Source organism: Myotis daubentonii, chromosome 13, assembly GCF_963259705.1.
Source record: "Myotis daubentonii chromosome 13, mMyoDau2.1, whole genome shotgun sequence".
Taxonomy (NCBI): domain Eukaryota; kingdom Metazoa; phylum Chordata; class Mammalia; order Chiroptera; family Vespertilionidae; genus Myotis; species Myotis daubentonii.
In genome coordinates this window covers 20786169-20930347 of record NC_081852.1, presented here as the reverse complement: position 1 = coordinate 20930347, position 144179 = coordinate 20786169, and the positions used below count along the sequence as shown (strand labels likewise).

Here is a 144179-nt window from a genome sequence, read left to right as displayed (position 1 = left end):
ACAGCAGGGGCTGCCAGTGGGAGCAGGGATATTATGTATGATTTAAAAAATTTTTGCCATTGCACGTGTCAGTTTTTTAAGTTAACTGATTTATTTATAATAAAGAAAAGCTGTTAAACAAGCACTACTGACTGTTCCTCTCTTTCTCCTGTGATATGTCTTTGCTGCCTTTGAACTAGTTTTGTCTGCCAAGGGAGCAGGTCTCACTAGCAAACAAGAAGTAGCAGGCATCAAAAATTGAAAGAGTAGATTTAAATGCAATGAACACTGGCCATTAGCTTAATACCACCACCACCACCACCACCACCAGTCCCACACCCCACACCCCCACACACACACCCTGCCTCCCCTCACCACCTCTGACTTGAAAAACCCCCTTTGTTGGATTTCAAACCCTGGCCATCTCCGGAAGAGGCCAGCCTACTGCAATGGCTGGCGCGCCATCTGGTGCCGACCGTTGGGAGTGCACGTCCTTGCTCTTCTGAGCTCACGGAAGCCGTTGCGCGTCCACTAGAGGCCACAAACTGGCTTACAGATGTCCGCCCCGTACATGGACAGCTGTATGGGTCACAACGGTTAAAAACGTTTTGAAGATGTTGCCAAAATTTAAACACCTGGGTGTTTTACAGAAAAATCTAGGGCTCCGGCTTCTATTGAAAACCAGATCTGCTGATGATGGGCTGAGGTGGGTCCGGCTTCCACTGCGGCCACTTTGGTTTGTGTACAGTTTGCCCTACACAGGATCGCCGGAGGGTGTTGTGGTGTCCCCCAAATACCCATGTCCTCCCTGAAACTCAGAAGGTGCCCTTATTTGGAAACAGGGTCTTGGTGGATGTACTACGTGAAGGGTCCTGAGATAAAATCACCCCGGATTTAGGGGGCTCCGATCCAATGACTGGAGTCCTTATAAAAAGAGGGGAGGGCACGGAGGGACGCGGGAGGCAGCCCTGTGAAACGGAGACAGCTTGGGTGATGGCCACAAACCAAGGGATGCCAGGATGGCTGGCAGCCATCAAAGGCTCGGAGAGAGGCCGGGACGCGTTCTCCCTCCTGGCCTCCAGAAGTAACTAACGCCCCTGACATTTGGAACTGCGGGAGAATAAACTTCTCTTTAAACCACCCACTGTGTGATAATTTCTCACAGCAACCCCAGGAGACCAAGGCCACCCCCAAGGAGTCCTCCCCTGTCTACAACACCCCTCTAACAGGCCTCTGCGCTAAAGCTCCAGGATGGAGAGCTCGCTGCCTGCCGTCTGTGTGTCGCGCTAACTGCTGGAAAGCTCTTTCTGCTAAAACGATGCACAATACAAACGACATAAAAGCGGGTTAATGTATAAAGAGTGAGGAACCATGCTGGTTGTCGGATCAGGGAGGGCTTCCTAGAGGAGGTGGCACTTGAACTGGCTCTAAAGGATGGATATGACCAAAACAAGGAAAAACAGGGGTGGTGGTAGGCTGGTTCCAGATGGCAGTGCAGTGAAAGGCCCAGACGTAGTGAAGTGTGGGCCACATACAGAAACACTGACTCATCCCCTCCATGAGTACAATATGTATTTGCTGAGCAGCAGGTAGTGAGCTTAGCTGAAATGGAGGGGTGTGCCTGGGTGGGATCAGTAGGTTGGAATTAATAGTGAAGAGTCTAAACCTTTAAAAACCCCGGGCTCTCGGGTGGGGGTGGGGGCGGGATTGGGACATCTGTAATATTGTCACAATAAAAATAAAGACAATTAAAATCCTGGGCTCTCAAGTGTGCTAAGTAGAGTATGTGACATTTATCCACACCCCTGGGTTTTTTTCTTCAAGCTAAATGACGCCATGCTCTTCCTGTACAGAGGACTGTTGGTTTTGTATCTTTCTAGGAAGCTTCTCTGTGCCCCTTCCTCTGGTAACAGAGCCTTGTGCTGGCTGCAAGGATGGTCATGTGGTCCCAGCGGACCAATCGCAGTGCTCCATCCACCTGCCAGCGGTAATGGGTCCAGTAGGAGTCCTTCCCTGGGGCTGTCCCTCTACTGGAGCAAGTGGCCTGTCCCATGGGGAAGGCCTGTCAGGAGTCAGAGAGAATGAGGCCAACAGGTGAAAGAAACAGAGTAAAGGGGAGATGAGAGATGGGTATTAACCTCTCGGTTGCTGTCCCTGAGGCTCTGGTTCCTAGACTTCTTCCTTCACTTCCAAGGGCTGTCCCAGTATCTTCTCCTTTTATAAGGGCTGAGTTGGGTTTCTGTCACTTGCAACCGAAGAGATGACATGGTCCTGTTTCCAAAACCCTCCCCCTGCCAGCCAAGCAGCCAATGAGAGCGAAGGAGGATGGTGCCCATCCAGGCCATTGGCCCTCCCTCCAGTTCAAAAAGGTCACCCCTGGGCGCTTCCTGGTGAGCATGTGAGCACCTGGGGCTGGTCGGGTGAAACTGAAAAGGCACAGAGGTGTGAGTCCACGTAAAACACAGAGAAGAGCAGAGAGATGAATGGGAGCCTCTGTGATGTTTCTGTCCCCAGAGATGCACACGCCCACCCCTACAGCCATTCCTTTGGGTTAAGGTTCCTTTTGAAATATAAAGAGAAGCTGGGAGAGCAGCTCAGGAGGCAGAAAGTAGGCCAATCTGCCAAAAAAACAATATGCCTTCAATGATGCACCAATTTACAAAATTAACAAAATTACCCAAAACTTGTTTCTTTCTACTAAATTTAAAGTTTTCAGGAATTCATATAAAATGTTGACATTCTGGTTTCCAACAAGAAACAGTTGGGATGTGTTGGCTCGGAAGCGATTTACAGAAAGGTTCTACAGGAAACGGTAAAATTGTTCAAGCAACTTAAACGACGTGAATCTAATGGTGATGAGCGGCAGCACCGGGAGTGATAACAAATATCTCAGAAAAGGGTGACGCTAGGGCTTACCTGGAACAAAATACCAGGATTTGGGGATACAGATGTGGAAAGATGTGCCCTCCAGGAAACCCAGCCTCAAGGAAAAGCCCTGTCCCAGGACCCAGGCCTACACAGGCCAGTGAGAGCAGAGCTAGCGAGGTCCTCTGCCTGAGGAGGTGGCAGGGAGACACAAAGTTTGAGCTGGGTTCCTAAGGACGTAGGAGTTTACCAGGTAAAGAAGGAGGATGGAGAACAGTTGCAGGTGGGATGCAGCCTGAGCTAAGCCTCTGCGGCACAGGGGGTGGAGAGGAAAGAGGAGATGCTGGTGAGGAATGTGGGGGCCAAATCACCAGTCTCCCCAAAAGCCAGTCAAAGGGAACCTGACTTTTACCCTCTGGGTAATAGGGAGCCACTGAGGGTTTTATGTAGAGGAAGGAAACCGCCCTTTCCCCATGACAGTTGTGACAAAGATAGACCAGGAGTGATGGAGAGGAGGGGGCGAGATGACCAGGCCAGAGACTGCTGGAATCGCCCAAGAGATAGATGAACAAAGCTGAGTGGGAATCCATTCCTTCAACAGATAGTTATTAATCAACACCTGACCAGAGGCAGGCACTAGCCCAGGCAATTCAGCAGTGGGAGACCATGAGGGAGAGCATTCCAGACAGAGGGACCAGAAGGCGGGGGTCCTACCGTGGGGAAGATTCAGGCTTTGGTCAGGCACAGAAGGAAGGCAGTGTGGCCAATGCCTCATGACTGTGAGGCCGGGAAAGGCTGCAACCAAGGCTGCAGGGGAGCTGGGGCCATCCTGGAGGAGGCTGCCCCCCCACATTCATCTCTGTCCTGCAGGACCCAGTGCAAATGCCACCTCTACCAGGAAGCCTCCCCTGATCACTGGCAGCCAGATTTGTCTTCCTCTCTTAGGTCTTTGCCACGGTTACCATGACAACTGCTGAACTGGTTTCTGGCCCAGGGTGGACACTCCGTAATGACTGTTGAGTGGATGACTGTTTAAAAGATGGAAGAAAGAGCCGTGTGAGGGAGGTCATGCAGAGGGAGGGGGCAGGCATAGCAGAGAAGCAGGAACGCCGGTGGCATGAGGGGAGCAGGGTTGTGACAGGACAGTAAGAAGCTAGGAAAATCCCCGGGCAAGTGAACGGGGAAACTGAGACAAGAAAATTAAACAAGGCCAAACCGTTTGGGCAGCTTGCAGCCGGTTTGTGAATCACAAGAGCTTATCTTCCCAACCAAGGACGCTGAGAGCAAATGGTACATGCCCTCCTCCCTGGCCAGGAAATGCATGGCTTAAAATAGAGAACAAAGACCCACTTAATGCCAAGTGTGCCAGCTAAAGCCAAGGACAGATGAAATTGGGGAACAAATAACAAAACCCCATTAAAGCCAGACAGACCGACGATAACAGTAAAACGGACCAAAGCACAATCCAACACTCCCCCATGTGCTCATTTTGATGCATCAGCATATGGACAAGGCCCCTGGAAAGCTGGTGAATATCCTGCTGGAACCCTCCCCTAAGATTCTCTTCTGCAGGAAAAAAAAAAGATAAAAAGCCCTCAAGACAAAGACCCAGTTGCAGCTCGCTCTAGAGCCCACCCACGCCCTTCCCAGACGTTAACTTCTATTTCTAAGGGTCCCGGGAGACTTGCAACCAGGGGAGCAGAGGGCAGCGGCAGCTCAACCCAGGCTCACCCCCGATCCTGTCCCCAAGGCCCCCCCTTTCTCCGACTTCCCAGTGAGCGAACGCAGCCCCCCTGGGCTCACTTCTTTCCTGTAATGTTTAGGGAGCCAGAGCAGCCCTGCCAAGGCTCCCCTGTGGCTTCTTCTACCCTAAGTCCTTCCTCCCTTTCACTGTCTGTCCCAGCTTTAACAAACCTACTCTCAAACCCACCTGGACTCACGTTGTGAAATCTTTCCTACACGCAGTCGAGAACCCACACACGCCAGGCCGGCCTCCGGCAGACCCGCGCCAGCCGTCGCTGTCTGGTAACAGGGTCAGCCTGGGCAATCGCCAAGATGGTGTTTTTCTGACTTGACAACAATGAGCACACAACCGGCATTTCTTAAGAAACTAAATAAAGTTAAAATATTAGATTAGATTGCATAGTAAGGACTAGCATTGCTTCATGAAGCTCTGTCCTAGTTACAAGTCTACTTCCTTCTGTGGTCATGGCAAAAACGCTCGAGACCCTCAGAATTAGGATGTAGACTTGGCTCTTGTATCGGAGACGGAAAATAACACTGGCTTAAACAAAAGAAACATCTGTCTCTCTCCAAAGCCGCCTCAGGCCTGGCAGTCCTGCTGGACCGTGACTCCAGGGTGTGAGGCCAGGCTGCTCCCTCCTGGTGCCGCTCGGACAAGCCCAGCTGCGTGTTCGTTTCCACCCGTGGGAAGAGGCGGGGGCGGGGGGGGGGGCACAGCCTCATCTCTTGAGGGCCACCACCTGGGTGTGGGGTCAGTCACTTCTGCTCCCGCCCCACTGTCCACAGGGAGTCACTGCCCATGCGGAGCTGCAGGGAGCTGGGAAGTGTGGCCTTTGTCTGGGCGGCCAGGTGCCCAGCCAGAAGTGGGGCTCTGTTACTAGAGAGGGGGAGTGGGCAGGGGTCCTCTGCTCCCGCCTGTTTGAGGTCCTGTCGGAATCCATGGTCTCTGGGGCCTGTTGCCTGGGCACGCAGGCCGCCCTGCACCCGCGGGCCTGGCCTTCCTCCCCAGGGCAGGGCGGCCCCTCCAACCAGGTGTCTTCTCTCTGGACACCTGGGCTCTCCTAACTGGCCTGCTCTTTAGGCTCCGTGAGGAGTGAAGGAGATGACCCAGGGGTGCAGCCTGCAGCCAGGGCCCGGCAGGGAGCAAGCCCTCCGTGAACGAGGCCTCTGCCTCATGGTTCCCCCACAGCTGCTCCTCCACATTCCGAGGGGCCCAGGCTGGGAGCTCCCAACGCCCAACAGGTTACAAATACTTTTCATGCCACTTTCCAGGGGCCTCTCTCCCCTGCAGGGTCCTGAGAAAGGAGAGATTAACTATGCCGCTGACAGGCTAGGAGGCTCCTGGTGGGGGTCCCTGAGCCCCGGGTTCAGCGATTTAGCGGTTCTCAACCTGTGGGTCGCGAACAATGAAAATACATCCTGCCTATCAGATATTTACATGACGATTCATAACAGTAGCAAAATCACAGTTATGAAGTAGCAACGAAAACAATTTTATGGTTGGGAGTCACCACAACATGAGGAACTGTATTAAAGGGTCGCGGCTTTAGGAAGGTTGAGAACCACTGACTGAACGCGCAGGGACCCACGTGCAGTCGCACGCACAGCGGATACCTGTTCTAGTAAAAGGGTATTGGGCAAACAGGGACGGGCTGAGGACGCCAGCCGCAGGCTACGGGAGCCCTCTCCCCGAGGAAGCACACGGGACACGCTTCACGCCTCCCGTGGGGCACACGGGAAACGGTTTCTGCCAGGGCGGCTCTAGAGCCCCAGCGCCAGGGTGTTTGCTGCAGCTGGCCCCATCGGCTCCCTGCCTCGCACACCCACCTTCCAGGCCCCCGGGACAGCAGTGCTCAGCATAAGCCACATTGTCTGCCCCAACCATGGGGGCCCAGTGAGCCCCTCTTCCCAGAGCATCATGGGAACCCTCCTGAAGTCCAAGTTCCCGGACTCCAGCCCAGGGCCGGGCTCGCGAGGGGCCTTTCCGAGTACGGCGGTCTCAGGCCCGCTGTGCCAGCTGTTCTCCCAGTTCCCAAAGAAGGGCCATTGGGCCTGGGCCTTGGAAGTCAGGGAAATAGTGGAAGGACCATGACGTCGCCAGCCTTCACGGGGGCCTCTTCCCAGCTCCGGATCACAGCACACACCAGGCCCGAGGAGCAGCAGCCCCGGGCACCAGGCGTGGTCCTGCCACCGGCATCAGTTCCCAGCCCTCCTGATTCCGCTCAGGCCCTGCCACCTTGGATAGTGAGCTCGCAGCCCTGGGAGAGGCCCTGTCTGCACCCCCCAGCGTCACATTCTGATGTGTGTTGTGTGTGACACGGGTTCTCGCTGGCCTGCGGGCTCCTGCAGCAGGCTGGGTCTTCTTGCTGCTCCCTTTCCCACCACCAGCTCGCTCTCCCCACGCCCTAAGCAGAGACTTGCATCCCCCGGGCGCTCAACAACCTAGCTGTGTGGGCTGCTCTCTCCACGGGTCACGGCCGGCACAGCTCTGGGGAGGAGCAGACCACATGGGCACGCGCATCTCTGAGCTTTGATGATTCCAGGATTCTGAGTCCCAGGATCAGATTCAATGTAGCCACCTGAGTCCTGAGCCAGCCAGGCCCTGGAGCCCGGCGTGCGGGCAGAAGGGATGGGTCAGGAGAAAACCTGAGACCCAGTAGGTGGGGTCCGGAGCCTGCAGGCGACAGATTCCAGGGGAATAAAGCGAGGAGCCCAGCATTGCTCTGGGCACCTGCTGGCTCCTGTGGGGCAGGCCCTCAGCCCGGCCCATGGGCCCTGCCTCAGCTGGTGCAGGCCCCTCCGGCTGGATCTGAGTGTCCTTGGGCAGACAGACTGCACGTGGAGCAGCTACCGCTGCCAAGTCCTGGCTGGTCCCCCAGGCAAGGCAAGTGTTGGAGGAGCCAGCTGGGGCCAGCTGCCTGGCATGGTATGGGGAGGAGGCTGGGGTGGGGTGGAGGGAAGGCCGCCCCGCTAGGCATGCAGTCTCCAGGGGTGTCTGTCACTGGCCATACATGTGATTGGGAGGACACGGTGCAGGGAGGGGTCTCCTTCCCCACAGGGGCTCCTGTGGGAAGCAAGTGTTCAAGGGAAACCATCGCCCTCTCACTGCGTGGTGGGAATCAGGAAGGGATGGGAGGCAGAGCGGAGGCCTGACCGGAGGACCGGCCCACCTTCTCTAGAGGCTGACCGACCGCAGAGGCCGGGGCCGAGGCGTGGAGGCTGCCCAGGCTCCCAGAGAAGCAGCACAGGAGGCAGATCAGCTCTTCCCATAAGCAGCCAGAGGCAATGCCTGGAAACGGTCCTCTATTCACTTGACCCAGAAAACCCCACAAAACCGTGCAAATCAAGAGGCTCAAATCTTTGAGTTCTTTTTAAAAATCCTCATCTGAGGAGAGGCTTCCATGGATTTTTAGAGAGAGAAAGGGAAAGGGAGAGAGAGAGGGAAACATTGATCAATTGCCTCCCAGACACATCCAGACCAGGGAGCCAACCCCCAACCAGGGTATGTGCCCTGACCCGGAGTCAAAACCGCAATCTTTTGGTGCAGGGGACGATGCTCCCACCAACCAAGCCACACCGACCAGGGCTCTTCGTGTTCACTTTAAGAACTGTGTGAAACCACCCAGGCCATCAAGGGCAGGCATATCCAAAAAGCAGCCAAGCAGCTAAAGGATGTCACTTTCAAGGGGTACCATTTGGTCGTTACAAGGGTGGCGTTGGTAGGTGTGCCCGGGCCAAACAGTGGGGCTGGACACAGGGTCGGTGGCCCCAAAAGAGTGAATTCTTGCTGCACATGCTTACTAGTGCAGAGAGTGATGCTGGACTTAAGGGTGTAGGGCAGCCATGGGCAAACTACGGCCCGCGGGCCGAATCCGGCCCGTTTGAAATGAATAAAACTATTGAAAAAAAAGACCGTACCCTTTTATGTAATGATGTTTACTTTGAATTTATATTAGTTCACACAAACACTCCATCCATGCTTTTGTTCCGGCCCTCCGGTCCAGTTTAAGAACCCATTGTGGCCCTCGAGTCAAAAAGTTTGCCCACCCCTGGTGTAGAGCAAAACAGGTAGACGCTCTGGTCATTGAGCACATCCGGTGACCAAAGCCCCCAAGATGCAGAGTAGAACGTAACAGAGCTCACGGGCGGATTAACCCCTTCATGAGCGCTCCCTGCCACCTGGAGACGATCCTACTGAAAAGGAGCAGACTGTCCCTAAACCAGAGGAGGAGGGTGCCCAGAAGAAAGGGATTTCCCAGAAGAAACTGAAGGAACAGAAACGTATGACCTAGGAGTAAATGCAGCATAAAATAAATGCTAATAAAAGTTTTTTTTTAAAAGTTATATCAGGTGGCAGCTCAGAGCATGGCCCCTGGTCCAGGTCCCAGCTCGGCCACTGACCCAGCCCTGTGCTCTTTGCCCCCCAGGCCCTCGGCCTCACCATCTATAACGGGGGACAGTGAGAGGACTTGTCAGAGACGGTGTGTGACTGGTTTTCGCAGCCATGAGATGATGAGGCCTGTTGTGAGGCTCGATGACATCACGCGGGGAAGGCTCCGGCAGGACTGAGTCTGAGGTCAGCGTCTGCCCCCCCCACTAGCTCGGTGACCCACCACCTGGCCTGGCCTCTTGGCCGGCACACGGCGATGACGCTGGCCTCTCCCAGCCGTTCCCCCTCAGGAAGATGGCTGCGTGGCTCCCATGCCTTCCCCAGGGTTCTCTTTGCAGCACAATTTTCTTTGCAAATGTGTGAGCCCTTGGGCGTTAATTAGAGTAAATGTGCATGTTAGAGAGAAAATCCTGACACCGGCTTCTGGATTCATACCTTTGCACTCTTCCAGAGAGTCACAGAACTGGGCAGGCTGGTCCAATCCGTTCGTCTGACCGCGGGGGAAACTGAGGCTCACGGAGCGGAGCCGACCGAGTCCCGAGGCAGAGCCAGGCGAATCCAAGTGTCCTTCCTTCTTCCTGCCCCGCCCCGCCCTCCAGCTCCCGTCCACATTCTCGCGTGACTTGTTTATGGAGCTTCCCTGCGGGACTTGCCAGCTCGCTGTGGGTACCCACCAGGAGTGGCAGCGGGAGGGGGCCGACCTCGGAGTCAGCCAGGCCTGGCGGCATCGGCGCACCGTGTACAGCCGCGGAGCCACGGTCACCCGGCACAGTCGTCTCCTGGGTGGCAGGGGTGGTGGGGAAGACGGGCCTCAGGGGGGTGTTGGATGGCATCATGTAAAAAGCATGAAGGATGCTGATGGGAGCACACAATCAGTGTGTTTCCCTCCTCTCCCTCACCGATTTTGCTCAAAAATTAATTTTAAACAGTTGTTTTTTAAAGCTAGGGTGTTTTTTTTGTCGTTTGCTTGCTCTTGTATTCTTGGTCAAGCCCGCCCCCTCTCCACGCCCCCACCACCCGAAGATGTGAAACCCGCCACAGCACAGGGCCCAGGTAGCAGGTGGGGGAGGCTGGCTCCGTCCTTCCTACCATACGGGGTTGTCTTTTTTCTTTCAGATTTGTCCTCGGGCCCAGTAGTTCTTCTGAGAGCAGTGAATGAACAGCTCCTGTCCCCAGGAGGCCAAACCTGAGCAGGAGCCGTGCACAGCGCAAGGGGGCGCCCACAGTGCAGGGAGCAGCGGGAGACCGGCCGAGGGCCATGCCCAAGAGGTGGGCAGTGCGTGCTTCCTGGCAGCTGGCAGCCCGTGGCCTGGCCCAGCAATGCTCTTTGCCAGGTATGGGGACCACTGGTGCATTGTTCCAGAAGCCGGGCCTCCACCTCCCAGCCGCCTGGACAGATGTGGATCGAGGGCAAACACCAACGTTTCCCTGCAGGTTGAGGATGCTCGCTCAGAGGGTTCTGGGCTGCGGCTCCTCTCTGACTGGTACTGAGGCCTGGATGGTGACTGACAAGATGTTGGCTGAAGCAATAAAACAAGCTCTCCTGCCAGGAAACTGCCTCACACTGTCCCCACCCAGAGGCGAAGGCCCGGTCCTGGCTCCTCACAGGCTTGTTCCTGCCCTGGCCTCTGGCACGCCCCGTCCTCGCACGGGGCACACACCCTGCTTCTGTCTGCTCAGCCTGATGGCACACATATGGCTGCACATTAGCACCACCTGGGAGCAGAGACACTGCTGCCCGGGCCCCAGCCCAAGCAATGAAATCAGAATCTCTGGAGATGGGGCCTGGGGAGCCCAGACTCCCCAAATGGTCCTGATGTACAGCCAGCATTGGGCCACTAGATCATTCCTAGCCACCTAGGGGACCCAGCTGAAGTCCCATTCCTCCAGGAAGCCTTCCTGGACTTGCCCCACACAGGGGACCCTCCTCCTCGGAGCTCCTGGGGGCCATATGAGGAGCAGGCCCTGGGCACTGAGGGCAGCCTGTTTTGTGTTAGATGGTAGACAGGAAGCAGACTCCAGGCTCTGCTCCTCGCTCGCTGTATATCCCAGGTCACGTGACCTAACCTCTCTGAGACTCAGTTTCCTCATCTGAAAAATGGGCATTAATACCATCTACCTCACAGGCTGGCATAAGATGCTTCCACTGGCCCATACCTACCATGCGTTCCTCCACTTCCAAGACCACAGGCTCCCACAAGCCCAGAGTAAGCCAGCTCCCAGGGATCTCCAACCCTGCATCCACCCACTTTCTCCTCCATCCTGTGTGCTGGGAGCAGCTCCTTGTCAAGACACATCACTCCTCACACTTCCTTCCAGGCACACTCCTGAGCCTCCAAGTGTGACCTTGCAGGGGCCGTGAGAAAGCCAAAGGGCAGAAAACCATCCTGCAGGGCCCTTCCCCGCTCCCTCCGTAGGACCCATTCTAGCAGCCGGACAGAGCCTGCCCTAGCTAGGGGCTGGCCGGGGCACAGGTAGACACCTGTGCAAGCTCCCGCTGCTCTGAAAGCACTCCTACAGCATGTGGTCTGTGGGGGGCGGGCTTCCCTCCCCTCGGCCAGGTGACCTGCCCAAGGTCACAGTAAGTTCTAGGGCTACAGTTGAGACTGTCAAGAAATTGGAAACAACAGAGAGGCCCAAAAACAGAGAAATGGTTAAATTCCTTAGAGTCCATCATATTGTGGAACACTATGCAAATATTCAAGTCATGTCTTCAAATAACTCTAATAGCAAAAGGTTCATAATGGGTTAATGGAAAAGGCCGGCCATAGAGTTAGAACTCTACTTTGTGATAGAGATGTATTTATTGGCAAATAGACAAATATAGATTGTGTGTGTGTCTATGTATATATATATTGTCCCAAAAACTATATACACACTTTGAATCATTATTCATTCCAATGGTTCTTTTCAGAATTAACCCATTGGAATGAATAATGATTCAAAGTCTATATACATTGGGCGGGGGGGGGGGATACCTGTATTTGCAATGATATAAAAAAAAAATCTCTAAGTTGCTCCTGGCCCTCCCTCAGTAGGGCAGTCCCCGCCCCCCGCCCCGCCCTCCCCAGGCCCCGCGTGCAGTTGAATAGAAGAGGCCTGTGCTGACCAGCAGTCTATTCTGGGCCCGTCTGTGAACGCCATTGTAGTGAAAAATGGCACCGAGGGGGAGAATCACAGCACTGCCAGAAGGCGGTGTTTATAAAGTTTTTATTTTCCATTTTCTTAAAAATAACATTTGATTTCCTTTATGCATGTGGGGTGTACTGGTTTCCTTAGGCTGAGTAATAGGCAGAGAAGACAACACGAGGGGGGTCCCCACGGGGAGGCGGGGTCCCCACGGGGAGGCGGGCTCGGTGTGCGAGGGGGGGCCACGGGGGGGGGGTGACCCACGGGTTGCTGAGTGCCCATTATTGCACACACACGGTCTAACACTTTGTTTTCCGATTTTTTTAAAGACATCTAAAATTACTGAGAGATACGATTTCAGCACTTAAATATACAGACGGAAACCCAAGCACTTGAACACAATTCTTAACTCTAAGCTCAGTTATTGCACATGACACAGTTGAAGTAGCTTCAGGCGATAAAGCAGTTTGCTCCGCTTGGGACTTCCTCGGGGTGTCTGCGTCCCCTTTCGCACCCCTAGTGGCTCTTCCCTGTGACCCCTGCGGGCCCCCAGCCTCACGATGATGCCATTCACGCTCCCAAGGGCTGAGGGGAGGCTTTGGGGAATGTTGATCCCAGGGACCCACCCACTCAGAGGTGAACTGGAAGCAGATGGAGCTCGTGAAAGGCCGAGCGGGTGGCCTGCCCTCTACCTGGACAGGCTGGCAGGAGGAAAGGGGGTGACCACTGACCCCACATGGCCACAGCCGCAGGGGACAGTAGGGGCGTGCATGATGCCCATCACACTCTCATCACCCTCACCCCCCCCCCCTCCTGAGCTCCACGCCTCTCAAGGCACATTTGTTCTCTCCAACCCCGACCTACCCTCTCAGCCTTGCCCCTCCCCCCAGCACCCATGGCGTGGGAGGTCTCGGGCAGCTCCAGGGCCCGAGAAACTCATCTTTTTAAATTTTGGTTGAGATCTTTCCAACACAGTCCTGATTCCACTGCCTGCGTCGGCCCGGGGAGCCGGGGGATGGAGAGGGGCGCGGGGGGGCCGGGTGGTGGCCGTGGGCCCGGGCGTGAATCCCAGGAGCTGGGGAGGCCCCTGCAGCCTGCTCACAGGACACCGCCGCTGCCCGATGAGACGTCACCTGAGGCCTGCAGCCCCTGGGAACAAGCTGCTTTGTCAACTTTGGGGGGCTGGGTCTCAGAGAGTGGGGTGAAGCGCAGTGTGGGGGCTGCAGAGACAGGGCAAGGCCTTTGCTTTCTTTCTACAACATATTTACAAGGTCATAAAAACGTGCACAACCGGAAGACCCAGAGACACAGAGAGCATAGGCCCCCACCGGAGAGAGGGGAGGGTCACAGAGGGGAAGGGCACCCCCTCCTCCCTGCCTTCCCACCCCAGAGCCCCCAGATCCTCCACAGCCAGCCTGGGGGACACCTCCGAGGGAAGAGACAGACAGACCTCGGTCCTAGCGCGAGCACAGGTTCAAGTAGCTCCGAGTGAGAAGCGGCTGCTCAGAGAGCAGAGGGCTGCGGGGAGAGACATTTCCCCGCACTGAGCTGAGCTGGGGGCCGGGGGGAGGTGGCGGACAGGGAGGGGCGGTGGGAGGCGGGACGTGGGGGTGTGGGACCACACGACACGACACCCTGACAGGGCTGTGCTGCAGCGTGAGAGGCGGTGGGTGGGGCTCACTGGAGGCTCACTATTTCCCAAGAGAAGACTGGAAGGTGCGGGGTCCAGGGTGGAGCAAGGGGCAGACGGGCTGAGGTTCTTCCAGCAAGTCCAGCGGACGCAGCGGATGCAGGAGCCACAGAGCAACCCCCCGGCCTGCCACCCACCCAGCACCCAAGGTGCCCCTCCTCACAGCCCGGGCCCCAAGGGGTGGCCCCTCGTCTCACACAAAGTGCCTGCACGTGCACACACACACACGCATGCACTGCATACATACACACACACACATACACATGTGCACACACACGCATACATAGCACATAGACACACTCTCACAGATACATATACACACGCATAAACACACATAGCACACACATACACATGTGTGCGTGCGCGCATACACCACACATGTGCACACATGCATACATAGCATATAGCCAGGCACATAGCACACACATATGTGCGCCCGCACACACACATGCACGCACACACATACACGCTCACCCTGCCCTCACCACACACCGAACAGCATCAGAGGCCGGTCTGGGTAAGAAATGCTTCACCAATGGTGGTAGGGGTTCGCTTCAGCAGGGAGAGCTGGGCAGGCTGGCGGGGAGCACAGCACCGCCTCCTCCACCCTGGCTCCCTCCTGGTGGAGAGATCTGGGGGACCGCGAGGCGTGGCCTCAGTGCCTGGCTGGTCCGTCCCTCCCCCCTGGATTCAGAGCGTGGAGAAGCCCCTCCCCAGAGCAGCCGTGGGGGCCCTCAGAGGGGACACAGGAAGCCGCAGGGGCTGCGAGGCGAGGGGCAGGAAATGGCCCAGGCACAGGAGCGCCGCCCCCTGAGGGAGATGGGAGAAGGTCACGGTCTCAGGCAGAAAGGTTGCCGTTTCACTGCTCCCCTCGCAGGGCCTCGGGGTCAGCCTTCCTACTGGTCTGTGTGGGAGGGGAGCATTACTGAGGGGTCAGGGAGGAGCTGGGTGCAGCAGACACCCCAGGCTCCTCACCGCTGCCTGATCCTCAGGCTCCCAGAGCGGACCAGCGGGCCCAGCCAGGGGGACGGGAGCAGGTGCCCCCACGTGGCCAGGCCGAGCTCACTCTGTAACCACCCACGGTCTAAGGGAATGGCCCTCACCCCGGAGCCACAGAAAGAGGCTGGGGTGCCCGTGCCCCTAAGAGCTCTGCCTGGATTTGCAGCGGCTGCTCTCTCTGCCGGCCACCCCCTAGCTCCACACCCCGCCCAGCCCCACCCAGGGAGGGGCCTGCTGTGCTGGGGGTCCCGAGGCCGGCGGGGCTGTCATGGCCAAACTGGCCGAGCTCTGGGAAGACCCCCAGCCAGCAGACAGCTCCTTGCCCGCCCTCCCCTCTGATGGGGACGTGCCAGCAGGCTAGAGCTTGACCCCAAGGGGAGGAAGAGGGCAGGCAGGAGCAGGAGGAGTCAGGGCTGGCCGCCGAGGGGAGCCAATCAGGGCCAGGGTGCCAGGCAGGCCCGGATGCGGCCAGGGGATGTGGCTAAGGGGGCATCTCATCTCATCAATGTTGACCTTCCAGTGGGTATGTGTGTGAATGGGTACATTTTAAAACCAACAACAAATGGAATGAAAATAACTACCAGGAGGCCAAAGGGGTGTTTGGTCCCCAGGAGCAGTTTGACCAAGGACACGTTTGTCAGCACATGCCACACACACACACACACACACACACACACACACACACACCACGTGAACATGCACACGCACATGCACACACATGTGCACACCACACACATGAACACACGCGCGCGCACATGCACGCACACCACACACATACGCGTGCGCATGCACACCACACACATGAACACACACGCACACATGCGAGTGCACACACACGCACACGCATGCACGCACACACAGGCATTCTTACGTCTGGGCCACACGCGTGCCACGCACACCCACACTTGCAGTCCTCCAGCTGGAGCCAGGGTCCTCCCAACTGTACTTCCCAGATCCGTTCGTAGGCCGCCTGCTGCTGTCCCGTCTGCCTGTCCCCGCCGCGGCCCGCGGGCCGTCTACCAGATGTAGCCTCCGTCGTCGGCCTCGCCCGCCTCGCCCTCCTCCTCCTCAGCCTCGGCCTCCTCACCCGCTTCCTCCGTCTCCTTCTCCTCCTCGTCCTCCCAGCCGACACCGCTCCCAAAGTCCCCTGAGAAGCCCACGATGTCATCTGTGCGTGAACAAGCAGGTCAGGTCAGGCCCCCTGCTTCTCCCCCCTCCCCCCCCCGCCCCGTCTCCCCCCTGCCTCTCCCCCCCCCCCCCGCCCCGTCTCCCCCGCCTCCCCCCGCAGGCTTCTGGCGTCCGAGCCCGGGGCTGCCAGCCTCACCACAGTCGGGGCTGCCGTGCGTGCGGGTGCCGGTCAGCTCCAGGCCCAGCTGGTCCACACACCAGCAGTCGCCCCCGCTCCGGTCGCACTGCATCTTGCGGTAGTAGCCGTCCTCGTCGCAGCTCGGGATGAAGACTCCTGGAGGGCCGGGCGGAGGGTCAGAGCAGGGCCGAGGGGTGGCCCTGGAGCTCGGACCCGGGCCGCGGTCCAGACCCCAGCGGCCCAGGCACCGACCGCCCAACAAGCCCCGCTGCCCGTGTTTCTTCTGGCTCCTCGACTGGAGACGAGAAAGCCCACCTCCCTAGATGACCTGCTCAGGCCCCACGATGTTGCTGTCCCCCTCGCCACTTCCCTGACTTGTGGCCCAAGTCTCGTAGGATGGCCAGCCTGACCTCCACCCGGAGGCCCCTCCACCCGGCTGCCCCTCCATCCTGAGTGCCCCCTGCTGGCAATGCCCATGCTTCTCCTCTCAGCCCCTCTGACCTGACCTGCCTACAGACACCCGTCCCCTTCCCCCTCTCCCCCTCCCCCCGCGCCCCCCCCCCCTGCATTCCATCAGGCTACGGAACTGCTGCTCCTCTGTCCACTCAACAGACATCTGAGACCACCATGCTGGGGACCCAGAGACGGACTCTGCCCCTTGGGGGCGAGACACACAGAGATAATACCAGGCACCCAGGAGGGCTGCCCGGAGGCCCAGCAGGCAGGCTCGGTGGCTTCCTGGTAGAAGCGGCGCTAAAGACCAGCCCTGAAGGCCAGGCTCTCGGCCAGGGTGGGTCGCTGTGTGGTCCAGTATTGTCACGTGTGGTCTCTTCAGCCCAGTCCAATGCCAAGCTGCCCTCAAGGAGCTAGGAGGTCCCACGGGTCCCGACCCTCAGACCTGTCTCCTCAACCACCACACTCCAGGGGACCTTTCTTTCTGTCCCCCAAACCTTGAGCATCTTCCTGCCCTCAGCTCTGCACTTGGCTGGCTCATTCCATCCCTCAGGGCTCCCCTTGAGGCCAGTGACCCAGAGAGGCCTCATGCCAGCCATAGCTGGGGGTGGTGCCGTGTTGGTGTGGGCTGTGCCCGGGGAGCCTGTGTGCCTTATGGGCCCAGGACCGAGTCTGTGCTGCCCATCAGTTCTGACCTGGGCTGGCTCCCAAGTGCTCGCTGAGCAGTGAGTGTCTACCGGCCGGTTGGGGGGGCAGGAGGGGCTCACTCAAGTTCTACACTCACTTTGCTGAACTGAATAGAATGGGGGGGGGGGCGCTAGGAACCGTTTGTATCCCAACCTCCTGCTCCATTAGCGGGAGGCAAAAATGAGTGCTGAAAACACACTCACTGGGGGCTGGCTGGGAGACCCCGCCCCACACAAGGATGAAAACGGGAAGGAAGTCCCTCTCCTATCTTCCTAGGCCAGGCCTCCCCCTAACGCCCCAGCTGGAGCCTCCAGTCTCAGGGGCACTGGGCACCCTCCCTGCCTCCTGCTCTGCGCCCAGCCCAGCGCCTCACCTGGCTTCTTCTTGGCGGCCTCCTGGATCTGGATGCGCTCCAGCTCCGCCAGGCAGGGGGGCTCTGCAGGGACAGAACCGCCGCTGAGGGGCTGCCCCCTGGTGCTGGGAGGATGCGCTGTGCCCCCTCCCCAAGGCTTAGAAACCCAGGCAGGGGGCTCTGCAGGGTGGAAGTAGCCAAGTCAGACCAGGAGCCACCCCATGCGGGGGGAGGGGGGCGATGCACTGATCCCTTTAACATCCCGAATTTGACACAGGGGCACCACAAGGCAAATACCCAGGCTCCAATGGGGGAGGCCATTGCAGGGCTGTGAGGCCCCCAAGAGGCCAGGGGGACCCATGGGGTGAGTTAATAGGATTCAAAAGGGGGGTGAACGCACACATTCCCCATGAGTATGGGCCCCAGGGGAACATAAGACAAGAGGGGATGTGAGTGGGAAGCCTGAAATCACTGGCAGCCAAATCTAACTTGTGGGAAGACCCCCAGCCCTTCCAGCGGGAGGCCCGGCTGAGGGGAAATGAGGCCTGCTCCCAGGCTCCGCCCAAGGCTGGTGCACAGAATCGACAGAATGCGCTCGGAGGCCTGGGCAGTGGTCGGCAAACTCATTCGTCAACAGAGCCGAATATCAACACTACGATTGAAATTTCTTCTGAGAGCCAAATTTTTTAAACTTAAACTATGTAGGTAGGTACATTGTGATTAACTTAGTTAGGGTACTCCTAAGCTGGCCTTTGCTAAAAACGTCCTCCATCTGATTGAGGTACGTTCGCTGAGGTCGACCCCTTCCAACTCTCCATCCACACTCGTCTTGTCGACTTGTTTCGTCTGTCTCCTTTCTGAAAAGCGACTTCTGCGCATGGGCCACGAAGTGTCAATTGCACTGGACGTGCGCACCTGCACGTGGTATTTTGTGGAAGAGCCACACTCAAGGGGCCCAAGAGCCGCATGTGGCTCGCGAGCCGCAGTTTGCCGACCACTGGCCTGGGGAGTAGAGGAGCGTAGAGGCCTGGAGGGGGCAGCGATGCAGACAGCGGGAGGCTGGGCAGTTAGGGGCCATCGAGTGATCCAAAGGCCCCGCTCGGCCGAGGGGTTTGCCCGTCGCACAGTGCTCTGCGCCCAGATGGTCTCAGCTCAGCCTCACGGGGTCTCTGAGGTGGGTCTTGCCCCTCGCGAGTCAGAAGGTTCATCACCTGCCCAGGTTCCCCGCCAGCACATGGAGGAGCCCGGGCGGAGCCTGAGCCTCGGCCCCGGACGCTGTGCTGCTGTGACCCCACGAGCACCAGGGCGCCAGCAGGGCACCAGCGCCTCCCCAGGGGCTGGGCGGGGCGGCTGGCCTCGGGGACCTCAGCTTCCTCATCCATGACAGCTGCCACTTGGCCTAGATCATCTCTAGCAGGTGTTTGTGGTTCAGCAACTGATGCCACGTCCCTAAGGCTAAGGACCACACAGTGGAATCATGGAGAAGCCCAAATCCCAAGTTGCTTTAGCTTCAGGCCCTTCCCGCCCCTTCCAAGACCCTCCAGGGTCCCCAGAAATGGTACATGGATAGTTGGTAACGCTCTTCCTTTAAGAAGGCGAACTGCATAAGCGTCAGGACTCACCTGGCAGCCTGCCAAGGAGGGAGTTTACGCGATGGCCTCACTGAGAGAGTCCAGGGGCGGGTGGGATGACCAGGACAGAGCCCCTCTGACCCCACAGACAGCCTGGGGCAGGGGCTGAGCCGGGGGCTGGGGTCCGGGCCCAGCCAGGGCCACACTCACTTTCCCTCCAGAAGCAGAGGCACCACTCGGCGGTGGAGACACGGCCGTCCTTGTAGGTGTCGCAGGAGTTGAAGAAAGGGCGGATGCAGACCTCGTACTTGTCCAGGTTGATGGCGGCCAGCTCCGTCTGGTCCAGGAAGAGGTCGGCGCTGGTGTCCAGCTTGGAGAACATCCAGCCAATGGAGTCCTTGCAGCTGGCCCCCAGGACCTTGTCCAGACCTGGGGAGAAGACCAAGGTTCCGACATGCTCAAGGTAAAGAGGTCCGCCCATCCGTCCATCCATCATCCCTCCATCCCTCCATCCCTCCACCTCTCCCAGCCCCAGCCCTCTGTTCAGGCCAGATCCATCCCTCTGCCTCCACATAGAACTGCACTGAAACCATCAAAAACCTGCTTGAAAGCCCTTCAGAGAAAATAATTCCTTACCTGCTCTTGGCTACATTTCAGCTCTCCCTACCAATTTTTGTTGTTCTTGTTAATCCTCACCCAAGGATATTTTTTCCACTGAGTTTTAGAGAGAGTGGAAGGGAAGGGGGAGAGAGGGGACATCGCTGTGAGAGGGACACATTGAGTGGATGCCTCCTGCACACACCCCATCCGGGCCCGGCATCTAACCTGCAATCCAGGTACATGCCCTTACCCAGGAATCAAACCCACAACCCTTCAGTGCCCAGGCCAGTGCTCTAACCACTTAGCAACACCAGCCAGAGCTCTCTCTACCCATTTGAAGAAGTTCTTTCTGCCCAGCCAGTGTTGCTACGTAGTTGAGCATCAACCTATGAACCAGGAGGTCATGGTTCAATTCCAGGTCAGGGCACAGGCCTGGGTTGTCGGCTCGATCCCCAGTGGGGGGTGTGCAGGAGGCAGCGATCAATGATTCTCTCTCATCATTGACATTTCTATCTCTCTCTCCCTCTCCCTTCCTCTCTGAAATCAATAAAAAAAAAAACTTTTTTTTTAAAGAAAAAGACGTTCTTCCTATTAGCTAACCTGAATCTGTTGCCCCTGTTCTGAGGTTTAGGCTCTTTTAGGGGCTCAGAGTCTAGCAGGAGGGAGCACAAGGCGGGCTGGCCCCAGGGCACACCTGTCTCCCCACCTCCCCCTCCTCCCAGGCAGAGCAACGGGCTCCTGTACCACTGGCCGGGCCGCCTCCGCTGCTGGCTGAGCCATTCTGCTTGGAGTTCTCGTGGAGGAGCTGGAACCAGTCCCGCAGTCGATCCCCCAGGTCGGCCAGGTCCTGCCCCGTGCAGGTCTCTGCAGGACAGAGTGGGGCGGGCGGGGGGAGGTGAGTGAAGCATGATCTTAGCTTGAGATGCTGCCCTACAGGCCAGGAGGCGGGCAGCTGTCAGGGATGCTGTAGGAAGGGAGCTAGAAATTGGAGGCTCCCTCCCGCCCTCTCCCACCTTCTTCCTGCCCCTCACTCCCCAGCACTAAACACACAGCACAGGCTCCCTGTGGCTGAGGCCCAAGCCCTCCTGCTCTGTTAACCAGCCAGCCCACCCCCAGGCCTGTCCTTGCTTGTGCCACTTCCCCCTGCTGCTCTGCACACCACCCCGGAGCCCTGGCGGGGAGACCCGGCCCGCCCACCCTGGCTGTGGCCGGCACTCCGCATTACCTGCTTTGCCATCCGCGGTGGAGTCGGTGGCCTGCTCCGTGGGGCAGGGGCAGGGGCCCTCACATCTCACGGCCAGCTGCTTGCTGCTCAGGCAGGCCTGCTGCTCCAGCTTACACTGCACAAGGCCGAAGGTCAGTGGGCGATGGGGCCTCACCCCAGGGTGCCCTGCAGCTGGGGGCATCTACTTGGCAGCCACATCTGCCTTCCCCATGGCTGACAGGAGGACAGCGCCCATGAACAGCCCACCTGGTCCCTCTGGTGGCCATGGGCGCACAGTGCAGGGGCAGCAGGCCCAGGAAAGGGCTTAGCAATGGAAGGCGCCCAAGAGCCCCACTCTGCACCAGACTGCCCTCTCCGCACCTTTCTCTTTCCCAGGACACCCATGTCCTCATCCTCTCACCCCCAGCCACCCACCTGCCCTGTTTAGCTATTGCTCACCCTCTCTTTGCTCTCACAGCCTCTCCTCCCGCCCACTCCAGTCCCTTGGTCCCCGGGTCACTGGCTGCTGGCCCCTCCCTCAGTGGCCTTCCCACGGCCACCTCCATGGGCTTTGCTCAGCTCTCTTGGCAACAAACAGCTGCAGCTATCGAACATCTGCTAATTCTTGCGCTTTCCCTGAAACCACTGGGCTGCAGCTGTTAGCCAACGCCAGCTGCTGAGGGACGCGCCACTCCTTGCCCTTAAAGCTTTCCCCTGCTGGCGTCTGCGTAATGCGAGGCGGGCGGAGCGCTGTCTCCAGCATTATCTCGCGTGGTCCCTTCAGCTCTGGGAGAGAATTGTGTTTCTCGTGCTCAGCAGAGAACATGGGAGCTCAGAGAGGCCCAGGGCCTGGGATGGAAGCCAGACCTCCTGGTGCCTCTACCTCCCACAGGGCAGCACCCTGGCCCTCAGACCATAGCCCTCTCCGACTCCCGCGCCCTCCGTCAGCCCCTGTCTCCTTGGTCTCCCCCTGCCTCCTCGGTGCAGCTCCTGGCCTCAGCCTCCAGCTTTATTCTCTCCCCTCCCTCCCTTAAAGGGTGACTTCATCCCCACCCTACTTCACTCATCACCCCAGGGAGGGCGGACCGGTTCTTAAATCTGCACATCTCCCCCAAAGGCGTCTTAAGGCCTAGATCCCAGCCCAAGCCAACCATCAGCGCCTCCAAACCCCCAACTCCTCGTGGCTGCCAGAAGCACTCACAGTTAGCACCGTACTTCCATGGCCTTTTAACATTTATAAAATGCTTTCACAGATATTGTATCATTTAATCCTCGTCACCTCCTGGAAGAGTAATTCCTCTGCCCAGGATGCCCAGGCTCGCTGGTGAGCCCCATCCCCTACGGGGAACCTGCTGGTGGAAAGCTTGCCCTCTCCCCCAGTCACTGGACCACAGGCTCCTTCCTCCCACAGCCCTTGGGACTGTCAGGAGGCCCTTCCCTCCTTTATTCTAACTCAGCGGTTCTCAACCTGTGGGTCGCGACCCCTTTGGGGGTCGAACGACCCTTTCACAGGGGTCGCGTCGCCTAAGACCATCAGAAAACACATATATAATTACATATTGTTTTGTGATTAATCACTATGCTTTAATTATGTTCAGTTTGTAACAATGAAAATACATCCTGCGGATCAGATATTTACATGACGATCCATAACAGGAGCAAAATTACAGTTATGAAGTAGCAACGAAAATAATTTTATGGTTGGGGGTCACCACAACATGAGGAACTGTATGAAAGGGTCGCGGCATTAGGAAGGTTGAGAACCACTGCACTAACTCCTGTCGCCTGCCCACCTGCCTCTTCCAAGCCCCACCCCCTGCCTGCACCTGCCTGAGACCTGGGGCAGGGTCTGGTGCAGACCCTTGGTAGCCCCAGCCCAGGGCTCAGGTGCTCCTGCTCTGATTGGCTACAGTGAATGCAGGACCCCCATCAGCCCTGGAGTCCCTCAGGAGGCCCTGATGGCTGTTCAGTCCTCTGTTCCCTGTGGCCTCAAGTGCATCCCACCCCCATCCCCGTGGGGCGAGGGCTCCTCACCACGGAGCTGTAAGTGTGGCCATCAGAGCCGCAGACGGAGGCCAGCTGGGCCATGTGGCAGGGCTTGCAGGCGGTGTCTTTGTTTGCGTGGAGTTTCAGGGCAGGCTGCTTGATCCTACAGGAGGAGAGGGGTGGGGAAGGCACGGGATAGAAGTGAAAATGAGAGAGGGCCAGGGAGAGAGAGGGCTCAGGAGACGGGTCCCAACAAGAAGCTGGTCCCGGCAATCCAGAGTAGACGCAGCCATACCCCTGCCCGCGCCACCCACCCCGTCACCTCCAGCCGGACCCTCCCACTCACATGGCATAGACTCCCCTCCCCTTTGCTGGGGTTACTGAGTCAGCAGGGCCTTGGGGCAGCAATTCCAGGCCCTGCTGTAAGACGTAAAAGGGGGGTCACACTACGCTTAAGAGGTCAGACCAAATCAGAGGTTGCACACTGATGGGCCGCAGGCCACATCTGCCTTGCAGGCTCATTTTATTTGGCCATCAGAGTCTGTGTTTTTAATTGAATTATATACAAAATAGAAGAGTTCACATAAAAGGCTGCATCCCTGGCCTTTCACCACTGGGCATTCTGCAAAGTGTGACAGTCCTGGTCCAAAGTTCCCACAGCCCTAGTCAGCCACGCCCCTTCCACAGGGCCTGGGCTCGCTGGCGTGGCCCGTCACTGGGCTCTCTTCACAGGTCACACTGCCTGCCGGCCCCTGCGGGCAGCTAAAGCTAACCCCGTCTCTGGTCTCTGATTCTATGATTAAGAAAAAGAGGGGAGGGAACTGGGACCTTCACTAGGTGTCTTGGCACCAGGAAGGGCCTTGTCCTTGGGCTACAGTTAAGGCCTCTAATGCCCCTCCCCCCTCCGCGAGCCTCAGAAGCTACAACCCTAACCTTCTCCTGAAGTCATTGCAGGTCAGAGCTGGAAGGAACCTCAAGTGATCCGGGCCAACCTATTTGTCTCACAGATGCAGACGCCCAGGCGTCCACAGGGGCCAGGACTTTCCCAGGGTCCACAGGTCTGGTGACCGATCTCTCGGTGTGGTGGCCTTCAATCTGTCCACAAATTCTCTAACACTCCTCCCTTCAAAAGATGGAGCTGAATTCTCTACCTCTGGAGAGTGGCAGTACTTCTGACTCGCTCCTAACACGTGGAAGTGGCAGAAATAACGCGTGATTTCGGAGACTGGGTCATAAACGATGTGGCTTCCTCCTTGCTCACTCTCTCCCCTAGGTGGCTCACCTTAGGGCAGTGGTCAGTAAACCATGGCTCGAGAGCCACATGCAGCTCTTTGGACCCTTGAGTGTGGCTCTTCCACAAAATACCACATGCGGGCGCGCACGTACAGTGCGATTGAAACTTCGTGGCCCATGCACAGAAGTCGGTTTTCGGCCTGGGCGAGTCTATTTTGAAGAAGTGGGGTTAGAAGAAGTGGGGGTACGTTCGCTGAGGTCGACCCCTCAGATTGAGGATGTTTTTAGCAAAGGCCAGCTTAGGAGTACCCTAATTAAGTTAATAACAATGTACCTACCTATATAGTTTAAATTTAAAAAATTTGGCTCTCAAAAGAAATTTCAATCGTTGTACTGTTGATATTTGGCTCTGTTGACTAATGAGTTTGCCGACCACTGCCTTAGGGGAAGCCAGATGCCACGGTGTGAGGACATTCAAGAATCCCTACGAACAGGCCCACGTGACTAGGAACAAAGGCCTCTGGCCAACAGCTGTGTCGGGAGCTTGGGGGTGAGTCCTCCAGCCCCAGTCCAGCCTTCAGATGACACAGCCCTGCCAGCATCTTGGCTGTAACCTCGTGAGAGACCCTGAGCCAGAACCATCTGACAGAACCAGATTCTGACCCTCATAAAATGTGAGCTAACACACATTTGTTATCCTAAGACACTACGTTTTGAGGTCCTTTGTTTCCCGGCAATAGGTAACTAATACACGGGAGAGGGCGAGTCAAGCGCTCGCTCTTGAAGCAAGCCCTCTCCAGGGCTCCGCCTCCCCAGGCCGCTCACCTGTGCTCCAGCTTCTTGCGGCTGATGCACATGGCCCGCTGGAAACCCTGGGCGATGCACACCTTGTGGCGGCTGCACTTCACCTTCTGGCAGGGGTCCTTGGTGGTGTCCAGGGCTGCAGGCACACGGTCGGAACTCAGGTCAGCTGGGAGTCAGTGCCAGAGATCCCGGGAGCCCCCAGCCTCGCTTCTGAGCCCGCAAGTCCCTGCCTCCAGCAGCTCTTGATAACCAGAGCCCCTCAGCTCCTTGGCTGCCCAGGGTCGGGACTTGCCCTCTGGCCTCAAGGCTTCCTGGGCATCAGTCACCTTCCCTGGCCTGCAGGGGCATGTTACCTTCATCTCCTTGCTGACTGTCCTCCCAGCTCTTGATGTAATCATCCTAGGAAAGGACAGAGGGGGTGGAGAAGGGAAGGGCTAAGACTCACATCTCAGAGTGGAGGTTCAACTCCAGGGCCAGGGAGGACAGGGCTGGGACGCCGCTTGCACATGTAAATTTTTCACCATCTTGGTGGCTGCTCAGATGACCCCTGTCCACCCAGGCCCTGCCAGCGGCCTCCCCCAAACCTCTATTCCCCTAAACCCATGTCCAGAATCCCTTCCAGCTTTTCCCATAAGCTCCTTTTCCATCCCCATCCTCTCCCCATCTCTCCCCGCCTCCCCCTGGACAATCCCACGCTGAATGCTACAGGGAAGTCAGGGTGAGGGTGCAAAGAGAGGAGGGGGGAGTGGAGCGTGCGGCTACCGAGTGATCATATGCAGCTGGGCCCAGGCAGTACTCACCTCCACCTCCTGGGGATCGGGAAGCAGCAGCGGGCCGTGGGAAACGAAGCAGGAGGAGAGAGGGAGAGACGGGATTTCAGTGAGGCGCACCCTCAGACCCGTGATCCCAGGGCTCCCCGCCTCATCACGGGGCTGTGGGGCACTGGGCACTGGCCTTTCATTGCTATGGTCCTCTGACCTCTAGAGCCTCTCATTGGAGGCCAGTATCCCTATGTCTTCACCACAGACAGCTTAAGACCTGGCCCACGTAGGGTCAGCCAGGAGCAGTCGGGGTGAGGCCCATGGCATTGAGGGGTGAGGCCCATCCCACTCCTCCTGACCCTGAGGCTGTTCCCAACGGCTCAGCCCTGTCTCCACCACCAGGACAAGGTCTGAGGGGCCCATAGCACCTGGGAAAAGTGACTCTCACACCTGTGCCCTGGTGTCGCAGAAACACCACCCTCCCTTTGCGAGGGTGCGTCCCTCGCCAGTCCCTCCCCTGGCCGTGCCCACCGTGGCTGAGGCGGAAGGAGGCCCTCCCTAGAGGGGGCGCGGGGACTGCTCTCCCTCAAGGTCTGACTCTCCCGCAGAGCTCCGACGGTGCACAGACAGCGAGGGGGCCAGCGTCCTCAGGTACCACGGTCCAGCCACAAACCCTCAGGTGCCGAGGGTCCTGAACGCCCCTCTCAGGTCATCCTGCCCAGCCCCTCGGTGTACAGGAGAGGCCGGAACCCCAGAGACAGGAAATGGCCTGACCCAGGTCATACCATCACAGAAACCAGGTCTCCAAGACAGGAGGCACGCGGACGGTCACTCCCCACCTGCTCTGGCCTCAGGGCCGTGGGCCGAGGAGTGGCTGAGGCAGAGCAGCTCCACGCAGCCTAGCTCACTGGCAGGACACTCCCAACACGCCTGGCTTCCCTCCTGTCCCCAGGGTGGGGGATGGCATTGCTGAGACCTGGCGAACAGGGTGCTTCCGGTGGAAGCTCTGCCAGGCAGGCAGGAGGCTGGCGGTGCCAAGGAGCCAGCTGCTGGCCTCCTCTGGATGGAGGTAGAGGTGAGGAGCCACACACAACTGCCCACTCATCCAGGGTCCTGTCCCTGCAAGGGTCAGAGGTGTGCAGGGGTGAGGTGGGAAGGGGCTAAGATGCCTGTCAGCCCTGGGGGGGAGGGCACAGGGCTCCTGATCACCGGGCAGCCACATGGGGGCAGCCAGGGGCACAAAGGAGGGCAGGCACCACGGCTGAAAGGCCGGACAGTGGCCAGGGCCGAGCAGGCACTGGGTCAGCACCCGGTAGAGTGCACGCGGTCAGGTGTGTACTGTGCTTCTGCACACGGGGCCTGCATGTGTGCAGGGCCTCGTCTATGAGCGTGGCATATAAGCACACGTGTAAGCAACAGTAGGGAACAGGGACACTTCCAGGCAGCTCACCCAATGCCAGATGGTTTTTATCTAGGGACAAAGTAACAAAGCCACTTCTCCCAGCAGCCTCCAGTTCCCACACTTGAGCACAAGGCCCTCCCTCCCACTTGATCTTCCAGACTCTTCCACTGAGAGGGGGTGAGGCGGGGAGGGGAGGGGAGGGGAGGGGGAGAGGCAGGCAAGAAACCAGCAGACCGCGCCCTGGGAGGAGGCGGTGGCTTGCACCAGCTCTGCTCTTTCTGTCCTGCTTTCCCCGTGCATCTCTGTTCACATCCCTCAGTGTCCCTCTCCTCTCTCTCTCTCCCCCTCACTCTGCCCACATCTGTCCCGACCACGTGTCCAAGCAGCCACGTGTCCCGCTGTCCGTGAGCCCAGGAGCAGCAGGAGCAAAGCCTCCGAAGGGGCTTCCGGAGAACCTGGCCGGGGCCGCCCCGGGCACTGGACCGTCCAGCCCAGCGCCAGGCTCAGGCCCCACCCAGTTCCTCAGGGCACGGCCTGACCTCCTGAGCCCCAGGCAAGCTCCTAAGGAGACCGCAGGGCTAGGAGCTGAGGCCGTTTCCCGCACGTGCTGGGGCCCAGGGAGGCCAGCCCAGGAACTCCTCCGATCAAGGCGTCCTCTCCGGTGCCCACTCCACCTGACGAAAGTGGAGGCTGAGAGTGGCCAAGGGCTGCGGCCAGGGTTACAAGGTTGGAGCACAAGTAGGGCCTGGCCTCCATCAAATTGTAGGGCCCGCTGCTCCATCATCCCCAGGAGGGGAGTGCACACAGGCTGTGAAGAGGACGGGAAGTGGCTGTCCCAGCCAACAAGGGCTGTGTGCCCCACACCCACCTGCACCTGAACTGGAATGGGGGCGGGGGCTGTGTGCCCCACACCCACCTGCACCTGAACTGGAATGGGGGGGGCTGTGGGCCCCACACCCACCTGCACCTGAACTGGAATGGGGGGGGCCTGTGGGCCCCACACCCACCTACACTTGAACTGGAATGGGGGGGCTGTGTGCCCCATACCCACCTGCACCTGAACTGGAATGGGGGGGAGGCTGTGTGCCCAGACCCACCTGCACCTGAACTGGAATGGGGGGGGGCTGTGTGCCCCACACCCACCTACACCTGAACTGGAATGGGGGGGGCTGTGTGCCCAGACCCACCTGCACCTGAACTGGAATGGGGGAGGCTGTGTGTCCAGACCCACCTGCACCTGAACTCGTATGGGGGGGGGGGGCGCTGTGTGCCCAGACCCACCTGCACCTGAACTGGAATGGGGGAGGCTGTGTGTCCAGACCCACCTGCACCTGAACTGGAATGGGGGGGGGGCTGTGTGCCCCACACCCACCTACACTTGAACTGGAATGGGGGGGCTGTGTGCCCCATACCCACCTGCACCTGAACTGGAATGGGGGGGGGGGCTGTGTGCCCTACACCCACCTGCACCTGAACTGGAATGGGGAGGCTGTGTATCCAGACCCACCTGCACCTGAACTGGTATGGGGGGGGGGGGCTGTGTGCCCAGACCCACCTGCACCTGAACTGGAATGGGGGGGGGCTGTGTGCCCCACACCCACCTACACCTGAACTGGAATGGGGGGGGCTGTGTGTCCAGACCCACCTGCACCTGAACTCGTATGGGGGGGGGGGCGCTGTGTGCCCAGACCCACCTGCACCTGAACTGGAATGGGGGAGGCTGTGTGTCCAGACCCACCTGCACCTGAACTGGAATGGGGGGGGGGGCTGTGTGCCCCACACCCACCTACACTTGAACTGGAATGGGGGGGCTGTGTGCCCCATACCCACCTGCACCTGAACTGGAATGGGGGGGGGGGCTGTGTGCCCTACACCCACCTGCACCTGAACTGGAATGGGGAGGCTGTGTATCCAGACCCACCTGCACCTGAACTGGTATGGGGGGGGGGGGCTGTGTGCCCAGACCCACCTGCACCTGAACTGGAATGGGGGGGGGGGCTGTGTGCCCAGACCCACCTGCACCTGAACTGGAATGGGGGGGGGGGCTGTGTGCCCAGACCCACCTGCACCTGAACTGGAATGGGGGGGCCGGGTGTCGTGTGTGTCAGCCAAGGGCCTCCATGCCAGCTCACCCACACTCTCGCCCACCCCACTGCCTAACCCCCAGCCATGCTGTGAGCCTTTGGAGCTCAGTACAAAGTGGGTCTTGAAGGTCAAGACCGAGAACTTTTTATTAGAAATCTAAGGGAAAGTGGGTGGGGAAGGGGGAGCCTTGAGAAAGGAGATTTCACCATCCAGCTCCTTCGTTAGAGCCCTGGCGGGGAGCTATCTCCGCTCCTCCCACTCCCCTCTGATCAGCCTGCAGGGATTGAGCCCCTGCTGTATACAGTGCTGTCCTCCGTTCTAGCCACACTCTGTGTCCACGTGGTGGGTGGAGGGAGGCCCGAGTGCTCCGGGGCCCAGGAGTGGGAGCAGCGGGCCGAGGGGTGAGGAGAGGGCCCGGAGTCGCACAGGATCCCACCTCCCTTGCAGCGCCGCTGGGCAAGCAGCTGGCCTGTGGGAGCTCGGCTCCGATCTCCTGGGACTCCAGGAATGAAAGGAGATGGCGTCTGGGAGGTGCTTGGTTTCCACAAAACACTCAACAAATAAAAGCCATCGTAGCAGAAGAGGCCATGGACTTTGGGCAGAGGAAATGGTGGGGGGTCAGAAAACAGGTAGAGCGAGACCTGGAGAGGAGAGAGGGGCCACCACGGGGCAGCAGAGACCAGTGCGAAGTGAAGCGTCTCCCCAGGGGTGTCCGGGGAAGGGTAGAGGCAGTGCCCCGGGACACACGGGCCCCCGTGGCCGGATGGGGCCGGCCCATCTAGAAGCAGAAAAGAGGTGCTGGCTGGCAAGTGTGAACCGTGCCTCTCCGTGCGCAGCGTCTGTCATGGTGCCCAGGGGGCCGCTGGCAGTGGTGCGAAATGGCCTGACAAAGGGCTCCAGGCGGCAGCGTCTTCTCGGGAAGGCGGTGCGTTCCATCTGCTTTTGCTACGGACGGGCGGCTGGGTGAGGGTGGGGGGGGTCTCATTCCCCTGAGAAAAGGGGTTCCGCTCTAGAGCTGGGCCAGTCAGAAGGAGGATGGGTCCCAGGCTGAGATCCAAAGCTCTGGGCGAAGGACGAGCATGCCTGTCACCTGGCTCTCACCGGGTCAGCTCAGCCAGCCGTGACCCCGGCACACCATGCACTCAGCACGGCAGCTCAGGGAAACACGCCTGGTGCGTTACAAGCGGGTCCTCTTTAATAGGTTTACGTGTCTGTCTTCCTTTTCCCTCTCAATCCTGTGAAGCAGGCAGGACCACTATAATCAACCCCATTAAAAAACGAGGAAGCTGAGGCTCACAGAGGCAGAGCAACGGATGAGAGCGTGAGCCGGGACTCCAGACTGGACCCGAGGGGACCCTGCAGCCCCCTTGCAGGTAGGTGGGTCTCTTGTTGAGGGAGGAGCAGAGTCGGGACTGAGGGGGGCAGGGGGTGGAGAGGGCTTTGGACCAGCGCCTGCTCTGAACTTGGCTCATTGTGCGGCCTCAGCAAGCCACTCCCCCTCTCGGGGCTGAGTCCTCCTCCGTGCCAGGGGCACCTCTCAGCTGGGGCTGCACGGGAGAACCCCCCCCAGAGCTCCTTACACCATCATTGCCCAAGCGCCATCTGAGCCCGGGGCAGCCTCCTGGGTGCCGGGTCAGGAGGGCTCCACTGGGGCTGAGCAGGCAGCGGGCGAGCCCCCCACACCAGCTCCAGGTCTGAGGGCCTCCAGCCCGCACCTTCTGTGGAATGCTCTCCTTGTCCTCTCTGGTCCTGTCTTGTCTTCATTCCCAGTGGAGCCGGAGGTGAAAGGAGCAGCCAGCCTCTCCCCGGCAGGGAGCCGCACACCCAGCAGATGCTCTCTGCCTGAGGACACGCCTCCGCTCACAGAACAGAACCGGCTCCTGACTTCCAGGCTTTTCCTCTGGCTGCACAGCATCCCGCCCTCCCCTCTCCAATCTTGCGACATCAACATGGAGCCAAAGAAGCTGCCCTGCCCTTGTCCCCCTCCTGTCCACTCCCCTCCTCCTCTCTCTGGCTCGCCTCCCTCCTTCCCTGACAGCCGTGGCCGCAATCCTGGCAGCGTTCATTCCCCCCGGGGTCTCCGCGTCCTTCCCCCTCACACTGCTGCAGGCACAGGGATCTCTCTACAACACAGTTCTGAGCACGTCTCTTCCCCCTTAAGAACCCGTCACTGAGGACAGAGACCACATACAGCTCCTCTGTCCATGCCCAGCACCAGCACAAGAATAACAGCTCACGTCTTTTCAGCAATTCCGCGAGGAGGCGCTGCACTAAGCAGTTTACGTTCATCGCCTCATTTACTCTTCACAGCGACCTTAAGAGAAAATGACTACTGTTACCCCACTTCTCAGGTAACAAAATCAAGGCTTGGAGAGGTTCGGGCACTTATTCAGGATCACACATCAACTGCACAGCAGAAGAGTACTGGGGGCCCCGGGACTGTGATTCCAGAACCTGTACCCCCCCGCCCCCGCACCCCCCCACCAGGACTCCGTACTGCTCCATACAGTCCCAGGCCCGGGGCTGGACCCAGGAGGCCCCATCCCAGCCGGGGAGGTTCCTCCCATTCCACCAGCTCTGCTTCAACCCCCAGGCAGGGGTCCTGCAGCAGAGAGGGGGGACCGGCAGTGGCGGGGGAAGACGCTGGGCCCCCCCTTCTCCAGGCACTTTCCAGAAACCCCTTGACATGCTCCTGGTTCAGCTAGTTTGGAGCTAACCCATCTCCTGCTTTGATCTCTGAGGCTCAGTGCAGTTGCCATGGAGACGGAGCCCACCGTGCCAAGCTGGGGGAGAGATGGTGGTGAGTGTGCAGGCCAAGCAGGGCCTTAGGGGCACATGCTGGGTGTTTCCTAGCGGTGTTTACTTCCTGTCATTTTAATTAGCACCCAAATCACCCGCTCACTTCACAGCTTGAATTAACCCAATCTCTCCCAGCCTCTCCATCTGGTGGGAGGAGGAGACGCGGCAGTAAGTGCAGCGAAGGAAGAGCAGCCCTCCCAAGGCCCCGACTTACTGGGCTAAAGCCCCCTGAACCCATCTCCGCCTGCCTCTGTGCTGCAGTGTGCTGGGGCCTGGCCTCTGCCTGCCGGGGAGGCTGCAGGCTACAGAGCCCTGCCCTCCCCGGACCCACCTCCGTGGCTGAGATGATGCCCTTGCCTTTCCCCTGAGCTCGGGGACCCCGTGCAATCTGTCTGAGACAGCACCTCGTCAACTGGGAAGCTCTGTGCTTTCGAAAGATCACTGACGCTCAGTTCTTTGGCACGAACGGTGGGAGCTTGGGGGAGGGGGTGGACAAGATGCACTTTCGGGTCTCATGGTCACAAGGGGCCTCAATTGTCGACGTTTACATTTTTTATTGATTGCATTGGGACGACATTGGTTAATAAAATTATGTAGGGTTCAGGTGTACGATCCTGTAATACACCATCTCTATACTGTGCTGTGTGTTCACCACCAGAGTCGAGTCTCCTTCCGTCACCGTTTACCCTCCCCCACACCCTTAAGTACAGACGTTGGCCTTTGTCTCTCAAGGAGGAACCGCAGCCAGAGGCACACGGGTGAGACCCAAAGGTGCTCGTCCTGAGACTTAACTAAACCACAACTCGTAACCCTGTGATGGCATCTCTTCATTTTGTAACAGATGGAGAACCTCTCGCACTGGAACAAGGCCAGGCCTCTCCCAACCTCTGGGGGGCCCAGTGCCTGGCATTATTCCGCCTCAGTCCCCGAGGAGGCCCCGGAGTGGGAGGCTTGTGGCCAGGCCTCCTCCTGCTCCTCCCTGCGAACAGCCGGGAGCACAGAGTGAGGGACCCAGGAAGGAAGGAGGGGCCCAGTGGGGCCGCCTGGCTCCCTCTCAGCGGAGGACGACCCCCATCACGAGCTGGCAGAAGGCATCTTGAGGAGGGCGGAACGGGCAGTCATTACATATTTGTCCGTCTCTCAGAGGGAGCGGCAGAGGCTGTGAGGCCTGGACAAACAGACGGAGACAGGTATCTGGCAGCCGCCCTGCCTCCCATCTCCTCTCCCCTCGGAGGAATTTCCTTGGAGGCATAACTGTGCATGTCACTCCCTGCATGCCAGGAGCTCTACCAGCCTCCGGTATGCCCCACCAACGCCCTCCGCAGCCTCCCGGAGCTGCCCTCCCGCTAATCCAGGGTCATCCGGGGCATCCCCCGTCCTGCTGTGCCAGGCAGAGGCCAGGGCTGAGGCCAGGGAGCTGCCACAGACCCGTCTTCCTTCTGGCTCTCGGTGGGGCAGAGGGGAGATGGGTCCTCAGGTCCCTGCCCCTGTCTGGGTCTGTTTCTCCACCTATAGAATGTGGGGCTCCGTGCTTAATGCTTCATGTTGCAGGCTCCATGGCTCTGCTCCCCCGGCTCTTCCAAAATGACACCTTTCAGGAGAGGGAAGGGAGTCGGAGCTACAGTCCTCCCCTGTGCAAGGGAGCAGGGCAGGAGCCAGCGGGCGCCGGCGGCAGAGGTAGGACAGCAGCCAGCTGGCTCGGGCTTCCTGCTGAGCGCTGACCTCTCCTCGGGCATCTGAGTGCCCTGCCTCCGGGGACCTGCTCTCCCCGAGGGAGCACAGGGCCGACAGGTGGCTGGCTGCTCTGTGGGCACCCTGAGGTTGGGGTGGAGGGCGCTGAGCCCCACTCCCCAGGAGAAGTGGGGGCTGGCTGCAGTCAGGACCAGACCCACAGGCACAAAGGCTGAGGGACAGGGAGGCCTGGGACAACCTTCCTTCGTGGTGTCACTCGCTCCCTTAGACCACAAGTGAATCTTTGGCGAGTCAGGGTGCTGGGTACTAGTGTGACTGTCCCACCTTTTGGGGTCCAAAAAGAGGAAGAGATCTCTCTAAGTAACCAGCATGGCTCAGCCCAGAGCCCCCGCTGCCCTGGGCCCTCTGCTGCCTGAAGAGGACAGGGAGGGGGTCAGATGAGGGTTAGCCAAGATCCTTTCTGGCTCTCACATTCCACAGCGCATACAATTACACTGAGCACCTACTGTGTACACAAACTCGCAGTGCAATGCTCCGAGGACGGGCTGCTGAGGTGCACCGAGACATCTATTCCCAGGCCCTGCCCTCAGGGGCTTACCCTGGGAGATACCAGACAAACACACATTAAAAATACCTGCAGGAGGACTCTGGAGACACAGGCCCACAGCGTGAGACCACAAGGCAGCACCAACATGTGCCAGAGCCGATGGCCAACGAATCCCACAGGCCCCCAGGGAAGGAGCACAGCTCCACCTGAATGCGGCTGGGCCTCGGGGGTCCGGCTGTCCCATGGCAAGAACCGCAGCACCCTGCGGCCCACCAGGTTAGACAGAGGTGAACCCAGGCCTTTGCCTGGAAACCTTCTCCTGTTTGCAATCCTAAGAAGACTCATGTTACGCTGCAATCAACAAGTAAGAAGCGGCATGCCCGTCCCCAGCCTGCGGTTCCCCCCAAGACGCCATCACACCCCATTTCTTAGGTTTCTCCGTCTCTGGCTAAGACATCCCCTACCCTGATTTGTCACAGATATTTCCTCAAGAGCAAAAGGAAAATCCCGTCCCTAAACCTCAAGCCTTGCTGCCAGGATGCGGTGGGTGGGTGGTGGGGTATGTCTGCGGGTGAGGGGCTGTTCACGGGTTCTAGTGCCGTCTTCCTGGCATCGCAGAGTGAGGCGGGCTTGGTGGATTCTCTGTTTAACCTGCTCATTAAACCAATGGGAAAATCAAGGGCCAAAAATGTGAAGTGGCTCCCCCATGGCCACACAATTAGTCTGTCCTCTCACCAGGAAGACAAGCTGAGTGCTCTCCGGGGCCCGGGGGGGAGGGGGGGGGCTGGGGTAGGATAGAGCTCTTCCCCTCCTGCAGACAGAGCCCTGACCGCCCGGAGATGGAGACGCCGAGACCTAGACAGGTGAGGGGTGGCGGCGGCTGGCTATCCTCTTAGAGCAGCTGTGAGATGAGAGGAGCACATGACCGCCTCTCCAGGCAGCGGGCTCTGCTCTCCCTCTTCCCAGGGCTCGGAGCCCTGCTGGGTGCTCACGAGTCCCTCGCCATGCTGACACCGCTCTTGTGTGAAAGAGGATTCAAAGCCAGGGCGGAGGAAGAGGCTAGGGGAGAACCCCAATTATGGAACCCCATTCTGACCCAGTTTTGTGTTCTCACATCCCACGCTGATCCACAAGCATCTGTGCAGTTCACCCCCACACGGCACTGGTGAAGGTGTGCGGGCAGGAGGCACCTGTGTGGCTAAAGCTTGCTACTGACCCGCCCGGTGAGCATAAAGACATGGGAATCCTGCGTGGCCAGCAGGCGACACTTCCCTGGGCCGGAGCCCGGGATCACGGCGAAGCCCTGGCGCCTGGGAGGGGCTTGGGTCTGCAGTGAATGGGTGAGTTGGTGAACACACGTCAACATCTATATCTTTTCGTGGAGACCGAGGCATGGCCTGGGCCAGCCCGGAAATGCTGAGCCAGCTGGTGGTTGTTCGGTGGGGCGGCAGAGTATTGCCCGAAATGGGTGCCTTCGTGTTTACGCATCCATTTCCGTTTCCCTGCCTAAAACTGAAGCTCAGAGAGAGGTTATGGGATGTACCTGGCATCGCGTGCCCAGCCAGTGGCAGAGCCAGAACCTGAACCCGGGCCTCCAGACCCGCACTCCCGCCTCTCCTGGGTGTCCAGCTGCCGCTGGAGTTCACTAGCCCAGAGGCTGGGAGCAGGCGGGGCCTCGGGCCCACTCCTTAGGCGGGGCCTCCGGCCCAGGGCTTCCTTGAGACTCACAGGGCACAAGCCAGGCTAGACTTGGTTCTTCGGGGTAGATTCTTCCTTCCGTTCTCACTAACGGCTAAGCCTAGAATTCTCTGAAAAGCAAAGCTGAATTAGACAACTGGGCTCAAATGCCAGCCGTGCCACCTACGAGCTCTTTGACCCTTGGGTAATTACTTAACTTCTCTGTGCCTCCATTTCTTCAACCACAAAATGGGTGGGCCATCCAGTAATCATAGCGACCTCACAGACTGCCGAGGGCACAGAGGCGCTGCCCACCGAGTGCTTCCTGCAGGGAATGGCAGATGTGAGCGCTCATTGCAATCAGTGGTTCAGCACATTTACTGGGTGCCTCCTGGGTGCCAAGCACAGTGCCAGACACTCATCAGTACCATTGACTTTTAATGGAAATAGAGTGCAGAGTAGGGAAGAGCCGGGAAGAAAAAGAACAGTCAGTGCTGCCTCCCCAGGCTCCTGGAGCTGCCGGAAGAATGCTGTGTAATGGGCCTGTCTCCTCTCAACTGTCCATCTCTATCTCTGAGGCCCTGACGCTTTGTTCCAAAGACCTGCAGTACAGTCCCACCCTGTTCAGTGAATCCGGATGGTAGCACTGGAAGCGGGGCTCTGGGAAGCCCAGGCCTGCCCAGGGTCAGGCTCAGCTAGATCACAGCATCCCCTTCTCCTCTGACATGACATTCCCTCCTCCCGGGCACTGGCAGTGGTCTGCCCGGGGCCGGGATATGAAAGCCCTGTGCCCACTGTCGGGGAGGGTTGCTCCGCTGGTAAACCCTGCCTCCATTACCACCTTAGTGCTCAGAGAAAAAGGCCAAGCTGGACTCCCCCTACCAGCTCAGACCAATTCCACGTGGGAACCACTCCCAAGCTTTCCTCCTTTCCTTCGTTCCCCTGACCCCTTAGACACAGTTCCCTCAATCTTCCCCCTCAGTTCAGTCAGTGCCATTCAATGAGACGTGACCCCCACCCATACTATGGACTCCCCCATCCTATTTCCTAAGAATATTCCGTTCTCTTGCTTGCCTCCCTTCCACCAAGGCAACTGGGGACCCCGTGCTATTCTGTGATTGATTATGAACAAGGTTCTGGCTCAACTTGACAACACCTCAAAGGTTCGAAAGAAGAAACGCCTCTCTCGCCTTTGAGGAGCCAAGGGATATATTTTCAGCCGCTGAAATGTGTACAAAGCCTGATGCTCCTGTGCCCACCCAGAGGGCTGAAGGCTAACGGAGGAGGGAGGAGAGGAGCCTGTGGTGCTGGCAGAGCCCCCTGTGCACAGCCTGTGCACTGCACAATTCCAGGGCGCCATGCACACTGGGGCACCCCTAAAGTTATGCAATGCAGTGACTCTGAGCTAGCAGCGTCCTGCCTTTCTGCAAAAGCTGCCAACAGATCCCAGGAGCCGGACCCTTCCACACAGCCTCCCCGACCCTGTCTCCTGCAGGCAGAGCTCCTCCTTCCTGGGGTTTTAGAGGAAACCTGCCCTAAAAAGCCTCAGGCACCCGAACCGATCCATGCCCTCCGGCTTTCCATGAATCCCATGGGGCAGGTCCTGCAGAATTCCAAATCTGGTGCCTTTCTGCTGATGAGCACGGGAGGAAGGGGGAAGCGGTTGGCACCAAGACAGGGAGACAGGTGGGCAGCCCTGTGCCAGGGGTCAAGCAGCCAATCATTCGTCCTCACCCACAGAGTGGGCTATTGGAAGCAGGTGGAGGAAGGGAGTAGGGAGGCATCTTTTATTTTTAAACCTTTACTGTTCTGATGAAGCACTTCTTTTCCTTCTGACCTTCACCAGCACCGTTTTGGAAGATCAAACAGCCAGTCAGTCTGAGGGAGGCCTAGACCAGTGACACATGGATTCCGGATGGGATGGACCAGCCTGCGCTCCCCCCACCCCGCACCCCCTCCCTTGCGGCTGTGACCCGCCTCCTTCCCAGGCAGCGACAGGAGACTGCAGCTAATTTGTGCCTGGCCTGCAGGGGCCGCGGAAAAGGCCTGGCTGGAGCTCCACTGTGCCTTGGCTGGACCTGCCGTGGGTGGGGCAAACCCCCACTCGGGGGCCCAGGCCACGGTGACCGGCAGCAGGCGACTCCTGATGCATTTCAGCCCGCCATGACATTGGAGAGAAACAGTCCCTTCTCTCTCGCAGTAACAAAAAGATCCTTATCTCTCAGCCTCTTCCCATCATTTGGCTGCAATTCGTAGGAAGCCTGTGTGCTCCCAACACATTGGTAAAGAACTACTGGGTGCAGGCAGTTTAAGGGAAGATGAGGAAGGTCACGGGTGGCTGGTGCCGCACTAGGGAGGTGTGATGAGGGCATTTGGGGAAAGAGGAGCAAGAACTGGGGTCGCAGAAAAGGTTTCCGAGAACTGGCATCGGGGAGCCCGAGGTCGCTGGGACCAGCAGCGCCTCCTCGGCGCACCCCGGCCCCTCCTCCCCTTCACACTCCCACCCCCGCCCCTCCCCTGGGCCCGCCACGCCCTCGGCGCCCCGCTCCTCTCTCACTTCCCCTCTGGGAACGCCGCCTCCGGTTTCCCCTCGGATCTACAGGTGCCTGTAAACAAAGTGCTGCAGCGACGCCGGCTCGTCCGCAGCCACCTCCCCACCCCCGCCCCGCAAAGTTCCTCCCAAGGTGAAGCCGGGCTCCGCCGGCGGTCGCCGAGGCCCCGGTCCTCGCGCTGGGCGTTCCCCTCTGCTTTCCCAGCTCAGGGGGCGATGGGAGTCTTTTCTCCGGATCGGAACCGCTCCCCAGCTCGGGGTCGGGCTCCCCCGTGCAAGGCTGGTCCAGGAAAGCAGATTTCACGTGCGCGCACTCGGCACCGGCTCTGGAGGCCACCGGGGCGGGGTGGCCGCGGGTGTCTTCACTGCCGTCGCCCGCCCCCTCCCCCATCTCAGACACGCCTTTCACCGCCTCGCCTGAGGATCGCTAGGACCCTCCGGCCCCCAAACTCAAAGCCCCAACCCTTTCCCCTCTGCGCCCCCTCCCCCAAAGCCCGAGAAGAGAACAGGGCACACGTGCCATCTTCCCCTCCAGCCCCACCCAGACCTGCCCGTTCCGCAGCGCCCGGTAAGCGGAGCCTGCAGCATCACCCGCTGGGTGCGGGCCTGGGGCGACTCACAAATAAATAAAAATAAATGAAAGGACGCGGGTAGCTGGGTCTCCGACCCTCCCTCCCTGCAACCCACGACCACCACCACCCAGCATCCCGCATCCCTCTCAGCGCCCCGCAGGCGGCGGGGGAGACGGTCGGGCCAGGAGGACCCAGAAAGGGGCTCCGGGCTGTGCGGGCGGCGACTGGCCGAGCCCGGCGGGCGCCCCGTGTTTACTCGCGGAGCCGCGAGCCGGCGGGGCTGCGGGAGCCTCAGGCTGCGGACTTGCAGCCGCCGCTCCGCGCGCGGGGGTCTCGGCTCCCCGGCTCCCTCCGCAAACCCGCGCCCCTCGCCCGGCCCTCGCCCCGGCCGCCCGGCAGGCTTACGTCTCGGAAGCGGTTCCAGTCCTTGATCTTGCCGCTGTACTGAGAGATGGACGACAGCCATTGCTCGTCCTCCATGAAATTGCCGGGGGTCTCGCCCTCCTTGAGCCCTTTGGCGTCGCTTTCGGCCCAGGCGGCCGCCGCGAGGAGCAGCAGCGGCAGCGCCAGCCGCCCGCAGCCCGGGGCGCGCATCGTGGCCTGGGTCCGACGGGGTCTGACTTCTGCGGGGTTCAGTGCCCTTCCGCCCACCACACGGCTGGCGACGCAAACGCTGCCGCCTTCCTCCGCGCTCCTCCCGCCGGGCCTGATCCGGAGACAGACAGACGGACAGCGGGCCGCGGCTGAAATGTGACCTGGTTGGGAGATGCACTTGTCTGAAGAAGCCAGCGCTGGGCGCGGAGAGGAGGCGAGTCAGAGAGGCTGCGCCAACAGGGGCCGTGTCTGTAACTGTGGCATCAGCATCACGTTTGACATCATCATACCTGGTCCAAAAAAAAAAAAAAAATGGAGGGGGTAGATTTCCAAGGGGAGCCTGGATCAGAGCGCCCCAACACAGGCAGCCGCCGCAGAGCCCAGCCCAGCCCCGCACTCGGAGCTGCAAACCCAGGATCCAAACAGGCGCCCCTGCTGCCTTTCCAAGGGTGGCGAGCAAGAGGGGCCCCTGGGGAATGTGGAAGTGGGAGAAGACAAAACTCTCCGGTGACAAAGCCGGCCGGGCTCAGGTGTCTAAACGGAAATTTAGCCACAGACACTTTCTCTTTCTTGCCTCCCACCCAGGGGGCTGAGCCGCAGCCCTGACAGCTGGCTTCCTGCGCGTTCCGGCCCTACAGGAATGGGTGGCTTCCTGGAGACAAAAGCCGCATAACAACTGGCTGCCTCCTCCGAACTATTGCTCCCCAGCCCCACAAGCTCTTTTCAAGGCCAGACCCGAGCACTGAATGGCTGGCAAAGCAGAGGCAGATGTCCTCCTCCCCAAGCAGCTGTCTGAGGCTGTCACCCCTTTTGTTAGCTCTTCCTAGGGCAACCCCAAAAGGCAAATGTCCGACCATTCATCTGCCTCGAGGCTGCCAATTTGGAGGAAGCACATTTGCTCATGGTTTTGACTTCGAGTTGATTTTAATAAGCCACTGGGGAAGGGGAGCAAGGGAGGGGGGCTAGTTTTGTTTGAAGTGTTTAGGTTCGTGTTAAAATTGTGGCCCTTATCGTTGCCTGTAGAAATGTGTTGACATAGCAGCTGGGAAGGCTGGGCACAGTCCCAGTATCAGAGCATAAATGAGGTGAGGTTTATATTACAAATAAATTGAAGAGGAAACAGATAATCTGAGAGGACAAAACACTGAAAATTTGGGACCCAAACCCTGGATTGTGTTTTTATTAAAACACACACACACACACACACACACACCAAAAGTTGGCTGGTATGATCTTTAAAAAAAAAAATCAAAGGCAATGAAAAACATGATCTTAATCAGTAGGAAAAAACACAGTTTATAAGGTTCAGAGTCACTCTGAGTCTGAATTCATCGATGGCGTGGGCTGGGGTTCCCTTGGGAAAACTAAACAATAGCTCCCTTTCCGTGTTTTCTTTGTCCTTTGCAGTTGGATTTAGAGGTGGTGCTGTGATGAGGACATGGCCACTGATGTCTTCTTATCCCAGTAAATAAAGCAGCTTTGCTGGTTTGTATAGCAGCAGTGTGAAGAGGAAGAACACGGTTTATTGTCATGTAGACTGGGGGGTGGAATCTGGGTTCTGGACAAATTACCTAACCTATTTTCTGTTTATAAATTAATGATAATACCATCTATCTCAGAAGATTGCTGTGAAACTTGTGCAAAATTACACACTATTCCTGGGCACAGTGGGCATTTAAAAAATGTGTTCTTCCCTCAGGGTGGGAAGAGAAAGCGATGATGTCCCGTCGTTCTGAAGATGTGCTAAAAGTTGCCATCCTTTCCCACATCTCAATCCTAGTCTTGTAGCAAAGCTCATCACATCTCCCAGGCAATGAGGAGGTAGGTCCTAGAGATCACAGCGCTCCCATTCCAACACTATCTTATGAAGTCCCTGGTCGGCAATTACCAAAGTTTCCCAAAATGAGAGTGGAAAGGCATTGACAAAATGCCTATCAATAAGACAATAGCTGTTTCCAGACCTTTGAAGGTCAAAATGTTTCCCACATCCTGGGCAGCTCCTCCAATAGGACTTACCTTCGGCAGCACCTGAAAGCTGGGTCAGTATCAGCCCTGTCCCGAAAGCAAATCACCAACAGTCAAAGACGGTTAGTTAATTCAACAGCCAAGCCATTTCTGTTGTCGATTTCCAGAGGTAAAAGGGTTTTAGAAAATGGGCAATAATTACCCTCTATAATAAAAGCCTAATATGCTAAGTGTCCAGTTGACCAGTCGGCTGTTCAACCAATCAAAGTGTAATATGCTAATGATATGCTAAGGCTGCTTACCGCTTGCTATGATGTGCACTGACCACCAGGGGGCAGACGCTCCGACCAGTAGGTTAGCTTCCTGCTGGGGTCCTGCAGATGGGGACTGAGGGAGAGGGGCTGGACACACCCTAGAGCCCTCCCCCCATTGGCCAACCTCCTGTGTCTCTCCCCCACCCCACTGTGCACATGTGGGGTCCCTCCGCCTGGCCTGTGCCCTCTCGCAATCCGGGACCCCTCAGGGGATGTCAGAGAGCTGGTTTCGGCCCAATCCCACAGGGGGAGTGCCGCTCAGACAGAAGCCCGGCTCATTGCTAGTGAGAGGGTACTCCCCCCACACCCCCAGTGTATGAGTTTCATGCACCGGGCCTCTAATAGCTCATAATGAAGAAACAGTTTTCCTAATTTCTGAGACAACTACTAGCAGGTCAGCCTTTCAAACCAATGGGCCCAAAAGCTGCTGGGTGTGTTTGTCAAAGGGTGCATATGTTTTATGCATTGTTCTGTTTGTATTTCATATTGAGTAAAACAAAATGGAGAAACCTTACATTCCAAATAAAAAAACTTAAATTAACCACATCTTCAAAACCATTTAATCCCATTCCTAGATGACCTCACAAGCATAAGAGACAAATGCACAATCTGTCCCATCCAGAATTGTTTCAATAGCCAAACCCAGGCACCAGCTCACTGACCATCACAGAGACCTACGAGCTCCGTGTTAACATGTACACAATGGACTGCTGTGCAGCCATTACAGATAGATGATACGGACGTGTATCTAATGACAGTGATATGACCCACCGCCTACCTGGGGGTGAGGAAAGCTCATTACAGATCATGTGTAATATCATCCCCCGGAGGCAAGGACAGTGCAGCGCAGCAGTTCTCAGACTGTCTGGCCTCCGGGGTCCTGTGCACTCAGAGCTCATGAGGCCCCCAAAGAACTCTTGTTTCTGTGAGATACAGATGTGGCTCTAATTGGCTGGACTTTAAAATAAAACTAAGCCTTCCTCTGTGAACCTAAAACTGCTCTAAAAGTATTAAATCTGTTTTTTCAAACAAAAAATTTTTTAAATTTATTTAAAAATAATAAGGAACACATTGCATATTAACAATATATTTGATGAAAAACTGTATCTTCCCCTAAACAAATCAGTGAGAAGAGTGTCATTGTCTTTCATTTGTGCAAATCTCTTTCATGCCCTGCTCGAAAAACGACAGGTAGGTTGGCTTCTGCATTACAGCAAGTGTATCAGGGCCGGGGCCGACACAAAATGCCAGGCAGGGCGGCTTACACAGCAGGTTTATTTTGTCAGTATGAGCGCTACACGCCCGATTCAGGGGCTGGTAGGGCTGGTGTTACGGAGGCGCCTCCTTCTTCGCGCTGGGGCGCAAGGCCTTCTGTGCACAGACCTGAGGTTCGGGTGTCCAAAGGGCCTCTTCTTCAAAGGACGCCATCAGGCGGGTGGGCCGAGCTGCACCCACCGCTCACCTCTGTGCAGTCTTCTCTCCCACGGGCACGTGTGAGGCCGAGCGGCGGGGCTCGGCATGCGACTTCTCCAGCGCACGGTCAGTGGAGAGCAAACCGCGTATTTATGCCCGCGCCTCCCTGGAGACACGCACCCCGCAACCCCCGTGAGGCCGCCGGGGCGCAGCCTCGGGACCACGCACACCCCGGGAGGACGGGAACGGGTAAACCAGGCCTTTCTAGTTTGTGAAAACAGGGCGGACCTCACCGCACCCCCACAGCAGGGTCTGGGGCGCCCAGGAACCCACAGACCACACTCCAAGAGCCGCCGGCACAGCTGTATGACCTCTGGCGAGTTCCTTACCTTCGTGAGCGAGGATGGCACCGCCGACGGAAGCGGCCGCTGTGAGGACTGAGTGAGTTAATCACAAATGACAAGTGAGAGCGTCCCGCTCATATTCTGAAAAACGGCTCAACAATATGATATGTGCTTAAATGTACGGGGAGTAGTAACCTCTGAATGATGAAGTTTATTTATTAACAAATATTTAAACTATAACATACATTTTAAAAAGTAGAAAGTAGGTATAGCTTGATGATTTTTCACAAAGTTAACTTATTTTATATTTGTTTAAAAGAACATTTGATTAAAGACAACAGAAAAAGCTACCAACAGCCCTTCTCTACCATCCGCATCCCAAGGCATTGGTGAGAAAAACAGTCTTTTCTGCCAAAGAAGGGCATTCAGGCAGCCGCCATTTTGGCCGAGTGACTTAGAGCCCCCCTGGGGGCCGCCATTTTGAAAGAGCAAAGGTCAGCCCCTCCCTTTTTCCTTTAAATTAGCCAATCACACAAGACTGCGAGCCTAAGCTCTGACCAATCAGGAGTGAGGGACGGATGACCTGCCTCAACATAAAACCATGAGCGACCTGCTCTGTGCGTGCGCACCCTCCTGCAGGAGTGAAGACACAGCCTGCTGTCTGGCTCCGAGGGTGCGCTGGACCCGGGTTTGGGGCTCGCCTTATTTCTAACAGCATCATGGTCGACTATGAGAGGGGTTCCTCAACTCAGGGTGCCTCAGCGCCGTCAGGTGCCCTTTCGCTCCAGGAAAGAGCAAACCTGAACAAGCTTTGTGTCAGCATGAAGCTGGATTCTCATAGATGTCCAACTCTGGAGCTCACCCAAAAATAAATGTCTCTACCATGGATATGGACTTCATCAGAGTAACTCATTATGCCCCCTTTAAAAAAATCAGAATTATTCTTCATAACAGAGTTCATAACAACACAGCTATCTATAATAATAAAAGCATAATATGCTAATTAGACCCGACCACCTTCCGGATGAAGCCAGGGCTGAGGAACGCCCGGGTCCTGGGGGCCGGGTGCCAGAGGAAGCCGGTGCCAGCAGCTGGGGGAAAGAGGCCTACTCTTGCATGTATTTCGTGCATTGGGCCCCTAGTTATGTAATAATTGGGGTGAGAATTTCATTTTCCCTCTTCCTCTTCCAGGAATTGGGTGAAGTCAGTGTCTCAGAAACCGGCTGCAGCCCTGGCTGGTGTGGCTCATGTTGCTGGTTCGATTCCTGGTCAAGGAACGTGCCCAGGTTGTGGGCTCAATCCCTGGCAGCTGATCAGTGTTCTGCTCTCACATGGATGTTTGTCTCTCTCCCTCTCTCTTCCTCTCTCTCTAAAAATCAATAAAAACCTATCTTTTAAAAATGGAGGGGAAAAGGGGACATCGGTACTACTTTCAACAATAAAGATGTATTTTTGAAATGTATTAAAAACGTAAGTTATAAATCTCTGACATCCAAAAGAAGACATCTTTACCTCCTGCAAGGTTGCCCAGTGGCAGCTGTCAGAAAGAAACCAGTAAGAGAGAAGTAGCACCCAGAGGAAATGAGGGCACTGAACCCCACAGTCAACTTCCCCATTCAATACTATTCCTGGGAGTACTCATTCCCACTTGCCATCTAACACCCTGGGGCAAGCAAGGTAAAAATCTCAAAAACGAGTATTACTAGTACAAAATTCTTGGGGGGAAATCAATCCTACAGGCACCAGTATGTAAGTTCTGGATTAATGACCCAGCTTTGCCAGTGAATAAGTGATGGCAACACTGTATCCCAAACATACACTAAGGGGGTCAAACTACAAAATTATAAGAAAATATCAAAAAGCGCAGCTACTTTGGAAATTCATTTATTCAGAAATGACCTGTGCAGTCACAGTGATAAACAAATCTGTGTTATACAGAACTATCACCATGTAGTGGCCTTGATACACAGGGCCCAGAATCAAACTTCTTAAACAGAAAGTAAGAAGCAAGGGAAGAATGAGGAATGAAGCAAAGAGAGGACATGGGGGAGAAAGGATGTGAGGAGGAGGGGGAGGAGGAGGAAGAGATGGAAGGTGAGAGCCAGGCTGGAGCTCCCTGGCACCAGAGCAGTGGCAGGACTGATGGGTGGGCCAAAGCTGTGCTGAGCTCCCTCCCTCTGCTGGTCTGCAGGCAAGGACTGCCGGTACCTTCTGCAGCTGACATTTTCCCAGGAAACTGCACAGTCCTGCTGATAGCATCACTGTTCCTCTTGCTGCTGCCCTGAGAAGTAAACATAAAAGGGCTACAATGCTGCAACTGCGTCAGCGTCAGCGGCATGGGAAGGCGAGAGGCAGGGTAGGGGGAAGGGACAGGAATCTAACAAATATAAAAAGGTACCAACTTCAGAAGAAAAAGGAGAGATCAAAGTAAAAGGTGAAAGTTGTAACAGTTACGTTATTTTGCTAAAGATAAAATTCTTAGTAGTAAGGAATTGAAAGCAGGGTCTCAAAGACATACTTATACACTCATGTTCACAGAGTACTATTCACAAATGCCAAGAGATCAAGGAACCCAAGTGTCCATTGATGGATAAATGGATAAACAAAATGTGGTAAGTATATACAATGGAATATTATTTGGCCTTAAAAAGAAAGGAAATCCTGTCACATGCTACAACATGGATGAACCAACAGGGGATAAGCCAGTCACAAAAAGACAAAGACTGTATGACTCCACTTCTATGAGGTATCTACTGCAGTCAAATTCATAGAAACAGGAAGCAAAGGGGTGGTTGAAGGATCTGGGGAGAAATTGAGTTCTTTAACATACAGAGTTTCAGATTTGCAGGATGAGAAAGTTCTGGAGATGTTTCACAACAACATGAATATACTTAATACTACCGAAATATACACTTAAAAAAGGTTAAGATGGTAAGTTTTATGTTACATGTTTTCTACCACAATAAAAGAGAAATTCTGGGCAGTGATTAAAATTAGGGTACAGCCCTGGCTGGTGTGGCTCAGTTGGTTGGAGAGTCGTCTGGTGTACCAGGATGTCTAGGGATTAATTCCCATCAGGGTACATACCTAGATTGCAGGTTTGATCCTCAGTCGAGGTGCATATGGGAGGCAACCAATTGATGTGTGTGTGTTTTATCCTCTCTTCCTTCCTCCCTCTCTAAAATCAATTAAAATTTTTTAAAAATTTAATTTAAAATATTAGGGTACAAGCGAGCACTCCTAACGAATCTAGTTTTGCAAAACATCCTGTGAGTCCTGCATCCAAAGTGGTCCTCCTGCTTGGTCCTAGGATACTGGAACAGCCATAACCGTTGTGGCTCCCTCTCTCCATACCTAGTCTGCCAGGCATCTTCCTTGTTCTCTCTCTAGCCCTGCTAAGGGCCACGCAGCTTAGCCCAGTGTTAAAGAGCCCGGGCTGGCTGGGTTCAGATCCTGACACTATGCACTGCCTGGTTATGTGACCTTCAGTTAGGTACCTGACCTCAATTTCCTCATATGTAAAACAGGGACTGTATTAGTACCTCCCTCATAGTGTTGTCAGTGATAAAAATATTAATGTTATTACTAAGTGTAATAATTTAATAATACTATTAAGGATAATAATATGTATACACTTAGCACAATACCTGGCCCATAGTAGGTGTTCAGTAAATGCTTGTTTTTATTACACACACAGAAATTTAGGGTACAAGGGAAAGGGAGAAAAAAATCAACCTTCTAAAAATTACAGGTATTTTATCTAGATGGAGAGATTAATGAAACCACATGTCTTTAATTCTCTTTTAAAGTATTAATACAGACAACTTTAATGGCTGGGGCAAAATCAGTATATAAGAAGTAATGCAAATCTGAGCTCCAATGGGCTTCAGAGGTTCATTTCCACAGAAGAGCTTTGGAAAGAAAAGAAGACCCTGCAAAAAGCCAAGGGTTACATGCACAGTTCTCCAGGTGCCCACAATCATCTTGGCTAACAGTCTGATGACTGTGGACCACCATCAGAGATACTACAGAGCCCATGGGGAACCACCCAGGGAAGTCACCATCCAAAAGTTCACATCCCGCCTTGGCAATTAAAATGAAGACACTTTCCCTCAGCACCTTGTGAAGATGTTCAATTTCTAGGGTTTCTCAAGATTCACCTCAGGAGAAGTCAATTTGTCCACAAGAAGCGTAGTTTCCGAAGCTGTCTACTGAGAACCGCTGAGAGATGTGGATTGAATTAAGCTTTAAGGTACCAAAGTAGTAGTTCTCAAACAGCTGAAAAGGAAGAATAAAAACCCAGAATGAGTAACTAAAGACAATTACAGATGGAAATATTAAGCATTAGCTTCTCTTATTAAAACACCAGAACAATCTCAACAAACTCCTCATGCTTTGTCTTTTCCGTATTTATTGTCAAAAATGATCCTGGAGAAGGGGGGTGGGAGTGGGAGTGGGAGTGAGAAAAGAACAGCAGCTCTTCTCTCTGATTAATCTTAAAGCCTCCTCAACAAATGCACTAGAGAAAGAGGTCTGAAATGTTAGTTCCAAGATATCTATTGAGCAGATAGGAACAAGAACTTGTAACAAAATACCCTAATCCACAGGGCCTAACAAAGCAGCTACTATGACTTCCAGTTATGTGGGATCCTAGTTTTATTACAGACAGGATAAATTTGGATATAATACATTCCTCTATCTAGTCAACAGCATTTAGTGGAAGCATTGACTAAAATAAATAGAAGATTCCCGACCCATGAAAGATTTTAATGACCCAGTGAAGAATACAGAACACTTAAATACACAACACAGCCAGACCACCACTTCTATCAGATGATATAGCAAGTATAAATTATTATATTTATCAAAAACCTTTAATCAGATGTGGATTCAAGCCAGCATTCTAAAGTAGACATTCTTTATTACAATTCTTCACTTTTAAAAACTGTCAAGTGTGACCTGTATGACTTTATTAATCAATGTCACCCCAATAAATTCAATTAAAGAAAATAACAACTTTCAGAGATTCCAAAATGGCAGCAGAGTAAGTGGATGCTACACTGACACACTCCCAGGACCAAACTGGAATTACAACTAAAGCACAGAAAAACCATCCTGAATAATCAAATGAAGACTAGCTGGAGAGAAGCCTGATAACCAAGGACAGAAAGTGGAGACTGCATAGAGACTGGTAGGAAGTGCGGAGGCACAAAAGGGCTAGCTGGGCTCCCACAGACAGCAGCTGAGGTTTCAGAGGGATATCTCAGCAGTCGGGGAGGCGGGATCCCCACTGAGAACTCTGGAGTCTAAAGCCCAAGCCAGGCTCTCCAACCCAGAGCACCAGAACTGATAAAGATACTCACATAACATCTGGCTGAGAAAAAAAGCAAAGTTGCTGTCTGCTGGGGAAGATAATTGAAAAAGCAGGCAACCTCTTAAAATGCCACTGCACAAAATTTCACATGCAGCTGTTCACCATGGGGTCCAGCAGAGGGAGGGCAGAGTGGAATGAAGTCTTGTGAGCAGAAGCCAGGGTTGGGGGCTCTGGGGTTAGACCTAGGAAGGCAGACACCTTGGGTTCCTGTGCTGAATCATTCCCTCATGCTGTGAGGACATATTTTTCTGGTGGAGCTTTGCTATCCAAGTGGGTTTGGCATGGAGGAGGGTGGGGGAGGGGTTGCCCCACCCTATTGGAAAACCCCATGCCCCAACCTGTGGAGTTTCTGAAGCCCATTAAGAGACTAAGAATAACAATCAGCCTGCAGGCATAAGCAATTGCCCCACCCTGTTGGAAAAACTCTCACCCCACCCTGTGGTCCATAGCCTGATGCTAATCAAGACTGAATACAATCAGACTGCAGGCAGAGGTGGGTCTCTGGAGGTTTTCCGTCTTTGCCTGATCTAATTGAGGGTCCAGGGCTAGAAAATGCAGAACTTGGTACACATCTTGGTCCTTTCCAAAGGCACCTAGCTCTAACAGAGGGAGCCACAAGCTGTGGATTGCTGATAGCTCCAAACAGGGTACTCAGGACCAGTTAAAAACAGTGGCTGACACTGTCCTGCACTAGAGATTGGGAGGCATAGCCGATCTACCTAATACATAGTCACAAACCCAAACAAGCAGCCAAAATGGGGAGACAAAAAAATAAGCCCCAAACGAAAGAATAAGAGAATGCTTCAAAAGAAGAGCTAAATGAAATGGAGATAAGAAACTTATCAGACATAGAGATCAGAATAATGATACTCAACACAGCCAGACCACCACTTCTATCAGATGATATAGCATGAGAAAAGATACAACAACAATGAATGACATAGCATTAACAAAGAACACAATGGAAGGAATCATAGCAGATTAGGGGAAGCCAAGAATCAGATCAGTGAATTAGACAACAGGATAGAAAAAATCACTCAATCAGAGAACCAAAAAGAAAAAAAAAGATTAAAAAACAGGAGGACAGTTTAAGGGAACTATGGGATAACATGAAACTTAACACTATTTGTAAAATAGCAGGGCCAGAAGGGGAAGAAAGTGATTAAGGGATAGAGAACATGTTTTAAGAAATAATGGCAGACCTGGTGAAGGAAAAAGTCACACAAGTTCAGAAGACACAGAGAGTCTCAAGCAAAAAGAACCTGAGCAGGCCCAAACCAGACACATCATAATTAAAATGCCAAAAATTAAAGACAGAGAGAGAATCTTAAAGGCAGCAAGGGGAAAGCAAACTGTTACCTACAAATAAGCTCCCATAAGGCATCAACTGATTTCCCATCAGAAACTCTACAGGCCAAAAAGGACTGGCATGAAGTATTCAAGGTAATGAAAAGTAAGGATCTGAAACCAAGATTACTATATCCAGCAAGGCTATCACTCAAAATCAATGGTGAAATAAAGAAGAGCTAGACCAAAAAAGGCTACCAAACCAGCACTGCAAGAAATGCTAAAGGGTCTGCTATAATGAGAAGAAATAGAGAGAGAGAGAGAGAGAGAGAGAGAGAGAGAGAGAGAGAGAGAGAGAAACATAGGCATAAAGAATTAAAATGGCAATAAATAAGTACCTATCCTATATAATAAAGATGTAATATGCAAATGGTCATTACGCCGTGAAGCATAACAACTGGATCACAGATCAGCAGGAGGGGGGGACAGTGAGCTACAAGTGGGTGGTAGAGAACTACAGGAGGGGACAGGGCAGCAAGCTATGAGGGGGGAGGAATGGGGGGGCGGAGGGAGCTACAGGAGGGCAGGGCAGTGGGCGGAGAACTACTGGAGGGCAGCTGCGAGCTACTGGCGCATGATTCACGCACAGGGCTACTAGTCAATAATAACCTTAAATGTGAATGGTTTAAATGCTCCAAACAAGACATAGGGTAGCTAAACGAATACACAAATGTGACCAAAATATATGCTGTCTACAAGAGACCCACTTCAGAATAAAAGACTCACATAGGATGAGAGTGATGAGATGGAAAAAAAATTTTCATGCAAATAGAAAAGAAGCTGTGGTGGCATAACTTGTATCTTACAAAATAGACTTCAAAATGAAGGCCATCACAAGAGACAATAAATGTTACTACATAATACTAAAGGGATTGATCCAGCAAGAGGATATAACCCTGGTAAACATATATGCACCTAAAAATATAAAACAACTTCTGAAGGACTTTAAGGGAGATATCGACAACAATACAATCATAGTAGAGGACTTTAACACCCCACTGACTTCACTGGATAGATCTTAGAGACAAAAAATTAACAAGGAAACAATGCCTCTAAATGACACACTGGATCAGATGGATTTAATTGACATTTGTAGAACATTTCACCCTGAAGCTGCAGAATACACAATATTCTCCAGTACACATGGGTCATTCTCAAAAACAGACTACATGTTTGGACACAAAACAAGCCTCTACAAATTCAAGAAGACTAAAATCATATCAAGCATCTTTTCAGATCATGTATAAAATTAGAAATCAACTACATTCAAATACATGGGGACTAAATAGCATGTTATTAAACAATTAATGGGTTACCAATGATATCAAGAATGAAATAAAAAACTTTCTGGAAACAAATGAAAATGAACACACAACAACTCCAAATTTCTGGGACACAGCAAAAGCATTCAGTACTGAGAGGAAAGTTCATAGCATTACAGGCCTACCTCAAAAAGGAAGGAAGGAAGGAAGGAAGGAAGGAAGGAAGGAAGGGAGGGAGGGAGGGAGGGAGGGAGGGAGGGAGGGAGGGAGGGAGGGAAAAATAAAAGAGAAGAAAAGAAAAGGAAGGAAGGAAAGAAAAGGAAGGAAGGAAAGAAAAAAGAAAGGAAGATTAATAAGAAACTATTTAACCCTACAACTTAAAGAATTAGAAAGAGAACAACAAGAAAAGCCCAGAGTAAGTAGAAGGAAAGAAATAATAAAGATTAGAGCAGAAATAAATGACATAGAGACTAATAAAACAATACAAAAGATCAATGAAACAAAGAGCTGATTCTTTGAAAAGATAAACAAGATTGATCAACAGTTAGCCAGACTCATCAAGAAACAAAGAGAGGGGACCCAATTAAAATCAGAAACATAAGCAGTGAAGTAACAACTGACATCACAGAAATACAAAGGACTGTAAGAAAATACTATGAGTATCTATACACCAATATGCTGGACAATGTGGATGAAATGGACAAATTCCTAGAAAAATACAATCTTCCAAAACTCAATCAGGAAGAATCAGAAAAACTGAATAGGCCAATAACAATTAATGAAATTAAAGCAGTAATTTAAAAAACTCCCTGCAAACAAAAGCCCTGGTCCGGATGGTTTCACAGGGGAATTTTACCAAATATTCAAAGAACTAACACCTATCCTCTCAAACTATTCAAAAAAATTAAAGACGAAGGAACACTTCCAAGCTCTTTTTATAGGGTCAGCATTATCCTAATTCCAAAACCAGATAAAGACACTACAAAGAAAGAGAATTAAAGACCAATATCCCTGATGAACATAGATGCTAAAATCCTCAATAAAATATTAGCAAATCGGATCCAGCAATATATTAAAAAGATCAGCTGAAGCCGGTTTGGCTCAGTGGATGGAGCGTCGGCCTGTGGACTGAAGGGTCCCAGTTTCGATTCCGGTCAAAGGCATGTACCTTGGTTGCAGGCATATCCCCAGTGGGAGATGTGCAGGAGGCAGGTGATCGATGTTTCTCTCTCATCGATGTTTCTAACTATCTCTCTCCCTTCCTCTCTGTAGAAAATCAATAAAATATATTAAAAAAAAAAAAAGATCATACACCATGACCAAGTGAGATTTATTCCAGGGATGCAAGGCTGACACAATATTCACAAATCAGTAAACATGATACATCACATAAACAAACTGAAAGACAAAAATCACATGATCATATCAATAGATGCAGAAAAAGCATTCAACATAATCCAATACCAATTTTTGATAAGAACTCTCAGCAAAGTGGGAATAGAGGGACACACCTCAACATAATAAAGGCCATACGTGACAAACCTGCAGCCAACATCATACTCAATGGGCAAAAACTAAAACCATTTCCTTTAAGAACAGGAACAAGACAGGGATATCTGCTTTTGCGACTCTTATTCAACACTAGAGGCCCCATGCACGAAATTCATGCAAGAGTACACCTTCGCAGCTGCGGCTGCCTGGATCCCTCCCTTGCAGCCACAGTGGCTGTAACCCTGGCTTCGTCCCAGAAGGACGTCCAGTCTAATTAGCATATTATGCTTTTATTATTATAGATAGTAGTGGAAGTTTTAGCCACAGCGATCAGACAAGAAGAAAACATTAAAGGCATCCAAATTGGAAAGGAGGAAGTAAAACTCTCATTATTTGTAGATGACATTGTTAGAAAACCCTAAAGACTTCATCAAAAAGCTACAAGATTTAATAAAGAAATTCTACAATGTGGCAGGATACAAAATTAATACCCAGAAATCTATGGCATTTTTATGCACCAATAATGAATTCTCAGACAGAAAAACTAAATAATCCCATTTACCATAGCAACAAAAAAATTAATATATCTAGGAATAAACTTAACCAAGGAGGTAAAAGACCTATACTCGGAAAACTACAAGACATTGAAAAAAGAGATAGAGGAAGATATAAACACATGGGATAATACACCATATTCATGGATTGGTAGAATTAACATCATTAAAATGTCCATACTACCCAAAGCAATCTACAGATTCAATGCAAGTCCTATTAAATTACCAATGGTATATTTCACAGATCTAGAACAAATACTCCAAAAATTTATATGCAACCAATAAAGACCCCAAATAGCCTGAAAAAGAAGAACAGAGTTGGAAGGATCACAATACCAGATATCAAGTTATACTACAAAGCCACTGTAATCTTGAGAAAGAAGACAAAGCAATCTTGAAAAAGAACAAAGATGGAGGGATCACAATACCAGATATCAAGTTATACTACAATGCCACTGTAATCAAAACAGCCTGGTAGTGGCACAAGAACAGACATATAGATCAAAGGAACAGAACAGAGACCCCAAAAATCAACCCAAGCCATTACACTCAATTAATATTTGACAAAGGAGGCAAGAGCATACAATGGAGTCAAGACAGTCTCTTCAATAAATGGTGTTGGGAAATGGAGTCAAGACAGTCTCTTCAATAAATGGTGTTGGGAAAAGTGGACAGATACATGCAAAAAAAGAAAGAAACTAGACCACCAACTTACACCATACACAAGAATAAACTCAAAATGGGTAAAAGACTTACACTGATGGAAAACCATAAAAATCCTAGAAAAAACCGTAGGCAGCAAAATCTCAGACATCTTTGTAGCAATATGTTTGCGGATACATCTCCTAGGACAAAGGAAACTAAGGAGAAAATAAACAAATGGGACTACATCAAAATAAAAAGCTTCTGCACAGCAAAAGAAACCATCAACAAAATGAAAAGGGAGCCCACTGTATGGCAGAATATATTTGGCAATGATACATCTGATAAAGGGTTAACATCCAAAATATATAGAGAACTCACACAACTTAATAAAAGGAAGATAAATAGCCCAATTAAAAAATGGGAAAGGGCCAAAACCAGTTTGGCTCAGTGAATAGAGCGTCGGCCTGCGGACTGAAGGGTCCCAGGTTCGATTCCAGTCGAGGGCATGTACCTTGGTTGCGGGCACATCCCCAGTGGGAGATGTGCAGGAGGCAGCTGATCGATGTTTCTCTCTCATTGATGTTTCTAACTCTCTATCTCTCTCCCTTCCTCTCTGTAAAAAATCATAAAATATATATTAAAAAAAAATGGGAAAGGACTTAAATCGACAACTTATCCAAAGTAAACACATACAGATGGCCAAGAAACATGAAAAAATACTCAACATCACTGATCATCAAAGAGATGCAAATTAAAACATCAATAAGGCATCACCTCACACCTGTCAGAATGGCTATCATCAACAAATTAACAAATGACAAGTACTGGTGAAGATGTGGAGAAGAGGGAACCCTAGTACACTGCTGGTGGGAATGCAGACTGGTGTAGCCACTGTGGAAAACAGTATGGAGTTTCCTCAAAAAATCAAATATGGAACTGCCATTTGACCCAGTGATTCCACTTCTAGGAATATACCCTAAGAAACCCAAAACACCAATCAGAAGGAATATATGCACCCCTATGTTCATAGCAGCGCAATTCTAAGATCTAAAAACAGCTCAAGTGCCCATCAGTAGACAAGTGGATAAAAAAGCTGTGGTATATTTACACCATGGAATACTAAGCAGCAGTAAAAAAAGAAGGATCTCTTACCTTTTGAGACAACATGGAGGGGACCTGGAGAATATTATGCTAAGCAAAATAAGCCAGTCAGAAAAAGAGAGGTATCACATGATCTCACTCATATGTGGAATTTAATGAACAAAATAAACTGTTGAATAAAATAGGTACAGAGATATCATGGAACAAACTGTTGTATCTAAGAGGGAAGGCGGGGGTGGGGGTGGGAGAAGAGGTCAATCAATGAACTTGTATGCATATATGCATAAGCCATGGACACAGACAATAGGGTAGTGAAGGCCTGGGGCAGGGGTGGGCTATAAGGGGTCAATGGGAGAAAAAAGGGGACATAGGTAATACTTTCAACAATAAAGACTTTTTTTAAAAAGAAAATAACTTTCAAGTGTGTCAGAGAGAAGGATAAGCCAAACTCTTAGAAAGACCTGCTCTTGTGATGATCAAGAATCCAAAATGACGTCAGAATTCATCCCAGGAAAATTAATCTGCACTGCTTAGATACGGAGTGTCAAAGAAGAAAGGGCTTACCTTCTGTTTGGAGGCAAGAGTTGTTCTCTCTCAAAATGTCAACAAGATCCTAAGAAAGCCTTTCAATACACATTTCCAACAATGTTTGAGTAGAACCTAAAGGGAGGACCTCTGCACATTAGCAAGTGACTGTCTCTTCTCTTAGTTTTATATCATCTCCACAGCCCTGAATTTCAGCCTCTGTCACCTTTCCTCTTTCTGCAATTAATGGCCTAGCAAAATGCCTGGGGTTCATTAAAGGCTAACTGTATAAAAGCCCTGTAAATATTGAGTCTCCAACATGACATCAACTTGACCCCAAAGATCTATTTAAAGGTTGTGTGCTGCATTGTCTTGTCCTTCAGAAAGGTGATCAGCTCTAGCCTGTATTGATTTACACAATTAACTCCTCTTCCTGGTTTTGGTAGCCAATTCAAACCATATCCACCCTTTTGTGTAAAGAAATGCAGCCTGAAAAGGTTATCTGCTAATCCTTTCGTTGAAAGTTAATTTGAAGTGAAAGCCTCATCAGTGGGACTGAGAGATTTACAATTTTGCCAACCAAAGCCTTATAGATACAAAGCAGACATGACCATAGAAGCAGTAAAAGATGAGACAAAACAAAACTAAAAGAGAACTCCTAATGGCCCTGACTGGGTGGCTCAATTGGTTAGAGCAGTGGTTGGCAAACTCATTAGTCAACAGAGCCAAATATCAACAGTACAACGATTGAAATTTCTTTTGAGAGCCAAATTTTTTAAAACTTAAACTCTATAGGTAGGTACATTGTTATTTACTTAGTTAGGGTACTCCTAAGCTGGCCTTTGCTAAAAACGTCCTCAATCTGATTGAGGTACGTTCGCTGAGGTCAACCCCTTCCAACTCTCCCATCCACACTCGTCTTGTATACTTGTTTCGTCTATCTCCTTTCGTTCATCCTCTCTTTATGTCCAAACCATCTCAACATACCTTTCTCAATCCTCGACACTACACCTTCTTTCACTCCACAACATTCCCTGGATGTGCGCGCCTGCATGTGGTATTTTGTGGAAGAGCCACACTCAAGGGGCCAAAGAGCTACAAGATTTGTTTCATTTTTTCCCCCATAAAATATTCGCGAGCCGCGGTTTGCCAACCACTGGGTTAGAGCATCATCCTGATATGCCAAGGTTGTGTGTTTGATCTCTGGTCATGGCACAAACAAGAATCAACCAAGGAATAAGTGGAACAACAAAAATTGATGTTTCTCTCTCTCAAATGAATAAATAAAATTTAAACAATTCTTTTTTTAAAAAAAAAGAGTAATGGAGATACCACAGCTAGAGCTGGAAAGTGACCTACCTCTGCTGACTTCACCTTGCAAGTACAGTACAAGGCTTGAAGTATAGTAACCTCCATCTTGGGTAAAAACTGCTGTTTAACATTTTAACCCTGCTACTATGTAAACATTTGCTTCCTTAAATAATAGGGAAAATAAGACTACTCCCCATTCCAGAGAGGCCATAAAATATGCCCCAGACAGAGTTGTCAGTGCTGGCGCCAGGCCAGGCCTTGAGATATGGTCTCACGGCCCTGTCCCAGCAAACAGGACTTTTTCTCAGACGGTCCGGAAGTCTCATTCCAAATTTGGAAAACAAAGAGCTGAAAAACATATAAATTGAAAAGACTTCCACCATATTGAGCCCCAGAATTTGAGAAGCAAGAGTTCCTCTGGGCCTGCTAGCACTAGCGAAAATGAACAGGACTCCAAATAAATTTGGCTTATTGATTAAGGCATCTTCTGATTTACAATATAACAGGCTTAGCAAAGAGGAGGAGGGAGGGCAGCATGAAGGCAGAAATGGCATGATGGGTCATGCCAAGTAAGCCAGGTTAGATGTTTAGAGGGGTCCTTAAAAGAAGCAGTGAGGAAGACTAAAGCTAGAGACATAAGGAGGGTAAATCAGATTAAGGGGAACTGAGGGTCAAGTTCAGAAGTGAGACTTCATTCTAGACATGGGGGAACTAATGAAAGCTGATGAGTAGGTTGGTAGCCTAAGATGGAAACTCTGTTTTAGGAAAAGTAATCTGGGTGTGGTACTGACTGGAGAAGGAAACAAGAGAAAAAAAGAAAAGGAGACCAGAGTAGCAGTGTACTCATGAGAGATATTGAGTGTTAACTGACTACAGTACTAGTAGTGGGCCTGGAAAGATTGGAGCAGATGTGAAACACTATGAATGAAACACAGAAAAGACTCAGTGACTTTCTAGATGAGGGGAAGGAGGTAAGAAAAGGAGATGAGAAAAATCATAAATGACTACTGCCATAACCTTCAAGAATTTTTATGAGTTTATTTGAGCCAAACTGACAATAATTACCAGGATGCAAAATCTCAACAGATTGAGAAAATGCTCCGGAGACTGGCAGTCTTTATCTTATTTTATACACTAGAGGCCCAGCATCACTTCCACTTGCCTCAGCTGGCCACCCCACCCATCACCTCTAGTAGCTCTCCTGCTGCTAGTAGCTCACACCCCACACTGCCTGCTGCAAGAGCCGCTGCTCATTTGGTCATGACAGCATTACTGCGTGACGGCCATGGGCCTTTTATATAAGAGACTAGAGGCCCGGTGCACGAAATTCCTGTGGGGGTGGGGCGGGAGGGAAGGTTGGTCCCTCAGCCTGACCTGCACCCTCTCCAATCTGGGAGCCCTCAGGGGATGTCCTACTGACAGCTTGGGCCCGCTCCCCGTGGTTCTCTGCTCTCTGTGGGTCCTGCCTGCTCCACACCACGGAGATAGGCAAGCAGGCCCTGCTGGGTGCTGCCTGCGGGCCACGCTTGCCTGCTTACAGGTCGCCATGGCAATGCCTACTGGGCTTACATTGCTGGGGTGATGCCGTCAGCATCCTGCCCCGACCACTATGGGCGCCGCCATCTTTGTTGTGGAGTGACAATTAACTTGCATATTACTCTTTTATTAGATAGGATTATAGTCAAAGGAGAAGATGTAAGGGGGTTACATGAAATCTACTGGTGATAGATTAGGGAGAAGAGAGAAGGTAAAGCAGGGAAATCTCTGGGATTGGATAAAAAGTAAAACAGATACATACTTCTATTGGTGGGCATAGGATAGTTAACAATTAACATGATAACAATAACAATAAGGGGTTCTGTGGTCTCCTGCTCTGATGGGAGATTGTGCCCTGAGGGGTCTGGAATAAGGAAATTACCCTGACATTCCAAAACTATGTTAGCATCGATGCAAAAAGACAATAGACAGACTCAGTTAAGGTAAAGATTGACCTCTGTCAAGAAAAATACTGTCCTAGGACATGACTGCCCACCATGCTTTTCATTAGGAAGTTTTAATTTCAGATCGTCCTATGTGGTTACTTTAGGTCTCTGAGTTTATAAGGCATACCATGCAGACCTCCCTTGAGCTGGTCAGGTTTAGGATGTGGCCCCTTTTTTATCAACAACATTGTAAATGGGGTATATGAAGTTACCATCAATAGCAACAGAACATTTCTAAGAGGAACCTATTTTATGGGGGAAAATGAAACAAATTCAGGTGTATTTATACACTCCTGGCTGTATCTTTGTGTACCAAGCCCTTCTTCAACCTAGGGTGTTTCTGGTACGCTGAGAATATATAGTAGACATCAAAATCTATAGCACGAATCTTCTCTAATCAGACATGATTAAAGTTGCTAGACCTATGCAAGGGGGAGGTTGGAGTTTTGGGGGAGCTAATTTTAATTCAGGGGATATTAAAAAAGCCTATTGGTCATCAAAAAAAATCTATAGCACAGTTAAGTGGACATATCTATAATAATAAAAGAGTAATATGCTAATTAGTCCAGACAGCCAAATGACCTTCCAGATGAAGCTGGGGCTGTGAGAGCCAACCCCTTGCACCAATTTCATGCATCAGGCCTCTAGCACCACCATAAAAAGCTTTACAGCTGCCCTATTTTTCTTAGTAAGTAGTTCTTTATATATTAAGAAAATGAACCCTTAGTCTGTGTTATAAATTGCAAATATATTTTCCCCCAGTAAGTCATTTATCTTTTGACTTTGCTTATGGTGATTTTTACCATGTCGACTTAAAATTTTATTGACTCAAATGTACAATAATGTTGACATCAAAACAATACCAGATGTTAGACCAGTGGAGTCTGGACCATGGTTCAGGAACCTCAGTGCTTGAGTTCTGGCTAAGAAAGAAACTTTACCAGTATAAGAGAAAGTTTATTTAGAAAGTCACAGAAGTAGAAGAAATGAGTGGGAGAAGAAATGGGCTCAGGAAACAAGTTACAAAAGCAAAAGAAGGGCCCTCGGAGCTTAGGAGAAAGAGAAAAGCAAAGAAAATAGACTGAGGGAAAGGGGTGGGGAAAGGCGCTGGTGTGCTCCCTAGAGAGAGCCACGCTGGTCCTCAGTCATGAGGGAGTTCATCTGGAGGTCTCAGGGCAGAATCCATTAGAATATTCATCAGCTTTCCAGGTGTGTCCTTCTAGGGTTGTGGTCTCTACTGATTGGTCAGTACCAGGGCAGGGGGACATTAGTCAATGCAGCTGGTCCTGATGTCAGCCATGGTTGCTTGTCTGGTTTTGCTGCTTTTCTGAGCCTGGAGCTGAAACACAACTGAGATCTTGATGTATATAATGCTGGTCAGAACCTCACTGTCTTAGGGGCTTAATGCTTAAGGGCTATTCTCCAGCCCCCTTGATCATTCCCCCTCTAAGGAGGTCTAACCCATACAACATGCCAGGGGAGGAAAGGTCAGGGGAGGGTCTGAACCCCATGACCAGCGATATGAAAGGTCAGGGGGTCGAAACCCCGGGACCAGAGATATGCTATGGGAAGAAAGGTTATCCTGGGCGCCAGGTCCTTGTTTTCCCAGTTTTGCAGTTGCTCGGTACCCTGCGCTTTCCACCTTGGTGACCTTCTGTACCTGGCTCATGCTCCTTGCTCTCCTCATGTCTGTCTAACTGCCCACCACAATAAAAGGAGATTTTCAAATCAAAGCTACCTGATGCCAATATTGGTCTAGATTAAGGGATCAAGGTAAACAATACACACAAACTATTGACAATACACTAAAGATCGTCACGGCCAATCTTTTTTCTTTTTTTTTAATATATTTTATTGATTTTTTACAGAGAGGAAGGGAGAGAGATAGAGAGTCAGAAACATAGATGAGAGAGAAACATCGACCAGCCGCCTCCTGCACATCTCCCACTGGGGATATGCCCGCAACCAAGGCACATGCCCCTGACCGGAATCGAACCTGGGACCCTTCAGTCCGCAGGCCGACGCTCTATCCACTGAGCCAAACCGGCCTCGGCTCACAGCCAATCTTTATGAAGCAAGCATGTGGTTATCCCACTGCACGCCACAACCCCAGGAAGCAGATTCTATTACTAACCCCCATTTTATAGTTGAACCTGAGGTTTAAAAGGTTTAAATAATGTGCCCACGGGTACACAAGCAAATAAATGGTGAAAAACTGAAATTCGTAATGCTGGAAAAGAAAAAAAATAAAATAAAATTTGCGATTCAAACCCAGACAGCCTAACTTTAACCCCTGCACTCTCCAGCCTCTTCCAGTGGGTGATGTCCCTTAAAGAGGGCCCTGTTTAAGTCACAGTCAGGAAGCTTGACCCACACATCTCCCAAAGACTGAAATAAACATATTCTTTTCACTTGTTATTCCTACTCTCACTGTCACCTGGACCTGGTTTAAGAGTCAAACGGCTCTTGTTCAGCTGGAAGAAATTTAATTGAATTCTGGATGAAAATAAACACAAATCAACTAAATGGCTCCATTTAATTAGGTGCTTGAATGGGGAAAGAAGAAAAAGCTTCAACTGCAAGTTTAAAAAAAGAAACCTGGTTGTTCTTTCTAGGCTAAAGTAGTTCATGAAGAGCTAAGTGGTCTATTGTTTTGAAAATAAGAGCCCTAACAGAAAAAATTTAAATTATAAAAGAATCATGTCAAGGTTTTAAAATCAAGTTGAGTCTTTTCTCCTCACTTTTGTTTTATAACAATTCCCTTGGGGATTCTGAAACCTAAACCATTTTCTTTCTGAAACATTTCTCTTTGACACATACACATAGAGCCCTGTAGTGTTGGAAGCCAGAATTTTTTAAAGCCTGCTGTAAAGGAACAGAACAATGAATAGCTACATAAAACTACAAATATTTGATAAGAAAGCAAAAATAGAATTTAAGACTGCCAATATTTGTGATATCTCTTGTAAATAATGTTAAAAAAGAAACAACAGGCCTAAAACGGAGTCATTTGCCCCCACAACAGTAAACTAAGGCTTTTTTTATTCTTTTGACTTCAGAGAGAGAGGGAGAGAGAGAAAAAGATATTAATTTGTTGTCCCACTTATTTGTGCATTCATTGGTTGATTCTTATATGTGCTCTGACTGGGACCAAATCCACAACCTTGGGGTATAGGGACGATGCTCTAACCAACTGAGCTACCCAGCTGGGGCCAGTATACTAAGATTTTTATTACAGTTTCAACCTCTCCCAGAAATGTGACTGTTACACAGTTAATCTGAAATTTCCTGATTAGCACTAGTGAAGTAATCTGTAAGATAAGACCCTTACCTTTCCTCTCCTTCTCTTCAGCCCCAAAAGATGTCCTGGTCTGAAACAATCTCTATTTTCTTTGCTAATAACTTCCTTGCCTCACCCTCCTCCTGCCTATAAAAACCTTCCACGTAGTACAGTTTCTCCCAGCCCCTCTCTACTTGCTATATGGAATGCTGCCTGGTTCATGAATGGCTCAGTAAAGCCAATTAGATCTTCAAATTTACTAGACTAAGTTTTTGTCCTTTAACAGTAATAAGTACTAATTTGGACAATTGAAGAAGAAAATTTAAAACCTAAGGAAGTATGATATTTGAAAACTGTGGGAACCCTGGTTAGAGTACACTGGATGTTCAAGGCCAATTTGCCATATGCATGTGCAAAGGCAATGACACAGCAGTTTTACTGTATGCAATGCACAAGCGTACCTTTCTATAACCCAAATATTGACATCACTATTTGGCAAGAAGCCTCTTTTGTCTAAGTTGGTATAAAGATGTGTTGGTGCACGGCTGCTTTGTCGGACTACTTTGAAGAACTATTTTGTCTGATGGCTCCTTGTTAGCAACGGATACTTAGTCTGCAATAAAGTCTCTCCTATATGCCTACAACTGCTCATATTGTCTTCCAATACCTGGCATCACAGGGATACAGTCCCTAGCAGAAACTGTTATGTACACAGCTGCTATCCTTTTTTTATTTTATTCTCACCCACGGACATGCTGTGAGAGAGAGAGAGAGAGAGAGAGAGAGAGAGAGAGAGAGAGAGAGAGAGAGAGAGAGAGAAACATCAATCAGTTGCCTTCCATACATACCCTTGCTGGGGATCAAACCCACGATCTAGGTTTGTGCCCTGACCAGGAATCGAACTGGCAACCCTTCGTGCACAGGCTGATGTCCAACCAACTAAACCACTGCCACTGGACCATAGCTGCTATCCTTTATTGAAGACTCTTTATAAAATTAAACAAACCAGAGAGAAATGTGGACCATCAAAATAAAAGATTCTGGGTCAAAACCAAGGCTTCCCTGGCAGAAAACTGCAGGATAAAATCCAATCACCCTGTAGTTCCTTGCTCACATGATCTGTGAAGCCACCATTTTTAGTTTGTACATGATTGCTTCCTAGGGAGAACACAGAGGGAATTATTGATTTCTAGTAATGTAGTGCTATACACTGAAGAAAAACAAACAGCTAGATTTAAAGTCTAACTGTAGTCATTTTTCCTTATATTCATTTCAGACCTTCTACTCCTTCCTCCTGGGCCCGATGACAATCATTAAAGACAAGAAATAACTCCACATGTGACTAGGCTGCAAAAATGAAAATCTCAGACAAAGGTGAAGAAGAACTTCTCATATTTATGACCTCAAGCCACAAAAGTGAATGAATGGCCAATCTTCAACAATAATGACAAACCTGGTGGGGATCCCTGCCCATTTGGCTTCCCAAATGAGACTCATTCTCTTCCTTCAATCCTAGACAGAGGAGAGGTCATTCTTTTCAAAGATCTCTCCATTAAGGAAATCTACTTCTTGTGCAGGGTGGCCTCAGTGAACTATTTGCCATCCAATATGACTTCAATATAGGAAATGCATTTTTGAAGTAAAAAATGAAGACTCAAAATATGTAAGTTCTGAGAAATTTATAGTCATCCTGGTGTACATGAGTTAAACTAATCTTAAGAACATAAATATAGTGCAACTGAAAGTAAGTACTAGTGCTCAATTAGTGCAAGTGCATAGAAGGATGTATTGGACCCCATTTCTCCCCAAGAAAAGATGCTTCCTATTGTTTTCATGCATGGCAATTAGACTTCTGAAATCCAAAGTAAGCCCTAGCTGGTTTGGCTCAGTGGCTAGAACGTTGACTTGTGGACTAAAGGGTCCCAGGTTCAATTCCAGTCAAGGGCACATGCCTGGGTTGTGGGCTCGATCCCCAGTGTGGAGCGTGCAGGAGGTGGCCAATCAATGATTCTCTCTCATCACTGATGTTTCTATCTCTCCCTCTTCCTTCCTCTCTGAAATTAATAAAAAATATATTAAAAAAAAGAAATCCAAAGTAAACAGGAATAGCAAATGCACGCTACTTTGAACTTCAAGTGTTTTTCTCCCATAATGTTTTATCAACTCCTATTTCCCTGCTTACAGATAAAAGTAACAGTAGTAACACTATTCTGTACTTTATAATAATGCTCACCCACCTACTGCCCTACCAGGGATGGAATAAGGATAAATGGAAGATAGTCTGACAAGCAGTTTGGGCTCTTTGGGAAGGCACTCCCAGCACGAAGCCTTCCCGTGATTAAATGACACCTTTCATCTAAGGATCTAAACATATCCTAGAAAGCCCAGCTCATGAACCCTTCAAAAAATTGCTGTGATGTAAACCAGAGCTGAGCATTATTATCCCCATCTTTAATAATAAAAGAGTAATATGCTAATTAGACCCAACAACCTTCTGGACGAAGCTGAGGCTGCAAGGGAAGCCCGGATCCGGGTGCCAGAGGGAAGCTGCTGCCGGCAGCCGGGGTAAGGACGGCCTACTCTTGCACGAATTTCGTGCATTGGGCCTCTAGTTTAAAGGATAAGAAACAGAGACAGGCTAGGACCACTAACATTGTGTTATGAATTCAGGAGTTCCTGGGAGCAGACCCAGAAGACAGGTCAGGAGAAGGCTGTGTCCACAAGGCACTTACAATTCAAATAACAAATCTGTACTAAAGAATGTCAAGCAGGGAAGTAGTTTCATCTCTGGTCTCTATGTATGCAGTCGGACAGTGAAGAAATTCCCTTGGTTTTGTGGCCAAGAGTGAGACACAAATGATGTGAAAACCACAATCACAGCCGTTGGAAGATCCTAGTCGAAAAACAACAAACCAAATAATGCTATATTTCAGAAACATTCTTCATGAAATTGGCTTCAAGGTATAGAATTAATAAGACCTTCAGTAGTAAAAAGAAAAACATGGACACTAGTCTAAAAATATAATCGATTTGAAAAAAAATCACAGCTCTTCATATGTCATAGTACTAATCTTGCTTAGAATTAGGATCATGAATAAGGTGTTTTTTCCCCCAGAAATAAGTTTTATTTCAAAGTTTTACTTGTTAAAATTCCCCAAACCTAAAAAATAATTCTGAATTTCTCCAAGGTACCATGCAATTCAAATTATCAAGGCTTTTGTACCTTCCATTTTCCTTCTAGCTACGTGCAAGATCACTTCTGAAGAGAGCAAACACGGGAGATGCGAAGAGACAAGAAGGAAAATGGAGCCCTAGCTGGTCTGGCTCAGTGAACAGAGTGTTGGCATGAAGACTGGAGGGTCCCGGGTTCGATTCCAGTCAAGGGTACATGCTCAGGTTGTGGGACAGATCCCCAGTACGGGGCATGCTGGAGGCAGCTGATCAATGATTCTCTCTCATCATTGATGTTTCTATCTCTCTCTCCCTCTCCCTTCCTCTTTGAAATCAATAAAAATATTTGTTTGTTTGCTTGTTTTTTAAAAAGGAAAATGGAGCTCCAATACATTCAAAAGTCAAAATAACCCTTCCAACTTTTAAAATATTCTTCTAGGTTGCACTCCTATGAATTCTTTCTAAATATCATCACAGCCCTAACCGGTTTGGCTCAGTGGATAGAGCGTCGGCCTGCGGACTGAAGGGTCCCGGATTCAATTCCGGTCTAGGGCATGTACCTTGGTTGCCGGCACATCCCCAGTAGGGGGTGTGCAGGAGGCAGCTGATCGATGTTTCTCTCTCATCGATGTTTCTAACTCTCTATCCCTCTCTCTTCCTTTCTGTAAAAAATCAATAAAATATATTTTTAAAAATAAATAAATAAATAAATAAATAAAATATCATCACAAAGGAATACCATTGAGCCCATTCACACTAAGGTAGGCCATGTTCCTCTACATTCACACAATTCACCTTGAAACAAAGACAGAAACTTCTTTTCTATTGAAGAGAGAGGTCAAAATGGTTCTTAGGGCATGCTGGACTTGAAAGCTTTCCTATCAGTGACTATATAGACACTCTTTCCCCTAATTTCTCCATCTTTAATCAGGCACCGTGCTTTACAAAGATATTCTGTAGTTAAAGTAATACATTATAAGATGAAATTTTGAGTTCTGATTATCATTGTTACTCACTAACTATAACCACCAACGCATCATTACAGGAGCCAAAAAGTAGAGTTTCCTTAAAAGAAAAAAGGTTTAGCAGGAACTCTGACAGCTTATGGCAGTGATGGCGAACCTATGACACTCATGTCAGAGGTGACACACGAACTCATTTTTTTGGTTGATTTTTCTTTGTTAAATGGCATTTAAATATATAAAATAAATATCAGAAATATAAACCTTTGTTTTACTATGGTTGCAAATATCAAAAAATTTCTATATGTGACATGGCACCGGAGTTAAGTTAGGGTTTTTCAAAATGCTGACACGCCGAGCTCAAAAGGTTCACCATCACTGGCTTATGGTGTCTGTAGTCATGATGTGGTTTCATGGAGCTGTAATGTTTTAAAGAATGGAACAGGAACATGTACTTCTGGATCAATAAAGACTGGAACATCTACCTCAGAACATATGAAGACTGGAATAAAAACATCTACTGCAGAATAAAAAACAGCTTATGGACTCTGGAGTCATGATCTGGTTTCACAGAGCTGTAATGTTCTTAAAGAATAGAACAGGAACATTGACTTCAGAACATATGAAGACTGGAATAAAAACATCTACTTCAACATACAAATGGCCAACAGATATATGAAAAGATGTTCAATTTCACTAGCTATTAGGGAAATGCAAATCAAAACTACAATGAGATACCACCTCACACTTGTTAGAATGGCTATTATCAACAAGGCAGGTAATAACAAGTTGGAGACATTGTGAAGAAAAAAGGAACCCTCTGCCCTGGCCAGTGTGGCTCAGTTGGTTGAGTGTCGTCCCATGTACCCAGAGGTCTCTGGTTCAATTTCCGGTTGGGGCATGTGCCTGGGTTGTGGTCTCGATCTGCAGTGAAGGGTGTGTAGGAGGCAGCCCATCTATTTATCCATGTTTCTCTCTTTCTCTCTCTCACCCTCCCTCCCTCCCTCCCTCCCTCCCTCCCTCCCTCCCTCCCTCCCTCCCTCCATCCCTCCCTTCCTCTCTCCTTAAAATCAATAAAAACCTTTTTTTTTTAAAGAAACCCTCATTCACTGCTGATGGGAATATAAATTGGTACAGCCAATATGGAAAACTGTATGGCGGGTTCTTAAAAAATTAAGAATAGAGTTACCATATGACCCATCAATCCCTCTCTTGGGTATCTACCCAAAAAACTCCAAAACATGTATTCGCAAAGATATATGCACCCCTACGTTCATTACAGCATTATTCATGGTGGTCAAGACATGGAAACAACAACCAAAGTGTCCTTTGATAGAGGACTGAATAAAGAAGATGTGCTACAGCCCAGCCAGTGTGGCTCAGTAGTTGAGCATTGACTCATGTACCAAGAAGTCACCAGTTCGATTCCCAGTTAGAGCACATGCCAGGTTGCGGGCTTGATCCTCAGGGCGGGTGTGCAGAAGGTAGCCTATCAATGTTGATGTTTATCTCTCTCCCTCTCCCTCTCCCTCCCTTTCTCTAAAAGTCAAGAAAAATACCTTTTTAAAAAAGAAGAAGGAAATCTTACCCATTGTGACAGCATGGATGATCCCAGAAAGCACTATGCTAAGTGAAATAAGCCAGTCAGAGAAAGACAAATACCATATAATTTCACTTATATGTAGAATCTAGTGAATAAAATAAACAAACAAAATAGAAACAGACTCACAGATAGAGAGAAGAGACTGATAGAAGGGAGAGGGGAAGGGTCCTGGCCAGTGTGGCTCAGTTGTTGAGCATAGACCTATGAACCAGGAGGTCATGGTTCCATTATCAGTCAGGGCACATGCCTGGGTGTGGGCTCAATTCCCAGTAGGGGACATGCAGGAGGCAGCTGATCAATGATTCTCTCTTATCATTAATGTTTCAATCTCTCTCCCTCTCCCTTCCTCTTTGACATCAATAAAAAAATATATTTTAAAATATATTTGGGGGGAAAAAAGATGTGCTACATATATACAATGGAATGCTACTCAGCCATAAGAAAAGATGAAATATTGCCATTTGTGACAACATTTATGGACCTTGAGAATATTGAAGTCAGAAAAAGCTAAGAATGAAATGATTTGCCTCATTTGTGAGATGTAAAACTGAAACTCACAGACACAGACAACAACGGTAGGGTGGTTATCAGAGGGGTGGGAGAGTACGGGGGCGGGAGGGGAGCCAAATATATGGTGACAGAAGATGGTTTGACTTTGGGTGGTGAGCACACAATGCAATATACAGATCATGTATCATACAAATGTTCACTTGAAACCTATATGATTCTATTAACCAATGTCACCCCAATATATTTTAAAAATGTAGCCCAGCTGACATGGCTCAGCGATTGAACATCGACCCATGAACCAGGAGGTCACGGTTCCATTCCTGGTCAGGGCACATGCCGGGGTTGCAGGCTCGATCCCCAGTAGGGGCCATGCAGGAGGCAGCCAATCACTGATTCTCTCTCATCATTGATGTTTCTATCTCTCTCTCTCCCTCTCCCTTCTTCTCTCTGAAATCAATAAAAACATATTTTAAAAACAAAACAAAACATCTACTTCAGAATAAAAAACAAACTTATAGTCTCTGTAGTCATGATCTGGTTTCACAGAGCTTTAATGTTTTAAAAGAATGGAACAGGAACATGTACTTCAGGATAAATAAAGACTGGAATAAAAAATTTACTTCAGAATAAAAAACAATGTGGTTGGCAGGTACTTACTATTCTAGAGTCATCTCCAATAACAGCCCCAACTCTGCCCAGAATGCCACTTTTAACCTGAAACCTCAAACTGCAGTAATCAGTGCTGACAGAGCCAATAATAATAGCTAATAATAAAAACGAGGAGATAATGTACTTCCAGAAGGCTTGGGACACCTCAGATCCAAGGAGCAAGGTTAAGGCGAGTACGTGGGAGTTCTTAACATCATCAGTTGCCTCCATAAGGAAAACAGCGAGGAGGCTATAAAATGCGCAGAACAGCTGTGATTTTTCAACCCATCACATGTCACTCCCGCTGTGCACATCCCCATTCAAAGAGTCCCACAAAGCTCCCATGCCACCAGAGCACAGTCCCATCGCCACTGACTGAAAGGGCATCTGAAGGTTACCAGCTCCCTGCACAGAATGGGAACATGAACATGAATTTCCCTCATTCATTCTGCTCCCAAACCACCTGTCTTGGCTGCAGTGAGCATGAGGAGAGTTAACAACCTGACATGACAGAGTCAGGGAATGAAGAAGCTTTAAAACTTCCTTCAGATAATCACTCAGGGTTGCGCTTCTGGATGTTTGGCCTGAGCTGCACTGCTGATGTAAGGATTATCAAGTTTAAGACTGCTGGTGAGGCCAAATGACCTATTAGAGAGTGAATTAAAACCGCTATATACAAACAGGATGCCAGGCAGTTCTGCTGAGCACCTCAATACTCAAAATACCAAGGGAGTTCCCCTCCCTGCAGAGCCTTTCAATTTTAAAAAGTAGCAAGAAAAAATGTGGGTGGAGGCAGAAGGCAGGAGAGAAGAGGCTGTGCTGACACAGCTGAAGAACCCAGACCTGATCTGGGGGCACACAGGCGCGCTCGGCCCGTTTCTACAGCAGCACAGCAGCAAGTAGAATCAGCATCAGAGATGGGCCACTGGGGGTTCAGTTTGCTGCAAAATTTCTTCCTGAGAAAGCTTTGCCTCGGAGCAGGAATATCACTGCTTTACCAGGACAAAGTTGCTCCTGGTGGCTGCAAGCTAGCAAAACCTCTTCAATGCCCTAAGCAGGTGACCACCAGCCCTAAAGGCAGACGCCCTTTTGGAACTAATCCAGGTAACCTTTCTGTGGATCAATTCTTTCCCTCAGATGAATGCCTCTGAATGTTCATTCCAGTATGTTACCAGTCCTATTCTTGGTTTGGTCATCTTCCCTCAGGTATTATTCGTAATTGTTCCTTAAACAACTGAAACAGGAGATGAGGGTTGGATTTGTGGATTGTATATTAAAGAGTGCAAGTCAGCAGAAAGGAATCCCTGACGGGGGACACCCAGGATAGCCACAGAGATGGTTTCTTTTTGGCCTAGGGAGTCCCTAGGCAAATGGCTTTAGGGAGACTGGGCAGAAGGCTATTACACCACGCAACAAATTCAGAAAAAGAACAAAGTAAGAGAGGAGAAAACAAGGTCACCAGGCTCAGCCCACCTCTACTCCAACTTCTCCAACAGGAGAACAGCACTAGACAGTAAAGAGCATATCAGATGCCCCTCAGCAATGTCAGGCAACAGCAAGCATATATACACATTTACATAACAGCTGCACCAAACAATACTGGGGGTGTGATGGCTCCTCGGAGATGGAGAGGCTGCCACGTGTTATCTTGGATTTTCAACTGTCATCTTATCAAACAAGACAGCAAATACTTTATCCTCTGCCAGGACCATAGGGAGCCTGCCTTCAGCAGCACCACTGGAGCATTTTATATTGTAACACTCACTCGGCTGTAATTCAGTTCAGGTGGCCTTCTTCCCTTTGCAAAGATGTGGGCTGCAGCCAAATAAGCAAGAGGTCTTGGGAGAGAGAGAATCATCCCCACGCATACCTAAGGAGATCCCTACAATTTAAGAAACTGGAATCAATGTTTTAGCCTACAACTGAGAGAGTAAACTTTGAATTTCAGTTCTTGTTGACTTATACCCCGTGGTTGTCGTTTTTTCCACTTTTCATTTGCAATACTAACATTGACATTTGAGCATTAATTCTAAAACTGTTTTATTATTGGGATATGGAAAAGAGGATATCGTTTCTTAAGAAGTCATCATAGTTCTGTGGCATAGTGGGCTATACTCCTGTTTCTTTTATCTCTTTCCACCAATGTCCTCTAACATTTAGAACAACACTTAGCCACCCAATCTAACATGATTTCATTTGGTCTTGTCTTGAAACAACAAGCTGCTTCAAAGATGACAGTACCCCGTCACCATCTCTGGGTACAGATTTATATTCTGTTCCTGGTTTGTTTACATTACACCAAAAAACATACAGTGGAATATTATTCAGCCTTTAAAAGGAATGAAATCCTGATACATGCTACATGTTACTCCATAGATGAACCTTGCAAACATGTAACTGAAATAAGCAAGAAACAAAAGGATATATCCTGTATGATCCCACTTACATGAGGTACCTAGAATAGTCAAATTCATAGACACCGAAAGTAGAATGGTGATTGTCAAGGACTGAAAAGGGGAGAAAATGATGAATTATTGTTTAATGGTTGCTAATTATTATTTAATTTCAATTTGAGAAGATGAAAAAGTTCTGGAGATGGCTAGTGGTAATGGCTACACAACAATGTAAATGTACTTAATGCCACTAAATTGTACAGTTGGCTGTGTACTGGCCATTGAGGGAGGAGGAGTTCCTTGAAGGAAAATTTCTAGGTAAAGGAATATTTCTAGGCAACAATCCAGAGGATTTTTCTTTGCTACTGCCCAATACCTGCTACTATCAGTCCAGAGATTGCTTCATTCCAGGTCTATTTTCTACTTTTAGAATCCTAATAGTTAACTTCTGCAATGCCTGGGGATCATCTTTGTCATATTTTCCCTCATATTTTCTCTCTCTTCACCTTTTCCAGAGATTTCCTTAACTTTATCTTCCTTAATTGAATATATGTATTTGTTAGTACATATATGTAATTTCCATGGGCTCTCTTATTCTCTAATTTATCTTTTTCACAACATCTTAATTTTATTTTCCAAGTGAAATTCTTCAGAAAATTGTACATCTGCTCCTCTAACAAGTTGCATACTTCATGTGGTTATCAAGAATAATATGACTGTTTTCAACGCTATAGATAAATGCTATTACAAAATATTAGTGAACTGCCCTAACCGGTTTGGCTCAGTGGATAGAGTGTTGGCCTATGGACTGAAAGGTCCCAGGTTCAATTCCAGTCAGGGCATGTACCTTGGTTGCAGGCACATCCCCAGTAGGAGGTGTGCAGGAGGCAGCTGATCAATGTTTCTCCCTCATCGATGTTTCTAACTCTCTATCCCTCTCCCTTCCTCTCTGTAAAAAAATCAATAAAATATATTTTAAAAAATATATTAGTGAACTGAACTGTCCAAGTGAACTGAATTTAATAAGTGTCAACATGCATAGTGATTTTACTTAAATAAGATTAAATTTCAAGTTACAGAAATATCAGGTAGTAAGTATGACACCATAGCTATGGTGGTAATGAGAAGTAGTAGATTTATTCTACATTCAATTTGCTGCAAATATAATAGTGCAATAGAACATTTGGTGATAGACTCTCAAGGAAAGGCTTTCTGAAAAAGGTGAGTTTTGAAAAAAAATTTCTGAAGAAGAACCATGTGACTAAGAAGTAATTTTCAGGAACAGTATACTAGTATAATATGACTATTGAACTGGATAATAAAAAAACACAATGTTTTCTTCCTTAGAAATAATACACTTTCTGGAACACTAGTCTCCCTTTGTAGGCATTAATATCTTTTCTTTAAAAATCACTACATAGTTCTCAATCTCATCTCTCTTCCCTAGAAAAAATAAAAACTCTTTTCAATACTCTTCTAAACTTCAAAACAAAGGAACCATTCAAATTAGGCCTCTTCACTGAGATTGTTTGAGAACGTAATTGTGCCTTTGTTACCTCAGGACAAACAGACTAAAGAGCTGGTCAGGGAAGGACATGGGAGGCATGCCCTACTTTTTGACCTTGGTAGTAGTTACACTGTTCACTGTGTGATTATTTGTTTAACAGTAATATATATTTCACCAAAACATCATATGTACTTTTAAACAGCTTCCTTTACAGAAACTTCTCTAAGTAAAGCAAACTAAATAAACATCTAATTTAAATGTATTCATTCTAACTGACCTTTTAAAAGAGTTTAAGGGGAAGAGATGGAACAAAAGCAAAAATAAATAAATACTTGCTTTACTCTTATTTACATCTTTCAAGAAAAGTCTCAATGTGGACAGACTTAACATGTGCTTTCAAGTAAAGCATTACAATTAATATAGTTTAATACTGCAAACTCCCTCTTTTTCTAAATTTAAAGATTATTATATATAAAGTGGGAAAGGCACAAATTCATTTCCTTTTTATTTGGCTTGAATTTCCCAGGACTTTAAAGTGTCTAAAGAAATGGCACTTGCGTGGCGTCCTTTATCTTGGACCTACAGTACTTTCTTTCTGTTCCTTCCCAAATATATTACTAAGCCTTTATTTGTGCCAAACCACCTCCTCTGGTGAGTACAACGAAAGCTCTGATGTCTCCTCTTCATTCTGCAGTTACAGCGAAGCCTCTGAACAGTTAATACTGTACCCCTGCTCAATCTGCTGAGAGCACACGCCTGGAATACTGATTCCATTGCTTAAGGCCATTTCATAAGTCCCCCAAACAGACTGCCATTAGGACCATTTCTCTCTCCAGAGCTGGCAGTTAATGACCATTCTACTTCTAGCTAGGAAGGGAGCAGTTACTTCCTGGCAGTGTGTCTTTAGGTCAGCATAATTTTAGCATTGCCCATGGATAAACAAATAGTATTTTAGTTTGTATTTATTAGAATAGAAATGGAATGCTCTGAGGGTATACTATCCTATTACTTTGGCTTAGGTCTTTTTCACTCAAATATCCTCCTTTCAAAGTTATCTGTCAGTGTTCTATTAAAAAACCCACCATAACTAAATATGTTTGTTCCTCTTCTAGTTTAAAAAACACACAGGAGAATTATTCTTTAATTTTCAGTTCTTTCAAAGTCCTTCTTGGGGTAAGAAAAGTCTTATTTCAACCAGAAATAAGCAGATACCTGCAACAACTCTCAAAAGAGATGTACAAAAGAAAAACGTGGCTTCTTCTTCCAAAAGTCATTAGAGCTTTTTTCCTTTTTCTTTTTAAGGTACCCAGAACTATTGCATCGAGCCAAAACGACCAGTTCTCTTCACGGTGGAGAATGGCAATTGACTGTTATTAAATTCTTACAGCAATGAGCAATGACTTGCATTCTCGTTCTGTTTCTCTTTAAATAGTAGGTTAAGTTGATTCTTTTCCCATCACCACATTCCTGACACTCGATCTATATAGCTGCTAATATGCTACACACATATTAACGCAGTAGTTAACTGCAACTGAATTCAACCTTAACAAACTATGCAGTTAACCTTTCTGTTTACTCCAAGTCAGTTCCTATCTTGTTAGTGAAATCAATTTTTCCTCCTTTCTAAACATAATAATTTTATCTGGTACAAAAACTATATGTATAATCCATTGGTTTTTTATTTTCCCCCCCAAGAGTTTCAGGAGCCACGGGTTCTCATTTCTATTGGAGAAAGACATGTCTATTTGTGGTAATTCCAAAAGGTGGGCTGCTATAACTACTTACAAATACAGTTATTACCTCTTATGTATTTGGGGAGGACAAATGTCACCTTTATTCTCAAAGAAAAGTTAATCCCTTTGATTAAACACAGGTGAAAAATGATATTTTCTGGAGTAAAATATTGGAAACCATACCAAAGGACGTTTTGTTATAACTAGCTGTATTCAAAGGTACTCCTCCATACTCATACCTTGCCCCCACCCTTTTGTATTGTAAATTGCCAGTTAATCATCTGTACCCCTTCAAAGACAGGAAGCTCCTGGAAGGCAGGGATTATACCATAACTAGTAGCCCTGCGCACGAATCCGTGCGCCAGTAGCTCGCTGCCGCCCTCTAGTAGCTCTCCACCTGCTACCCTGCCCTCCTATAGCTCCCCCACCCCTCCCCCGCCCCCCCCTCATAGCCTGCTGCCCTGCCCCCTCCTGTAGCTCTCTGGTACCCACTTGTAGCTCTCTGCCCCACCCACCTGCTGATCTGTGATCCAGGCGTTACGTGGTCAGTCGTTACACTTCACAGTGTAATGACCATTTGCATATAACATCTTTATTATATAGGATGGCTGTTTTATCTGCAGGGCACATGGTCTGGCAGATGGTACACAAAAAGTATGTGACAGTATTAAAATCAGCTCAAAAGTCCAATTCTTAATTAGCCACACAGTGTTAGACAAACTGGCACACCCACTGCCCCAATGTTTATGGAACAAGTTTTGTGTGTGTGTGTGTGTGTCTTTTATTAGCCCCAAATGCCTAAGGGTGTGTGTTTTATTTTTATTTATTTATTTATTTACTTAATCCTCACTCGAAGATATATTTTCCCACTGATTTTTAGAAAGAGTGGAAGGGAGGGGAGAGACAGAGAGAAACATCAATGTGAGAAAGACATATGGACTGGTTGCCTCCCACATGCACCCCACCCAGGCCAGGGATCAAGCCTGTGACCAAGGTATGTGCCCTTGACTGACTTGAACCCGGGACTCTTCAGTCCCCAGGTTGACACTCTAACCACTGAGAAAACCAGCCAGGGCTATGGAACAAGTTTTAATCAGACATTATCACAGTTCAAATAGATATGCCTACTTTTAAATATCTAATGATCTCTATCTAAACACTGAGTATCACCCTAGCTCAGGGGTCCTCAAACTTTTTAAATAGGGGGCCAGTTCACTGTCCCTCAGACCATTGGAGGGCCAGACTATAGTTTAAAAAAAAACTATGAACAAATTCCTATGCACACTGTACATATCTTATTTTGAAGTAAAAAAACAAAACGGGAACAAATACAGTATTTGTATTTGCATGTGGCCCGCGGGCCGTAGTTTGAGGACCCCTGCCCTAGCTGGTTTGGCTCAGTGGATAGAGCATTGGCCTGTGGAATGAAGGGCCCCGGGTTTGATTCCGGTCAGGGGCACATGCCTGGGTTGCGGGCTCCATCCCCAGTCGGGGGGTGAGCAGGAGGCAGCCAACCGATGAATCTCTCTCATCATTGATGTTTCTATCTCTCTCTCCTTCTCCCTTCCTCTCTGAAATCAATAAAAAATATATTAAATAAAAATAAACACTGAGTATCTTTATGGGAGGCAGCAGAAACAATTATAATTTGTGAGTTTTGAATTTTTGTTCTGATTCAAACTATATTACTAACTAGCAATAATCTTTGGCAAATCACTTTAACCTGGTTGGATCTTGTGTCATTAGTGTGGAACGGGATTAAAGAAATGATCTCCAATTACCCAGTTCTAAAACTCTGATTCAGCATGAACCAATACAGGTACCACTGCTATGGAGATACAAGATATAGCAAGGCCTTGCCAACACTAGAGGGAGCTACACTCATGTCATCACCGAGCTGGTTAGGGAGATTTTAAAACAAAGCATCTTTAGATGGAAAGCTGACTTAACAAAGTGACAAAAATTAAATATCAAGTGAGAAATCCATAATGTTCATACAGCCACCCCCCCCCCCACACACACACACACAGGCTCTCTGCTGGCACCTCCCTCTTACAGACATCAAAGCACTTCACATCAACACATCATCTGTGTTTTTATTCTAATTCCAAAAGAACCAAGTTGATTTGAATCATTCCTACAGATTTCTTTTCCCACTCAGTCTATTTTCTTTCTTAATCAAATTAACAACAGAAAAGCAAAATAATTAACTATACTACTGGAAAGTCTCCAAGGAAATGAGATAGAGGAAGAGAAAGATTCATGCCACACTGAAGCTGTGGCCTGAGAAAATCAGTAGTTAATTGCAACTAAATTCATTAGCAGCCTGTCACTCAAACCCAAAACTACCATAAATACTTTGAAAACAAGAAAAATATTTAAAAAGAGGAAAGATACAGTATAAGGAAAAGAAGGAATCAATGTAACTCAGCAATGTGGGAGCCGGAATGTTGGCCTAAGTCAGTGGTTCTCAGCCTTGGCTGCACATTAGAATCACCTGGGAATCTTCTTAAAATCCTGATTTCTGGGCCTCATCCTCCGGAAATTCTGCTTCTTTGTTATGGGGTGGGGCCACAACATTAGTAACAAAGAAACAGAATTTCCGGAGGATGAGGCCCAGAAATCAGAATTTTAAAAAGATTCCCAGGTGATTCTAATGTGCAGTCAAGGCTGAGAACCACTGGCCTAAGTGAATGCTGTCATTGCCCTGTTGGGCTCTGCAGCTGCTGAAGAGTGATGTCAGTACGTAGAGGCAACTGACAAGAAAACTGTCAAGGGACAAAATGAGATAAGGGTATGAAGGACAAGGACGGGGTATGGAAGAAAAAAGAAAAGTATTTCCAAAGCTAAAGCTGATTATTTTCTCTCTCCCAGCTCCAAAGAAAACATCCATGGCCTTGCAAATGTATGACCTAAACCATTATAGAACAAGTGAAATGCAGAATCAAAAACCTCTCCATTGGCATCAACTTATGTTTCTCTTTGCCCGGAAACGCAATGGCATGTTAACCTGATAGAGAGGGCATAAATTGTGGACATTACAGAATGTGGTCTGTGGAAGAAAGATAAATGCAATCCTGAAAAGCTCCTTTTATTTAAATTTCATGGATTAATTTAACATGGAGAAAGCAAAGCCTCAACAGTCAGAACTAAACTACCTACTTTTTAGGACATGAGCTGTTCCTGAGTAAAAATAGATTATGAAACAACTTTGGAGAGTCACTTTGTGGGAGAAAAGAAAACTTCTAGAACAAGACAAACAATTCTATTTTCACTTAAAAAATGCAAACTCAGACCTCCAAAGATAAAAATAACAGTGTAAAACTCACCAGGTTAAAAACCAACTTATTCCTATGGATCCAAGTAGTTGGATTCTTGTTGCTTAAATCATCAATTTCAAATACTCTAGAGATACCACAGCCTTAACAGAGTCAAAAAATTTCTCTTTTCTTTTAGGACATTAAAAAAAGTGTTTTTAAGTAACCCTTTCAGTCAATGAGCCTCATGGGAAGAATAAGAAATATATACTTTACTGTGAAAAAGAGAACGACTTGTTTTCCTTGCTTATTTAGGACACAGGTCAATGGATTTCTAATTCACTCTCTTTCTTACTGACCTTTAAGATGTTTCTGCCATCAAATGATTCTCTTTCTTTGAAGATATATTTGCCATCTGCTGTGTGGATATTGTACCTGCCTTCAGCTGTAAATATAATAAAGAAAATGTCAGAAGAGAAGCCTGGACTATTTATGTTTGTTTTCTCTTGGGTTTCTATAAGTACAACTAGCAAAATATCCATGTACTATCCGGAAAGTGGCATAATATGGAGGAAAAACATCACAGTATTAGTCAAGAGACCCAGTCTCTAGTCTTAGCTCTGTTATCAACACATTCAGTATACATTTATTCACTCAACATTGTTCAAGCAGTCTTTGTACGTTACCTATGTAACTAGCTATATTCTTAGTCAAAGTTACTTAGTCAAAGTTACTGGTTAAGACTGGGTGATCTTCAAAGGCTCCTCACAGTCTAAAAACCCAGGATTTTATAAAAGCTGCATATATTTTTAATATATAAAAATACACGAAAATTCACACATTAACTAGTCAAAAATGCTGACAACCACGCTGTGGGTTGATTTTGGAACACCCCCTAAATGAGGAAGACCCCTTTAGTTGCAATCAAAGGTATCCTAATAGACATTCTACACAGAAATGTAGCAAATCTATGACCTTAGCCTCATCAAAGCTGCACTCTAACTCCTTGATTTAATTTAGCCTGCTTATCCCAAAAGATGTCCTTAAAGTATAGCATGAAAAGGAATATCAAAAGAAAGGGATAACAGGAAAGAAAACATAAAACCTTATTCTACGTCCCTTTCAAGTAAAAATTCAACACAAAGAAGAATACAGGGTATAGAAAAATCAAAGCATCCTCAAGAATTATTTAACTCTGAAGATATTTTCCAAAAATATCAACCCTTTCCTGTCCTAAAAAATATCTGCATTTCCATTTGTGAGTATGGTCTTTTACTGTATATAGGTATGGGGACTACCAAGTCAGTATTGATAAAATATATATTTTTATATGTTGATAAAATATATATGTCTTTAAATCTTAGCCCTTAATAAAATAAAAAACCAGATTTAAGGGCTAAGATTTAAGTGCTAACTCCATGAACATAATATATTTTAGCTAGCCCATTGGAATTATACATGGGTAACTATGGAACCATTTCTCTAATAAGAAATATTCTCTTAATCAAAGTTCCCAATTCCATTGATATTTTGCAACTTAAAAATAAGTCCCCTGTTAAGAGAAGATGTGGAATTTTAAAGTAAATCATATTAAATAATTATCTACAAAAAACAGTAATCATATCTGAAGATTGAAATGTTTAATGATAGTTTCAAAATCTGTAAGTAGCATTAGCCTTTAGGGAAATGATAATAAAAACCACAATGAGATACCACTTCACACCCACAGAATGGCAATGATAAAAGAGACATAATAAAGATGTAGAGAAATCAGATGCCAATTCTGATTAGAAATAGGTTCTTGGGAGCATTTTATAACCTAAAAAGTTGGTTCCATCCCTCTACTTTGGGGTCCCTTTATGTTGATTCAATCCTGTTTAGTATCTTACTTTCTACTTTCTGAGTTTCATTTCTCCAAACCCAAGCTCACAGAGAAGTGGAAGTGGAGATTACCTGGTATTTCTCTCTCGATTCCCAGGCAGAGTTTCTACAGCTCAGGAAAGAGATGAGGTATAAATAAGGACCTTGAGTTTAAATGGAGTAAGTGACAAAATGAGAACTGCCTAGAAACATATCATTCAAATTAGCGGTCAATTCAGTATTTTTAAGTATATCTGCAAGTCATTTCTTAACACTTCTGAAGTAGTCCACAAGTGGTTAAATTAAAATCAAAATAAAAGAATTACTGAGTTAAAAAACAACACTAAACATGGGATTCTGTGCTGATATCTTTTACACAACAGGTCTTTGAAAAAGAAGCTGCATAGAACTTGAATTTGTGGCTGATCAGACAGATGCTGAATGTGTTAAAGAAGCTTTCAGTTGGGGAGGGGAAGTGTAAAGAAAAGAAGATCCTTTTTGAAATGTAGGGTTAAAACAAGGCATTTTTATAAGAAGCCTCAGATTCTATGAGGGGGAAAAAATTATTACTAACAAAAGGTTCCTCAACCTTGGTGCTGTTGACATTTTGGACTGAATAATTCTTTGTTGTGGGGTCTATACTGTGTGTTGCAGAGGGTTACATAGGATCCCTGACTTCTACCCACTAGATGTCAGCTGAAACCCACCCCTAGCCCCCTAACTGTGACAACAACGTCTCCAGACAACCCCATATATCCTCTAGGGCAGCGGTCGCCAACCTTTCGGACCTCATGGACTACCAGTTGGTGACCACTGCTCGAAAGGTTTCCTTAAACCAACAGTCACCAACCTTTCAGACCTCATGGACCACCAGTGGTCCGCGGACCACCGGTTGGTGACCACTGCTCTAGGGGATAAAATTGCCGCTAGTTGAGAACCACTAGTCTAACATTTACTTGTACCAGCTAATGTTCCTTTCGTCTTTCAAAATAAGCCAACAAGTATTGCATGGGACATACTTATACTAAAGTAATTAGTCACTGTTTACCTAAAATTTACCTGGGCATCCTGTATTTCTATTTGCTAAATCTGACAACCCTGTGTATGACAGAAATAAAAGAGTAGGGATGCCACAATCTCATGCTAGACATGTCCCTGTACACTTCCACTGTGCTCATTTAAACAAGCTAACAGATCAAAAAAAGAAGATATATCAGAAATTATTTCATAGGCCCGTTCTACTTAAACTCTAGAGATTTTATCATTTGGCCTTACTAATGACAAACTGTGCTACAGCTCTGTGGACTTACCATTGGGATCTTTCCTTAACAGAGTATTCATGACGGTAGCATGGAGTTTCACACTAGTCCACTCTTTCATTATTAGTCCAGATGCCTGAAAACGTTCTAGGACTCGATCAACTAATTCCTGCAGCCTGATGAAATGGAAGAGAGAAGTACAAAAATCTTAGTAAACCCGTGAGCCCCTGATTACTAATTCAACATTTAGGAAGCACCTGCTCTGGGCCAATCACTGTACAAGGCCCTGCATAAGAAGAGGAATAAAAGGCCACAGTCCCTACCATCATGAAGCTCACAGCCTTATAAAGAAGGCAGAAACAAATAACTACAAAACATGATGGTGAGCATTCAGGGAGAGATCAACTGTACATGGAGAGGACGAGGTTTTCACAGGAGGTTTAAACATGGTCTTGAAGAAACATGGAAGTTTATTATTTTGAGAATAGATCTCAAGAAGCCAGGCTCAACAGAATTACCTAAAAGAAAGGGCTTTATTGATTCATCTATTCACAGAACCAAAAACTAGTGTGGCTGATGTGTTTCTGCCAGGATCAAGTGAGGTCTGGTACAACTCTAAGGTATTTGCTCACTGGGAAGGAGTATGCATGTGATTATCCCGGTAGCACTGGATACTTACCATTGTTTCAATGAGGTGGAAGTACAGAACCAATAAAGACCCTATATAATAAAAGCCAAATATGCTAAGTGTGGAGAGCGGCTATAGCGTTTGGACAGGTTCAAGCCTCGGACTAATAAGGGCACGATCCTCTCATGGCAAAGCCACGTGCAAGTCCCAGCACAATTATAACCAAAGGCTACAGTTGTAAGCTTGACCTTATGGTCCAAACCTGTGGTCCCAGGAGGTTGAAAGATGTGGGCTTGATAGAGTTCAGGTGCATGTAATTGAGTAAGATTTGAAATCTGCAAGAACATTGTAAACATCTTGACCAAACCCTTACTTTGCCTCGTGGAATCTGGCTATAAAGTAAAGACTCGGCTTGCAGGTCATGGCACTGTCTCTCTAATCAGAGGGCAGCATCCCACCTAGACCCAGCTTTATTCTCTTGTCTGTCTTTTCTAATCCTTCACCACCCCCTCAGGTTTACCCATGGCTGTGCTGGCACGGCACACTAAGTGTCTGGTTGTCCAGTCGGCTGTTCAACCAATCAAAGTGTAATATGCTAATGATATACAAAGGCAGCTCAACCGCTCGCTATGACGTACACTGACCACCAGGGGGCAGACGCTCCGACCAGTAGGTTAGCTTGCTGCTGGGGTCTAGCTGATCGGGACTGAGTGAGATGGCCGGACACACCTTGGAGCCCTCCTACAGTCCCTCCTCTGCTGGCCAACCTCCCGCATCTGTGCTGCTCCCCTTCCCCCCCACCCCGGCCCCAATCATGTACTGGTGCACCTGGGGACAGCCTGGCTGGCACCCTCTTGCAATCCGAGACCCCTCGGGGGATGTTGGAGAGCTGGTTTTGGCCTGATCCCACAGGCCAGGCCAAGGAACTCCACCGGTGGCCCCTAGTCCTATATAATAGAAGCCTAATATGCAAATTGTCCCCTCAGGTGGTCATTCAACCAGAGTTTGAACAGGAGTTCAACTGGGAGTTCGACCGCTCGCTCTGATGTGTGCTGACCACCAGGGGGTGGCGCGGAACATGGTGGGTGTTGGCAACGCAGCGCTGGCAGTGGAGGTGTTGCTGGCCCCAATGGGCCCCAACAAGAGCAATACCGTGGCAGAATGGTGGAGCAGGTAAGCGGGCGGCGCCAGATCAAGGTGGGATGCCAGGCAGGGCTGCAGGGCTGTGAGGCTGGGGGCGCAAGCTGGGGCCCCATCTCCACAGGCCACCCCGAGGCACCCCACCTGTGCACAAATTTGTGTACCGGGCCTCTAGTAACTACATAAAAGAATATCCACAGCTGCAATTGCATGACTGATTCCCCTTATGGACTCACGTCAGGTGGTTCTGCAGTGGATGAGCTCTACCTTAATGATGGCCACTCATTCTAGTACCTCCACCAGAAGCAATTTCTGCATAAGAAGTCTTCATTCTGCTCAGGTATTTGGCTCAACAGCTTGGAGAATGCCCTTTAACACTTCTTGCAAGGCCAGTCTAGTGATGATGAATTTCTTCAGCTTTTTTGTCTGGAAAACTCTTTATCTCTCCTTCAACTGTGAAGAACAACTTTGCGAGTAGTTCCAACAAGAGGGGTCATTATCCCAGCAAGTATGTGGTGGAGAGGATCTTGGTCCTAGGCCTCAGAATCAGCCATCATCTGTGACCACCCACTCACCTGATGATAAAATGTAGCCTGTGGCTTTTACATGTCATGCCAAAACAGCCACCCGGAGCCCAAATAAGCTCTCACTGAACGCTGGCCCTGACTGGGAGGTCACATCAAAAGACAGAGCATGCCCTAGCCGGTTTGGCTCAGTGGACAGAGTACTGGCCGCAGACTGAAGGGTCCCAGGTTCGATTCCGTTCAAGGCACATACCCAGGTTGCAGGCTTGGTCCCCAGTGGGGGGCAAGCAGGAGGCAGCGGGTCGGTGGTTCTCTCTAATCATTGATGTTTCTCTCTCTCTCTCCCTCTCTGAAATCAATAAAAATATATTTTAAAAAAAAAGATTGAGCAGTGCACCTGGGGACAGAGCGAGGGGAGGTGCCTACACCTTTCAACCTTTCCCTGGCCTTATTTGAGATTTGTGCTGCATACTTATTGACTTTCCTGGCTCAAAATAATCCTTTATTAGTCACTAATGTGCTAGTGAACAATAGATTTCATATTTTTTAGATTTTATATTTTTTGATGTACTAGTATCAAACATCACCTCTTTTATTGGACTCAAGTAGCCTTGAGACATGTACAGAGTTCATGAATCTTCCGCTGCTTCCTGGGCCATGGCCCTGTGGTAAGCAGTGAGCTGCTTCTCCTTAAGCATGGCTGGATGGGTTTGTTTTATGTGAGGTGTGGGTCAGGTTCGCTCTGTGTGGCCCATTTGTGGAAGCTTGCCTCCAGCAGTTGTTCTGGCTGCAGCAGCTGAATTGCTGAAGGCCTATCTCCAAGTGGACAACAGCCTCTGGTCCCCCCATCCAGCCATTGTTCACTCACTTAGATGTGAGCAAAACCACTCTCTTCCGCTTGCCCTGCATACGCTGCAGCAAGAAGGAGTCATTCTCCCCTAGGTATTGACTTAGGAGCCCAAACGATTCTTTTCCCCTTTTGATTTTCAGGTCCCAAAGTTCCAAATTAATCTTAAAATTCTAATTTCTTTATCTTAATTGTTTTTATGAACTACTGTCTGCTAACCAAAGAATATTTATAACATGAGTAAGCCATGATTGATAATAAAATGCCCATGTTCCCTCCACCAAACCTCAGAAATAGAAAGGACTGGGAGTGAGGCACAAAATTTAAGAGGGTGTCTAAAAATGCAGTAACCAAGATTAATCATGTTTTAATGCAATATATTTAACAATCAAAATTAATGCAAAAAAATCTACAATGAACGGAGTATCAAAACTGTGAATGAAGATGGGGTCAGTATTACTGAGTTCCTTTGCCTCAGACTCCAGCACAGCTTGGCATGGGATAACCTCACGGTACCCCAGTTCCTCAGGGCGCTCCCTGTGCTGGAGGTTCCAGCGACTCCTGCTGCCTGCCCCGCATCTCCTGGCGCAGCCTCAGGACCCAGCACTCTTCAATACACGCATTTCCTCATCTGGCTTTCTCCACTCAGCAACTTGACAAGTGCCACCTCTGGGCCACAACGGCCACCCTTCCCTCCCTCCACCTATGCAAACCATACCCTCCTTCCAGGTCCCAATCAAATCCTACTTTCCCATGAAGCCTTCATAACCACCCTAACATCCCTATGCCCAGGTACCCATGAGCAGTGACTCTATCCTCCTCTGAAATGCTGCCCCCGCTTATAAGGTGTGCTCTACTTAGGATTCTCAGAAATGGTCCCTTAATTTTCAAGTTTGTCTGTCTGGTTCTCCTACTAGATTATACTAGTGCTTCTTCAGAGCATGAATTATAAAAGGCACTGAATATACAATGCTGAAAAGACATATTCTCTGCCCCCAAAAATCTATTTGGGAAAAAGAAGCAGGAAAGACAGCAAGAAGGAAAATAGCATTTGGACACAAAAAGATGAGTAACATGAGAGAAATTTTAGACACAAGAAAAATACTAACAAAGACACATACGATCATCAATAAGCAGTGCAGCTGGCTGGGGCCTGGAGCAAGTGTAAGATAGTAGAGTATCAAGATGAACTATTAAGGTGGTTTCATACCAGAAGGTCTTGAATACTAGACTGGGGAATATGAATGATTTCAAAAGATGTGAAATAATGGGAGATTTTTAAGCAAGTAAGTCCTATGGTATATAGGCTATAGCTTAGGAGGACCAATGTAGCAGTATTTCATAGGATCTATACACACTGACATAAAAGTAATGTCTAGGTAATATTTCATACGAATGAATTGTAGAACAATAAGCATAATGTGATCCCATTTGTGTAAAATAATATGCACAGACAAGGACTCTCAGCAGTATCAGCTCTGCTTATAACCTATTGGGGAATAAATTTGAGAGAGTCAGGGTAGGGGAAAGAGAGCCATTTAATTTTCACTTTACCCACCTGTAACGCTTTTTTTTTTCATTGATTTTTTTTTTGAGAGAGAGAGAGAGAAACATGGATTTGTTGTTCCACTTATTTATACATTCATTGGTTGATTCTTTTTATACCCTGACCGGGGATCAAACCCGCAACCTTGGTATATGAGGACAATGCTCTAACCAACTGAGCTACCCAGCCAGTGTTGCAAGGCTTTATTTTTAGAAGAGAAAACAATGCTAAAAGAAGTCTGGCTGGGAAAGGAAGATAGTACAAACTGGAAGGCAGTACAGTGATGCTGGGATGCACAGCTGTGGGATTTAACTCTAATTACATACATACACCTCTCTCATCTTCTTTTCACCAAACTTCTTTTCAACAAAAAGCAGTCTGTCTCCAATTATTTTTAATCGCCTTTGTCTGCCCCATTATAAGTACAGGCTTTACAGTGAAACAGAGCTAGGTCAAACCATAATTCTACCACTTATAAACACATACTAATTACTACTGATCTTGACCGGACCAAGTATACCGAGCATACCTAAACAAGTATAACACGCCTGTTATAACAACATTTCTTTAAAATATATTTTATTGATTTTTTACAGAGAAGAAGGGAGAGGGATAGAGAGTTAGAAACATTGATGAGAGAGAAACATCGATCAGCTGCCTCCTGCACACTCCCCACTGGGCATGTGCCCGCAACCAAGGTACATGCCCTTGACTGCAATCGAACCTGGGACCCTTCAGTCCGAAGGCCGACGCTCTATCCACTGAGCCAAACCAGTCAGGGCAACAACATTTTTTATGTTAAATTTACTTTTAATGCAAATTGTTTACTTTTTTTTTTAAATATATTTTATTGATTTTTTACAGAGAGGAAGGGAGAGAGATAGTTAGAAACAATGATGAGAGAGAAACATCGATCAGCTGCCTCCTACACAATCCCCACTGGGGATGTGCCCGCAATCCAGGTACATGCCCTTGAACGGAATCGAACCTGGGATCTTTCAGTCCGCAGGCCGACGCTCTATCCACTGAGCCAAATCGGTTCCGGCAATTGTTTACTTTTTAAAAAATTCCTCACCCAAGGACATTTTTTCCATTGATTTTTAGAGAGCATGAAAGGGAAGAGGGGTGGGGGTGGGTGGGTTGAGAGAGAGAGAGAGAGACATCGATGTGAGAGACACACATCAATTGGTTGCCTCCTGCATGTACCACGACTGGGGCAGGGGATCAAACCCACAACCCAGATATGTGCTCTTGACAGGGAATCAAACCTGGGATCCTTCCATGCATGGGTCGATGCTCTAACCACTGAAAAACACCAGACTGGGCTACTTTTATTTTTTAAATCTAGAATTCATTGATTCTAGACAGAGAGGAAGGGAAAGGGAGAGAGAGAAACATCGATGTGAGAGAGAAACATTGATCTGTTGCCTCCTGCACATGCCCCAATTGGGGATGGAACCCATAACCTGGGTATGTGTCCTGACTGGAATCGAACCCACGACCCTTCAGTGCACTGGATGACACTCTAACCAACTGAGCCACACTGGCCAGGGCAACAAAAATATTTTTTTAATATCAGAAGGTGAAAAGAAAAAATTAATATCCAGAAATAACCACTGATAAAATTTTTATATATTCAGATCAACTGATTTATTTCTCTCCCCACTTTTTAAGGGGGGAAAAATTAATGTATATTTACGAATTGTTTTGTAATCTGTTTTCATCACATAAATACTTTATAATGAACATTTTCCATTTCCTCCCCCAATATGATTTTGATGAATATTTAGATTGTTTCTGGTATTTACTGTTATACACAATACTGTAATAAATATCTCCAAATATATATATTTTTAATATTTTTTAATTGATTTTGGAGAGGAAATGAGAGGGAGAGAGAGAGAGAAACATCAATGATGAGAGAGAATCATTGATCGGTTGTCTCCTGCACGCCCCCTACTGGGGATCGAGCCTGCAACCTGGGCATGTGCCCTTGACTGGAATCAAACCCGGGACCCTTCAGTCCACAGGCCAATGCTCTTCCACTAAGCCAAACCAGCTAAGGCAATATCTCCACATATAGATATCTGTCCACATATCTGATTAATTCCATTGGAAAAAAATTCTATAAGGTGAATTAGCAAGTCCAAGAAGTATTAAGTAAAACTCTTGAAATAAAGTGCCAACTTGCTTCCTGGAAAGTTTGTACTAACTTATACTCTTACCAGCAGAGACCTTCTCGTGTCACTTATCAAACACCTATTTATTTCTCTTTTACTTTTAAAATTTGTGTTTTCTTTTAATAGCTTAGTTCTTAAATAGATTTAAGGTTCTTTTTTTTTAAATATATTTTATTGATTTTTTTTACAGAGAGAAAGGGAGAGAGATAGTTAGAAACATCGATGAGAGAGAAACATCGATCAGCTGCCTCCTGCACACCCCCCACCGGGGATGTGCCCGCAACCCAGGTACATGCCCTTGACCGGAATCGAACCTGGGACCCTTCAGTCCGCAGGCCGACGCTCTATCCACTGAGCCAAACCGGTTTCGGCAGATTTAAGGTTCTTAAGGTAAAGGTCATTTTACCCATTTATATCCCTCATTCTGTCTAAAATTAGAGTGCCTAGTACTTTGTTAGTACTAAACTGTTTATTTGGGGATATTTATCTTTTGTCTAATTACTTGTTAGTCCTTTTACTGATCTCTTGTAAATTTTAGAGCTTCTCTTAGTAGACTGTTACATGATCTGCAAATGACAATTTTTGTCTTGTTAATTGTCTTTGTTTTATAGCTTAAGTATAATTAGCCTCAAGTTTCAGAACAATGTATTTAAGATTATGGTTATTATAGGCAACCATGTTTTATTTCTGATTATAATGGAAATAAACTTAGTAAAAATTACCATTCAAGGTGATTGTTGATTTTTGCTTTAAAATAGATATATATCATATTAGGTAATATCTTTCTATTACTATTTTCTGAAAGATTTTAATGAAAAAAATAAGTTGAATTTCATCAAAAGCTTTCTAGGCATGTATTTAGATATTATTTTTAAGTTTTATCATTACTGGTAAGTAGGATGTTATTATATGTCCTGGTCTTAATTTATCTTGCATTTTTGAGATATACCAGCCTAGTCATAATGCATCATACTCATTTGACTCCTACACTCCACTTTCAGAAAAATGCCAAATTAAGCAGATTTTACTATTTTTACATTGATCTATAAATCCTAATTGTTACTATTCTATTTCAGGTCTTTGCTCCTCACCTGAATTACTGTAATAGTTTTAAAATATTTCCCCATCCTATTCCTGGGTCTTCTTTTCAATTACATACATCGTATATAAATTGCATTAAAAGTATATAGAACCATTTGGGGAAAATTGACATCTTTATGAAACTAAGTCTATCAATGAACATGGGTGTCTCTCAATTTATTTATAATTTTCTGCAAAAAGGTCTTGAACAAACTTTGTTATAATTACTCCTAAGTGCCTTATGGTCTTTGTTGCTACTGTAAATGGATGGTGTCTTTTTAAAATGGTGTTTTGTGTTTGTTACTGGTGTATAGAAAAGCAATTGATTTTATTATACTAATTTTATAGCCAATCACTGCTACATTTTACTAATAACTTGATAATTATAGATAACTTTGTTTTATTTCTGGTAAGAAAATGTGATTTGTAAGATACCAACTCATTGAAATTTATTGTCTTACTTTATGATCTATTATGTAATCAATTTGCTTCAACTGTTTCATGAGCCTGAAAGGAACATGAATTCTTTAATGCTGAGTATATAATTCCAGAGATGACCATTAGATTAAACTTTTTAACTGTTAAAATCTTCTGTATCTTCACTGATTTTATAGCTGCTTGACCTTCCAATAGTTGCAATCTCCTCCTAAAATGCTGGGTTTCTCAGTTTCTTCCCAATAAGATATTAATTATACAAAGTTGGCTTAATCTATTTTGAGGCTGTTCTGTTTGCTCATACAAGTTTAGAATTATTACATCTTCTTGGTAAATTGAACCTTTTATCATTATGTAACAGTCCTCTCTATTGCTAATCATATATTTTTCTTTAAGCCTATCCTGCTTTTCATTCTGTTACTTTCTTTTGGTATTTGCCTAGTGTATCTTTTTCCTTTCTATTATTTCAACTGTTAGGGAGGAAAAAAAAACTTTCCTCTAACCTTCAAGGTTCTTTTCTGCTGGTCTTACAACTAAACCTACATGACACTTATTAATAAGAGAAAATAATCAAATTTAATTACATAAGTATGTATGGGAACCCCACATACATGAGTGTCCTCCCTTTGAGAGGTTCAAAGACAGAAAGGGAAAATAAGGTATTGTATGACATTCTGAACTAAGCATGAGGTAAGGCACCTTGGGACTTCAGAGGAGAGGAAGGTCATTTGCAGGACAATAAGAGCAGATGTTTGGTAATTAGAAGCTTTCCCTGTCACATAGATAGATCATAAGAAGTTACTTCTGGCCGAAACCGGTTTGGCTCAGTGGATAGAGCGTCAGCCTGTGGAGGTCCCGGGTTCGATTCCGGTCAAGGGCATGTACCTGGGTTGTGGGCACTTCCCCAGTGGGGGATGTGCAGGAGGCAGCTGATCGATGTTTCTCTCTCATCGATGTTTCTAACTCTCTATCTCTCTCTTCCTCTCTATAAAAAATCAATAAAATATATTTAAAAAAAAAAAAGTTACTTCTGATGATAACTCTTACTATGGGCAAGGCCCCTAACCTAAATTCTTTTAGAACGAGGTAACAGTTTCTCATGAGCCTGCAGGGTCTCAATTGACTTCAGCACATTTTGGGGGGCCTGTTTAGAAATTCACAACTTTATGCTGTGGATGTATCTCTAGTAAAGAGCATTTAACTGGATTTTATTTATATCTAATCTTATACCACCTTTCTTAAATGGTGAGTTTATTTCATTAACATATAAGTATTATATGTGTGGACTTCTTCCTACCACCTTACTTTTTAATTTCCACTCATTCCATTTCTTTTCTATACTACTTACCCTTATTTGGGTTGAATTTGTATTTGTTCCTTTTTCTATTTCTTTGGAATTTACTCCCACTATTTTCAGACTTACTTTTGAAATTTCATTATGCACATTTAGCTTAACAAAGTTAAAGTAATACCTTAACAAACCTTTCCCTAATAATAAAAATTTTCTAAAATACTTCAGCTCCAGAATTCCCCTTAGTCCTGACTTGCATGCTATTAGCTGACATTTATGTTAGGTGAACAATGTTAATTCTATCATTTTCTTAAAACTCTCCAATTATATAAACAATGTTTTCCATTGTATGTACTCAACATTCCTTTTTGCATCTCATACTATCCTTCTTGCACCCCAAACTTTCTGATTCATTTTCTTTTTCCTGAAATATATCCTTTAGACGTTCCTTTACTGCAGATACCTCTGAGTTTTTGTTCATCTATAAAAGTCTTTATTTCACCTTTGTTTTAAAAAAAATTTTTTTCCTGAATACTCAATTCTAGGTTGACCATTATTTTCTCTAGAAAATATTCTTTTTTTAAAAAATGTATTTTATTCATTTTTTACAGAGAAGAAGGGAGAGGGATAGAGAGTTAGAAACATCCCTGAGAGAAATGGATCAGCTGCCTACTGCATGCCCCCCAGTGGGGATGTGCCCGCAACCAAGGTACATGCCCTTGACCGGAATCGAACCTGGGACCCTTCAGTCCGCAGACCGATGCTCTATCCACTGAACCAAACCGGTTCAGCTAGAAAATATTCTGTTGTTTTGGCTTCTGTTGTTGATCCTGAGAAGTCCACTGTTCTTATAATTGCCAATCCTTTGTAGGTGACTTAGGACTTTTTCCTTTGTCTTTAGTGTTCTGAAATTCCATTATGATTTATACTGACATGAATTTCTTTTTATTTCTTCTACTTGTATTTAATCTTTTTTTTTTTTTTTTCATATCTATTGCTACGGCCTGAATCCAAGCCCCTTTAATCTCTTCACACGGCCATCTCATCTCACTATGCCTGATCCATACCTGGAATCTGCTAGGCTTTTTCTTACCTCAGGGCTTTTGCTCTGCATTTTCTTTTGCCTGAAACAAAAGGTGAGGAGAGCCTTCCCACCTCCTTGGCCTGTAAACTCCTTTAGATCCCAATTCAATATCAATTCCTTAGGCTTTTCTTGACCCTGCCTACCCCATCATAATATTTTCTCTCTTTAGTAGAGCACCATTTCTCCCTGCTTCGTCTTTATCACACTTTGCAGTTACATATTTGCTATTTGTTAACATCTGCTTTCTCCACTAATCTGTAAATTACATGGGGACAATGGCTATGTCTGGCTTTATTCCATTCTATATTCAAAGCCTAGCACAGTGCCTGGCACAAAGCGGGCATTCAATAATTTTTTTTAAAATATATTTTATTGATTTTTTACAGAGAGGAAGGGAGAGAGATAGAGAGTCAGAAACATCAATGAGAGAGAAACATCGATCAGCCGCCTCCTGCACATACCCCACTGGGGATGTGCCCGCAACCCAGGTACATGCCCTTGACCGGAATCGAACCTGGGACCTTTCAGTCCGCAGGCCGACGCTCTAGCCACTGAGCCAAACCGGTTTCGGCCAATAATTTTTTGTTAAATAAACAAATGATCAAATGAAAACCCAGCTTCCTTTACATGGCATTAACAGCGCTTCTAGAGCTGCACTTGCTATTTATTCCCCTTTCCTAAATGTTACTCCCTCAGCCTGCAAATTCCTTATTCAGCCAAGAATATTCTTCCGAAGCCTTCCTTTACAAAATCTGCCCACGGACAAGAGTTTTGCTGCCTACCTATGCACCCCTAGAACCTCAATGATAGCCTTTACCCCAGTGTGCCCTAATAACTTGCATCTTCCTCCTCCTCCAGACAGAGCCCTACTCTGTCTGGCACCTCACATACAGGGCATTAGAAAAGTACCTACGGGAAAAGGGGGCTGGGTCCCTGAGGAGATAAGAAGGGATGGGGTCATTCCTTCTTGTTAGGAAGGAGACTAAGTAAAGAGATTAGCCTCATCAGAAATAATGTGTGCCATTCTTCAGAAAGAAAGTGAAATTGAGTCGGGGTGGGTATGATGAAAATAGGTAGGTTGTGAAGGAAAAAGTAAGGAGCTTGATGAACTAGCTTCATGTGCTCAGTAAAGTGTGAGAAAGCCATTCTTCTGAGGGGCAAGAGTGGAGTCTTGAGAGAGTAACAGAACAGAACAGAACAGAATAGCCACTTTGTTCAACAATTAAGTCTTGGCAATAGCAGACTACTAAAGAAGGAGTAAAAGGTTCAACACAAACGCCTTACCCAGTCATGCTTTACCAAACCCTAGGATGCATCAATAAGTGTAGCTACACTGTCCCAGCTGTTTCCAAAGGAAAAAATCTGATCAGGCACTTCACAGTACATCATTTTAAGGGAATCTTTTACTTAAAATACATGAAAGCACTCAAAGAAAGTTGAGTGTTTGTATTTTTATTACAACATGGTCTTTCCCTCATGCCTCTTATATTTTGCTGTGTCTCTTCACATAAAGAAATGCAAAAGACTGAAACATTTCTTAAAAACAGGGTCATGTCTTACTCAATTCTGTATCAATTTATATGGCCTTGCAAAATACTTTGCACAAAGAAGGCATTTGAATAGTTTTAATACTGAATTAAATAAGAGGTGTACAAGTCCCTCAGACACTATAGATTTGGGGAGGGGAATTTATAAATCTTTTTTTTAAATATATTTTATTGATTTTTTACAGAGAGGAGGGGAGAGGGATAGAGAGTTAGCAACATCAATGAGAGAGAAACATCGATCAGCTACCTCTTGCATGCCCCCTACTGGGGATGTGCCCGCAACCAAAGTACATGCCCTTGACCAGAATCGAACCTGGGACCCTTGAGTCCGTAGGCCGACGCTCTATCCACTGAGCCAAACCCGTTAGGGCTATAAATCTTTTTTAAGTAACATAAATGTGACTCCTGTGAAGGAGGGATGAGCAATAGAAAAGAGAAAATGGGAAAGAGAGATGGGAATTACTCCAAAATGTTCATTGATAACAATTCACTGAACAAACATTTCACAAGACCTTTCAACTTACAAGGCCTTGACAACAGGAAGTGTGCAAAATTTGTAAGGGCTGGATCTGTAGAAAAAATTAAGGATGTTTTCAACCTTCTGAGCCCTTAGCCTTCCATTAATGTGGGTACAAATTATGTCTGAGCACTATCTTCAAAAGACATTTAACTTCTATAGCACTTATTTTCCTTCCAATCTGTAAAAAAAAAGTCCTATATAATAAAAGGGTAATATGCAAATTGACCCTAACGGCCTCTAGTATAATATAAAAGGAGCCACTTTAAAACGGAGTCAGAGCTACCACCATCCAGAGGAATTGCCTTGCACATCTTACTCCTCAAACCTCTGGAATGTTAAAACTGCAAAATAACCTTTGGAGTGAGCCTAAAGCAACATTACACCCTCAACAACTATTTGCAAAGATAACAAGAAAGCATATATTATAACTACTGGACTGAAAATTCAACATTCTTTAGAATTAGTATCACTATGTTAGCTTATCTGCACCTACAGAATGTCTTCCCTCTACTGACGTAATGCTGTAATTGTTATCCTTTCCCTTGCCTTCCTTATCTGGAACTATTTGGGTTTCTGCCTGAATCAGTGCTTCCCAAATAGCTCTTCTTTTGGATCTCAAAAAAATGCTTATTGAACCTCACTTTGATTTTTAGGTTAACAAATCTCAAGAACCTACTGATTCTCTACACTTGAAGACCTTCCATAGAACTAAGGGTCTAACTATTAAAAGCAAAAGGTAAACATATCCATTGGGAACACTCAAGGCAATGATTTTATCATCCTTTTTCAGTGACCACTCTTTTTCCCTCTGGGGGCCAACAAGAATAGGGTTAAACTATAGAGTCTATGACATGTATGCTAAACAGACCTGAAGAGCAGCCAGGAAAAGCCGCCCCTCTGAGCCTCCACCTCAGGAGCATACAGGGAAAGGACAAGTGAGGACCGTCCAGGGCTCTGTTTTCAGAGACAAGCCAGAATCCTTATGGGGGAGTCTCAACTTAGGTCCTTAACCAAGCTAGGCAGACAGGAGGCCCAGAGACACGGGAACATTCTGTTCTAGTTTCGTACTGGCCTAGGGGACAGAGATAAGAACCAGGGTTCGGTACAGGAGAGTAGGGCGGCCTGCAAAGTGGGGGCCAAAATAAAGGGTGAAGCAGAGTGGTTGAGCAGGGGAGAGGAGAGGAGAGGGAGGGAAGATGGGGAGGAGGCAGGGAAAAGAGGGGGCTGGGAAGGGAGAGGGTGGGAAAGGGGAATAGGTGGGAGAGGGAGGGAAGAAGAGGGGAAAAATAAAAATAAAAAACAGACTTGAAGGCCTACATTAGGAAATATTCACTAGTTTATTTCATGAAACACTGTAATTCCATGTATATTTTTCATATATAGCTTCCTGTTAACTGCATGTCTATAAGACTATCACAGATATTAGTCTTACAACAATAAAGTTTATACTAATACTGACAAAAATTAAGTAAATCCCGTAACAGAGGATAACAAAACAAATTAACAGCAGTCAGGCTGAGTGACTATGATGCCCTATAAAATTACAAGGTTAATCAAGGGAATTAAAACCATGACTTTAATCATTTAAAAAGTTTGTCAGCCCAAAAGAATTGAAAACGGTTCTATTTAAATAACCAAAAGGTAGAAACAACCCAAATGTCTATCAACTGATGAACAAAAGTATTTCCACACAATGAAATACTACTCAGCCATAAAAAGAAATGAACTATTGCCTGGCCAGCTTAGCTCAGGGGTTGAACATCAACCTATGAACCAGAAGGTCAAGGTTCGATTCCCTGTGTGGGGACTTGCCTGGGTTGCAAGCTCAATTCCCAGGGGGAGCATGCAGGAGGCAACAGATCAATGATTCTCTCTCATCATTGATGTTTACTATCTGTCTCTCCTTCTCCCTTCCTCTCTGAAATAAATTTTTTAAAAACTATATATTAAAAAAAGGAAATGAAGTATTGATACTTGCTATAACATGAATTAATCTTGAAGACATTATGCAGAATGAAAGAAGCCACATCTCTAGACCAGTGATGGCGAACCTATGACACTCATGTCAGAGGTGACACGCGAACTCATTTTTTTGGTTGATTTTTCTTTGTTAAATGGCATTTAAATATATAAAATAAATATCAAAAATATACATCTTTGTTTTACTATGGATGCAAATATCAAAAAATTTCTATATGTGACACGGCACCAGAGTTAAGGTAGGGTTTTTCAAAATGCTGACACGCCGAGCTCAAAAGCTTCGCCTTCACTGCTCTAGATGGTTTCTGGTTCAGTGTGAGCTCTGTTCTAAGTTACCTTAATGAAAAGATCACACACAAAAAAACTAATTCAAGTTGGGTTCCTCTGCTCACCAAAGACCTGCAATGGCTCTGGATGCCTAGTATAGCCTCAGAAATAGCTTGGATTGCAGGTGTGGTAATAAACAGAAATAAAAAATAGTACTTTTTTTAAAATATTTTTTTATAGATTTCAGAGAGGCAGGGAGAGGGAGAGATAGAAACATCAATGATGAGAGAGAATCATTGATTGGCTGCCTCCTACACATCCCCTACTGGAGATCAAGTCTACAACCTGAGCATGTGCCACTGACCAGAATTGAACCCGGGACCCTTCAGTCCACAGGCCATGCTCTAGCCACTGAGCCAAACCCGTTAGGGCATAAACTTTTTTTAATCCTCACCCAAGGACATGCTTATTTGTTTTAGAGAGAAGGACAAAGAGAGAGAAACATCGATATGAGAGAGAAATATTTATCAGGTGCCTTCCCAATCATGCCTTGACTAGGGATTGAACCCACCACCTTTCGGTGTACCGGACTACACTCCAACAAACTGAGCCACAACAGCCAAGGTTAAACATTTGTTGATGTATGTTTTGATGAGTGAGTATATATGCCAACCACCCACTATCTTAAAGCATTTTATATAGATTAATTCAATCCTAATAATCTTATGAAATTTATATAGTTATTATCCCCATTTTGCCTGGGTATTCACTACATCTGCATTATTTCACTTCTGTAACTAACAACCTAAAACGCCACCCTTCCTGCCTCCTATTATCCTGGAATGCATGAAGGAAGCACTGAGTTTCATAAAAACTAGATTGCTACTGTCAATATCTACCATCCAAGTAATTTCATAATTATCAGACTAAAATACTTTTTCCTACAACAAATTCCTCTTTCAACTTATCAGCTCTCTGTTAAAAAAAAAAGAAGAATTAACACACTCTTTGCAATAAATAATAAGATCTTAAAGAAAAGGAATCAAAAGTAGTTGAACTTCCAGGGATGCTTTTAGGCAGCTCCTGACTAAAACAAAGAAGTGTTCCAGAAACATACCTGTTGGAGCCATCTTTCATATGAACTTTGGCATAAAGAACATCCACCATGCCAGGATCATCGTTCATGTATTCTATCCCTTCCATCTCTACTTCTAGGGGTTTGCCCCCAGAAATGTCGCTGCAAAGGAAAAACCGTTAGATTTTTATAATTATTTATATATTTTAAAACATGGTTAATATACATAGTCAAACTACAAAAATTAAGTTGTTGGTTTTTTTTACTAACATTATTTAACCATCCTTCTAATTTCAAAATTAATACATGTTTAATGCACACAGACTAGAAACACTAGTATTTCCAAAGTCACACTAAAAAGCACTCTAAGAAAAAGGCAAGCAATGATAGTTCTGATTGACAAAGACAACTGATGTGTTGACCATCTCTGAGGTTTTACATCATTATTTCTATACGTTGCACAGTATTTCACTCATATAACAATGATGGAGTGTAAAAGCTAACAGCACATCTTTAAGTACAATTTGACAATATTTATAAAAAAATCTTCAATAAAAGAAACCCCTTGCCCAGTCAACTCAATTTATAGGAACTAACCCTAATGAAATAATTATGAATTCAGCTACATATGCAATGATAGCTGATAAAGAACAGTTCTTTACAGAATTCCAACTGAAAAATGCAGAAGCAATGACGGAATTAGAGTATCACCATTTTGCAACTCCAGATAAAACAATGGATCTATGCAAGCTCACCAATGGATGCTAAAACTTAGACAAAAGGCTGGAGAAAATATAAAGAGACCCCTCTAAACAATGGATCAGGCTGATCACTCTCAAATTGACTGATCAAGATTATCATACACACAAAAAGAAAAGACCAAACAATATGTGCCTCCTGATATGATGCAATAGGGTTTTGACTGATGCATTGTTTGGAGTAGCAAAAGACTAGCAACAGGCTAAATGTCCAATAACATAGGACTGATTACATAAATCAAAATACTATGAGCAATAAATACGCCATTCAAAGCTAAGGAAGCTTTTCAGGTACTGATACATAATGATTATATTTTAAGTTTTAAAAAAGGCGCTAGCTGGTTTGGTTCATTGGATAGAGCATCGGCCTGCAGACTGAAGGGTCCCAGGTTTGATTCCAGTCAAGGGCACATGCCTGGGTTATAGGCTCGATCCCCAGTAGGGGGTGTGCAGGAGGCAGCCAATCAATGATTCTATCTCATCATTGATGCTTCTCTCTCTCTCTCTCCCCTCTCCCTTCCTCTCTGAAATCAATAAAAATATATATTTTTTAAAAAGTACACATCAATGTATATACTACTATTTATGAAAAAGATGGGGATAAGAAACTCTATACTAATAAAAGCATAATATGCTAATTAGACCAGACAGCTAAACTGGAAGTCAGACATCCCCCGAGGGGTCCTGGACTGGAGAGGGTGCAGGTCGGGCTGAGGGACGCCCCCCCCCCCTGCACAAATTTCGTGCACCAGGCCTCTAGTATATATACACACACATATATATTTCTTGTACATACATAAAATCTCTGGAAATAAACAAAGACATTGCTAACATCTGTTGCCTTTAGAGAGTATAGCAGGGTGCCTGATGGGATAGCAATGGGAAGAAGTGGGAATAAAATTCTTCAATGCTTATCCTTTATACCTTTTAATTTTTGAACCATGTAAATGTACTCTCTATTAAAAAGTTAACATTTTTAAAAATATGCATAAGAAGTCAAACACAAAAAGTTTATATACCAAACTAGAGGCCAGGTGCATGAAATTCATGCACAGGGGGTGGGTCCCTCAGCCCGACCTGCACCCTCTCCAATCTGGGAGCCCTCAGGAGAGCCCTCTCCAATGTGGGAGCCCTGACGGCTTAGGCCCACTCCCCATGGTTCTCTGCTCTCTGCGGGGCCTGGCCACTCCGCGCCGGCTGCCCAGAGGCTCTCCACGGCCCAGAGGCCCTCCGCAGCCGGGGTGGAATGCTTGCCTCATCGCCACGGTGACAAAGCAAGCATTCCACCAAGCTGCTCACGCTTCCCGCTCTCAGCGGTCACCCCCCGAGGACTGGGGTACTCTGGCAGGGCTGAGGGGACTGGGTGCTGCCATCTTGTGGCTATGGGTGCCGCCATCTTTGTGACAGAGTGATGGTTAATTTGCATATTACCCTTTTATTAGATAGGATGATTCAATATATATGACATTAAAGGACAAGGCAGATTAACCTATGGTAATAGAAATCAGAACGGTAGTTACTCCTCAAGTAAGTGAATTTACTGGAAAAGGATGAAGCACGAAGGAACTTCATGAGGTGATGGCAATGTTCTACATCTTGATTTGGGTGTGGTTACATTTGTCTTAACTCATTAAACTAACATGTATTACTTTCATGCTAAGTGAAGCCCACCACCCTGCTTTTCCCCCAGACCCTTAAGTAGACTTATACTTCAACCAGAGAAGGCCTTCCTGTGCCAGACTAAAACCCAACTAAAAATCAGCTCACCACACACAGCCTTCTCCAAGCCCAGGAGGCCAGGGACTCCATCCATCTTGTCCACTCCTATATCTCCAGCACCTGGCACAGTGCTTTACATAAAATAGGTACTCCATAAATCTCTGATAAACACTGACTGGATGTTCTACTATAAAGGGAGAAGCTGTTCTAGACAATTTTGAGAAGAATGTGGACACATGTGATATTATTATTGAATAAAATGTGGTACTGACTCAAAGACAAAAGGCTGCTAGGATGCACCAAAAGACAATTCCAAAAGGCAAAACAAAAAAGTTCTCTTGATGATATTGAATTAAAGCCATAAAACACTATTTGTAGTCTAGGAATCCCAATGGTAAAGATTGATTTAAAACTTCAAGGCCATATTATTACATAAGATCAGAATTTATCTCAATAAGAAACTAAATAATTGAACTATTCTAGACAGATATTTGAAAGAGAAAAATGACAGCCTTGATCATAAGTATCCTATAAGTACCTCTAATACGTGGGGTATTCCAGAAACACAAGCCAATCTCTGAACTATTATCTGAGGCTTGTAGTTTCAATCAATAATCCAGTGTATCTCCATTCCAAGTAATAGTCAAAGAATTCAAATGAAAGACTGCCATTTAATCCTATCAAACTGCAGTCAACAAAACTTCTTTTTCTTAAAACAGTTTAATACTAACCAAACATTCCTCTACATTTTTCAGCTGTAACCCTGCACAGTCAGATCACCAGAAAGCACCATATCTTTAGTTTAGTTTCCCACTAAAATGTCCTCACTAGGTTATTAATATTTAATACTAGAGGCCTGGTGCATGAAATTCACGCACAGGTGAGGGATCCCCTCAGCCCAGCTTGCACCCTCTCCAATCTGGGACCCCTCAGGGGATGTCCAACTCACAATCCAGGACTGCTGGCTCCTAACTGCTCACCTGCCTGATCACCCCTAACTGCCCCCCCACCAGCCTGATCACCCCTAACCACCTTTGCCTGTTGGCCTGATCACCCTTAACTGCCCCTCCTGCCGGCCTGGTCGCCCCCAAATGCCCCCCTACCAGCCTGGTCACCCCTAACTGTCCCCCCTGCTGGCCTGGTCACCGCTTACTTCTCACCTCCGCTGGCCTGGTCGCCCCTAACTGCCAACCCCTGCTGGCCTGGTCGCTCCTTACTGCCCCCTCCCTTGCCGGACTGGTCGCTCCTTACTGCCCCCTTCTGCTGGCCTGGCCACCCCCAACTGTCCCCCTCTCCCAGCCTGGTCACCCCCAACTGCCCCCCCCCCGCTGGCCTAGCCGCCCCCAACTTCCCCCTTCTGCTAGACTGGTTGCCCTTCACTGCCCCCCTGCCAGCCTGGGTGCCCCCAACTCCCCCCTGCTGTCTTGGTCACCCCCAACTGCCCCCCCTACTGGCTGTTCGCCCCCAACTGCCCCTCCTACCAGCCTGGTCGCCACACAGCCTGCTGTTCAATCATTTTGTCGTCCCTCACTGCCCCCCTGCCAGCCTTGTTGCCCCTCACTGTCCCCCCCCACCAGCCTGTTCACCCCCAAGTGCTCCCCTGCCATACTGGTCGCCCCCAAATGCCCCCCGCCAGCCTGGTCGCCCCCAACTGCCCCCCTGCTGAGCTGGTTGCCCCACGCAGCCTGCTTGTTCAGTCGTTTGGTCGTCCCTCACTAATGCCCCTGCCGGCATGGTTGCACCACGCAGCCTGCTGTTCAGTCGTTACTGTTACTGTGACAGCGTCCCGGACAATTTGCATATTCCTCTATTATTAGTATAGACTAGAGGCCTGGTGCATGAAATTCATGCGTGGGTAGGGTCCCTATGCCTGGCCAGCAATTAGGGGCCTTCCTTCCAGCTGCCAGCCGCCGGCCAGGGCCTTCCTTGCCTGGCTGCAGGCTGCCAGCTGGGGCCTTCCTTCGTTCCACACCACCCCCAGGTGGTCAGCGCATGTCATAGCAAGCAATTGAACTCCTGGTGGAACTCCCAAGGGGACACTTTTCATATTAGCCTTTTATATAAGAAGATTATATCCTCAACTTCTAAAGGTCAATACAAGAAAAAGCAATGTGAACAATGTTCTTATATCTTCTGGAAAACTGTTAAAAATAATGCTTATCATCATTCTGGGTTATTTATGTTAAGATTTATGCAACTAGTTTTTCTCTTGACTTTAGAACCAGAAAAAAATTCTCTCCTAAAAAGTTGCTATGCTCCGTTTTATCAGATAAGAACTATAGCCCTCGCAGGTTTGGCTCAGTGGATGGAGCATTGGCCTGCAGACTGAAGGTTCCTGGATTAGATTGCAGTCAAGGGCATGTGCAGTTGGTTACAGGCTTCTCCCAGGCCTGGGCCCTGGTCAGGGCATGTGCAGGAGGCAACTGATAGATGTGTTTCTCTCACATCAATATTTCTCTCTGTCTTTCCTCCTCTCTTCCACTCTCTATAAAAATCAATGGAAAAATATCCTCGTGTGAGGATTAAAAAAAAAAAAAAGAACTATAATAACTGCTGTGTTTCTTTCTGGAATTTAGTTCAAGTATACTGGTGCTCAAAAACAGCATTAAATTTTAATGCTCAAGTACAATTATCTCACCTTGGTTTTCAGGTAGAATTTTCTCCCCATTCCACCTCTATGGTTTCTGAGCTCTCTGACTTTAACATTTCTTTTGTATATATGTCCTCACTATAAAGGATCTCAAATCCTTGGAATGAGAAGAGATACCAAGAACAAAAACAAAAAAAATGAAACAGGATCTACAGCCTGCCTTATGAGTAGAAACTAAAACTCTTTCAACCTATCCCTAGGATTTATCAAGAGGGAGATTAAAGAACAGAAGAGAAATCCAATGGTTTGCCTGATAAATGCTCTTAGTCTTGGTGACCAAACTATTCCACCTGGAATACCAGTGAGCACATTTTTCAATTCAGTGACATCTGAGGCAATAATTAGGAACTAACATTTGCCCATGGGTATTTTTCCTCCTCTTCTCTCCTCATTCTTGTCCCTTTTTAACTTATTTGGTTTAACCTCAGGCCTACTGGGAACACTTAGGAACAAGTAGAGTGACACTGGAGCTACAGAATGCTGTCTATTTGTTGGACTATATACTCAGAGCCATCGCACTGTTTGCGCTCTATATGTCACAAAGAAAAGTCACAAGGGACACATTCAGAGCTTCAGTGTTTCCTGGACACTGTAAATAATTCACTGTGAATAATTCTAAATAGCTACACAAATCTTTAGCCTAACAATTGAAATCAAAGTTGTTTCTCATCAGGTAGCATCCTTAAACTCAAACTACCACCAAATTTAAAACAAATATTCAACCATCCATTTCTTTAAAATACCTATATAGTACCACAGTTTTAATTAAATTCCAATATAACCATATGCATTTAATACTTTAATTTTAAAAGCCATCAAATTGAACTACAGCAAATTATACACTGATCTATTCATTTTCAATGTTTTTACTTTTTATATTTTAATTTGAGATCTCTACATCATAAAAAGTTCAGCTTAGAAATGTCATTGTTTACTAAAGTATAAAGGCTAACATCAAAGAGCAAAAATAAAGGGAAAAAAAGGTTAGATGATACATTTTATTTACTAGGCCTGTAATATAAGCTTTTTTTAAAAGAGATATTTCTTCCTTTTATGAGAACAAAGCACTTCTAACCAATCCAAACAACCAATTCTGATTCTCGTCCTCCTTTTCAGAAATAAATTAATTTTGCATTGTATACTTTCTAAACAAGTGTGTATGGCAGAGGGAACCATGCGGGAGAAGAGGGTTGGAGAGGCTTGTTTTACTTGCTGATTTCAAATCTTTCCAGCTTCTTGAAAAGAGCATGTTCAAAATTTTTTGCCTGCATTGCAGATTTTTGGCAGGGTAACTTTGTCCTATTTCAAAAGCGTTGCTGAATTTGAAAAACTACAATTACTGTTTTCATCCTGTCATGTCAAAAATTCTTAGGAACTATTAAGGCTGATCTTCATTACCTATGCACATCAACCCCAACATGCTTAAAGGGCTTAGATTTGGTCTTTAGTCACAAAAGGCAGCAAGAGCCATAAAAAGAGGAACTTAGCTAAATCCTCACATAGCTCAGGATAAAACCTCAGTGATTAAAAAACCTGTGACCCCATTTTTTTTCATTTAAGAAGAAAGTCTATTTAATGAGTGTTTGGTGTCTTGTGGAAACTCCAGGATTCTGAGACAATCAGATTCAGTGCCATATAATCAGGAACAATAGGCAAAAAGTAAAAAATTGGTTCAGTGAGGAAAACACAGCTGCTGCAATATCTTAATCTGCTCAGTCCGTCATCAAAATACCAGATACTTGGTGGCTGAAACAACAGACATTTACTCTCACAGATATGGAGGCTGGGAAGTCAAGATAAAGGTTCTGCCGATTTGGTGAGAATTCTCTGGATTGCAGATGGCTACATTCTCACACATGGTGAAGTGATTTTTCATAAGGTTAAAAAAATACTTCTCTAAACAAATATTTTATCCACCTTAAAAAAATTTTTACAGGATTCTTCCAATGGTAGCCAAGAAAATGCACTGCTTTCAGTTTTGTTTAGCAAAAAGTAACCCGGGGATAAGTTAAGGTATCAGAACTCATTCTTAAACCAGGTAAAATTGCTCTGCTTTGTAAGGTAAAGCATAAAGTTTTCTTTTTTTGCAAGGAAAGTTATAAATACCTAAATACAAAAACCAAATTATTCTGAGTTTCAGGTAAGATTGAGAAAAGACAGTTATGTTCCTTACTGAACATACAAGACAAAAGTATTATTTGCTATATGAGATTCAGAAAGAATAAACAGACTGTAAACCCAATCAGCTTATGATTTTGCTCAAAAACAGTATTTTGTCTTCAAAACAATGGAAAAGGAGAAGAGGCCCACAAATTAAGTCATTGTATTAAACAGTTTTATATACAACATAACTAGAGGAAAATTTTTAATTTTTTTACCTTGTTTCACCCCATGAACCAGATAACCCATTTCTACAAGGCAATGGTACAATAGTATGGGACCTAAATATTGTCACAAATTTTTTTTGTTATTGTCACAAATTTTTAAAAACTATTCAAGTGAGCCAGTTTTGTTCCTTTTTTTTTAATCCTCACCCAAGGGGGGTTTGGGGGGAGAGAGAGGGAGGGAGGGAGAGAGAGAGAGAGGGAGAGAGAGAGAGAGAGAGAGAGAGACAGACATGAGAGAGAGAGAGAGAGACAGACAGACAGACAGACATGAGAGAGAGAGAGAGAGAGACAGACATGGATCGGTTGCCTTCCTCAATGCTCAACCAACTGAGCCATTCTGGCCGGGCTCAAGTGAGTCAGTTTTCAAATTTCTCTTGTTCTTCATCAATCCTAAGTAAAAGGAGTAAAGTGAGAGGTGGGAAGAGATGCTTCTTTGAAATAAAGCGAATGTGGGTTTTACTGGGCTAAAATCAAGGTGCGGCAGGGTTGTGTTCCTTGGGTTGATGTATGTGTAAATTAAAATTTTACAGTAAAAAGAATAACTGCTGCAATGTTTTCTCTGAGCCAAAAACATTTGCTTGGATGGTCTTTTAGTATCCTCACACTGAATTACACAAAATTACCTGTATTAAAAAAAAGAAAATTGAAGTCTGCATTTCTGAAATACAATGAAGACTTTCCTAGAGAATCAAGTTATAGCAGTGATGGCGAACCTTTTGAGCTCAGCGTGTCAGCATTTTGAAAAACCCTAACTTAACTCTGCTGCCGTGTCACATATAGAAATTTTTTGATATTTGCAACCATAGTAAAACAAAGATTTATATTTTTGATATTTATTTTATATATTTAAATGCCATTTAACAAAGAAAAATCAACCAAAAAATGAGTTCGCGGGTCACCTCTGACACACATGTCATAGGTTCACCATCATTGAGTTATAGTGTTGAATTACCAGGGGAAGCAGAATAATGGCTCTCCAAAGATGCCCACATCCTACTATCTGGAATCTGTAAATTTGCTGTCTTATATGGCAGAGACTTTGACAGATGTGATTTAGGTTCTGGAGGTTTTTTGTTTTGTTTTTTTTAATATATTTTATTGATTTTTTACAGAGAGGAAGGGAGAGAGATAGTTAGAAACATCGATGGGAGAGAAACATCGATCAGCCGCCTCCTGCACATCTCCTACTGGGGATGTGCCCGCAACCCAGGTACATGCCCTTGACCGGAATCGAACCTGGGACCCTTCAGTCCGCAGGCCGACGCTCTATCCACTGAGCCAAACTGGTTTCGGCTAGGTTCTGGAGTTTGAGATGGATCAATTTTCCTGGATTATCTGGATGGACTCAATCAAATCATGAGAGTCCTTACAAGCAGAAGCCTTTGCCTGCTGTGGCCAGAGAGAGAGGTGTGACAACAGAAGGGTCAGAGAGATACAACGTTGCTATTGTTGAATACGGAGGAAGGGACTACTAGCCAAGGAATGTGTGTGGCCGCTAGAAGCTGGACTTGAAAGGCAAGGAAACAGATTCTTCCCTAGAACCTCCAGAAAGGAACACAACCCTGCACACCTTGATTTTAGCCCAGTAAAGCCCATCTCAGACTTCTCCCCACAGAACTCTATAGTACATTTATATTGTTTTAAGCCACCAACCTTATAGTAATGCAGAAAACTAACATAGTAGTCTATACTCTTTGATGGATAATGAAGAGAATTTCCTTTTGGAGAAAATAATGGCATGTCCTATTAAAAAAACAAAATTTGCCTACTGAACGAGTATAATTTAAGGTAAAGGTTTTCCATAAAAATTTGTAAATATATGCTTTAAGTACATTTTAAACCTTTCAGACAACGGTTCAATGTGAAGTGTTACAAATGGGTGAGTCAACAAACCTCATTCCCATGTAACCCAGCTCTCTAGTCCAAAAACAAGTCTTTGATAGCCCAAAAAACCGAGTACAGGTGACCACCCTTCCCCACACCTGTGGATTACTCACTCAATGAATTCCTCTTTACACTGCTTTAGCATCTCACATGTCTGCTGGATCTCTTGCTCACTTAAAAGTACCAACATCCCAATAGTTAGGTGAAGTTTTTTGGGATTCTGGAAAATGGTGCTATCAACTCCATGATCCTGTTATAAAAGGGAGAAAAACAAGAAACTCAGCCCATACAAAAGCAAGTGGTAGGAATAAAATTTAGAGTACAGACATAAACCCACACATTTATATATAATTAACTAATTTTAACCAAGATGCCAAGACAATTTAATGGAGAAAGGAGAGTCTCTTCAACAAATGATGCTGGGACAATGATTGAATTTGTACACTTAAGATGGGTGTATTTTTGTGGTATGTAAGCTATACCCCAACAAAGCTGTTAAACATAAATATGTGTGTGTATCCTTTTCTTTTTAAGAGCATCCAAGCAATCCTGAAGCAAGTTGATACCTATAACTCAACCTGCTGAGAGCTATTCATGGAATAGTTTAAGAGTGGTCATCTCTTCAAACGCCATATGATTTCACTTACATGTGGAATCTAAGGAGCAACATAAACAAACAAACAAAACAGAAACAGACTTATAGATACAGAGAACAGACTGATGGTTGCCAGAGGGGTGTGGGGTCAGGGAATGGGTGAAAAAGGTGACTGGATTAAGAAGTACAAATTAGTAGTTACAGAAGAGTCATGGGGGTGTTAAATACAGCATAGGGAATATAGTAAATAATATTATAATAATTATGTAAGGTGCCAGGTGAGTACTTGAAATATCAGGGACCTACTTTGTAAATTATTAATATATACTTGTTTAACCACTATGCTGTACAGCTGAAACTAATATAAAATAATATGGAATGTAAACAGTAATTGAAAAATAAAACTTTTGCCCTAACCGGTTTGGCTCAGTGGATAGAGCGTCGGCCTGCAGACTGAAGGGTCCCAGGTTCGATTCTGGTCAAGGGCATGTACCTTGGTTGAGGACACATCCCCAGTGAGGGGTGTGCAGGAGGCAGCTGATCAATGTTTCTCTCTCATCCATGTTTCTAACTCTCTATCCCTTTCCCTTCCTCTCTCTCTAAAAAAAATAATCAATGGAATATATTTTAAAAAAAAAAAAGAAAAAGAAAAGAAAAAATAAAACTTTTTTAAAAGTGCTAACTGGTTTGGTTCCGTGTATAGAGCGTCGGCCTGTGGACTGAAAGGTCCTGGGTTCGATTCCGGTCAAGGGCACATGCCCAAGTTGCAGGCTCAATCCCCAGTAGGGGGTGTGCAGAGGCAGCCAATAAATGATTCTCATCATGGATGTTTCTCTCTCCCACTCTCTTCCTCTCTGAAATCAATAAAAATATATTTTAAAAAATATATTCTCTCTTAAAAAATAAAAATAATTTTAAAAAGGTCTTACCAAAAACCAACACAGACAGTACTTTGACCTTGACTTCTAACCTCCAGAACTGTGAGAAAATAAATCTGTTGTTTAAGCCACTTGGTCTATGGTATTCTGTTATAGCAACCCAAGTTGTCTAATACACCGAGCAATCCTACTGCTGGGGATTTATCCTGAAGATATATTTTCAATAATGTAAAATACATGTGCACAAGGTTAATGAATGGAGCATTATTGGAAAATAAATGTCCTCAAGTATAGAAGATTGGTTGAAAACCATGTATAAACACATGTATAAACTGGCATGAAGTGATTTTTCCAGGACACAATAAATGAAAAAAAATCACAGTGCAGAAGAAAATATAGCTTGTTAACATCTGTATAAAAGAAGGGAAATAAGAAAACACACACAACCTACTATCTTTACAAAAAGGAAGACAGGACAAACAAACCAAAAAGCAAGGAAGTTGGTTCCTCATAAATGACGAGAGCAGGGAGGAAGGGACTTGGGAATGTGCTACACTTCTTCAGGATACGCCCTTCTGTATGGTTCTGACTTTTGGAAGCATGTTGATACTCTACATGTTCAAAATAAAATTAAACTAGGATGCGAGGGGGGGAACTAAATGTTAAAAGTAAACTAAAAATGAACCCACCTGCATTTCAAATGAATACCAAACCCACACTAGAGGGGGTTTAAAAAAGAAAAACTAATCTGAGTAACTTTTGAACACAAAATGTTACTAAATATCTCAGTTGAGGGTTGTTGTTGTTGTTGTTGTTGTTGTTTTGGGGGGGGGGTAAACAAATCCTGAATTCTTTTTTTTTTAAATATATTTTATTGATTTTTTACAGAGAGGAAGGGAGAGGGATAGAGAGTTAGAAGCATCGATGACAGAGAAACATCGATCAGCTGCCTCCTACACATTCCCTACTGGGGATGTGCCCGCAACCAAGGTACATGCCCTTGACAGGAATCGAACCTGGGACCCTTCAGTCCGCAGGCCGACGCTCTATCCATTGAGCCAAACCGGTTAGGGCCTGAATTCTGTTTAGTAGGTTTATTTCTTACAGATGTATGGGCAAAGCAAATCAGAACTATTTTAGATGTATTCTAGGATTAAGCAAATGTGTAAAGAGGGACATAAAAATATGGAATGCAGAGGGAAAGAAAGAACCCTGTAGGGATGGAGGGCAATCGATGATATCTTTGTGAACTCTTGATTTCTAAAATAGATACCGTTGGTTCTCTGTATCCACGGTGTCACAACTGCAGATTCAATCAACTGCAGATCAAAATTATTTTGGGGGAAATTTTTCAGAAAGTTCCAAAAATCAAAACTTGAATTTGTCACGTGCCAAGGACTAGGCTGACTCCACGCAAATGAAGTGATGTGTAGACATACCCTGCTGTAGCCTGTATGCATACAGGTTACATGCTAATTCTATGCCAATTTATATAAGGGACTAGGGATTTTGGTATCTGCAGGGGGTCCTGCGGATATAGAGGGACAACTGTGTATGCACAAACATGTAAGTGTGTATATATGTGTATATGTACATACATACATTTTCTAGCTCTGTCCACAGAAAAGGGTTACATATAAATTATATAATCTCTAATACAAAGACTGTTTGAATTCTTAAGGCTTGGATTCCCCAAAAGACTACAAATTATGTGGCTTTTAGATATCCCATCTATTCCTTCTCCTGCTCTTTTGTATTGTTTTGTTGTGCAGTATTGCAAGTGAACTCAAGTTGACTAAAGTGGTAGGCTCCCAAAGGGTAAGGTAAGGAAAGAAAAGTTCTAGAGGTTCCTTTTTTTAGGTAGTAAAATAATAAATCTGTGTAGTTTTAAACCACAAAGTTTGTGGTCATTTGTTATAATAGCAATAATATACTTATAATTTTAAACTCACAAAAAAAGATGTAAGACTAAAAATAGTATCCTTTATTCATATTTGCCTATTATCAAAATTTTACACTAATTTTTTTTATCATTTTCGTTCTCTTTTTCCCTTTTTTTCTAGACTACTTTAAATTGCATTGTGTATGTTATGGCCCTTTACCTCTAAATACTTCAATATATATTTCCTACAAAACCATAGTTTTTAAAAACATAACAGCCATATAATTTTAATCTTCAATAGATTTAACATTGATACTTTTAGCTATGATTTGCCATCCGCATCCTAATTTTGTCAATCACAGCACTTTTTCCCTTCTAATACGGGATCCAGTCTGGGATCAGGCTTTGTATTTAGCTGTTAAGTCTCTGCAGTCTCCTTGGATCTGGAACATTTCCACAGCTTTTGTCTTTCTTGACATTGACTTTGTTTTTAAAAAAATAGACTACTTCTTTAATAATAATAAACTTAAAAAAATAGAATATGCTTTTAGGGTCTGTCTGATGTGTCCCCATGAGTAGACTCAAGTTATACATTTCTGGCTAAAAATGCCGTCTACTAAGGAAAACTTTTCTCTTACTGAATTATCTAAAATTAATGCAGAGCCAAACAATCTTCAAGGCAATGGCATAAATCCCTAGAGCCACTATTTTTATTTATTTATTTTTTTGCTTGGAATATATCATATTTCCGCCCACATTCTTCTTTGAAATGAATAAAGACCAACATCAAATTTTTACTCCAGGGACTTGGTTACACTGGGCCCTCCTCCAAGTTCACCATTACTTGGAGCTGGAACTATTTTACTCCATTAGGTTAGCCAACCAGGCTGGCGCCTGAAAATTCTTTTTTTTTTAATTTTTATTTACTTATTGATTTTACAGAGAGGAAGAAAGAGGGATAGAGAGTTAGAAACATCGACCAGCTGCCTCCAGCATGCCCCCTACTGGGGATCGAGCCTGCAACCAAGGTACATGCCCTTGACCACAATCAAACCTGGGACCCTTCAGTCCACAGGCCAATGCTCTATCCACAGCGCCAAACTGGTTAGGGCTGGCGCCTGAAAATTCTAATGGTGGTTACCTTCCACAAGGCAAGGAGAAGCAAAGAGTAAAGTAACAGGAATTCCCTGGGGCAGTTTTATCTGGGGGGGTAGGGGGGGAGTGTTCCTTTATGGTTATGTCAAATCAGTAAGCCTCAGTTTCTTTATTTGTTAAATAAGGTTTCATCCAAGGAAAAAAAGCATGCAAAAGCTACCTCCATAGAAAGCATATGTGCAGGCCTATGCCACAGTTCAGAGTTCAAAATCCTGTCCTAACTCAGCAGTCCCAGGTGCAAAACCTTAACTCTCTCATTCAAACTGCAGTTCATGAAAATAATAATAAAAAATAAATTTGGGGGGAAAAACACAAAACTGCAGCTTTGTGATTTACCACTAGCAATCACCACATTATCGCTGGCCCTTCATTGATTTCACTTCTAATCCAGCACTCAGGCTCCCATGGGGCAGAACTGCTGGCAATGCTATCAGCATGAACAATTAACAAGGTACAACGAAATCTAAAAATGTGAAGTTTGGAAAAAGGCCAGTAAGAGAGAAGTATAGATTAGCCCACCATGGAACATTCTCTCTGCTTCTTTAATGCCTGGGTTAAAATTCAGCCATCCTTTCCACACAAATGGAATAAAATGCAGGTGCATCTGCCAGAGCTGTCAGCAAACAAAAGGGAAGCCTCTCTTCAGACTCAGACCCCAAAGACCATGATCCATTACACCAGTTAAGAAAGGAATACTAAGGCCCTGGCTGTTTTTGCTCAGTGGTTGGAGCATTGGCCCTAAGACTGAAAGGTCCCAGATTCAATTCTGGTCAAGAGCACATACCTTGGTTGCAGGCTCAATGCCCACCTCCATTGGAGTACTGCAAGAGACAACCATTTGATGTATCGCACGTCAATGTTTCTCTCTTTCTGTCTCTCCCCTTCCTTTCCACTCTGTCTAAAAATCAATGGAAAAAATATAACCTTGGGTGAGGATTAACAAAAAAATAGAAAAGAAATTAAAAAAGAAAAGAACACTATTAAAAGAACACTAAAAAGAAACGTGTACCACCCAGAATGTAAATAATGTATAGCACTCTGCTTGACAGTACATGCTGAGAGCCAGAGACAAAAACAAAATATTTTTTTAATCCTCAAATTATATTCACATAAATCATCTTTTAGGAACTCGAGGCATAACAAAAGTTTGTAATTCAGGTGTAAAAGGCCTTTAATTGGAATAGAGTCTAAAGTTCTAATTCCAAGTCTGTTACAAACCAGCTGTAATTAGGCAAGCCATTTCAATTCTCTTGACCCTTGGTTTCTTTCTCCGTAAGATAAGGGAGATGGCCTAGTTCACCTCTAGGTCAAAGGTCCTATAAATTTTTTAAATTCTCCCACAATGCCTCTCAATCAGTATAGGTATTTGTGTGGGATCCAGCAATTAAACTCCTGATATTCGATGCAAAGAAAAAGAGGAAATAAGCATGGAAGACTTCCCCTATGCTCATTATATTTTATTTCTTTTTTTATGGCCAAATCCCATAAAATCATTGCTGGGCAGGTGATATAAACCTCATCACAGAGAAACCAAGATGGCGGCATAGGTTAACGCCACTGCCTCAAACAACCACTTCAGAGATATAACTAAAGGACAGAACAGACATCATCCAGAACCACAGGAAGGCTGGCTGAGTGGAAATTCTACAACTAGGAGGAAAGAGAATATCATACCCAGACTCAGAGGAGGCGCAGTGCTGAAGTGAAATACTCAGGTGCGGAGTGCACGCGCGGAGCGGGCTGGCGGCGGAGGGCACGGTTGTTGTTTTCAATTGGGAGGGAGTTTCAGACTCTGAGCTCCAGATCTGGGCGAGTCTCTGGGGACCCAGACTCAAACGGGAGAAGCGGGACTGTCTGGCTTCGGTCGGAACTCGAAGGCAGCTTTCTCTCTGAACTTTGCAGCCATTGCTGGGACTCTGAGAGGCAGAGGCCCTAGGGACGGAACTGAGAGCAGCCATAACTGCTCGCTCCGCCCGCCCTGTAGATCCCCGGGGACCCGCCCCGCCCAAGCCCGGTGCAGAACCATTTGCCGGATAGCCTCAGGCAAAGGCTAGATTAGCACCGCCCTAGAGATCCAGCACAGAAGCTCTCCCACTGCAGACACAGCTGACTCTCATAGCCAGTTAGCCTGGAGGTCAAATCACCCCTGGTATTACCGACAACAATCAAGGCTTAACTACAAGACTGCGCACAAAGACCACTAGGGGGTGCACCAAGAAAAGATAAAAAAATGCGGAGACAAAGAAACAGGACGCAAATGTCAGAAATGGAAGATATGGAGCTCAAAACCACACTTTTAAGGTCTCTCAAGAACTGTCTAGAAGCTGCCAATAAACTTAGTAAGGCCCTCGAAAAGACTGGTGAGACCGCCGATAAATGTAGTGGGATCCTCAAGAAATCTAATGAGACCCTCGATGTTGTGATAAAGAACCAACTAGAAATTAAGCATACACGGACTGAAATAAAGAATATTATACAGACACCCAACAGCAAACCAGAGGAGCGCAAGAATCAAGGCAAAGATTCAAAATGCGAAGAAGCAAAAAACACCCAACCGGAAAAGCAAAATGAAAAAAGAATCCGAAAATACGAAGATAGTGTAAGGAGCCTCTGGGACAGCTTCAAGCGTACCAACATCAGAATTATAGGGGTGCCAGAAGATGAGAGAGAGCAAGATATTGAAAACCTATTTGAAGAAATAATGACAGAAAACTTCCCCCACCTGGTGAAAGAAATAGACTTACAAGTCCAGGAAGCGCAGAGAACCCCAAACAAAAAGGAATCCAAAGAGGACCACACCAAGACACATCATAATTAAAATGCCAAGAGCAAAAGACAAAGAGAGAATCTTAAAAGCAGCAAGAGAAAGAAACTCAGTTACCTACAAGGGAATACCCATACGACTGTCAGCTGATTTCTCAACAGAAACTTTGCAGGCCAGAAGGGAATGGCAAGAAATATTCAAAGTGATGAATACCAAGAACCTACAACCAAGATTACTTTATCCAGCAAAGCTATCATTCAGAACGGAAGGTCAAATAAAGAGCTTCACAGATAAGGAAATGCTAAAGGAGTTCATCACCACCAAACCAGTATTATATGAAATGCTGAAAGGTATCCTTTAAGAAGAGGAAGAGGAAGAAAAAGGTAAAGATACAAATTATGAACAACAAATACACATCTATCAACAAGTGAATGTAAAAATCAAGTGAATAAATAATCTGGTGATCATAATAGAATCAGGGACATAGAAAAGGAATGGACTGACTATTCTTGGGGGGGGAAAGGGGTGTGGGAGATGCGGAAAGAGACTGGACAAAAATCGTGCACCTATGGAAGAGGACAGTGGGTGGGGAGTGAGGGCGTAGGGTGGGGCGGGAACTGGGAGGAGGGGAGTTATGGGGGGAAAAAAGAGGAACAAATGTAATAATCTGAATAATAAAGATTTAATTAAAAAAAAAAAAACACCTCATCACATAGGAAAGTTATTCAAATAAGGCAGACTGGTGAAAAAAGCATTGACTTTGCAAATTCTAAGTCTGCCACCTATCAGCAGTATGAGCCAAAGTGAGTTAATCTCTCTGGAATTCAACTTCATCATCTATAAAACACACAACATTTCCTTCTCAGGGTTGTGCTGAGTATTAAATAAAATATATGTGAAGCAGGGAGACAACCAAGATGGCGGCATAGGTAAACACCTGAATTTACTGCTGCACACAACCACATTAAAACTACAACTAAAAGACAAAACAAATATCATCCAGAACCACGGGAAGGCTGGCTGAGTGGAAATTCTACAACTAGAAGGAAAGAGAAAAGCGCATTGAGTCCGAAGATAGGAGGTACAGAGGTGTGGAAGTGCAGAGGTAGTGCGCATGAAAGAGGCTGGCAGCAGGATATGCTGTTGTCTTTTTCAATCGGGAAGAAGACACAAGTTCCTTACTGCTTTGAACTCCAGTTCCGGGTGAGAATTTGGGGACCCAGACTCATACGAAGAGAAACTGGACTATCTGGCATCGGCTGGAACGTGAGGGCGGTTTTCTCGCAGAGGTGCTTGCAGCGGTCATTGTTCCTGCACGGGGCCCGGGACACAGACCCCGGGACCTCTCCAAGGCTGAACAGACTGGCAGCCATTGTGGTTTGCTCCACCCTGGTGATTCCCTGAGACCCCAGCCCAAGCCATTTACAACCCCACCCAAGCTGTGCGCAGAGGCTTTTGCATATGAATGGCCTGGCCTTTCTCCGCCTAAAAACCTGGGCAGACTCAGTGAGCGCCAAAGCCCCACTGAAGCAAGTCCTGCCCCATAAGGGTGTCTCCAGCACAGAAGTTCTCCCATTGTAGACACAACTGGTCCTCACAGCCAATTGGCCTGGAGGTCAATTCCTCCCAGAGATACCAACAGCAACCAAGGCTTAACTACAATAAGTCTGTGCACACAGCCCACAAAGGGGTGCACCAAGAGTGTCCACCTCAGGTGATTGGGGACGCTGAGCCACTGGGCCCTGTAGGACACCTAGTACACAAAGCCACTCTATCACTACAGCCAAAATGAGGAGACAAAGAAACAGGTCACAAATGAAAGAAATGGAGAAAAGCAAACTACTGGATATAGAGTTCAAAACCACGGTTATAAGGCTACTCAATAATCTTCTAGAAACCTCCGAGAAATATAGTGAGACCCTCAAGGATATGGAAAGGACCAATTAGAAATTAAGCATACATTGACTGAAATGAAGAATAATATACAGAGATCCAACAGCAGACTAGAGGACCCCATGAATCAAGTCAAAGATTTGAAATACAAAGAAGCAAAAAACACCCAACCGGAAAAGCAAAAGGAAAAAAGAATCCAAAAATATGAAGATAGTGCAAGGAGCCTCTGAGACAGCTTCAAGTGTACCAACATCCAAATTATAGGGGTGCCAGAAGAAGAGAGAGAGCAAGATATTGAAAACCTATTTGAAGAAATAATGACAGAAAACTTCCCCTACTTGGTGAAAGAAATAGGCTTACAAGTCCAGGAAGCACAGAGAACCCCAAACAAAAGGAATCCAAAGAGGACCACACCAAGACACATCATAATTAAAATGCCAAGGGCAAAAGACAAAGAGAGAATCTTAAAAGCAGCAAAAGAAAAACAGTTAGCCCTAACTGTTTTGGCTCAGTGGATAGAGTGTCGGCCTGCGGACCGAAAGGTCTCAGGTTCGATTCTGGTCAAGGGCACGTACCTTGGTTGTGGGCACATCCCCAGTAAGAGGTGTGCAGGAGGCAGCTGATCGATGTTTCTCTCTCATCGATGTTTCTAACTCTCTATCTCTCTCCTTTCCTCTCTGTAAAAACTCAATAAAATATAAAAAAAAATTTAAAAAAACAAAACAACAAAAAACACAGTTACCTACAAGGGAGTACCCATACGACTGTCAGCTGATTTCTCAACAGAAACTATGCAGGCCAGAAGGGAGTGGCAAGAAATATTCAAAGTGATGAATACCAAGAACCTACAACCAAGATTACTCTACCCAGCAAAGCTATCATTTAGAATTGAAGGTCAGATAAAAATCTTCACAGATAAGAAAAAGCTAAAGGAGTTCATCACCACCAAACCAGTATTATATGAAATGCTGAAGGGTATTCTTTAAGAAGAGGAAGAAGAAGAAAAAGGTAAAGATAAAAATTATGAACAACAAAGTGACAACAAATACATACCTATCAACAAGTGAATCTAAAAATCAAGTGAATAAAAAATGTGACGAACAGAATAAACTGGTGAATAGAATAGAACCAGGGGCATAGAAAGGGAGTGGACTGACAATTCTCAGGGGGAAGAGGGTGTGGGGGTGCAGGAAGAGACTGGACAAAAATCATACACCTATGGACAAGGACATGGGGGGGGTAAGGGCATATATATATGTGTGTGTGTGTGTGTGTGTGTGTGTGTGTGTGTGTGTGTGTAGCCTCTGGAACACAGTAAAATGGGATAAATACAGGCTTTTCCCTCTTCTAGCTTTTTATATGACTATGCAACACTCTAAACTCTTTGCTCTTCCATCAAAATCACTGGAGTGAGGAATTAGGCTCTGATGAGTCACTTCTATTATTCTTTAAGAATGTTCACAAAAGCTGACTTGATTTGAGCTTATATTAGTGTTATTAATAAAATACCTTATTATGTTAAAGAAACTTCAGAAAACAGGGTTTTGATTGTTCTGGCTTATCAATTCTATCCAGACATAATTACGTGAAAGTGGAAAGGCTCTTAAAAACAAAGGACAAATATTCAAACAGCAGGTTCTAAAACGAACAAGAAAAAAAGTATTTTTATACTGACCATAAAAAAGAATTCATTGTCTACATATCCTTACCATTAAAAATGAGCGAAGAGCATCTCCCCTTCAGTAAAAGATGCATCCCTCTTACCTTTGACGAGCACAATGAATAATTAAGCCTACTTCTAAAAGCTCAACAATTTCTCCATAAGTTACTTATAAGCACAAGTTAGCCATCCATCTACCAATCTATACTTATTTCCAAAGATAGGCACTAATCACTCAAACATCAGTGATAGGTTAATGGTACAGCTCTGTTCCAACCAGACCCTCCGCCTCTTCTTGATGCCACTTTCCCCCGTCCCATATGGTAATCGGTGGTATTACAACAGCTAACACATAAGGACTAGCTATGTGCCATGTTACGCTCTAAACATCTTACATATTAATTCATTTACTCTTTGTATCAACATCAAAGGTGGGGACTATTGTTATCCCCACATTAGAGAAGACCTCTCAAACATCTCTGGAATATACCCCCTCCTAAATATGCCACAGACCCTAGACTTTTTTTCCAACAGGCTGTATTAATAGTCTCACTGGTAGCTGCCTCTCGTGCCTCACTCCTTAACTTTCAACCCATCCTCCACACTGCCTTCAGGATTTTTCTATAATGCTAAATTAATCACATTAGTCTCTACATAAACTCTTTCATAATTCCTTACTACCTATAAAGTACATTCAAAACCCAAAACTCACACAAGACCATTGACAACCAGGTGGATACCATTTGCCTTTCTGCTCTTAACTCCTACCTCTTCCCTACCATACTCTACCCACTTTCTAGGCTTTAGTCTTGCAAACTCCTCACTCTCCCCTGAACATAGTGGACTAGAACACTTGCATTCCTGGCAAGTGCCATCTCCTCTGCCCAAAATGCTCGTCTGCTCCTTGCCATCCTGGCAACTCTTTCTTTCAAGACTCTCTTCAAGTGTCACCTTCTTTTTTTTTTTCTTCTTTTTTTAAAAATACATTTTATTGATTTTTTACAGAGAGGAGGGGGGAGGGATAGAGAGTTAGAAACATCGATGAGAGAGAAACATTGATCAGCTGCCTCCCTACTGGGGATGTGCCAGCAACCAAGGTACATGCCCTTGACCAGAATCGAACCTGGGACCCTTGAGTCCACAGGCTGATGCTCTATCCACTCAGCCAAACCGGCTAGTGCAAGTGTCACCTTCTTTATGGAGCCTTTTCTGACCATTGCACACCCTCTCCTCTGGGTACCCACTGTTCGCCCCTCTAATAGCACACAGACCATAACTATTTCTGTAAGAACACTACTTCTTCCAGAGCATGGGATCCATAAGGGTAGAGTCCATTGTTAGTGCATAATACAGAGCCTGGCAAATTATATACATTTAATAAACAGTGAATGAATGAATAAAAGATAAACACTTGTTCACAACTCTCTGCATCCAAACGGTGCGATATATGTCTGGTCATTTCTTACTATCCTACCCAACATCAGAATTCAATTTACAACTTTTCTTATAACCAAAGACAACTATCCCATCTTCACTCTAAAGTAATCCATAAGGTAATTATAAATCCCAGAACTCCCCTTACACATGAAGAATCCTAAATTATACACTAAAGCTTTTATAAATAAATTTTCTTCTTCAGTGAATAATACTAAGTGAAGAAAAAACTAATCCTAACTGAGGGGAAACCCCAGATCCATTAGCCATTTCTGTGCAGTGTTAGCCTTCACATACAATATAAGCAGAACTATGTAGTTTCTGAAGCTATAACCTATTTGGATTCTCCAGGCAGCCTGAGTAATCCCCTGTAGCTTTAGACAAATCTAGAAGCCTTCAGAATGCTCCACCAAACACAGCTTTGAATTACTGTTTTTCATTACTGATGCACTTTCTACTGAACCCTGCTGTGAGATAAAATGGAATTATAGCAGCATTACTAGCTATAGAATGATGGAGAGATAGACAAGGTTTTAATATACTTCTTGAACTTGCAGACAGTGAGACATCTTTGAATCTTAATGAAAGAGAGGACAGTGAAAAAATAAGGTGCAGTTTATCTGCAGATCACATAGATGAGAAATACCTTGCTGATGCCTCTGAGCAGCTAACCAGCCGTGGCCGGATCCAGGCCGGATCCGCCCGTTTGAAATGAATAAAACTAAAAAAAAAAAGACCGCACCCTTTTATGTAATGATGTTTACTTTGAATTTATATTAGTTCACACAAACACTCCATCCATGCTTTTGTTCCGGCCCTCTGGTCCAGTTTAAGAATCCATTGTGGCCCTCGAGTCAAAAAGTTTGCCCACCCCTGAGCTAAACCCTACATTAAATGCTCAAGCTTAGGGAGCGGAAGCCCAGGGATGATGGTGATAATGTCTGCAGTCAAACAACATTTCTTATATAATTGATCAGCACAAAGGAAGGTGATTTCAGGAAATGCTGTCCTAAAAGGTAAATTTACATTACTTTGGAGCATCAAGGGTGAGGTCAAAGACAAGAATGCTAGAATAGAGAAAAGAGGCCAACTATTTTAAAGGAAGAAAAGAGAAGTTCAAGGAAGAGTGAGGGAAGGACAGGATAAGACCTGAGAATAGAAAACTTGTCTGTTGTATTAAAAATGTGACCTTCATGGCAATGTTTAAAAGTGAAAATTAATGGCTGTGGTAGGCAGAACGACCCTTAGTGACCCTCACTTTTATATAATCCTCTCTCCTTTGAGTGTGGGTGGAACCTGTGAATATGATGAGACATCACTGCTGGGATTATACTGTACTAGAGGCCTGGTGCATGAAATTTGTGCACTCAGCATGGGGGGGGGGGGGGCGGGTGTCCCTCAGCCCAGATTGCAAGAGGGCACAGGCCAGGCCGAGGGTCCCCACGGGTGCATGATCAGGGCTGGGAAGAAACGCAGCAGGATGGCCAGCCAGGGAGGGACGATGAAGGATTCCAGGGTGTGTTTGGCCTGTCTCACTCAGTCCCAAATAGCTGGACCCCACCAGCAAGCTAACCTACTGATCAGAGCATCTGCCCCCTAGTGGTCAGTACACATCATAGCGACTGGTTGACCAATTGACTATCTGCCCCCTGGTGGTGAGTGCACATCATAGCGAGCAGTTGAACGGCCTTAGCATATCATTAGCATATTATGCTTTGATTGGTTGAATGGCCAACTGGATGACCAGACACTTAGCATATTCAGCTTTTATTATATAGGACTAGAGGCCTGGTGCACAAATTCATGCATGGTGGAGTCCCTTGGCTAGGCTGGCGATCAAGGCCTATCTGGGGGCCAGCCGACAGGGGGGGAGGGACTGTGGGGGTTGGCCAGTCGTGGAGGGGGGGCCCGGACGCCTGGGTGGAGAGGCTGCAGAGGTTGTTTGTGGGAGCACACTGACCACCAGGGGGTAGCTCCTGCGTTGAGCATCTGCCCCCTGGTGGTCAGTGTGCCATAGCGACTGGTTGACTGGTTGTTCCAGTCATTCTGGTCATTTGGTTGTAATGGTCGCTTATGCTTTTTTTAAAAAAATATATTTTATTGAATTTTTACAGAGAGGAAGGAAGAGGGATAGAGAGTTAGAAACATCAATGAGAGAGAAACATCGATCAGCTGCCACCTGCACACTCCCTACTGGGTATGTGCCCGCAACCAAGGTACATGCCCTTGACCAGAATCAAACCTGGGACCCTTGAGTCCACAGGCCGACGCTCTATCCACTGAGCCAAACCGGTTAGGCGCTTATGCTTTTATACATATAGATTATAAGGCACAGCCAACCTTAACGTAAGGAGACTATCACAGTGAGCCTGATCTATACACACAAGCTCTTTAGAAAGCAGAGTTTTCTCTGGCTGGTGACAGAAGTCAGAGATCCAAAGTACAAGAAGGATTTAACAAAAGCCAGAGGGATCACATGTAAAGGAAACAGGGACTTGAGACCTATAGCCACAGGAACTGAATTCTGTCAATAATCTGAATGGACTCGGAAGTGGATTCTTCCTCACGGCCTCCAGATAAGAGACCAGTTTTGCCAACATATTGATTTCAGTCTTGAGAGACCCTAAGCAGAAAACCGAGTTGAGCCCACCAGGTCTTCTGATCTACAGAAGTACTACAGAACTGTGAGATGATAAATGAGTGTTGTTTTAAGCTGCCCAGATTGAGGTAATTTACTGTGCAGCAATGGAAAACGAATACAATAGTGTATGGTGCAAAGGTAAACTAATGCACTCATGTTTTCACCTTTCACACCAGAGATCCCAAAAGGACTTAATATATTTGACATGAGGAGTATAAATGCACCTTCCAGAGGTTGGATTCCAATTCTAGTCAGAGTACATGCCCAAGGTAACCACTTGATGTTTCACTCTCATCTCTCTCTCTCTCTCTCTCTCTCTCTCTCTCTCTCTCTCTCTCTCTCTATACATGCCCAAGGTAACCGCTTGATGTTTCCCTCTCACATAGATGTTCCCCACCCCTCCTTCCTCTAAAAATCAATTTCAAAAAAATTTTAACAAAAATACTCTAGACCTGTCCTTAACAGATTTAAAAACAAGCTTTGGAATTATGCTAATCCACAATTTTCCAGAATAAAATCCACTATTTTCCAGAATAAAATTCAAGGCTCTCTAAAGAGAAAAAACAAAATTTGCTCTCAAAAAAGTAAATTCACAATATTCAGCATCCAATAAAAAATTACCAGTCTTACAAGAAGCAGAAAAATGTGACCCATAAGCAGTTTAAAAAATAAATAAATCAGTCAATAGCAATAGATCTAGAATGCTACCATGCTATGGAAGTAACAAGGACTTTAAAATAGCTATTATAAATAAACTAAACTATTTCAAGGATAACATGAATATAATAATGAGTAGAGAAAAGGATAAGATGAAGAAACAAATAGGCCCTGGCCTGTTTTTCTCAGTGGTTAGAGCACTGGCCCGCAGACTGAGGGTTGCAGGTTCGATTCCCAGTCAAGGACACATACCTCAGTTGTGGGCTCGAGTCCCAGCCACAGTTGGGGCCCATGTGGGAGGCAATCAATCGATGTGACTCTCTTACCTAGATGTTTCTACTTGGTCTGAAAATCAATGAAAAAATATATCCTCAGGTGAGGATTTAAAAAAAAAAAGAAGCCAACAAATGAACTTTAAAAGATAAAAAATAAGAGCAAAAATGAAATTCCATTGGATGGAGTTAAACACAGATTACAAACTTTACCGAAAAAATCAGTGCTACATATAAACTATCCAAACTGAAGCAGAGAGAGAAAATGAAGTCTGGAAAACAAATGAACAGAGCTTCAGTCACCTGTGTAGCAACATCAGCTGGTCTAATATATGTGTAATTAGAGTACCAGAAGGAGAAGAAAAAAGATAGTTGAGGAAATAATGCCTGAAAATTATCCAAACTCAGAGCAACATCAGCATGATGGCAAACTAAGAACTAGACCCTCATGCCCCCACAGAAACACCAAATAAACAGTAACATTCGGACCAAAGCAGCTCTGGGAGAACTATAGAAACCAGTTAAGAAGCTGCAACAACCAAGTCAATACCTAACCAAGAGAAAGATTCACTCAAAATGGTAGGAAATTCCATGTTTTCTCTCCACACTGAGTAGCATGATGAAATCCTGTGCCTTCTAGCTCTGTCCAGCCGGGGATGTGAATCACTCCTTTGTCCAGTTTGTCCACGCTGTATGTGTTACCCAACCATTAGTCACTTAGTACTCATCTTGATTATCAGGATCACTTGTCACAGTATTTATACTCAAGTAACTCTTATGTTACTTTAATGGCTCCAAAGTGCAAGAGTAGTGATGCTGACAATGTAGATATGCCAAAGAGAAGCCCTAAACTACTTTATCCTAGTATGTATGTATAGGAGAAAACAGAGTATATGTGTGTGTGTGTGTGTGTTTATATGTATATATATATGGTTCCATACTCTGTGATTTCAGGGATCCATGTGGTGTTAGGACAGATTCCCTGCAGATAAAACCAAGAGATAATACAGCATGCCTACCAAAAAGGCCAAAATCAAAATAAGAGAGATACTACCAAATGTCGGCATGAATGTGGAGGAACCTAAACTCTCATACATCATTAGTAGTAGAAGAAGCATGGCCTCGTTGGGAAAAGGTCTAACAGTTTCCTATAAAAGTAAGCATATACCTACACTTTATCCAACAATTATATTCCTAAGTATTGCCCAAGAAGAATAAAAATATATACTTAATACTAAGATTTCTGCACAAATGATTATATGTAGTAAATTTATTTAACAGCCCAAACTAGAAACCACCCACACATCCATCAACAGTTGAATGGATAAAAAATTTTGGTTCATTCAAGTAAAGAAATACTACTCAGCAATAAAAAGAAATTAACTAATATAACACACACCAACATGAATGACTCTCAAAAATTAATGAATTTTTCTCAGAGAAAAATCAACCAAAACACAAAGGAAGAAGAGTTAAACATATGGAAAAGTCTTAATACCAATAATCATACAAATAAACAGTAAAGCAATGAGCTACTATTTTTTTGTCCACTGAATTACAAAAAGTACATAAAAGAAGGACAACACCCAGTATTGGCAAGGGCAGGAAAAGAAACCTATAGGAAGCTATAGTCTGAAGTATAAAATTCTATAGCATTTCCTGAAGGTAATCTGGATATACATAGCAAAAGCCTCCAACATACACATACTCTTTTTCAACTTCTAGGACTATCCTATCTAATAATAGACAAACATGGTAATTGACCATACCTTCGCTACACCTCCCAATGGCTAATCAGCATGATATGCAAATTAACCACCAACAAAGATGACGGCTAATTTGCATACTGCAGGCAGGGCGGGACAGCGCCATCCCGCCTGCCCTGCCGCCATCCAAGCCTGCTATCTGCAACCCGGGGCGGCGGGCGTCCATGTGAGACCCGACCGGGGGTGGCCGGGTGGAGCAGCAACGATCGGCCGGCCCACCCGGGCATCCCATGGGCGACCCGACCCGGGGCGGCACCCCAACCCCCAGATCGGCCCTGCCGTGTGCACGACCCGGGGAGGCGGGGCAGGCACCGAGGGATTGGGCCTGCCATCTGCCACCCGGGGAGCAGGCCTAAGCCAGCAGGTGGTTATCTCCCAAGGGGTCCCAGACTGTGAGAGGGCACAAGTGGGGCTGAGGGACACTCCCCCACCCTCCCAACCCCGCCAGTGCACAAATGGCTAATATGCAAATCGACCAAATGGCAGAACAACCAGTTGCTATGATTCACACTGACCACCAGGGGGCAGACACTCAACGCAGGAGCTGCCCCCTGGTGGTCAGTGTGCTCTGACAGGGGGAGCACCGCCTGGGCTAGCGGCTGGGGAGTGCAGTGGCGGTAGCAGGAGCCTCTCCCACCCCCACGACAGGTGGATAGCCCTCAACGAGTCCTGGACTGTGAGAGGGTGCAGGCTGGGCTGAGGGACACCACCACCCCCCACTCCCCCGCGCAATGCACAAATGTCGTGCACTGGGCCTTTAGTACTAAATAAGAAACTAAGACTAATGCAGCCCAGCCAGTGTGGTTCAGTGGTTGAGTGTCGACCTATGAACTAGGAGATCACAGTTCGATTCCAGTCAGGGCACATGCCCAGGTTGTGGGCTTGATCCCCAGTGTGGGGCATGCAGAAGGCAGCTGACCAATGATTCTCTCTCATCATTGATGTGTCTATCTCTCTCTCTCTCTCTTCCTCTCTTAAATCATTAAACATATTTTTTTAGGAAGACTAATGCAGAAGAATACTCATAGCATTATTATTTATAATACAAAATAGAATAAATAAAGGTTAAATTTTATATGTCCATATAACAAAATAGTAAGCAGCCATTAAAAGTCAAGTCATCTGAATAGTTAAGGAAATCAAATAATGTTATTTTAGCCATCACTACTATAATTTCCTTCCTAGTCTCCAAAGCAAAGGTAAAATATTTAGGTTTTTGTTCAATGACAAAACAATGATCATGGTATAATGTTTAATTTCAAAGAAAACAGTATATAAAACCATATACAAGACACATATTATTTTTTAAATGTATGTGTGCACACATGCACACACAAATATACCAAAACATTATCTCCCAATGGTGAGGTCATGGGTGACTTTTGTTTTGTTTGTTAATCCACACTCGAGGATATTGTTCCATTGATTTTTAGGGAGAGTGAAAGAGAGAGGGAAAGACAGAGATAAATATTGATGTGAGAGAAACACATCAATTGGTTGCCTCTTGCACAAGCCCCAACCAGAGTCCAGGCCAGGTAGGAGCCTGCAACTAAGATATATGCCCTGGATCAGAATCGAACCCGAGACCTTTTGGTCCACAGGCCAACGCTCTATCCACTGAGCCAAACCAGCAAGGGCCATGTGTGACTTTTTATTAACCCTTTCTGTATTTTCTAAATTTTCTATAATAAATATACATTACTTTCATAATTATTTTAAAAATCAATAATATTTCTTTAAATTACCTAAAAGTATATACAAAAGGAGTTTTAAAATGTATTTTCTGCCCTGGCCAGGTGGCTCAGTTGGTTGGAGTGTCATCCTGTACACCAAAAGGTTGTGGGTTCGATTCCCAGTCAGAGTGGGTAAGGGAAGCAACCAATCCATGTTTCTCTCTCACATAGGTGTTTTTCTCTCTCTCACTCTCATCCCCTCACATCTTTCTCTCCCTTCATCTCTCTCTAAAAATCAATAAAAACATATCATCAGGTGAGGATTTAAAAAAACACTTATTTTGTAATCTAAATTATCTGCTATTATCTTGGTCACAAGCATTTCACTGTTATCCTATATAATAAAAGCTTAATATGCAAATTGTCCCCTCGGGCAGTGGTTCAACCGGGAGTTCAACCAGGAAACCAGAAGTTCGACCACTTGCTATGACCTGCACTGATCACCAGGGGGCGGCACGGACCATGGTGGGCTTTGGCAACGCGGTGCTGGCAGTGGAGGCGCTGCTGGCCCTAATGGGCCCGGACGAGAGCGAGACCATGGCAGAGTGGGACCATGGCGGGATGGCGGAACAGGTGAGCAGGCGGCGCCGGGCCAAGGTGGGTGTGAGCAGGAGCCTGATCGCCCCGCACCAGCGGTGGCAGTGGGGGGCGGGGCCGCTGCCCAGCTAGGTGCTGAGGGAGCTGGGAGGGGGGCCCGGCCCACACCGTCCTGCAGACAGTAACCAGTGGCGGAGGCAGCAGGGGCTTGGCTCCAATCGATCGCCCTGCAGACAGGATGATGGAGCAGGTGAAGGGATGGTGCCAGGCCATGGCAGGGTGCCAGGCGGGACTGCAAGGCTGGGGGCACGAGCTAGAGCAGCCGTGGGCAAACTACAGCCCGCGGGCTGGATCCGGCCTGTTTGAAATGAATAAAACTAAAAAAAAAAAAAAGACCGTACCCTTTTTTGTAATGATGTTTACTTTGAATTTATATTAGTTCACACAAACACTCCATCCATGCTTTTGTTCCGGCCCTCCGGTCCAGTTTAAGAACCCATTGTGGCCCTCGAGTCAAAAAGTTTCCCCACCCCTGAGCTAGAGCCTGATCTCCACAGAACACCCCAAGGGACCCCACCTGTGCACGAATTCGTGCACCAGGCCTCTAGTGTAAGTATAAAAATTCCACATGCAAAATTGTTTTTTTGTTACTAACCCCAAATAAGCCATGACTGTCCAGAGGTGGAAGATCTACAGATAATGACATCTCATTAACATTGCCATCCATAAGGTGCAGGATAGTATGTATATTAAGATGATCCTTTTGTGTCTTAGAATTTTTAAAGAATATTTCAATAATATATAGACACGTATGTGCTAATATGTCTACAGTTTTGTTTTGTTTTGTTTTCAGCTTAGAATTAAAAGAAACCACCAGAAATGGTTACCTTTTTGGTAGAAGAAATTTGTATCTACTGTTTCAATTATGAACCATTTCTGTACTCTTCATTTTTCTTTTAAACTTTTGGTTTGTTTAGTTTGCTACTTACCATGGAGCACTTCTCTAGTACTTCCTCCTGGAACTTCAGGAATCGTTCCTGAACCTCAGCTTCATTGAGGAAAAAGGAAAGAAAGTGAGTGAAGGGCTGCTTTCTTCTAAAAGTGAGCAAAAGAACATCAATCCGAGTTCGGGCTGAAATTACACCACTTCGATGCTGGCCAGTGATTACTGCAAACAAAAAAATATACGATTAACGATATTTATACGATAAATATTTATACGAAAAAATATACGATAAGCATTTGATGTAAGATAGGCGACCTCCTGATACTGTCATATGTGGGGAGCTGCTGAATGTGTACATAATTCTAAACAGCAGACAGAATCAAGAGTAAGAAACTTAAAATGAATTCAGTCTAAGCAGATGAGGTCTTAAAACAAAAAATCCTTAAAGACCAGCTGATGAACTAGAAAAATGAGCTACAAAGCAAACCCTCATACTTTGTTGGTGGAAATGTAAAATGGTGAAGCTGCTGTGAAAAAGTTTGGCAGTTCCTTAAAAAGTTCAAAAAGGCCTGGCAGTGTAGGCTCAGCAGTTGAGCTTGGACCTGTGAACCAGGTGGCCATGCTTCAATTCCCAAGCCTGGTTTGGGGGCTTGATCCCCAGTAGGGGGCATGCAGGAGGCAGCCAATGAATAATTCTCTCTCATCCTTGATATTTCTCTCTCTCTTCCTCTCTCAAATCAATAAAAATATATATATTTTTAAAGTTAAAAAGGAATTACCATATGACTCAGCAATTCCCACACCTAGATAGAAACCCAGCCTAGGCAGTTTGGCTCAGTGGACAGAGCATCGACCTATAGACCAAAGGGTCCCAGGTTCAATTCCAGTCAAGGGCACTTGCCTGGTTGCCGGCTCAATCCCCAGTAGGGGGCGTGCAGGAGGCAGCGGATCAATGATTCTCTCTCATCGTTGGTGTTTCTATCTCCCTTTCTCTCCGAAATCAATAAAAATATAAAACTAACTAAATAAATAAATAAAAATAAAATAAAAATTATTTATATATTACTATAGGATAGCAAAAAATGGGGAACATATTCAACTGTCAATGGTGATTAGGTCTGGGTTTCCTATTATAAAAGACTTCCCTTTATACCAGTATATAATTTCTGCAAGTTTCCATGTTTAAAGCATACAGTAATTATAAAATTAGGGGGGGGAAATAGATAAATAAACTTAAATGCAATTATAAAATATTTCAATATTTGTAACTTGAACTTTAAAGCTTAAGGAAAGACCTAAGTTTTTTATTTGTAAGTCTTTTTTTGTTGTTGTTAACCCTCACCCAATGATATTTTTTCCATTGATTTTTAGAGAGAGGAAGGGAAGGAGGGCCGAGGAGAGAGAAACTTCGATGTAAGAGAAACACATGGATTGGCTGCCCCCCACACAAGCCCTGACCAGCGCCAGGAATTGAACCTGCAACCCAGGTACAAGCCCTTGACTGGGAAATCAAACCCTCAACCCTTCAGAGTGTGGGCCAATGCCCTAACCACTAAGCCAAACCAGCCATGGCTTTATTTGTAATTCTAATGAACTGAATGTTTATTTTTTAAGTCCTTTATAAATGTCATTGAAGTTCTTAGGCTGGAGTTTACTGAAGTTACAAGATGCTGGGGAAAACTCTAGTACTGTGCTGTCCAATACAGGAGTCCACATGCAGCTGGTTAAACTAGAGGTTAAATGAATTAGAATTAAACAGAACTACAAATTCAGTTCCTCAGTCACACTAGCCACATTTCAAGTACTCACAGTCACATGTGCCAGTGGCTCCTGTGCTGGACAGGGCAGATATAGAACATACCATCAGCACAGGAAGTTCTTTTGGACAGCACTGCTCTAAAGTCAACTGTTACTTATCTGTCACTATGATTATTCTTACATAGCACAAAATAAGAAGAGTACTTGAATTTTTTTTTCTCCTAAAACAATACAATCTGTGGGTGTTTATGGAAAATAGATTATTGAAGGTTGCTGAACTTAGTTGATTTTTTAGAAGTCCTATAGTTTTAGGATGAATTTTTAAAAAATGTGTCCCCACACTGACCCTCACTCAAAGCTGTTGCCCTTGGTTCACACTGATGTTCGGTACAGACATTTTCTGACTTGTTTTATATCACCCAACTATTTTTCCTCACCCGAGCAGTTATTTGAATCACGCTGGCATTTTAATCACTACTCAGAGTCTACAAAGCAAGGTAAAAACAAGCAAACACTGATGGAAAGGGCTGGACTTTATTTCAAATTTGCAGGTCTCACTGGTTTCCTCTAATTCTAACTTGAAACAATTCACACCCTCCATTTCAAGCTACTGAAGCATAAAATAAATCAAATCACAATGAAATCCGGGAGCTTTATCCCATCAGTGCCGGGTAAAGTATAAAATGAAGGCCCAGGTATTCAATCAAGATAAGGTGGTATAATTCATCTTTCTCCATTTGGTAGATTGATACTGATAAATCACAAAAAGGCCAATAGCTACAGAACCTCATAACGAATATAGTCACTAAACACCTCAGTTGGGTTACATTATTCCATACACATACAAAAATGACTGCAAATATAACGTATAGACTGGGTCTCACCAATTTCTCCTTCTTGTCCAGGCTTAGGAATACTAATAGAAGTTTTGGTCTCCACCTCTAGTTTCTTCTTAGTGTCCCCTCTCTTTCCAACTATATGTCTATAATATAAAGAAAAAATTAATTACTGGAAGGATATTGGGCAAAAATGTACCAAAATAAAGAATTCCATCATGTTTAAATACCAGAGACACTCCATTACAGAAAAGTGCTTCAGTGAAAGTTCAATAAATGTAGAGGAACTTACAAGTCATATAGTTTTGTTTTGGTTTTGTGGGTGTTTTTTTGTATTGTTTTGTTTTGTTTTAATTTTAGAGAGCGATAAGGGGAGAGGAAGAGAGAGAGAGAAACATCAGTGAGAAACATTGATTGGCTGCCTCCTGCATACCCCCTACTAGGGATCGAGCCCATAACCCAGGCCTGTGCCCTGACAGGAATCGAATTGGTGACATCTTAGTTCATGGGTTGATGCTCAACCACTGAGCCACACTGGCCTGGAACAAGTCATATAGCTTTACAGAACATACAGCATTACACTCATTGACAAAAGGATATCCTACAGCCAAATTCAATGTAAAGGAATAATTACTATGCCTAATACCTGTTTGCTTCTTAAAATTACATTAAAATCTGAGTCTGCACTTGACTGAAAGGAAAGCTGACATAGTCTCAAAGGCAATTCCAGCAACCAATGGGACTACAGTTTGAGGGGGGAGAGCCTTGTCCTTTTGGAGTACAAGTTAACTACATTATGAATTCATCCTAAGGGAACTGTCCTTAATTAATTAAATAAGGGTAAAGAACTTAGCAAAGAGTAGCATCCACCATTCAGGATGGATTCAAAAGCACAGAGGATAAACAGTAAACCTCAGGAGGCTGAATTCACACAGACATGTTTTATTTGGGAGAGTTTACCTAAAAATTTGGAAATTTCACATAAATTTAGATTTTCAGGTTCTATAGATAAGTTAGAAGATATGACAACAACAGACTGAAGCCTATTCTCATCCCTAAACATGGAACATGAGCTCATCATGAATCCCATCACTCCCTAATATCTTTCACCTACTCCACCTGATTATCTATAGATTCATCTACACTACTTGCCTAGCACTCCTAGTATAAATAATTCTGACATTCCAAAGTTATCTTCTGGAACCCATAATAATTAGATTTGTTACAGTGAATAAGACTACTGGATCCCAGGAGAGAAGTTTCACTATCTATAAAGCATTAAGAGACCATAACTGGACTATAAAGTTAAGAGAAAAACTCCCCCATCATCAACAGTATTTTGGCTTCTATGACTTTAATACAGTACCCAGTAGCATGGGTGACTATGTCTAAAACTGTCCATTTGCTTTAATTTTTTTCAATATTATTTTATATTCGTTTCAGGTGTGCAGCATAGTGGCTAGACCAGCCGTGGGCAAACTACGGCCTGCGGGCCGGATCCGGCCCATTTGAAATGAATAAAACAAAACAAAAAAAAAAGACCGTACCCTTTTATGTAATGATGTTTACTTTGAATTTATATTAGTTCACACAAACACTCCATCCATGCTTTTGTTCCGGCCCTCCGGTCCAGTTTAAGAACCCATTGTGGCCCTTGAGTCAAAAAGTTTGTCCACCCCTGGGCTAAACGATCATATACTTTACACAGTGATCCCCTAATATTTCAAGAACCCACCTGGCACCACACATAGTTAATACAATATTATTGACTACATTTCCTACATTGTAATTTACATCCCCATTATTATTTCGGAACTACCGATTTGTACTTCTTAATCCCTTCACCTTTTCATCCAACCCCCCAACTCCCTTCCCCTCTGGCAACCATCAGTATCTGTAAGTCTATTTTTTTATTTTTTCCTTTATTTTGTTCTTTAGATCAGTGGTCGCCAACCAGTGGTCCATGGACCACTGGTGGTCCGTGAGATCCAAAAGATTGGCGACCCCTGGTTTAAGGAAACCTTTGAAGCAATGGTCACGAAAGACAAATGGTATTTGTCTTTCTCTGACTTAGTTCACTTAGCATAATACCCATGCTGTTGAAAATGGTAATATTTAAGTCTTTTTTATAGCTGAGTAATATTCTATTGTATATATGTGCCACAGCTTTTTTTAAAAAAATGTATTTCTTTATTGATTTCAGAGAGGAAGGGAGAGGGAGAGAGAGATAGAAACATCAATGATGAGAGAGAATCATTGATCGGCTGCCTCCTGCACGCCCCCTACTGGGGATCAAGCCCACAACCCGGGCATATGCCCTTGGCCGGAATCGAACCTGGGACCCTTCAGTCCGCAGGCCAACGCTCTATCCACTGAGCCAAACCGGCTAGGGCTGTACCACAGCTTTTTTATCCACTCATCTATTGATGGGCACTTGGGTTGCTTCCATATCTTGGCTATCTATCTTCTATATATATAAAAAGCTAATATGCTAAGTATCCAACCATCCGCACTGACCATCGGGGGCAGACACTCAACGCAGGAGCTGCTGTGACGTGCACTGGCCATTTACAGAGAAACGGCAGCACGGACCTGGCACCCACAAAGCAACACCTGGCTTCCCCCAAGTGGGACACAAGCCCTACCACCACCCCAGAGCAACAGCCCACCAAATTGCAACTGACACTGACAGGACCCCATGGCACAAAATGCGGCCCCTAGCCCAGCCCAGCCCAGAAACGGTGGCTGTGGGCCCCAGGTAATGACATCATGTAGCAACACCTGGCTTCCTCTCCCTAGTAACTAGCCTCCTTGGAGTTTCTTCAGCCCAGGAACACAACTTGTTTTATAGCCAGTTGCAAACATTTTACACTTTAACCAAATGTCTGTGAAGCGTTTCCGCAGGCCTCATCTCATTTGATCCTCACAGAAGTCCTGAAGTAGGTAGACGGGAGACTCGGTGGAATCCTATTTTCCTTTCATTAACCGGAAAACAGTGATTTAGAAAGCTTAGACACTTGACCCAACTGAAAAAAAAAAATGGTGGACCTTGAAAATGACTTCAGGTTTTCTCACTGTGCAGAATATAGTCAAACGCTGCTGCAGTAAATATTTTGCCCTTTGTTCTCCCTGCGTGATCTACAATAATAATCTGCTTCTAATATTTACTGCTGTGTTGCTGACAATTACCTGAAAGAGAAGTTGGGGTGCTTCACTGGGCTGGAAAAAGTTTAGCTAAATCAGAAAGCAGGTCTAATTAAACGAGTTTATTCTATATACTCCCTCTGTCCCATAATAATAGTAGCAAGTGAATATTTAAACGGGAATTATTGGCAAATGCAGCTGTAAGTTATGTTGTAGCGCAAAATGGCAAAGCCTTCAATCAAAATCAATGTTTCATGACATCTGTTATTTGTTTTGACACATCTTTCAATTTTTAGGTTAATCTAATTATTACGAAGTATAACTATTTTTCTAATTTCATCTGCTGATCGAAATCAATTGTTTTATTTCAGTTGAATATTGACCCATTGTAAAAGTAAGATTAAAAAAAGAGAGTTTTCAAGCAAAGATCGAGTTGCGATTGTCCAGTTCTTGATGCATCAAAAGAAAAAGGAAAAGTTCTAGAAAGGTGCAAAACAATTTAAGTGCAACAATTTAGCTGCAAAACAATTTAAGTGCAACAGAATGATCATATCAAGAATTTGGAAACGTGCTTCCGAAAATAATTGTCAAGGAGAATCTTATCCTAATGTTGATTCTTTAAAAAAACAAAACTGTGGACGTAAATGCAAAGATTATGGAGAAAAACTTGAAAAACTTAGACATATTCCTCTTAGCAGAAGAGGCACCATATTAGCCTTTGATAATATTTCTCCCAAAATATTGGATAATATGTTTCTGTCACTTCAACAAGTTATGCTGGAAGCAATGAAGAACGATGACTCCAATAATTTTAAGCTCACGCATATAGGGAAATTGCAGCCAAGGGATCCTAGCTACAAGTTTAAAATGCAGTAACGAAATTATTGAAAAACCCAGAAACTATCTGAACACTCAAAATACAAATTAGGAGTACTATTTTTAATTTATTGTTTAATTTAATCCAGTTTTTTTATAATAAATGTTGCATCCTATATTTATTTTCTTTTGCTACTATTATTATGGGACAAATTACATTCATCAACTGCTATTATTATTATGGGACAGAGGGAGTATATAAAAGGCTAAGCTGACTCGTGCATGTGTGATACATATAAAGCTCTCACTGGCGCCAATCACATGCGTGTTTCAATCTGTCATTGTCGATTGTGAATTGGTTGACACTTCTATTATAGAGAAAGGGTGAATAGCAATATTAAAATATTTCTTCTAATTAATTTCCTTTCAATGTGCACAAATTTGTGCACCGGGCCAGTAGTTGTACATAAAACTGCAATGAACATAGGGATGCATATTAGCATTTGGGTTTCTTCAGATATATACCCAGAAGTGGAACTGCTTGGTCACAGGGCAATTCCATTTTTAATTTTTTGAGAAACCTACATACTGTTTTCCACAGTGGCTGCACCATTTTGCATTCCCACTAACAGTGTACAAGGGTTCCCTTTTCTCCACATAATCACCAAACTTGCTGTTTATTGATATATTGATAGCCATTCTGACAGGTGTGAGTGTACATTTGTTTTTACATGGGTTAACCAAACCCAATTATTCCCATTAAGATCTATGGTAGCAAGCCAGTTCTAAAATTACGAGATGTTTAGAAGAGGATCAGAACTCCCCAATTTACATGTGGTTTTTCTCTGTGTTGGGCTAGAGATCCTATCACATCAACTCTGTCAGGGGTTTGTCTTTACAGGCCTTATCAGTAAGGGGTGCTTTCAACCAGGCCCCTATTTGGTAGCATGTTGTTAGTGAACAAGCCCATCATAAAAAGTGCTGGCTCAAAGCGTTGTCTACGCACCTTAGAAAGGGAAGTATTTGAAGGTTAAAGATGCTTTGGACTCAAACAAACCTTGGGCAAGTCACTTAACCACTCTAAGCCTATTTCTTCACTTATAAAAAATGGAGTGAATAACACCTAAGTATCCTAAGTATGTTGTAAAGATTAAATGGGATCATACATAAAAAGGGCTTCCCAGTGACTGGCACATAGCTCAGGACAGCCCATGCTCTCCTCATTAAGCCCATAATGGCACACTCCCAATTAAAATAGACAGATTCAAAAGAGATTTACATGGAAACTCTAAAACATTCCCTACAATAATACAGATAGACGGTAAAAGGATGACTGCTCTATTAAATGTAAAAGTGGAAATTCTACCAGATTGAGTGGTTCTCAATCTTGGCTGCACAGTGAAATCACCTGGAGTTCTTAAAAAAAAAAAAACTACTGATACCTGCGTCCAGCTCCACAGATTCTGATTTAATTGGTCTGAGGGGCAGCCAGATAGCAAGAGTTTTAAAAGCTCCCCAGGTGATGCTATTGTGCACCTGAGGGTGAGAACCACAGTGCCGATCTAATCCACCATTACGCTTTGGTTATAAACTAGTTTGGCCAGGTAATTTTTCCTTGATCCCAACAAGCCTACAGAAGTGATTCATAAAAAGGAATCTTCCTAGTAAATATTGTCTATTAAGTTGAATTTAACAGAACCAATATCTAATCTAACACACAAGTCACCTGGTACAGAAGTTCTTAAAATACGCAGAATTCAAAGATGATGCTGGAATCATAAATCTAAGGAATTTTTACACATCTTAGCAGTAGCAGATACGCACATTACATTGATTTTATCAGGAACTGAGCCACGACTTTTTCAAGTCATGTTTCTTAGAAGAAAATGTCAGTGCACTCTCCTTGCTGGGAGCATGCCCACGCTTTTCCCTCCCTCTTTCCTTCCCCCACAGGCGTGCATCTCCTAAACTCTAAGGGACCCCACAAGACAGGAGCAATGGGCAGTGGCTGCTCATGCCAGGTTAACTCCCTAGACCTGCCTCTAAGGCCCCCCTTTTCTCTGACTTCTCAGTGAGCCAAAGCAGCCCCCATAGGCTCATTTCTTTTCTGTGTCTAGAGCCAAAGCAGCCCTGCCTAGGCTCTCTCCTGTGGCTTCTTCTATCCTAAACCCTTCCTTGTTTCAGTCCCCAGCTTTAATAGATATACTCTCAAATTCCAAAAAGAAGAAGAAAATGTCACTGGACCCAAGAGGAAAGTGAGCTGTCCAGGGTTAACATCTGATTTCCCGTTTGGCCACATTCCAGAAGAATTTCATCCTTAAGAGGTATTTCAGAGTACTCTCAAGGTTGATAAAATGAAACTACTGCCTCTTGGAGCTACAAATATGGTATGTGATTCCATATTTGTAGATCTCCTCTCATAAAGGAGATTGGACAGAACTAATTCATCTGGTACAACACAGAAAACCGAGAACCACGCTGCCAAGTCACTGCAGCTCAGCAGCTCCTGCATTGAGCGTCTGCCCCCTGGTGGTCGTTGCACATCATCGCTACTGGTCAGGCAGTCGAATGATCGGACGGCCGCTTAGGCTTTTACATATAGACTAGTGGCCCAGTGCATGAAATTCACGCAGGAGGGAGGGGGGTGTCTCTCAGCCCGGCCTGCACCCTCTCCAATATGGGACCCCTTGGGGTATGTCCAACTGCTGATTTAGGCCTCAATCCCTGGGATGAGGCCTAAACCGGCAGTCAGACATCCCTCTTGCAATCCGGGACCACTGGCTCCTAACCGCTCACTTGCCTGCCTGCCTGATCACCCCTAACCACTCTGCCTGCTGGCCTACTCGCCCCCAACTGGGCCCCCCGCAGGCCTTCTTGCCCCCAACTGCCCCCCCGCCAGCCTGATTGCCCCCTACTGCCCCCCCTGCCAGCCTGATAGCCCCGAACTGCCCCCTCGCCAGCCTGCTTGCCCCCAACTTCCCTCCCCTCCTGGCCTGATCACCCCTAACTGCCTCTGCCTCAGCCCCACCACCATGGCTTTGTCCAGAAGGACGTCCAGAAGGTCTCCCAGTCTAATTAGCATATTACCCTTTTATTAGTATAGATATTATATATATACCATTTTGACATGTAATTTTTTTGCAGTGATGTAATTACCGCACGAATCTTTCTTCTAATTAATTTCCTTTCAATTTGCACGAATCCATGCACCAAGCCACTAGTATTCTAATAAATAGGTATGGTATCAGATGGGTATGAGATTTACTGGGATGATCACTTAGTAAGTTGTATAATGTCTAATCACTGGGGTGTAAAACTAATATAATGTTATATGTCGACTGTAATTGGAAAATAAAAAATTATTGTAAAAAAGAAATTCTAGGACATAAAACCCTAAACTACTTTGTCATTAGTAATCAAGCATTGCAATTAAGTGTGGAAGAGAGAAGAGTCATGTTGCTGCTGAGTTTCCTGGACAAGCCTCCTCATGAAGCTGCCAGGACCTCACTCACTTGTAGAGCAGGCTGGGGGCCTTCACGGTGCACTGGAAGCCTTGCTGGGTCTGCACCACCTCGTAGCCATCACAGGGCTCTTCTGCACACTCCACGAAGCCTGCACAGAAACCATAAAATCTTGCACAGAGCACTGCTCTGTGAACAGTCTTCTCCCCGAGCTGACAACCACTCTCAAAGTTTAAAAAAAAGCAACACACACGCACACACAACAGCCCAACACTTTACATTGCAGAGCCCTGCTCTGACATACCTTGTGACCAGGTCTTAGAAGAAAAATAAAATAAAAAAACACCTATTTCAAATCTTCCAATTTTGGAACCTTGGAAAATTAGTAAGTACATACCACTGTTTCTCCCAGAACGCAAAGACCTAATAAAAATGTTTTGCCCTAGCTGGTTTGGCTCAATGGATAGAGCGTTGGACTGTGGACTGGAAGGCCCCGGGTTCAATTCTGGTCAAGGACACATGCTCGGGTTGCAGGCCCCCCAGTGGGGGACATGCAGGAGGCAGCCGATCAATGATTCTCTCTCATCATTGATGTTTTCTCTCTCTCTCCCTCCCTTCCTCTCTGAAATCAATAAAAATATATATTTTTTAAAAGTTTTACTGCCCCACCGACATGGCTCAACCACTGTTGAGCATCCCTTCCTCTCTGAAATAAAAATATATATATATTTTTTTTAAGTTTTACTATTTTTTATGGAGATGTAACTCACATAACATAAATTCATCCTCTAAAAAATGTACAACTCAGTTGTTTTTAGTTTTAAGACATAAAATTCTTCTAATGAATAAAGTTGGAGGGATACTGTGAGAACTTACTCCATACAGCAGAGACCAAGTGAAATAAAGGAGCCCAAAGACTCCAAGACTGACGGGAAATCATGGGGAGCATCAGGGAAGAGACTAACCTCCAAGACTTAGGGCCCAATGAAAAAGCTTATAAAGCAAAAGGCAAATAAAGCAGAGAACCTCAAAGGCCCTGACAATTTATGCATTTAACCCAAGCCCAAGTTAATTAGCCTGAAAATATTTATAATCCATCTTAACTGTTTAATTTATTTCTTAAATTATCCCTACATCATAATAAAGTTGTGTATTTAGAACTGCTTGTATATGTCTGCAAGGAAGAGAAAAATAACAACAATAATAACAACTAACATTATTGGGCACTGGATAAAATACTTTACATATATTCATTTATTTAAATTATATATATATATATATATATATATATATATATATATATATATATATATATAATTTCACAACTTTACAGATAAAGGAAGTTACTTTTGTTACAGAATACTAATGGCTAATCTTAACAGTTAACTAAAATTGCCCCCTCTTACATTTAAGCCTCTGTACAAAGATGAAATGTAACTAGATTTTGAACTGCCACAGAGCATCCTCATTACACTCAAACACATCAGTCCCCTTACACACCAACACAAATGGAGCGATGAGAAGCCAATCATCTCAGATTTCAGAACAAGAAAGCAGCACGCTGAAACAAAACGAAGAGCTGCTTCTACAAAACAGAGAACAGTTTACTTCTCATCTGACCAAAGAGCAATGGGGGTTACCTTGATAGAAGTCCTCCTCCTCTTCTTCATGTTGGTAAGTCTGCTCTTGAATGGGATTCTTCCTATAAATCCGCCCTCCAATTCTTATAAGCTGCGGGCGCAGAACTTCCATGCTACGTTCCCAAACAATAGTCCAGTGAAGTCCTGGAAAAAACAAATGCTCACCTTACCTTCGATCAGAAAGAAAATCCCTACATATGGATCATTACTCAGCCCTGAAAGGACGAAACTGGCATCCGTTCACAGTACATCCTGAGCCCCAGCAGCCCTGTTTCCGTTAGACCTCCCTATTTGTGAGCTGTTGTGAGCCAGTCGCTTCATTTTCCACTACATCCTATCATTCCTGGCTCACTGGAGACAGTAATTTGTAAACTATTCAGCACTCCAAAAAAGGTAATTAAAAGATATTAAACCCAGTATATAGAGCCTGTCCACAGATTTGAAAGAAAAACAATAGAGGTCTGTTTATTACTTTAACCTAAAAGGAGTAAAATGCAACTTTCTGTGTTTAACCATTTGCAAAGTGTTTCACCCTTTCTATGAAGCACGATAATTAAAAGGACCAGGGAGCCCTAACCCAGTGGTTCTCAACCTTCTGGCCCTTTAAATACCGTTCCTCATGTTGTGACCCAACCATAAAATTATTTTCGTTGCTACTTCCTAACTGTAATGTTGCTACTGTTATGAATCGTCATGTAAATATCTGATATGCAGGATGGTCTTAGGCGACCCCTGTGAAAGGGTCGTTCGACCGCCAAAGGGGTCGCGACCCACAAGTTGAGAACCGCTGCCCTAACCCGTTTGGCTCAGTGGATAGAGCGTGGGCCTGCGGACTGAGGGGTCCCGGGTTCGATTCCGGTCAAGGGTATGTCTGCTGGTTGCAGGTACATCCCAGTGGGGGGGGGTGCAGGAGGCAGCTGATCGATGTTTCTCTCTCATCTATCCCTCTCCCTTCCTCTCTGTAAAAAATCAATAAAACATTTTTTAAAAAGAAATCAGGGATATTTAACACACTTATCCCTCAGAGGGGGGTAAAGGCCCCGACTACTTTCAGAGGTGCTTGAAATGCACACCCAACAAACAGACCCAGATGCCTATGAAAACAGTTAAAATATGACTTCACCAACATGATTCTTCAAACCAACACACTGTCCCTTGCCTAGGGTGGTGAACACACAATACAGTGTACAGGCGACGTTTTGTGGAACTGTGCACCTAAAACCTGTATAATTTTAACCAGTGTCACCTCCATAAATTAATAAAAAGGGGGGGACACACATTGCTGAGAGGAGGAATCCAATTCCCACAGGCCACTGCCCAGCAAACCACACCACTCCCTGAGCAGCCGACGTTCTAGTCACAGCTCCGTGGACCAAGAATTCAGGAAACAGAGGGTTGCTGATGGGCCGGCTGTGTTTACATCCGACCAGTGTTCCTACCACAGAGGCTTTTAGTGGGTAAGTCTAAGGTGGGTGGTTAGTCTTGAAGCCCAAAATAAAGCTCCCAAGAAAACAGATTAGTTCTTAACAATGACACTAATACTCATCCCCCCTCAGCAAGTCACTGTAATTGACAGCTTGCTTACAGAACCAAGGAGACATTTCGTGCTGTGAGAAATAACCACGAAAAGGAGACTTGAGCGGAGAAGAGGGAGCATAACTAGCAATACCCTGATGTCTCCAGGGCCTCTGTTAAAAATAAAAAAAGGCTCTCCACAAAGGCTTTCCTGCCCAGGCGGGCCTCAGACCAGGAGCTCTGGAAGAAGGGAGTCGGGGTTACGACAGCACAGTCATCTGCCTCCCAGGGATCGGGAGGAAGGGGGACACCCAGCGTGGCCCGGCTTCGTGGTGGCTTGCAGAGGGAGAGGAAGGCAGAAGGCCTGCGACATCGAAGCCGAAGCCCTGCATCACAAACGCGAGCAAATAAGGGCGAGGACGTCAAGGTAACTGCGGAGGCCTCCGCCGCTGCAGGGAAACGGCGGCCGGCAGCAGAGACCACGGACCCGGAAGTCCTCTCCGGAAGCGCGTCCTCCGCGCCGGCCCGCCCAGGCCACGCCCACATTACCCGGGCGCGAGCTCGCCGTGCGCGGTCGTTCTCGGCGCGGCCGCTCCGGCTGAGGCCTGGGGGCGGGGCCGAAGGGGAAAGTGCCAAGACCGCTGAGGTAAGTTGCCAAGGGCTCAGGGACGCTCAGGAGCTTTGCAGAAAGGGGGTTTATCCTCGGGATCCTACCTGCAGGGACTAGCGAAAAGGAGAAGCTAGGAGAAACGGGAGCCTGCCGCAGAGGGCGTGGAAAAGGAAGTCCCCGCAGGCCGCGACGGACTGAGGACGCATGCGCGCCGGGTGGTGGCGCATGCGCGATGGCCCCTCGGGGGCCGAACGGGGGTGGGGGGGAGTGTGGCCTGGAATGAGTTTGGGAACCTCTGGCGTTCTGACTCCTCCCCTCTTCAGCCCTTTCTCTCCACCCCACCTGGTTTTCGCTGCAGCATCTGCTTGAATGGTAACGCAGCTATTTAAGTGGGATGGATACAGTGGAACGATTTGTTGATGGAATTTGATTTGCTTATAATCATTTGCCATTGTACCACGGTACCTTCTTTAAGAGTCTATCTTTTGAATAAGACTTTTTCAAAAGGAAGGAATCTTTTTTTAACAAAATAGGCATAAATCTGCTAGGAAGGAAAATAGTTTATGAATACAAGGTCATCCCTGCCGTATGTGAAGTAAATATTGAATCATCTTGCCCTGACCGGTTTGGCTCAGTGGACAGAGCGTGGGCCTGCGGACTGAAGGGTCCTGGGTTCGATTCCGGTCAAGGGCATGTACCTTGGTTGCGGGTACATCCCCAGTAGGGGGCGTGCAGGAGGCAGCTGATCGATGTTTCTCTCTCATCAATGTTTCTAACACTCTCCCTTCCTCTCTGCAAAAAAAATCAATTATTTATATATATATAAATATATATTCTATATATTCATATATATATATATATATATATATATATATATATATATATATATATATATAGAATCATCTTAGTGTGGACACAGACATTGTGTGTCCCCCACAAATAGCATTGCTCTTATATGAGGATCTTTATTGCCCCAGCTTCACTGATAGGGCCAAACTCCAGGTTACTTCATCAATATTTATTCAACAAAATCTTACTGAGCCACCTACTTTGGGCGTGGCAGCCTAGTGGCAGATAGATCTGCAGAATGAGGAAGAAAAGAAAACAGTAATGAACCAATCCTCTAGCCCCTCCATAACCTTTGCTGAGCTGCTAGCACTGTGTTCTGTCATTTATTCATCATTCCTGCAGGAAACGTGATCCAGGTTCTGTGCTAGGTCCTTTTTTTTTTCTTTTTTCAATTACAATCGACTTTCATTATTATTTTTTACTTGGCCATTTTGACCAGAACTTTGTGCTAGGACTTAAAGGTAGAAAGACAACTCCTTCCTCCTTTTCTAGATCACAGGATTCTTTCTAAGTTCATGAACCTTAAAATGAAAGTGTGAAGTGCATTAATGGAGGGCATTTTTCCTTTTCCTGAGCAGATCCTTTCCCCTCTAGGAGCTTGCTGACTCAATGTCAAATGGAGAGAATTAGAACTTTTCCTATGAGTGTATTGGGACATAGTATGTATGAAAAGCAGATCTGCATGGGAAAAAAAAAGATTCAAGAGTAAATAATAATTAGTGACTTGGGAGAGCTAATGGTATTGTTTACTGTGCCGTAAATGTCCCAATTGCTTTAGTTAATATTAACCTTCATGACATTTCTAAAGTAGGTACTATTCCCATTTTAGAGATGAGGCAACTGAGGAACAGAGGTTAAGTGATTTGTGCAGAGTTATACAATAAGTAGCAAAAACCAGGACATGAACGTAAGCCTAGAAGCTTCAGAATCTGAGCTCTGAAAGAGAAAGATCAATGGGCTTCCTCCCGCACTTGGGCTTGAACCCAAAACCGGGGTATGTACCCTGATGGGGAATGGTACCCAAAACCCTTGGGTGTATGGACAAAGCTCCAACCAGCTGAGCCACTCTCGCCAGGACCAGGATCTGAGCTCTTAACCACTATGCTATTTCACCTCTCACATGACACATGACATGCCAACAAAGCCATTGCTTAAAAAATGTCACAGCAAATAAGCTAAAGTCTCTCTACCTCAGTTTTGTTTTATCATTAATAAAATGGGGGAGTTGGATTAGATGACCTTTAAGGAATCTTTATGATTCCTGTGAAATGTTTAGTTCATGTAGTAAACATTAATTTAAACCAACAGCTACTTAGTATAGACCAGGCATTGTGTTTGGTTCTGGTGATCATAATGCCTGCCTTAACAGAGCCATTCAAACTCGGGTTTATTGTTAGTTTCACTTTAACTCTGTTACCACCTCCTGATACCATTCAAAATTTAACCTAAATCGTTAAAGTTTGAACTTACTCAGATGTATCTTTCCACCTCAGCAGAAAACTGCTTGTTTATGTTAAAGTTAGCTGAGTGTTAGTTTTTAGCCCTGGTTGTTCTGTGTATTGAATGCTAGTTGTTCTGAATTTGAGAGAAAATAGGATGAAGGGAATTTCTTTGATTATATGCAGTTTAGAAGTCACACTGTGTCACGCAGTTTAGAAGTCACACTGTGTCTTGCTTTTGAAGTTGTCGACATTCTAGCAGTTAACTTGAGTG

The 144179-nt window shown here is 46.1% G+C and overlaps 2 protein-coding genes across 10 annotated transcripts; both read right to left on the bottom strand.

The window, feature by feature from the left end:
• Positions 1 to 12168: 12168 nt before the first annotated feature.
• SPOCK2 (SPARC (osteonectin), cwcv and kazal like domains proteoglycan 2) lies at positions 12169 to 39671 on the bottom strand. Its single transcript, XM_059662443.1, has 11 exons — positions 39483 to 39671; positions 25792 to 25800; positions 25345 to 25390; positions 25013 to 25127; positions 23003 to 23117; positions 20990 to 21104; positions 20509 to 20628; positions 19375 to 19593; positions 17615 to 17677; positions 16120 to 16257; positions 12169 to 15963 (listed from the first exon to the last, which is right to left on the bottom strand). The coding sequence occupies exons 1-11, from the start codon at positions 39669 to 39671 to the stop codon at positions 15812 to 15814; spliced, it is 1281 nt and encodes a 426-aa protein (XP_059518426.1). The 3' UTR covers positions 12169 to 15811.
• A 5904-nt stretch (positions 39672 to 45575) lies between these two features.
• ASCC1 (activating signal cointegrator 1 complex subunit 1) lies at positions 45576 to 141827 on the bottom strand. 9 transcript variants are annotated; one of them, XM_059662435.1, is made up of 11 exons: positions 141319 to 141454; positions 139493 to 139636; positions 137904 to 138003; positions 130480 to 130577; positions 127881 to 128059; positions 107138 to 107274; positions 97669 to 97788; positions 81534 to 81658; positions 78723 to 78808; positions 47868 to 47985; positions 45847 to 45983 (listed from the first exon to the last, which is right to left on the bottom strand). In XM_059662435.1, the coding sequence occupies exons 2-10, from the start codon at positions 139602 to 139604 to the stop codon at positions 47869 to 47871; spliced, it is 1074 nt and encodes a 357-aa protein (XP_059518418.1). In that variant the 5' UTR covers positions 139605 to 139636; positions 141319 to 141454; the 3' UTR covers positions 45847 to 45983; position 47868. The 9 variants fall into 9 exon arrangements, with proteins under 9 accessions (XP_059518419.1, XP_059518414.1, XP_059518421.1 ...); XM_059662433.1 differs by having other exon boundaries at positions 45849 to 45988; positions 141319 to 141453; XM_059662434.1 differs by having other exon boundaries at positions 45856 to 45988; positions 47827 to 47985; positions 141319 to 141453.
• Between the last annotated feature and the right edge of the window lie 2352 nt (positions 141828 to 144179).

What these genes read in the sequence shown, in the direction of transcription:
- SPOCK2 (XM_059662443.1), bottom strand. Translation starts at nt 39,671, where the DNA reads ATGCGCGCCCCGGGCTGCGGGCGGCTGGCGCTGCCGCTGCTGCTCCTC. An exon ending in GCCACACTTACAGCTCCGTG is followed by an intron (nt 21,105 to 23,002) that starts GTGAGGAGCCCT and finishes GGCCTTGTGCAG; the next exon opens with TGTAAGCTGGAGCAGCAGGC. An exon ending in CCTCTGCTTCTGGAGGGAAA is followed by an intron (nt 17,678 to 19,374) that starts GTGAGTGTGGCC and finishes CTGTCCCTGCAG; the next exon opens with AGCCCCCCTGCCTGGCGGAG.
- ASCC1 (XM_059662436.1), bottom strand. Translation starts at nt 139,604, where the DNA reads ATGGAAGTTCTGCGCCCGCAGCTTATAAGAATTGGAGGGCGGATTTAT. An exon ending in GGAGGAGGACTTCTATCAAG is followed by an intron (nt 138,004 to 139,492) that starts GTAACCCCCATT and finishes GTTTCTGTGCAG; the next exon opens with GCTTCGTGGAGTGTGCAGAA. An exon ending in TACTAGAGAAGTGCTCCATG is followed by an intron (nt 107,275 to 127,880) that starts GTAAGTAGCAAA and finishes CTTTTATAACAG; the next exon opens with GATCATGGAGTTGATAGCAC.